General features: G+C 41.9%; 2 protein-coding genes across 7 annotated transcripts; one reads left to right on the top strand and one right to left on the bottom strand.

Moving 5' to 3' along the window:
- The first annotated feature begins 20,232 nt into the window (after nucleotides 1–20,232).
- Nucleotides 20,233–104,737, top strand: LOC108939412 (copine-9-like). Of its 3 annotated transcripts, XM_018760736.2 has the most exons (20): nucleotides 20,233–20,688; nucleotides 28,846–28,886; nucleotides 44,082–44,128; nucleotides 49,469–49,572; nucleotides 56,057–56,096; nucleotides 57,830–57,906; nucleotides 78,884–78,947; nucleotides 81,121–81,224; nucleotides 81,817–81,921; nucleotides 83,901–83,942; nucleotides 85,330–85,405; nucleotides 85,534–85,587; nucleotides 85,733–85,794; nucleotides 86,229–86,275; nucleotides 87,050–87,231; nucleotides 90,744–90,871; nucleotides 95,522–95,624; nucleotides 96,072–96,129; nucleotides 100,678–100,751; nucleotides 101,519–104,737. In XM_018760736.2, exons 1-20 carry the CDS (start codon nucleotides 20,612–20,614, stop codon nucleotides 101,699–101,701), a joined length of 1,668 nt encoding a protein of 555 aa, XP_018616252.1. In that variant the 5' UTR covers nucleotides 20,233–20,611; the 3' UTR covers nucleotides 101,702–104,737. The 3 variants fall into 3 exon arrangements, with proteins under 3 accessions (XP_018616252.1, XP_018616253.1, XP_018616254.1); XM_018760737.1 differs by lacking the exons at nucleotides 90,744–90,871; nucleotides 95,522–95,624; nucleotides 96,072–96,129; nucleotides 100,678–100,751; nucleotides 101,519–104,737 and adding an exon at nucleotides 87,483–88,634; XM_018760738.2 differs by lacking the exons at nucleotides 20,233–20,688; nucleotides 28,846–28,886; nucleotides 44,082–44,128; ... (3 more) ...; nucleotides 78,884–78,947; nucleotides 81,121–81,224 and adding an exon at nucleotides 81,301–81,326.
- Nucleotides 104,738–116,326: 11,589 nt separating this feature from the next.
- On the bottom strand, nucleotides 116,327–124,963 carry LOC108939186 (cilia- and flagella-associated protein 100-like). Of its 4 annotated transcripts, XM_018760332.1 has the most exons (14): nucleotides 124,815–124,963; nucleotides 122,188–122,296; nucleotides 121,701–121,872; nucleotides 121,527–121,591; nucleotides 121,201–121,352; nucleotides 120,930–120,998; nucleotides 120,666–120,808; nucleotides 119,592–119,703; nucleotides 119,434–119,479; nucleotides 119,168–119,319; nucleotides 118,041–118,173; nucleotides 117,576–117,778; nucleotides 116,721–116,814; nucleotides 116,327–116,606 (listed from the first exon to the last, which is right to left on the bottom strand). In XM_018760332.1, exons 2-14 carry the CDS (start codon nucleotides 122,272–122,274, stop codon nucleotides 116,496–116,498), a joined length of 1,539 nt encoding a protein of 512 aa, XP_018615848.1. In that variant the 5' UTR covers nucleotides 122,275–122,296; nucleotides 124,815–124,963; the 3' UTR covers nucleotides 116,327–116,495. The 4 variants fall into 4 exon arrangements, with proteins under 4 accessions (XP_018615848.1, XP_018615852.1, XP_018615850.2 ...); XM_018760336.2 differs by lacking the exon at nucleotides 124,815–124,963 and having other exon boundaries at nucleotides 122,188–122,430; XM_018760334.2 differs by lacking the exons at nucleotides 122,188–122,296; nucleotides 124,815–124,963 and having other exon boundaries at nucleotides 121,701–122,159.
- Between the last annotated feature and the right edge of the window lie 8,114 nt (nucleotides 124,964–133,077).

Here is a 133,077-nt window from a genome sequence, read left to right as displayed (position 1 = left end):
TTATAGCGGGCTTTGCTGAGGTTTTCATGGCAGCAGGTCAAATGGATGGACGTTCTCTTCCCTTCATGGGGGAAGTCCAGGCAGGGTCATCTACGGCTGGAATGAGAGGTTTCCTGCTCTCCAGAAACAAAAGAAATTACTACTGTCAATAACATCAATATTAATGTTAACATCAATCAAATGTCAGTATAATAAGCCTCCAAAACATATTACCGTCATCATTATAACAATGTGTAACAGGCATAAATATAAAACATGACTCATAAATTATAAGGCTGCAATGCCAATTATGTTTCCTTTTTTTTTCTGATGTAAGGCATTCAGCTCCGAATAGCGGTAAGACCACACAAAAATATCCTTGGGCTTAATTATAAAAAACAAACCAAGAAATAATGACTGCTAAAAAGGGTAATTCTTGCACCATTAAAAGGCAAAGCACATGTGTTTTTAGTTATAATACAAATTCCAGCCCAGAAAGACAAAAAGCATTATACTATCACATTTACAATTTCTTACAATGCACGTTGACCAATGTATTTTGTTTGGGATATGTACGTACCCAAAGATAAATGTGATCGCTGGTGTGTTGGTTCACTACAAATAAATATTTTACCTCCTGAAGGTAACAACTTCGATATAATGACATATGAGATATAACCCATTCCGTACGTCATGATGCTAACATGATGTGAGGAAAAAACTATTTGTCCAGAGGCTGGATGTGTTATAATACAGTAAACACCCTCAAAATGAATGGGAGGAACTGCCTGCCAATGAACGTATAAACTAATTAATCTGCACGCTCATATTTCTCTGCTTTATTCTAATGCGCTGTAAACGATGATTTAATGGACCGTTGATCACACTCTTACTCACTGAGCCTTCTTGCGGGTAACAGCTGGTATATTGGAGGAACAAAGAATTAATGCTCTGAAAATAGGAAAAAAAAAAAAAAACAACTTTTTTACATCTTTCAGTGTAGTGTCAAGAACTTTACAGTTTATAGTTGTGTGAAGGTGTTGAGATACCACAAGGAGCGGTAACATGACCGTGACCTTCTTTGGTTCATTTGCCGCAAGATTTGTTTCAGTATGACAGGATGAGGCTGGCACTGGTCGGCAGTTTGTTCTTGCATCTTCTGCATATGGTTTCACGGGTTTCCTCACTCACGCATGTGTCTCAGGTAAATTTACGAACCTAACTTCCCCTTAATGTGTGATGAGTAGTTTGGTATTCGTACCATACTAGCATAACAAATCATGACTTCTAACCAAAACCCACTAGGTAACAGTCCATTAAATTACAGGTAGTTCTGCGCTTCTGAGGACTTTGTCATAAATCTTAAATCCCCTTATACCGTGTTTTGTGAGGCAGAAGGAAACATATGGACAAATGCTATGCCGTATAATAATGCTTTGTTATATTTTTTCACTAATGTCATACATTACTTATGTTAAAATAATACTAATATACAATAATATGGATATATGTGCAGTACAGTACTATAATTATACACACACACACACATTTTCAGAACCGCTTGTCCCTTACGGGGTCACGGGGAACCGGAGCCTACCCGGCAACACAGGGCGTAAGGCCGGAGGGGGAAGGGGACACACCCAGGACGGGACGCCAGGCCGCCGCAAGGCACCCCAAGCGGGACTTGAACCCCAGACCCACTAGAGAGCAGGACTGCGGTCCAACCCACTGCGCCACCGCACCCCCTACTATAATTATATTTTCATGCTATTTTATTATCTGCACTTTCATGTCTAAATTTTTTGCCTGTTTTATTTCAGCACCACCATAATTCTCATGTTTTCACTTGCTAGCCATTATAAAAATTAACTAGAAAGAAGTAACTTGAATCGCAAACAAAATGTGTTGCACAGTCACTGATTTTCAACCTCTGAATTTAGGCCAATTTTAGAGTCCTTGGCTGGGGATTCGTTCCATTGGCGCACGGTAGTTTAACCTTCTCCTTGTACATCGCACTTCTTTCCTGCACGCACCTGTGAGTCATTGGGAATGCAAGAAACCCAACAACAGGAGGCTGTAAGATCATTGTGTAAATGAATGTTTTACATTACTGCTTGCCCCTGGCAGGGGGCACAGTGGCACAGCAGGTTTTGCCAGGTCCTGCACCCTGGTGGGTCTGGGGTTTGAGTCCCACTTGGGGTGCCTTGTGATGGACTGGCATCCCATCCTGGGTGTGTGTGTCTCTTACACCCTTTGTTGCCAGGTTAGGTTCTGGCTCACCGCAACCCCGCTTGGGACAAGCGGCTTCAACAAATGCATGTGTGTGTGTGTGTGTGTTTGTCCCTGTGCCCTTATTCTATGTACACATCAACTGAACCGCTTGACCCATACAGGGTCACGAGGAGCAGGAGCCTAGCCTGGTAACACAGGGCGGAGGGCTGGAGGAGGAGGGGGGACACACCCAGGATGGGACGCCAGTCCGTCACAAGGCACTCCAAGCGGGACTTGAACCCCAGACCCACCAGAAAGCAGAACCCAGTCTAACTCACTGCGCCACCGCATCCCCCCTTACAATATGTATGTGGACATATTTGTTTTTTATCAATTAACTATCTGTATGATGTTTTGACCTTATGCAATGCATGAAACCAATTAAAATAAAAAAAAACAAATAAATAAATGTCTTTCTCTTTAAAACGTTGCATGAATTAGGTGCCATGTGCTGTGCTCTACTGCTGAGACTTAATTGTTAATCTTGCAGAATAGCTTGGTCCAAGTGGCCATTGTCATTCTCTTCAATAAAATATGATGTACTGGTATGATAATCCCAAACATTGGATTGCATCAATTCATGGAGAATTTGGGGCCTGAGTGCCTTAAAAGTGGCCGCAGCTCAGCTGTTTGGTTTTCCCAAATTGTTGAGCTGCAAAAGGGTCACATTGCATTTTAAAGACGTGGATCTTTGCGGCTTGTGAAGGCGGAACACAGATTACATCCGCCCCGTTTAACAAACAAACAGGAGGTCCCCTCCCCCGATCTCCAATGCCTCAGTGACCCTGAGCTCAGCTCCTTGCCGTCTGGTCTGATCTGCCTATGCAAATACTCTGCAGCACCATTGGCGTCAGGCAGCCCTAGGGCACCTGGTAACGGTCGGCACCTCATCTCTTTCGACGGGGAGTGGATGAGCTGGAGTTCTGGCCTGGAAGGGACCAACTTGCAGAGGAATGTAGGGCTACCTGCCACTCCGTTACTGCTCAGGTGTAAAAACACACCATGGCAAATTGCTGCCGTGTGGCTCAGTTGTAGAGAAGGCAGCTGCCACATTATTATTACTGCTCATTGAGCTTATGCCGCAGTCCAGGGCAACCTATGGAATTAAAAAAATCATTAAAATATACAATGAAAGGGAAGCATAAACACAATGAATTAGGGTGGGAGGTATTGCAAAATCTGATGAATTTTCCTTCTAGTTTAATAGCTGAAAATAGTTACATGGAGGAAAATGTGCTTAGTTTTTGTCCCGTGTAATAGCGACGGGGTACCAAAACCATGTGTGGTCATTACACTGTAATTCTGGAATAACTACACAATGTTGCCAACTGTACTTGAGCGGTGCTCTTAATTATTGATGGGTTCATTATTATTTCAGACTCAGGTCGGTAAAACAAGCGTGTAGCTGCAACTGTTAGAGTCAAAGTGCAGGTTAGTTCAAGTGAAGGGTAAGTAGGCACCTTGTCTTATGAAAAGTTACCTGTCAGATTCCTTGTTTTGTTTGTTACAAATGGTTTCTCTCATAACCCCTGGAAGTATTGTTGTATGGCTGATTTGCTTTTGTTTTTTAGAGATTTTCTTTTTCTTTTTTAATTAATTCTCTTTTACTTCAGGACAGTTCCATTAAATTGGAATATTTCAGAACTGATTGCTTTTTGCTTGATCTCTTTTGGAAACTGGCTGGAGGGGGAGGGGACACACCCAGGATGGGACACACCCAGGATGGGACACCAGTCTGTCGCAAGGCACCCCAAGCGGGACTGAAACCCCAGACCCGCCAGAGAGCAGTACTTGGCCAAGCCTGCTGCACCATCATGCCCCTCATTTGCACACAACAGGGAATTTAGTGTCACCAGTCCAGCTGAACTGCATATCTTTGGTCTGTGGGAGGAAACCAGATATAGATGAATAATTTTAGAAATATTCTTGTGGGTTGCATCACGTGAAACGGTAGGCCATGCTTTGGCCATCCCTGGTGTACAACACCAGCTTTCTGTGTGGCCTCTGAGGAGATGCAGGACGGAGCTCTGCTTTCCTTTCCGCTGCGTTCCTCTCGCTAGGCTGATGGCCTTTGCACTGTTTTCCAAGTCTCCGGGGCTCAGAAAATTAGTGTAATTCTATCAGTGGCCATGACCTACTGTTCCAGCAGCCGGTAGTGCATTGGTTTTCTCTGGCCACCTGCCCTGTCTGACACCAGAGAGGTGTTTGAATGGGGAGCCTGACCTGCAGGAGGGTGCTGGCACTCACCCTGCATATGAGCAGCATGCCATGAAGAACAGAGTGTGTGTGCCAGGAGAGGACCTCCATTATCTTATTTTACCACTGGCATTAATTTACTTAGCTAATACTCCTGTACAGAGTGACTTACAGTGTTGAGCTACTTACACTGATTTCCCCATTTATGAAGCTGAGTAATTTTTACTGCATCAATTCATGGCAAATACCTTGATCCATGGTATTACAGCAGAAGGTGGAATTGAATCTGTGTCCTTCCAGTGCAAGATGTTAAGTCTAACCACTATGCCACCTGCTGCCCCAAAACAAACACACACACACACACTCTCTGAACCACTTGTCCCATACAGGGTCATGGGGAACCAGAGTCTAACCCAACAACTCAGGGCATAAGGCTGGAGGGGGAGGGGACACACCCAGGACGGGACACCAGTCCATCGCAAAGCACCCCAAGTAGGACTCGAACCCCAGACCCACCAGAGAGCAGGACCCGGTCCAACCCACTGCGCCACTGCACCCCCTCTGCCCCAAAACAGAATAGTGGAATAAAATGAGGGAAGCCTGTATTATTAAGATGTTACTGACTGTGACTTTGGACCCGTGAACAAATCAATTTATTAACAGGCTTCCAGACCTAAGTGAAAAGTGATCTGACTTTTCAGAGCAGATTATAGTAATTAGATGAAATACCGTGATTAGTTGTTTAATTTAGATTATTTTGCAGATTTTTGCAATGGCTCACACTTCAGGCAATTTGTAAAGTATGGCAAAGAAACAATTCAACAACATAATGTGTTTTTGTTAAAACTGTGTAGTCTCCTGGGACTAGAGCTAGACTACAGCTGCTCTCCCTGGTGGGGCCATGAGTATATATAGTGCAATAACACACACTATATATGAAATGCGTACTAGGGCTCTCCAGTCGTGGCTCCGCTGGACTCTGAGCCACAGATCACTCTATCACCATTAACTGTTATTATTATTATTATTATTATTATTATTATTATTATTATTACTGGACTCACTGTCCATATCCACCCATCCTAGTCAGGATCATGAGAGTACATCTAGCACAGGACGCCAGTCCATCGCAGTACTACTGCAGTGTGTCGATTTTCAGCAAGTGTAAAACTTTAAGGAAAAGTTCAGACTTTCTCTTTTTTGGGGTTTTACTGGGGAATAATGCCTGACAGTATGTTAAATCTATGTTTGAGGGAAACCACTGACTAATGATGTTATATTGTAGCGCCCCCAAGTGGCGCTCCTTGGGACAGGCTTTTGAAACAGGGGCCTGAAGCAGTGCTTTTCAGTGCAAGGGTACGAACCTTTGGATTTTTTAACCTTTACTCATTATCAAGAGAGAATACAAAAAAAAAAAAAAAAAACCCACACAAAACCATACATGTTGAGCAGCTCAGAAAATAAACTTTTACCGAAATTAACCATTCAGAGCATTTAAGATTTACACAGCATTTGGGCCTTCCTTAAATTGCATAAAACACATCATTTAGATGCAAAGTAATAAACCTTGTTCAAAACATTCAGGAAGAAAACTGTACAATCTATCAGAAGGTTCCATTACAGTTGTGGCACTTACACAATCATAGTACTTCCAAATAAAATCAAAGCCATCTGAGCATAAATTTCGTTAATCATTAAAACCAATAAATTCTCACATTAAAATTGCAAGAAGGAGAATTAAAAAGATTAGTGGTAATACTTAAAATATAATAAGATTGAACAAAATTAAAAGAATAAAATAAATGTTAAAATCAGATCGTTTCATTCAGAGTACTGTACTGACTTCATTTAAATCCTTCCCTGACAACACAAAGGTAAAATCAATGCACAACAGGACTCAGCAAACTGCGAGTTAAATCCCTGAATGACATTTCAGTGCTCTTATGAACATTATCGATTTTTATCACTTCACTGTCCTATTTTTTGCTTTTATTAAACACCCAAGTTATAAATTAAAATTAGGAATCCTAGAAAGTTACTATGATAATAAAAACAGCTTGTTCTGATGGATCATGGATGGGGGAAGGTGGGGGGGGGTTAGAGTTAGAAGAATATGAAGATGCTGTGGTACATAGAGGTTAAAACCATACCTAATATACAATCCATGCAACAATAAAACATCCATGTAAGATCAAGAACAAAACTCATCACACACTAATACTAATCCCAAAGACCATCCCTAAAGCATTATAATAAAATAAAGGAGGAAGACACTCCTTACCTAAAATACGTTATTAATACTATTTCCTCCTCTTAACATTTAATATCCCTGGCTAGGTACTGCAGCCCATGTCCAGGTTTTGTCATTTTATTTTTTGATACATCTGTCACCAAACATGGAATGTGGATGTTTGCTTGTGTACGGTATTATAAAAATTAAAAAAAAAAAAACAAAGAAATAAATTTGGTAGGAGGTTATCAGGAAAGGGGGCACAGTGGGTTGGACCGGGTCCTGCTCTCCGGTGGGTCTGGGGTTCGAGTCCCGCTTGGGGTGCCTTGTGACGGACTGGCGTCCCATCCTGGGTTTGTCCCCTCACGCCCTGTGTTGCTGGGTTAGGCTCCGGTCCCCCACGACCCCGTATGGGACAAGCGGATCAGAAAATGTGTGTGTGGGTTATCAGGATTGATCCACCCTGCATTTTCTGCACCTACTCGAGCGATGAACATCGGTGCATCAAGTGGAAAGTAGCAAACTAGGTTTACTTAAGAATGACATCTCTGCAGCCATGTCTCTTTCTCTGAACGTGAAGCGCAAATTGTATTTCTGCTGAGGTGTACGCCACTTCGGACAAAAGCGTCTGCTAAATGAAGAAATGTAAATGTAAATAGAAAAACAAACCTTTCCATCATGTTTCCCCTTCTTAGTGACATCAGTCCCCTATCTTTTTTTCAACTCCCACCTCACTGAAGAATTGAAGTCTTTGGCCATTTTTTCTCTTGTTTCTTTCATCATCTCTCGCCTGACATTCCAGAGTTTTTTCATAAATAGACTATTTCCCAGCCACTTTTGATGAGACAATTCACTCCCCTCCTTCTTATTTTTGCAGTCTTTCATAACTCTGTCATATGCCAGCACCACACTGGGCTGCATTTTCTGTTGTAACTGGGAAAACACCTCCCACACCAGCTGCGAAGAAAACTAATAAATTGGACCTGCAAGAAGAAACTATTTCAGATTTAGTATCTTGCTGGACATTCAGATCTGAATACTGCAAGTCAATTCACTGTACTACTACACAAACTAAGCTGAATACACACACACACACACACACACACAGAGTTTGAAACCACTTGTCCCAAGCAGGATCATAGAGAGCTGGAACCTAACCCAGCAACACAGGCACAAGGCTGGAGGGGGAGGTGACACACCCAGGACAGGACACCAGTCCACCAGAAGGAACCCCAAGCAGGACTCAAACCCCAGACCCACTACACAGTGCCCCCCCCCCAAACCCATTACACCAACACACTCTTCTCAGCTGCACAGCTTTTATTTATTCCTTAACTAACCCACATCCACACAAACAGAACTTTGCATCATCTGACCAATGCCAGCAAGAGTAACTCCTGACCGTGTCACACCCACCCACGGTTAGAAACTGAACACAAGTATCCCAGCATCCCCCACAGCTACACGCATTCAAGTAACGCGCACATATCAAGAACTATTTGTGCCATTGCAATATCCTGTTAAAGCTGGTGTTGTGTTTAGTACTGTTACATCCTTACATGTGTAGCCCTCAGACCAGTTTACGGTCACGACTGGAGCCTTTGGACACCCCCCCCCCCCCCCCCCCCCAAACCGACTGATCTGTGTGTGCACTTGGCAGCTCTCAGAGAACTGCTCATTCCCCCCGCTTGTCTGCTTCCTCAGCATTGGCCATGATGCAGCTACCAGCCATGTAAAACTGAACATCTGTTACCCTTTACGATGTTTTACTATGGTACTTCAGAGATGTATGGGTTTGCAAAGGACAACTCTCTTAAAGCGACACCTGCTGTCTGAAGATAATGTTACACAGCACAAATCATAATGTCAATTGCTCTTTTGTGAAAAGTGATTTCTAGCAACATTTGTACAATCTGGTCAGTTAAGCAGAATCAGCAGCTTCTGGTAACAAAAATACATCTTATTGGTTTTCAGTATTGCCTGCTGACAGCTCACTATTATAATCACTGTATATTTCTCTGCAGTAGCCTACAAATAAGTTTCTGCTCTTGAGTAATTCTGCGACCTAAGTAAAAGGGCTCAGTATTTTGGGATTCTCCTGGCGATGACAGACAACTTTTCTCAATGCACCTGAACGTTCACAGTGACACAAAGCTTATATTCTAACTGGTCATCGCTGTCCTTCTTAAGGCTTGAGATATTCCACAGTGAACAGTGAGGTGTTCTCTCTGCATCACTGCCAGGAATGACGGGAATCACCCAGGGGAATGATGTGTTGTGTCTGCACGAACGGTGCTCTCAGACAATAAAACTGAAGTGCGTGTGCATGGATTCTCAAGGCCTATAAATTGTGCCTGCTGAGCTACAAGTAATAGATAATTAGACTGAAAAATAAGGACCACAAATATTTAAAATATGCCCATAACATGTCTCAAGATGTGGGAGTTGAAAAGCTGTGGCTTCGCTTGAGCCGGTTTGCAGTGAGTACATGTATTGAAAAATGTATATGGAAATATTCTCAGAATGCTATTAAGATTATTATGCCTGCTGTAAATCTGAACAGTACTGCAGTGAAATTGCTTTAGTACCCCTTCTTTCACATTCTTCCCCAGCTTCATTTATCTGCTTTGCTACCACATACCTATAACTTTATGGCTATAACTCTTCTACAGCCCGTTTCTTCTCCTTCCACAGCAATTATCGACATCCTTCCTTAAGCCCCGTCTGACCTCACCCGTTCTATCAATGTTGACCTATAGTGGGTTCACATAAGTCACTGTAAATACTTGACATTTAAGCTTGTTCACATTTAAATGTTAAAAGAATTACAGCAGTCAATTATTTATTTAATTATTAAAGAGCAAGTAGACACCTTTTTTTTTCTGTTAGCTCTAAAGTCTTTTTTTTTTTCCCACTGTAATTCATTGACCCTCTTTCTCCAATAATATCTCTCATGAGACGCAAAAAATACATATTCATGTGTATATGCATCTCATCATTACTGTCCCATTTCTATTTTGCAGGTTCGGTTTGCAGCTCTCCATTGCACATGAAAAGAAATGCATGAGGTATAAACACACTGATTAATAAGGCACATTTCAAAGAGCAAATATGGAAATTCTTTCGGTTGCTTTTATTCGGAAGTTGACACTTGTTTGAAGTTTAAAAAAGAATCTCAGGAAAATTGTGACAGTTCGAGGCAAGATGGAATTCCGTCTGCTTCCCGCTCAAGTTTGCAAATTAGCCCTTTTGTTTTCCATAATCTGGTTCTTATTAAGTCAAATTAAGGGCCCACATTTTCTCAAGCACCTTCCATATTAAGCAGCACATTTCTACCGTCGACGAGCAAACGAAAACAAGCCCTCCATATGGCACGGGTCAAGCCGGACAATGTGAATCCCTGCTGGGGTCCAGCTGTAATTACTGCACCTATGTGCTCATGGTGAGTTCCCCAGACTTGGCCAGCGGTACACGGTGTGGGTAATTACTTTTCTCAGAGATGGGCCAACAGCTGGGACTGCACAGCACCGTGGTACAGGAATGACTGCTGAATCCCTAACAGTGCTCTCATTTAATTTGTTTTATATTTCTGAAATCATATTTCCATTCATTATGTACTCCTTTGTCTGTGGGGTAACAGGCCTCATAGCAGCTGGGGTCACTGCCTCGAGCCTCGGCGGTGCCAGGTTTGAATCCCAGCTCCTGCTACAACACCCTTGAGCAAGGTATCCACTTTGAATTGATGTAGTAAAAATTACCCAGTTATGTAAATGGGTGAATCATCAGTCACTTAACGCTTCAAGTTGCTCTACAGGAAAGTGTCTGATACATAATCGTAAACATGGAAGTTGCGCACTCACAGCTAGAGTCGGAGAGAATTGTTTCATCCAGCCTGCAGGCCTCCTTATTGTCCTTATGTATTACTTAGTCCAGTTTACTGTGAGTTGCAGTAAATATGCTGTATATTTGGGCCAGATGCTGATGTGTGTTTACTTTTGCATTTGAACCTGTTTAGGTTGATGAATTATCATTGTATATCTTCTCACCTATTTCACTCTCAATGTACTCTGCTGTGTACAAGACTCCACTCTACTGTACAAGACACCGAATCTCAGTCGTGTTCGCAGCATTTCTGCAGTTACTCTGATTGACTGGATCAGGGTTTGAGCACCCTTCTTCACTTTAGGCCTAGGGAAGTGTGGGAGTAGAGGAGGGGGAGAGAAACCACAGAGGAAGGTGTCACTTCCCCACTCATCCCTTACTCCTCTCTGAGGCTTGGTGCACATCGACAGACCCAAAGATGCCCTCTTTGCTTTAATTGTAGAAGGGCTTGTGATTAAATATTGATTGCAGTTATTGCCCTGTAGATGACAGCACGCGCCTCTGTCTCCTGCTATCCCGCACTCCAAACGCATATCGGAGACCTCACACGTTCAGAGTTCAGACAGTAAGCTCCCTTACATTTCATTTTCACTGTATACGGAATCCTCATTATTGTACTGGAAACCTGGCCACCAGAATTTGTGTGACAGATGTGTGCAGAGAGACTGGTTTGGGGATAAGTCTACAAAGAGGAGAGTTTCTGACGTACACACGAGATGAACATGTACTTGCATCATCATTTATTCCATGCTAGTGAATCATGTTCCCTTTGGGTGCCGTTGTGTTTTCAAAAACTAGAGGGCAATATTTAGTAACAATTTTTTATTCTTCTTCTGATCCTTTCCCACTGTGGCCTTTTTTCTTACGTTACTTAGACATTCAGAGTCGACTGATCTCAGCGATGTTCCAGTCTTCGAAAGGAGGCGAAGAGGAAGTCTGACAAGAGCAGGAAACAACAAGCTTCGCAGCTCAGTCGCTTCCTAAAAATAAGTAATCGGAGCACAGACCTACGACCCTTCGGTCGCGTTCAAAGCATTTCCATCACGGAGGAACCGCTGGATGCACAGGGCTGTAACCAGAGGGGATCTGCTGAGAAGCTCTGGGCTTCACGGCTGTCACACGGTTTAACCCGGCAAAGCAATCAAAGTCTCCTTCGCTCTTTGATCTCCCTCCATCTCTGTATCCTTCTGGGGCTCAGTGATCGAGGACCTCACTATGGTACACCTCCACCGGCCCATCTCGCCGCGAGTTTCCTTTTGTTCTCATGCACGCCTGCCCCATGCCAGATGGCCACTGTGTGATTGTGGTGATTGCGGAGTGTCGTGAATCACTGATGATGGTGACTTCATAATAAATGCTCAGCTCTGGAGTCTCAAATGATGCATAATTCTTCTCATCGTACATCCAGCAGGAGTGGTGAGGGGAGTGGTATGGCTCCCCTATAATGCATTGCCGTTCAAGTTCCTGTACAAAGTTTTATGGAATTTGTTGTTTAACTGTGACAGTTAGTCTTTATTTATTATGCAGCAATTTGTTGCGTTTTTAGGACATTGGTAACAGTTTCGTTGATGTTTCAGTGTAATCGCCACGTGGCTAATGTTGTGCTTCTGTTGACCACCATTCTGCGTTATTTATCTTACAGCTTGTGTCCAGGCACTCTGTCAAGCTTTGCTGCTTAGATATGGCAAGATCCAATAAAACACATGTTCCCGTGTCTCATATCACAAGCCCTTCATTGGTGAACCTGACACTGAGAGTAGGGTTGAGGTAGGATGTAACAATATAGTGCGATGGCAGATGTTGAACCTTAGCTGTAAGTAAACCTGACATGCAGCAGCTTGCAGTCTGTCACCTGCAACCTCATTGCATTACTTTTGCGTGTGCACAATCACTTTCGATGGTTTTGAGGTGATCTGAACGGCCTCACTACTTGTCAACATGTTTGAAATCTCTACATCAAGCTCAGAATCGTGTCTCACACCCTTGCAGGTGGATCAGTGCATAATTTACTGTAGTAATATTCCCATTTATAACCTGCATGTGTCCATCATACTCTTAATTATCTGTGCTGTTTTGTTGTTTATTTTTAAATATGGAGGGACTCTCCTGTCTAAGTGTATTTTCTTTGAGCGTGAGGGCCAACAGATCAACGAAAATGCAGACGTGTTCCCCAGCTGGTGCCGTTGGCATGTTTGGTAATACATATCCATTATTGCTATTGAACTGGAAATAAAGGAAATAAGACATGTGTAGTATATATTCAACAGCGGAGGCTTGGGATGAAATTTAACGATGTCTGTGTGGCACTGCCAACGTAGGAACTTTTTCTGAGTGGAGGCCTTCAGCCCAGACTGCTTATGTCTGAGTTGCTTTGGGGGATGGCATTCGATACTGAATCTACCAAATTAACGTTTCAGTGGTTGAACTGGACTGATACAGTATTATGTTGTATGCATTCCAGTATCGCTGCTGTCTCACAGCACCTGGATGGTGAGAGAGGACATGGGTTCGATCCCTGCTCAGTCTGTGTGGAGTTCACATGTTGTCCTTGTGTCTGCATGGGTTTCCCCCAGGTGCTCCGGTTTCCTCCCACAGTCCAAAGACATACTGTTCAGGTTCACCCATAGTGTGTGAGTGACAGACAGAGAGAGAGAGTGTGTTCCACTGATGTATAGATGAGTGACCCAGTGTAAGTAGTGTATCTAGCAGTGTAGGTCACCACAGTGAATAAGGTGTGTGGGCTGATAACACTACATAGAGTTCGTTGGAAGGCACTTTGGGGAAAAGCCAACGCTAAATAAATAAATGTAAACGTTAAACTAAGGCTTTCGCAGCAAAAAAAAAAAAAACATTTTTGCAAAAAATTGTTTGCCAAAAATGACATTTTGCAGAGAAGTGGTAAACTAAACTTGCAAACTTGCACCTATCTGTTTGTCACGTACAAGGTTTTTAGACACTCAGTAACCTTCACGCCTCCACGTGCACTGTTTTCAGCAACTCACAGCCAATCCAACACCACCTCTCTTCTCTCCAAAGGGATTCCAACAGGTGGGCTCAACAGCCTTGCTCTTCAGCAGCTGCAAGCCTTTCAGCACACTGTAAGCCAAGACAAAGAGTACATGAAGCAATTGCCTAAACCCACATAGATAGATAGATAGATAGATAGATAGATAGATAAATAGATAAAGCAAGCCCTCCTGATTTTTCCTCAGCAGACATGGTGCTAGGATCAGCTCTGAGGCACAATTCCAGTGTTTTATTCTGGTCATCTGTACAACTTGTACAGCAAGCCCTCACTTCTATGAGCCCCATATTCAGCATTAGCTTTTAAAAGCTTGCAGGTGAGTCATCTTAGTTAATGTGTGTGTATGTGTGGTGCACTCCTGTATTTGATAGCTGTACACCAGCAGTTTTAAAAAGAAAGTGGAAATGTTTGTTTTACAATAAGCTCAGGTAAATAGCAAAGCGTATTACTCTGGTTTCCTGAGGTCCATTCATTTTCTTCTTTTCGCTTGCATGCATAATAAAACTAAATTGAAACACGTACCCATTTGACTGAATATGTGAACGAAAGAATATATATTTTGTTAAAGTTATATGACCCTTGAGAACTGAAAAGGAAATTTCTGCTGGTTATGAATCTTATGAAATTGCACGTATTGTTCCGGGTCTGTGTCGCAAAAATAGTCTACAAAGGCTGACTCTCGGTAATGTGATTTAGTCAGTGAAGCGTCACCGGTAATAGTGGAGGTGCGCAAAGCTGTTTCAGTTCTTCGGTTCAGTCCCAGGGGTGTGCAAAGTAACAGCAAGAGAAAGTTTCATCACTCACTCTCTTGAAGTGGTTTAAATGTGGCAGGTTGTCACATGGGGGTCAATACCGTAAAGACCCCCACAGCTTTGACCTGAGCTAAGGGGCTTTGAGCTTGTGACAGCGCCCACCCCCAGGACCCATCTGTGAGTTTGATTCTTCACACAATCCGGGACCTGGGGCGGCCCTGCGTGGTGCGCAATTTGCAAGCAGCATGAGGCAGACTGTTTGCTTGGCAGTAGCTCAGCAGCCCAGACAGACATGTGGTGCAGAACAGCAGTCGAGCCCAGGAGAAGGACCATAATGACCTGTGCCTCAGGGACTACAGTGACATTGTAACACAGCCCACGGTTTTCATGGTAACCAACAGAGTCTAATAGGGCAACATTCACAGGTGAGCAATGAGTGTCCCCGCCGTAGCAGGAACAAATAATGGCCTTTGATGGGTCTTTTGATGCATCTTTCAATAAGGACGCAGCTTGTGCCGTTGCAAGGACGGGCAAAAGCCTTGGCCCTTTGTATTCAGGTGAGTTAGCAGCCCTTGTGCACTTTGGCTTCGATCTCCAGCTCCTGCACTGTGACAGGAAAGCTGAACAGGCATTCTCTCCTTGGGCAATTAGATCTCCTGGGGAACAGTTTGCATCAGGACCAGAGGGAGCCTTGTCATCCTTTCCCCCTTGACAGATACGGGAGTGCAGGCGGATTAAAAAACAGTAAGGGGCAGTAAGTGGTTAAGGTAATCTTTCTTGCAGTGGAGGTCTGGAGTCCTAAGATTTTATCTGAGAAAATATTCAGCAGCAGTAAAGTATATGCACGGCATCAGGTCTGAAAGTGGACTGACTTGGGAACTCTGTGGAGGTCTCTGTTAAGACGATTGTTCCAAATTTGTCTATTTTGTTCCAGTTAAAAAATTTAATGGGTCAAACTGGTAGCTGAAAAGAGGTGCAGGAATAAGGCCACGCCCACCTCCAAAACTACTGGCTGCTCCTGAAGCAGCAATGAGGGCCAGGTGAAACCCGGCAACACAGGGCGTAAGACCGGGGGGGACAGGACACCAGTCCATCACAAGGCACCCCAAGCGGGAATCGAGCCCCTGACCCAGCGGAGAGCAGGACCTGGTTCAACCCACTGCGCCACCATGCCCCCCCTCCAGGTGAAATCACAGTACTTAAATAGACTGTTGGAGGACAGCAGTTTGACACACTGCAGAGCTCAGACTGTTGTGGATGTAGATGTTGCTCAAAGCTCCTCTTAATTTTCTGTTTTTTGCACTCTTTGTAAGTCCACCCAGTATCACCTCACACCTGCTGACTCCCCAAACTCTGCACACCCATCCTGCCACAAGAGTTAATGCATGACTTTACTTCCTGGAACACATACCACCTGTCTCCACCTTGAGACAGTCCTGGAGTAGAGGGATTGATGGTAACTTTCCCCACCTCTCTTTCCATAGCTGCCTCTCCCCCTGTGCAGAGGGTTTCAATTCATGCTTGATCACACCACCCAAATGGATTGAGCCACCAGAACTGTGCAGCGGGGCCAACTGTCTTGAACCGCACCTGTGTGTCTTCATCTGGCTAAGGGGAGTGGGGGGCACGCTGAGCTCAGTCAGCTACTTAGCTTGAGGTGCAAAGTAAACTGTTAAGGCTGTTGATGCTGTTTTGGTGCTCAGTTTCTCCATTGTGAATTCTTCCCTTTTCTTTGTCACTTGTTGTAAATGAAGGAATTGTCATGAAGGCTGCAACACCTCCCTTCTTACTGAATTAACAAACTCACAGAGTGTCTCGCACGTGTCTGTCCCTTTTCCCCTCTTTTTAAACCACACTTCTCATTGGTCAGTACGTGTCCGGCAATTACTGAATTCAGTCTTCCCTCCAGACTCATCGTGTGTGCATGAGCTATGAGTCTGTGCTATCGTCTGCTCTCCTGGCCCGTGCAGAAATCTGTTGCCTCGGCTGGGCCAGGATCAGTACGGTGTTGTGCACAGAATTGTTTACCTCCGTACAGAACGTGCTGTGACTTCTTTCCCCTTCCGTTTGTTGAATTCAATTTTTATTTAATCTTTGAATCATAAATGGTTGCCCTTGTGTTTTATGCACTCCCACCCCTCATGTCTCCTCAGAATCAGGAGAGGGGTCCTTACCTAATACTGACTTTCAAAGACTTCTGAGAGGGTTAATACGGGTTGGCCCTTGTGACTGGGATTTCCGGAGGGTTCCAATGAGTTGGACTTACTAGTGGCCATAATAAAATCAATAATGGGCTCCATAACAATGATTAAAACATCTTGCCAGGTCCCACTTGGGAATCAATATGGAAATGATGTGAAAAATTAACAAATATTAGGTTTCAGTCACAAAGTTGTCCACTGACTGATAAGTCTTCCATCTCTAAGGAGTCTTTCAAAGCTACCAACCTTTCATAGCAAAACTAGTTTTTAATAAAACACCTTCTTACTACAGAATCATTGTCTAGAAATATGTTTCAAGGTCATTCTCTGCACTCTGACCAAGTGCTTATGCATAATTTATATCAGATCATGCACACAGAGCCATATCCACTGCTGAGGTGTTGAGTAGATGTTCTTGGTGACAGCTTTGTGAACAGATTTGGAACTGTTGAAATAAAGTCCCCCTGGCATTGCTTGGTGTCTTCTGAAGTGGATCTTCCAATCCGTCACACCAGGATCACTACATGAATGTACTGGTCCAACCAGATGGTGTCAACCTTTTAGGTGTAACAGTATACTGTATGAAGTGTGGTTGGCACTTGACGTCACGCCGGGTACCTTGTTGCTACTCTTGTATCAATATAGATGTAGACAACAGACGTGCAACTGGAGGCAATGCTTCCTTTTCTTCTCTGTTATCTTCTCATTCTAGCCTTCCAGAGGTTGTGTTTCCTTCAGCCAGATGTCAGCACAGAAACCTAAGATCTTTAATAAGCTTTTGTACATGCACTCTCCTTTCCCGAAAGGGGCTTGATATGGCATCACTGAAACCCTTTTAGTACCTCACCACTAAATCTTCAGGGGAAAGTTTTGGACTAAAGTCAGAAAAATTTCATCATGTGCCTGAAATTTGGAGGGAAAGTGGAATAAACCTCTCAAAGTGCACAGAGGGGATAAAAAGACACATCTTAGGAGGTAACAGCAGATGGCCCCAGAGATTACTTTCTGTTCCTATTTGAGCCTGTTGGAGTGCTTGATCTCTCAGCCAACAGGAGCTATTGGAAAGAAGCATCAACAGGACTCACATTTTGTAGTTTGACTCCTGGTTCATGACAGGTGTATGAACCGCACAAAACAGTTGTATTTACATAATACTGCCCCACCGACTTCTGGTTACTCTAAATTACAGTACAGTAAATACAGGAAAAAGAACATGGAAATGTCACATTTTTAATGTTTGGCAATAGTTTGCAGTTGAGTTCTTTTTGCAAAATCTAGATGTATTGCAAAAAAATCCACATGGATTGAGGAGAAAGGAGTTAGGGGTGTGGTAGCACAGTGGGTTTGGCCAGGGTCTGCTCTTTGGTGGGTCTGGGGTTCAAGCCCTGCCTGGGGTGCCTTGTGGTGGACTAGCATCCCATCTGTGGTTTGTCTCCTCCCCCTTTGGCTTTGTGCCCTGTGTTGCCGGATGAGGCTCTGGCTAGCTGTGATGCTGCTCATTGTGTGTGAATGGAAAACAGATGTTAACATTGTGAAAATAGGTGTGAGACAAAGTTGGGTGTTAGCCTCATATTGGTTTCTATCTTCTGCTGTCTTATTACCCTCAGCTGACACACTCACTGGACTGTTTGCTATGTGTCATCAGATATAACAAGGGGCCAATTTAGGCAGGTGCTGACATCTCTAATGCTAGACGGGAAGAGGGAATTTCATGTTTTCAACCTATAAAACCGTCACTTGGATTCTATGTGACTCCAGGCAGTACCAAAGGCCCATCTGCTATGCTTTTGATCACAGAATGAAAAAGAAACAATTTTGTTTAAAATTGGGAGCAGCAGGTGGTGCGATGGTGGGAACTGCTGCCTCTGGACTCAGAGGTCACAGGTCTGAATCCCACCTCCTGCTGTGATACTCCTCAGCAAGGTACTTACCTTGAACTGCTCCAGTAATAAGTTAGGCAGCTGTATGAATGTGTAAACAATTGTAAGTAGCTTAACATTTCAACTTGCTTTAAAAACAAAAAAAAATCAACTAAATTAATAAATACAAATCAGCCAGCTCTCCTGGCTTGAGCAAACTGGTGTCCTTGGCCAGGACTGGAAAGGAGAACCTGAGTCATGGCCTTGCTTTCTCAGATGTGACCCCAGCATTGCTGAGACCTAGCAGTCATAGTTCTGCATGGTGCTGAGGTTCCTTGTGCTGTCAGGAGTTCCAGTGCATTTGCTTTCCATTGGAGTTGTGAGATCTGTGGTTGTCATACCACCTAATGGCAAAATCCATGTTTGACATTCATTATAAAATTGGATTAGCATCGCATCATTGATTGCTCACTTTAACTGTTGATTTCTTGTAACATCGCATTTGATTGTATGATCTTTCCTTCTGCATTTGCCATTTGTCACAAAAAACTGATTTAACATTCTGAGTTTCTAATGAATCTGTTCTGTAATTTTTAAGACTGGGTCAATGCACCAAATTCCAGCTTACAGTAATATATAGATTTCATATTTTATATAACCGATCTTCAGATATGCATGTTCTTGGGGTGGATGAGGACCTCTTATTGCCTGAGTGGTACTGGGCACTGTATTTTGCTTATTTGGATACACTCTCTGTTTTGCAATATTCACTATCTGTCTGTCTGTGTATCTCCAAGCTCCAGAAACTGCAGGGTTCAAACTGACAACGAGAAGCCATCACATGCTTCACTGGCTGTATTTCTGAGGTGGTGTGACATGGTGTGTCCCGCGTAGCTGCTAGTGCACTGAGGAATCCCTATCCGTTCTGGGTCTTGTCCCCTTTTTAGACCAATGGCTGTAGCTGCACTAGAAGAGCCTGCTGGACTTAACTCCAAGAACATATTTGGACAAATTTCTGGATTATGTCCAGTGCTCAAATTGTGTTTCTGTGTCACACAAACACTAAATAACAGCCTGTGCACACAGACATTCTTGCTACATAAAAACATAATCAAATTGTTCAATATATTAAAATAAAAAGGCCCATGTCTCCATCGTGACTCAGGGTAGGAAAGGTTGTACAAGGTGAGACAAACCCATGACTAACTGTATCTGAAAACTGCAAAAAAAAGACTCCTTTTCATGGGCCTTCTGCATGTCATAATTTAAACTGATTAAATTTTGGTTTAGAAGTACATGCAAGGATTCAAGGAAAAAAGCAAACACAGAAATTATATTTCTGAGGAGAAAAGACAGGACAAAAGAAAGTGAAAGATAAATATATTCTGACTCTACAGGATAACGTCAAATCGATGCTTTTTGGCTGAATTTATGATTTTGTGATATTAATTTATCTCTTGTAAAAGTCTATTGACTATAGCTATCAGTTTCCTCAATGTTTTAGATAAAATAAGTTAATTTATGGCTCAATTACACATCATCATGAGTTAACGTTAAGTTAATGTTATTTTATTTTTGGATGTCGATTTTATACATTTTCTCCTACTGTTCACCCTATTTAAATGGACGCCCTTGACTTGAAAGAGAGAATGGCATATTTGATCTTTTACTTGGGTTTTAGTTAAATTTAAATGCCATTTTGTAATGGTCGGAGCCTAGAATGGAGACTATTACTAAAACAGTAATATGTAAAATTGAGAAAAAGAATTTTGCGAGAACAGCTCATCGCGGCGAACCGCCTCACTGTCGCCATTCATACGTGCATTTGAAACGCTAAAGGACGAGGCGTGTGTCTGACTCCATCTGGCGACAGGAACGCAAAGGACAGAACAGAAAAAAAAGAAAGAAAGAGAAAGAAAGAAAGAAAGAAAGAAAGAAAGATCCATCCGCGCTCCGGAGCGGCGGCCCCACAATGAGTCGCGAAACCGCCTCCTCCGAGCGCTCGCGCGGGCAGCGCCTCCAACTTGTCGCCTCGCGCCGCACCTGCAAGAGCTCGCGCTGCCCGCTGCATGAGGAAGCGCGCGCATTCGCCGAACAGCTTCTCATTTCCCTTACTTCTTAGTTTTCCTGGCAGAAAATAGTTTGTGTTATTGTGACTTAGTAATAAAAATAATAATAATACTAATAATAATAAGTGGATTTAAAAATACCGGAGGATGGCGTCAATCGGGGACTTCGACCCGCTGAACTCCAGCGTACCTGCAACTAAAATTGAAGTTACAGTCTCATGTCGGTGAGTGCTTTTCGCCGTCGACGAATATGCGGACATGTTCTGAGTGTGGAAATAGCACCTTTAAAATAACACTGAACAGAAGACCATATAGTGGCATATGATATAGTGTAATTAAATGTAATAATTTAATAAGCAGTTGATACCTTCCGTTTTACCTCAGAGATAAATGCACGTGCTTGAAAACGGCGGCAATTGAATTACTACTGAACAGTTAATTACAGCAATATTTAACATGATGTTATATTATTTATTCAGACCCTTGTCCAGGGTACTCACGCCACGGGGATTTTTGGGGTTGGGAGGTTAAAACACATCATAATGATTTTTTTTCAAAGAAAAAGTGCTCTATGCTGTGGACGGTACCCTCGTCCGCAGCACTTTCACTGTAAGCCGGGCAGCGAGGAGCAGGTGGAGAAATGCGACTTGACGGTTTATTGGCGCGAGGTGTGTGTGCGCGCGTGCGTGTGTGTGCGTGCGAGCGCGCGCTGGACACAATTAAAAGGTGGCGTGGCGACTGTCCGCCCGCGAGTCCACGCGCTCGGACACGTGCATGTTAACTGTTTAAGTGAGAGGAGTTGTTGCGCGTGCCGCTGCCTGTATTACAGGGTAAAATGCTGGATATCCTTGATTCGTACAATTTTTCGCTAGTCAAAACGAAGCATAATGGTTGCGGAACCTCTGCTGAAAGATGAGGTGCATCAGTCCGGTTGGTGTCGGTGCCCGCGGTACTGTGGTTCTCATTCATTCATTCGTTCATTCATTCATGCATGTTCCTCTTTTCACACAAGCTGGCTCTAGTGGGGTCCGGCGCATAACACGATTATTTCAATCCACAGCACAACTTTCGCAATTAAAGCCTTGTTGCCAATGACTCTTGAGATTTTTTTTCAATCAAGGATTTTTGCTTTTAAGCGCCCTTTTTAATGTCAAAGAACCACGTAATAAATGCAGCTAATGTGTATTTTTTCATTGTCAAGCGAAAATGTCTGATAGTCTCCAAGCTGAGGCCACTGGATGCCATGTATGTATAATAGGTAATAGTGCAAACATTTTGTTCATGATTGTGTGGGTCTCCCTGCTTATTCTAATAATTAATTATCTGACCACATCCCTATAAGACCATACCATATTTAAAACCTCCAAGATTAAATATCATGGCCATACCTAAACACAGAACACTTAAATGCTAAATATATATAGACATTCATTTGACACATGTATCATAATCACATATCAAAGCACATGCATAAATATAATATTTAAACATAACCAACTTCTATCACATATTGAACACCCCTCTGCCATAATTGTACATTTCTAAGGAAAGGGTGGGCCCTTTCTGTGGGGCACTTTCTGTGAGCCACTATAAAGCTAGTTCAGACCCACCCCTCTGTTTGCAGAGAGGAAACAGTAAGTAATATCCCAAAGGGGCAGTTGGGAAAAACAGCAGAAATAATCTCTGACAGAATGTGAGAAAAGCAAAGTTAAGTATTGCGTTACTGTAGTACTGCATATGCGCATGGTAGCAGAAAGTCTGTGAATTTTCCCCTATTAGTGTGTACACCCATGAACCCGGTGTTGTAATATTGTAGTGTGTTGGATTTGCCTTGTTGCCAATATGGTCAGAGTGCTTATTTGTTCTTGTAGATCTATGTAAGTGGCTGCACTTGGACATCTTAGTGTTCGCTGGTACCTGCTGCCCCTAAACACCAAACAAATTGTGCAGAACTGGCCCTTGGCTGTGGGAAGCTGCAGGTTTAACATCATATTACAAGCAACACATCAGGTCACTTCAGATTCCAATAATTACTTTAATAAAGAATTCAAAAGACACATACACTGACTGAAGCCACTTGTCCCAAGCAGGGTTGCAACAAGCCAGGGCCTAACCCAGCAACACAGGGCACAAGGCTGGGGGGATACACCCAGAATGGGACATCAGTCTGTCATAAGGCACCCCAAATGGGACTAGAACCCCAAGCCCACCAGAAAGCAGGCACAGGCCAAACTCTCTGCACCACCACACCCCCTGAATTTAGAAGAGTTGGGATAAATAATAGATGAGTATATTAGGGGTGTGCAGCCCTAGTTGTCAAGAATCCCAAATGTGTTGATTTTTGTTATTAACTGCTTTGTTTGGGTAGTTCAGAAGTGTTTAGTGGACTTTCATTATGGTCAGTAGTTCAGAAGGTAGATTTTTCAGAGTAAGGGTTTCAAACTCAGTTCTTGTCAGTCCAAGTTTATATTGACTTTCATCCTGAAATCTGTTTTATTGGCATCAGTTGGTTTAGCTATTTCTTTGTTAACTTTATGTACAGAATAATTTCCTATAAAATATGTAGAAATGTAGTATTGTCCAAATATATCCTGACATATAAACCATTGACAGTACATTAAAGTTTTTAAAACAGTAAATTTACAAAATAATTATGGTGCTGATTAATGGAGAAGGGAGGCTGGAGCAGAAACCCAAATACCTAAAATTCTTTAAAGGCAAAATGTGCCTTTTGTGTTCTAAAGTGACAACTTCAGCAATCATAATTAATAGGCAGAGAAAAAAAAGATCTGAAAAGAGAATGAATTCAGGACATAACTGTCTGGCAGCAATTTGTCAGATCAACCATTATGAAACTCTTACTTAGGTGACTGCTTATTTATTTAGAACACGAGATTTCATTTCCCAGAAAGGTTAATTGAGAATCTCAGTGAGACTTGTGACTCAGAACCTGTGAATAAATGATCAGCTTGCGTATATGTCAATAGCTTTTCTCGGTTTAATTGAGTGTTATGCTATTTATGTTGATTGGTGCTGTATAATCAGTCTGGAATAAACTAACAGCATCCATCTCTGTATGTGATTGTATAAAACATTTCATGTACTAATTTAATCACAAAAATTGAAACTACATAAATTTACAATGTACATAAAATCTTAAACATGACTTCTCACTGGAGATTTTTAAATTGTTTCCTGTAGGTGGTTGAGGCATACTTACCTGTTTTTGTGCCATACTATCTTTCCATAGAACTTTAAGAAGCAGTTTGTTGTGTCTGTCAGAGAGGTTGTTGCCCCGAGGGTTCAGAGTGTCGGACTGGATAATTCTCTGATACTGCTTAGTCTCCCTCAGGATTTCTCAGCATATCTGACACTTGGTTTATTGGGTAACCTTTTCTGTAGTCTCACTGGCTGAATGTTTATCACACATGGCTCGGTCTCTCTACCGTTTAGCTGTACAGCTTCTATTTGGGAAGATGTTTTTATTTCTTCTTCTTGGAAACTGCATGTGGACAATCTCCAATGTCAGACTGGGATAATGCATTGTTAGCCGGCTCTTTTTTAATGTTGATTTTCCAGAAGAATATCCTTGCCGAGACCCAAAAAAAAAGAAAAAAAAGCTTCTGGCACAAAGTGGCAAGCGAGATTTAATCTGGACTTGGATAATTAATGTGGTCCCTGTTGCATTCCCACATGCTTTCTCCAGGAGACAGGGGAGCAAAAGTTTGCACAAAACTACTGACTGCTTCTTGAAGGGATTGCTCTATTCACTAATGCAAGTCACAAAATATTATGACGAGGATGATGGCGATTTTTCTTTGGATTTGACTTTGTGTGTTCAGCGGATTTTGGCACTCACAAAGTAGTCCTGTCATTGCAGTAGACACCTTTGATTAACACAATACATCTATGTTGATTGATGGTGGGAGATTTTTTTTGTCATATTAACCATACTGCTCCTACAATACAAGGCTCCACAGTGATATTGATCAGTAATGGTATTTAGTCATTTATATAGTAACTTAGTACTAGGGGGATGGGGAAGAGGGTACAGGTACAGCATTTTGGAACAGTTGCTCAATCATTATAGTTATTGCTATTTTGCACTTTCTGCTCCACCAAGAATCTTGCTTTAATCGGAGGGTGTAGCCAATTTTTGGACTGTGTAAACAGCTCTGCACAGGCTGAGCTGCTCTGCTCCATCCGGTGGCTACCAGCTCGTCATGGTAACAGCCAGTTATGCACAGGCATGAGGCACTGAAAGTGGGGCCTTTTAAAAGTCAGTGGTCCAGGTCAAATGGAGCAGCTCTGGAGGTCGCTGTGCTGGCATACTGTTTCTAGGCAGATGTGTGAAGAGAACATTCACTCAGTCACCCTGGCCCTTATCTGCATGTCCCAGAACATGCCTACTGCCATCATCCTTTATCAAAACTGAGGTGCAGATGCCAGGAAGGTTTTAATTACATTAATATTGATTGCTCCGACTACTCCCATGCATTGAAAGCTTCATGCTAACTGTTTTACTATAATTACCTATACTGTTTTACTACTTATAACTTTCTGTAATTATTGGAAAAGTGTCATATTTTCAGCTATGTACAACACAGAATTTTGGACCAGCTATCTAGAATTCATGCCTGAAATTCATTAGTCTAAGCTTTTGCTGCATCTTCTATGAAAGTATCTCAAATGGTTTTACTTGGGGAGGTGTAGTGACAGCGGGTTTGGCCGGATCCCGCTGTCTGGTGGATCTGGGGTTCAAGCCCTGCTTGGGATGCCCTGCGATGAATTGGTGCCCTGTCCTGGGTGTGTCCCCTCCCCCTCCAACCTTGTGCTCTGTGTTGCCCAGTTAGGCTCCGATTCACTGCGACCCTGCTTGGGAGAAGTGGTTTTAGACTGTGTGTGTGTGGTTTTACTTGGTTCATTATTTTGTATATTTCCTCTGCATTAAGGTTGACAGTGTTACTACTGATAATACTGTAGGGTTGTTTTTTATCAGCTGGTGTGTCAGGAAGAAGATGTCCTTTAAGGTATATGTGTACATGTGTGAGCATGTGCATAGATTTAAATATACAGTACACCGGTGTATGTCTGTGTATATACACATATGTTCACAGTGTCTGGAAGACTCCATGACTCATGCATAAAACATATTATATTTGCACTGGTTTAATTAGAAGCATGCTTATTGAGACACACCGTACAGGAAGTGGACTCATCTGTTTGCTCCATTGTGTCAATACAGATGCCAGCTGCCACCCATGGCGACATCAACCTGGCCTCTCCGTGATGTGCAGATGCTCAGCACATTTCTTCTTTTCTGAGAATGAAAAATAGACAGAATCACAGCAAAGGGGTGAGAAAGGCCTTTTAGAAGTTCTGAGTTGGATAAGTTTTATATATGGTAGACAGTGACCTACCTAACCCTCGCTAAGTCCTGCGAGAGGTGGTTTCACCAGCAACAGTGGGCTGACAGATTGGGGTCAGGTGAATTAGGGAGTTAGCGGGGCATCGGCAGAGAGCCACATCAACAGATACGCTACTTGCAAGCTAATAGCAGGCAGGGAAAAAAAGAGAAAAAAGAGCTGTCTGATGGACAAACCAGTCGGGGTTGCGTTACACAGTCAATGTGCTCCAAAACATTAAACAGATACTATTGACTGCACTATGACCACTAATACTGTGAGTCACACGCAAATTTACATGAGGAAATCTTTCTCTGGGCCGTAGTGATGGACTGGCCACTGTAATCCATAGCCAGTCCTTTAAAGCAGGGCAGCTGTTAAGGAAAGTGAAGTTTGAGAAAAAGCAAATTCCTTAGGGTCTGCCTTGGGTGGGTGCAGGATGTACAGGAGCAGTGTTGATTAATTTTGCTTGTCTGCCACTGATGGTAATGAACTAATGGAGGAACGTAGAGATGATGTGTTAATGCCATTTAATTATCTTGGCCTGTTATTCATCAGCAGTCTGCTTCAGCAGAGGAATTATCAGTGTGCCCCTCTTGAGAGCTGCCGTGGTTTTCTAAAATACTTTTGTAAAAGTCTACATTTCTATTGTCCACCTGTGACCTGCTGAACGCTACCTGCATATTATCTTCATTACTCATAATGAGTTTTTTATCTGGCATATTTTGTCTCCATGTCAAAGAAATCATGACATGTTTTTTCAATTGTCTGTATGAAGAATTTGTGTCATTTGTGAGCCCATCATTGTTGGTTGAAGAACTGAACCAAAATGGTAGCAAAGTGACAGAACCCAGGACTGATAGCACTGTTTGGGTAGATTAGATGTTAGGTCAAATATCCCAACAGTTGAGGCAGCGTGGTTGACTGACTATCACATGATATGAAGATACCATTTGCCACTTGACTGTAACTAATTTTATGTTAGATTTGGTTATTGACGATGAGAAGGTAATTTTTCCTGGTAGCAAGCCTCTACTTTGCCTCCTGCAGTTCTGAGCAGCACTAGGCTGAGGTGAAATGGAATCGATTGCCCACCCATTGAGATTTTTGCGATGCATGCTGCCATGCTTGGGCTCTTGTAGGAGAAGGAGCATTCCCTCTTACTACTGTCACATCCACGCCCACAACACAAGCGACAACGCCTGACTCTGCACTAACTCCTGAGTAATCGCTCACCCTATAAAAACCCTCTTCAGCTCCCGTACCGTTGCAGAATCTTGTTTGGGACAACCGCCCTTCCTCGCGTTACTTCGCACACACACTTGCTCTATCCTCTGTTCACGAGCTCCGGTTTTTTGACTCCTTGCTTCGTTTTCCAACCACGTCCATGGATATGTTCCTGTCCTGTTCGCCGATCGACCGACCCTGTCCCTGGTATTGAGAACTTGCCTCTTCCCTCAACTTCAGACAAACAACGCTGCACTTGGGTTCAGCCATCCCGGCTCTCTGTGTTCCGCGTGACAATTACCTGTCACCAGTGTGATTGAAAGAAAGGTGGATACTATAGGACAGGAGGAGAGTGGTAGAAGCAAGGGCTGCCTTTCAGGTCTGAGTATTTCAGAAAGTGCTGATCTACTGGGATTTTCATGCACAACCATCTCCAGTGTTTACTGAGAATGGTCAGAAAAAGAGAAAATATCCAGTGAACGACAGTTCTGTGGGCGAAAATGCCTTGTTGAAGCCAGAGGTCAGAGGAGAATGGCCAGACTGGTTTCTGCTGCAACATTCAGATGGTAGGGTCAGAATTTGGCATAAACAACATGAAAGCATGGACCCATCCTGCCTTGTATCAACAGTTCAGGCTGGTGGTGGTGGTGTAATGCTGTGGGGGAAATTTTCTTGGCACACTTCCGGCCCTTTAGTACCAACTGAGCATCGTTTAAACGCCACAGCCTACCTGAGTATTGTTGCTGACCATGTCCATCCCTTCATGACCACAGTGTACCCATCTTCTGATGGCTACTTCCAGCAGGATAACGCGCCATGTCACAAAGCTCAAATAATCTCAAACTGGTTTCTTGAACATGACAATGAGTTCACTATACTCAAATGGCCTCCACAGTCACCAGATCCCAATCCAGTAGAGCACCTTTGGGCTGTGGTGGAATGGGAGATTCGCATCATGGATGTGCAGCTGACAAATCTGCAGCAACTGCGTGATGCTATCATGTCAGTATAGACCAAAATGTCTGAGGAATGTTTCCAGCCCCTTGTTGAATCTATGCCACAAAGAATTAAGGCAGTTCTGAAGGCAAAAGGAGGTCCAACCTGGTACTAGCAAGGTTTACCTAATAAAGTGGCTGGTGAGTGTATCGTGCATCTATCTGAAGGTAATCTAATTACTTTTCAACTAGTTTATCCAACCACAGTCTTTAAGTGCCTTTTGGTCCTGAACCCTTATGGGACTCTTTTTGTGTTCGCATAACATAAGTAACATAAATACTGTAACATTTTATCATCAGACATTGCAAGAAGAAGCAGGAAAATACACCAGAGAGACAACTCACTGTTAGATAGTAAATGTACAGGTAATAAACTAAAGGACTAAAAAACAAACAGGGTAAGGTAAAAAGTAGTATGCACACTTGCTCACTGGTTTGATACCCTTGGTATAAAATGCCAGATGTCTCAGATTAGATTGAGATAATTTCTTTAAGTGCTTTTAATTTTTAAATTTAGTATTTGTCTTTTGTCTTATTTAGAAATAAGAATCAGAACCAAGTTTTGTTGGCTATAGCTCATGTAAAGGCAGGCACACAAAAACAAAATCAAATGCTGATAAAATACTGGTAGTGAATCTTGACTCCAGCATACACTGTTCTTGCCAAAATCTGAAAAAATGAAAGCACTTGACGTAAATGTATTCTTTACTTCCTAAGACCATCGTCCTTCTTGTCTATTGTCTTGTTTCCATAGGAACCTGCTGGATATGGACACCTTCTCCAAGTCGGATCCGGGTAGGTGACACAGGCTTTTGAGAAATGAGTGCGCAAGGTCCCAGCCAGAGAGAGTTGTCACTAGGGTTACTGAAGGAGCCCCATCCCCACAGAAACACATGCATGCAAAGACACACACACACTCAGCTTGCTAGTTTATATTGACGAAATCTGCATTGCTGGGCTAAAAGTGATGTGAACTGCGGGTTTAAAGACAGTTGCAAATTCTGTGTGATTGCACTGTGATTTTTTTCTTGTTATTATTGAAAAGTGAAAAGTGACAACTGCCAATATTTATTTGTATCAAGTATCAGTGGTCAAGTATCTGTAAAATGTGTGATGAAATACACAGTTGCTAATGTTGTCCTTCCTGTGCTAGGGGATAATGTGTCATGGCTGTATGTAAGCCATACAAAAGGCAGGGATAAACCTCATCTGTTTATCAAGTAACTACGACTGGTATCCCGACTGTGTGTTTTGTATATTTAATATAATAAATGCATTAATATGAAACAAATGGAACTTTTAACAGAATAAATACCTTGTTTTGACATCACATACAGTCTTAGCTTTCCAATGAATGTACAAAAGACATGGTATAGCAACATAGTCGATTTAACCATGGAGCAACAGAAATATTAACATTTAGATGAGTTTCACATTGTTGTCCTCATTGAGGTTATTGATTCTGAAATGCCCTTGTCCACAGAAGCATTCCTGGCTCTGTATGACTGGGTTTCAGAGGTGGTGTCATTGCATGCGATTACTGAGGTCTGCAGAGCTGTGATTCTTTTTGCTTGGACTATTCTCAGATGCCTAGTGAAATCCTTTTTCGACTATTTCACTTGAGTTTCTGATTTTTTCTCTTCTTCTCCCTGCCCCATGTGGCTTTAAAATAAATACTTTTGTGGTTAATTAAAATTTGTTAATTCCTGTACATATAGTGTGGAAAAATATTTGTCTCATTAAGGCAAATTACAAACAACTTCCCAATCACTGTAGCTAAAATTTTACAAACTGAAAATATCAATCTGTCCTGGAAATGCTGGTTTAAATGTACTTGGAGTTTAATGAAAGAGGTACAACGTCATTTTTATTTTGTGAGTCCTTCTAAATATAATTTACTTTTTCAGTTAGCAGATCTGCTTCAGTCAAGGGTATTAGCTGAAATATTTTTTTAACAACTTTTATTATTCAATTTCAGTTTTACATCACCTGCAACATGCACTCAGTGTGACACTATATCAGCATTAATACATCAATTAATTTAATGCTTTGGGCAAAAGCTGAAACAAAGTACAAACAAATATTTAAAAAATTGCCAAGTTTATTACTAGTCTGCTGGAATTTGATAAAAGTAGGATATATCTAGTGTTGCAATCACAGTCGTTGGCATACAGTAATTTGGACATCCTTGTGTATTCCCTGGAGTGGGTCAAGAGGGTATATCCTGTTATTTTGTATAAGTACACTATTTGAATCCCATCTGTGTATTTTTAATCATCATGTTGTGCTCTGTAAGAATATACATTTGATATGTATTTTTGTGTATATGGCTAATCTCTGAACTGTTGACAGTAGCCATCTTATTAAGCTATTCGTCAAAGTTTGCCATCTTAAAACTGAACTAAATTGCATTTTACAGCCTTGGATCATTTGCAGAACAATTTTATAATGTATATGGTGCATGGAGGACAAAGAAAATTGTATTTGTGGCCAGCCCAAGTAGTGAATGTTGTGTGTTTATCGTAGTTGAGTGATTAATTATAAATGTAATTGTAAATGATTTTGATCTGCCGTGATTAATGACTGCATAGCCTGGTCTGTAATGGATTCATCAATTGTCGCTGAATGTTCAGTATTAGTACAATGCTACAGTGTCCACAGCAGCTATAAATGCAAATGTAATCTAATGTTGAATACACCATGCACAATATGAAGGGCTACTTCAGAAGTCCTGTAAATTTGCAGATGTGTGTATAACTTACATATGCGTTTGCAGATTCAGAACTGTAACTGTAAGATTCAGTCCTATCTAGTATGGACTGGTAATGTGAAAAAACTCTTGAAAGCTGAAGTTTTATAAGATAAAATGAAAATTCCATATCACTGCTCTCTGTCCTTTTCATCAATCACATGTCATTTGAAAATGTTTTGTACAAAGTGTTAGGTAAATAGGCTGCTTGTAGTATAGTGCTTGGTGTAGGCACTAATTCATTGATGTGTAAAATGTGTTTTTTTAGTTGAGGTCAGTATCGGATAAACAGAAGGTTTAAAAAAACCCAGTGTCTTACATGGAAATGTAATGTAGTGGTTATGAGTATCGGTTGTATGTGATGAAGAAAAAACAGAATGGATAACTGTCCTTGAATAAGTTAAACAAATACCTGGTAGAAAAAATGTGAAACATTCTAAATCTGTTTGGATAACACTTCTATTATTGTCAGTGTATGTGAATATCACTGGTGGGATACAATATCTACTGCACATTAATGAGTGAAAATGTAATTTTGAATTACTGCCTATATGTGTGTATGGTCTCACCCATGTATTTTTAGTGATCTTTTACTAAAAATGAAAACCATCAGCTGATGGCCATCTTATTATTTATGACATTAGTTTTATGAATCCCAAAATATTCTTGACATAGAATAATAACAGGACTAGCAGCGGAACGGAACTGTAATTAATCCTCCTCACCAAAAGCGGTTATTAAAATCACTCATACACTTCATGCAATGATCACAGCGGAGACCTGCATACATTAGAGTCCACTGGACAGCCAAAAGACACAGCAGAATATGCTGAGCTAAATAGCTGTGACACTGTGCAGATGTGGGATCTGTGTCTTTCCTCCACTGGTTGGTTCACTCTTTTGGGTGGCTCTTCAGGTCAGTCACAGTTCTACATCACTCCTATAAAACACCCTGAAATTTCTGTATCTGCTGTCTTGGCCTTGATCTCAGCAATTGTGATATCAGCTTCAACCTGTTAGTCATTGCAGTAAAGAGCAATGATTCCACATGAATACACTGCTGAAATTAATACACAAGTGCTCTTGCAGAAACACTTATTTCCATTCCTTCTTTGAAATAGAACAAATAAGGTTCTAGGGAGAAGAAAGTGGATGGATTATGCTAAGAGTGTGGTTAGATAATGCAAATGGGTGTCTTGTTCTTGCTGATATCCAGACATTTATCACAACCTTTGTTATGTTACCACTTTATTTTGCTTTCCTTTCTAATAACTGAATAATTGCAGCTTGAACCATAAATATAACTTAACCAAAAATATAGATGACCAAATTCATAATTTATTAATTCAGTTTTTGTTCTTAGATTAAAAATAACCACAATTTGCAATGATTATAGTCTTCTGATTTCTCTCATTATATTTTTCATTTTTTTGTTAACATAAATTGAATATTCCTTATTTTTCTTTGCAGTAATTGCTTACTGTTATTGCCTTTGATAAATTGCTTCATCTGATTGCAAAAATTTGCCCTGGATTTTATACAGTCCAGAGACACATGACGTTAATTGTGTTTTTTATTATTTGTGCATCATTCTGTACCATTTCTAATTTGGGTTGGAAATGTACTTGCTTATAGTACTAACAGACAAGACAAGAAGGAGACTGAATTTATTTCATGGATGTGATTTTTACAGCATGATTATACTGCAAGAGGTGGCTGTTTAGAAATGATTTGGAATTGGGTGACTCACAAGAACATTTAAGATGCTTAGACATAAAAGTTTTGAAGTGTCCTTTCCAGCGTTCCAATTATTACATTTCATGAGCCTGAGCTTCTAATACCATAACTGAAAATGGCAGGAAATCACAGAGGAAGAAGAATTTGTACAGAGGGCAGCATGGTGAACTTTGGCCGACTCCTGCTTGGTGACTGTCCCTTTCATGCGCTTGTTGATGGCAAACTCACTCAGACAAATGGGCATGTCAGACCCCACAGGCCCTGAGTCTCATGGGAGTGTTTGTCATTAGTGCGTATGACTGACAGAGGGAAGGGAGGGCACAGTATAGAACTGCAGCGGTAAACCTTTGACTCTAGGAGTGATGCTTTGAACCTGTTATCAGTTCCAAACTGGCAAGACAATATTTCAGGCAATTTAGCAAAACTTCTAAACCCTTTGTTTGAAGTTTCTTTTGTTTAATCAAATATATGGGAAAAAGATAATTACTGAAAATAATATGTTTGTTTTTCTATTCTCTTTTTAAATTAGACAAGGTAGGTTTAGCTGAACCCAGGTCATGGTTTCACACATCGTGTTGTTGTAGGTTATTGTCAGCTTCTTCTTAATATAAGATTCATCAGTTGACTTGGGCCTCCTGTCCAGAGTGAGGAATTGGGCTTAACTGTGGTTTATTTCCTTGTTTACAACCCTGCTGTGTGCACAAGGGTAGGTGCTGTGAATATATAGTGGTTCTCCTTGTTAAAGGACAGCTCTGACATGAGTAGTTTGTCCTTGCTTCTTCTTCTCTTCTGTTGATGTAGGCTCTGCAGTTTGCTGTGAAAATTGTGTGTGTATGTGTGTGTGTGTGTGTGTGTGTGTGTGTGTGTGTGTGTGAATAATGCAGGTATCTCTCAATGCTCGAAACTGCATTCCAGAAAACTTAGCAGATATTGAATTTCTGGATACCAAGAGCCTATTTCCCATTATTTTCAATGGAAAAAATTATAATGTGTTCCCAGCCTACCCAAGAACCTCAAAGCAACTTCCCCAAATATCACTAAAACGTCTATATAATACAACAGCCCATCTTTAGTATGCTGTTGGCCTGAGTGAGGACCTGAACATGGAGCTTTATCTCACTGCCACTACAATAACTATCAAGTCATGATTCCAGCATGATATAAAAACACTTCCTGATTACGAAACACTTAATGAGGCTGTTAATGGGTGTGTTTCTTGGCAGCACGTTTTACAGACACTTTTCTTCAAACGATGTACATCTCAGAAAACAATGCAGAAGTGCATTACACCTGTCTTTACTGTTCTGTTTTCATGCTGGGGTTGTAAAAACCAGGGCAGTTTTCTGCCTCACCGACTCTGGTTTCTCTTCGTAACGAATTGATAATTGCTCTGCACTATAAGCAATAAGCCGAGCAGGGATCCACTGGGCATTTCACATTTATTGTAAACAACTATGCACTGTTGCCAGAATGAACATATATATCTGAAAAACCAGATTTCCCTCAGCTGTTTCTGCAGTCATTGCATTAAATACCAGTTGATGCTATTTTTTGTTCACCTCACAAACATTCAGCTGGTGCTGACATCACTTCTACATTCAAAGGGCAGCTGCTAGTGTAGTGGTTTGAGCTGTTGTGTACTACTGTAGTACCCTTGAGCAAGGTGCTTTCCCTATATCCAGCTGTATAAATGGGCAAATATTTGCAGACATCTTAACATTGTAAGTTATTTTGGATAAAAGGATCAGCTAAATGAGTAAATGTAAATAACACACCCAGTATGGGCAACAGAGACTCCATTGGAATTCACTACACTTCTCATCATGCAACACTCTCACATTTCTAACACACCAAGAGATGGAGAAATCTGGACAAAGGCATGTGAATCCCTCTATGACAGTGTGTTTCAGAAATCAGTGGTGTTTACCTTATATGCAGTAGACAGCAGCACATTGCTGCACTTAAGCTTTACTTGCACAATGCAGGACTTTTAAATGTTTCTTTGAACAGGCTTTTGATACATTTTATTATACTGGTTTATCATTCGGAAAATTGAAAAATTGGCTAATAAAAAGCCAGGAGTCGTTATGCCGAAATTTTGGTTGAAGAGTGTTTGTAAATCGAGGGTGTTTGTGTTGGGAAGCATATGTAGGTGCAGTGCTAAAAATTATTTTCTTGTGTATATTTGTTGCCATGCATGTGTGTTGCTGTATTGTTAAGAAGCGTACTATTGGAATATTTTTCCATTTGGGCTGCAAATGAGTGAAATGACAAGGTCATTATGAGATGGTGGCAAATTGTCAATATCGCAGTGGGGAGAGCTCTGTAAGTCCATCAGTCTGCCTAAGATATTGAAGACTAGCAAACAAGGAATGATGACAGTATGATGGAGTTGAAAACAGAGGCCACAGGGAAGAACAACACAGCTGCCATATCTTCTCTGTTTACATTGATTTAAATTGCACTGTATTGATTTGCTATTCTAGGCATGGATAACCTCTACAGTACTTGAACTTTAAATAGAAAATACAGCACTTGAGACTATATTTCTCGATTGACTCTGTATCCTCAGTGGATGTGCCACAAACAACACATTTGGTACACGTCTGACAGTGAAAGAGAAATACAGCATTCTTTGTCTGTTGTCATTAATGAAAAAGAATGCAAATTGTCAAACATGTTTTCCTTCTGTGTATTAATGCTTCAACTGTGCCATTTCATATGCAGGTATAGGCTGACAGCTTTCCACTGGCTTATGGGTCACCACCTCTTGCTAACGTGCTACAGTGGTCACAGTGCTTCTGCAGAGTCATTTGCAATCTCAATCAGTCAAAAACATTTTATTTACAGTGTATTTTAATAAACAGTTTGTAGTGCTGTTCAGCTCATTTTCCAGAGGGAATAGCAAAACAGAAAAACCACTTTACCACTGTGAGGGAAATCTGAAAATGATTCTCTGACACCTGAAACAAGAAGGTCAAACAGAACTAAAAGAAAATCTTTGTAAATGTATACTAAATAGATTTGTGTAAGACAAGGTCAAATGTGGAGGAGATGATGGAACATTATGATGAAGGCAGAGCATGCGGACGTTACAACAAAGTGGCCATAGTCTCATGTAGGTGCCAGTTGATAGTGTGTGGTCTAGGAGCCTGGGTCAGAGTCTCAAGTTAGGCAATAAAATATATCATATGACTTAGTATCTCTCTTACTCAGCATAGTTGTTTTCTGTAAAAAAGATGAGTCATGGCTCTGGGAGTAGGAATTTCTCACCCTGTGCTAAGCCAGACCTGTGGGTGGGGGACACTTTGGCTTGCTGACAGTGAGGTGAGAGTAGGACATTACTATAGCTATAACTATACCACATATTGCACGCAACTTTGCATATACAGTACTGTATGACAGGGTAAACACATAGGTTTTTAGCAGAACTGTTTCTGCTTTCTGAACATCGGAAGCAAGTGCAGTGTAATCAGGAATGATGCTACACTCTAAGATGTTCTTGGTTTGGTAAGAATCCTGCCAGCTGCTCAGGATAAAGGAAATTTACTGAGGCAGTAGAGTAGCTTGGTAGTAACGGCTTCTTTGAGCCCTGTCATAACGAATATTTGTATGAGTTGTATGTTGTTGAGAGATAGAATAACCGTACTTTAACTGTGTTTCTTAAGTGCTTAAAATATTTTTAAAGTGACTGTCAAAGGAGTGATCAGAATGAGCAACTTGACTAAGTTTACTAACAGTTTTCCCAGAGTTGTTTTTTTTTGAGAGGGCAGGGAAAGTAATTTACGTAATTTAGGAGCGAAGAATTTGAAAGCACCTGTTATTTCAACTATTGGCTGCCAATGTTGCTCAGGTAAATATGATTTAATGTATGAGATCACAAATAATCTTGGGCTATCCCTACACCTTATCGTAGTTTTGACCCAAAATGACTCCATGATCACGTTGCTTCTTTTCAGTCAGTGGACTGATAAACAGTCCACTTAAGCCACTGATTGAATGTAGAGGAAAATATAATGCAGTTCATTGAAATATACTTGGTGTGTTAAGTTGTGGTTTATACAGCAGTATGTTGACCTCCTCAGCTATTTCAACCACTGTCATGTAAAATGGGAACCTTTAGCAGGAGGAGTTCTAATTAGTGTCCTTCAGGATCCTTGTGTGTTGGGTTAGTGCAGGGCAAGCTGTGTGTGCTACAGTGTGAGAGGTAGGGAACTTGGATGTAGTTGCTTCTGCTTAAATGTGTAGGCGTTTTTGTTTGCCTCTCAACCAGTGCCCAAAGGGACTCCCATAATGTAGGGTAAAGTAGGACAGAAAAGGAAGTGGTTCGGAAATCACTGTAGCTGATGAGCTCGGAACCACCAGCTCAGAAATGCCCGAAGACTTCCACCCAGAAAGAATGTAATTCGTAAAGTAATTAAAGAAGACCCCGTCTGTATTTTCCTTTGGAAACCAATTAAACCCTCTTTCATTAACACCTCATCACAAGCAGCTTCTGCCAAAGACAGAAGCTTGTCCCATTGTGGGCTATATTGAGGTTATAATTGTCTGCATTTATTAAAACTAATCAAACCGCCCCAGGTATTTTGCAAAGGTCATTTCTGAATATAAGCCTGCTGTGTCAGTTCTCTCAGTGTGTAGGGTAATTTCCAGAATCCAGCTCATGTAATCGTTGCTGAACAGCTTCCTCATGTAAAGGCAGGGCTGTCCCAGTCCATTGTGTGAGATTTGGAAGAAAAATTTTGAGTGATCTGAACACTTTTTAAAATGTACTTTGTTATTTTTACCACCTTTCTATCACTTTACAAGGGCTAATTTGCCAAAAGCTGCAATGAGGATGAGAGGAGGCTGGTACCATCACTGTTAGAACATTATAAAAAGAGTGCACTTTTCCCCAGAACATCTGCATTGTTAGTATGATAAGGTACAAAAATTTACACGTGTTATAGGCAGATGGCAAATTTATAGTATAAAAATGAAATGAGGATGCCCCGGAGTGCTCCCTTTTCTGGATGTAAGTCTATGAAGTATCCGTTACTGACAGTTCCTTACTGAATGTCAGCTGAAATAATTGTTTCCTTTGATTGCTTCAGAACTTAAAACTCCTAAAAAACCAATGGCAGTTCAGCTTTGTCTAAACTACATATATTTATATATATATATATGATATATATATATCAGGTCCCCCGATTTACTATGGTTCGACTTACAATTTTTTAGAGTTTACGATGATGAGCTAGCGATAGACATTTGGAAACCGTACTTCAGATTTTGAATTTTGTTTTTTTTTTTTTTCCTAGGCAAACGATGTGAAGTTTGATACTCTCTCGCGATGCTGGGCAGCAGCAGTGATCCTCATCTCTCAGTCTGCCACGCGGTTGTGTTCTGTGCATCTGTAATGTCACAGAAATACCCATCTGTGTCTCCTGCTACTGGTGGGAAGAAGAAGAGGAGGGCAATTACTCTTGAGGAGAAACTCAACATATTTGCCCAGCCTGAAGGCGGCAAGCCCATAATGACCATCACAAATATGCTAGGCTATGATGTTGGGTAGATTAGATATATTCAATGCATTTTTGACTTTCAATATTTTCGACTTATGATGGGTTTATCGGAACGTAACCCCCTCGTAATTCGGGGACCACCTGTGTATAATATATGTATACAGTATATGTGTGTGTGTAGTTGCTAAGAATAGATATTGAAATATTGATTTGCAAACTTACAACAAATTTAATTTACCTTACATTCATTTATTTGATGCTTCTGTCCAAAGTGACATATAGTGGTAAGGCACTTACTATTATTTACCCATTTATAAAGCAAGGTAATTTTTACTGTAGCAATTTAGGATAACTATCTTACTCAAGGGTAGTACAGGCAGAAGTGAGAATCGCACCCGAGATCTTTGGGTCCAAAGGCAGTACTTCTAACCACTATGCAACCTGTTGTCCCACAAATGCTACATGTTCTGTATGCTGTTGGTAGGAAATACTGTAATTTTTTCATATAAAATACACACACACACACACACACACACACACACACACACACACACACACACCTTCTGAACCACTTGTCCCATACGGGGTCGCAGGGAACCAGAGCCTAACCCGGCAACTCGGGGCGTAAGGCTGGAGGGGGAGGGGACACACCCAGGACAGGACGCCAGTCCATCGCAAGGCACCCCAAGCAGGACTCAAACCCCAGACCCACCAGAGAGCAGGACCCGGTCCAACCCACTGTGCCACCACGCCCCCACACCCCCTACTCATATAAAATATTGAAAAAGAAAAACAATTGTTGACAACTAATGTATTTAGTGTATTTTATATTAAAACAAGCTACAGTAATGACTTGCTGTTTCTTTAGGTCAATTTGGCGTAATAGAAACTTTAAAAATATGTTTTCAGATCCTTTCTGGAGGGATACTTTAAACAGAAAACCAGATATTACAATCCATCAGAACTCCTGCTTCCAAACCTCTCCTCTCAAAATGCAATTTGGAAGTGGCTTTTTACTAAATTAAATCAAAGCAGTCATCAAACCAACAAACAAATATATATATATATATATATAATGCTACTGTGTACCTATCCAATTTGTCAAAATCTCAGCATGATTACACTTACAGTATTAAAGACCACATTTTTGCTGACTTGAAATAAGTGTATTGCATGTCAACCACAGTATTAGATTTGTGACAGCAGCAGACTGAACTGGCTCATATACACGGTCCTCCTCTTGGGCACTGCTACCTTGTATGTATGGGAAACACTTTCCGTACTGTTCAGCATTGTACTTGCTGTGCCTTTTTTAACACATAATCTACAGTATACACACTGTTTATGAGTTTTACTGCCTTGTTTTGTTCATCATGCTTTCTCTTACATTAAATTTAGCTGATATTTTTTGCTGAAGCAACTTACGATGTTAAGGTAAGAATTATTTACCCATTTATACAGCTGAGTATTTTACTGTAGCAGTTTAGGGTAAGTACCTTGCTCAAGGGTATTACAGCCAGAAGGGAGATTAAACCTGCAACTTTTGGTTCCAAAGGCAGTAGTTCCAGCCACTATGCTACCAGCTCACACACACATTGTACAATACACTCATCTCTACCTGTGCCAATCACCTGCCCCTCATCCTTTCTTTTTCAGATTATTACTTAACTGGGTCTTTTTTCCTTAACATTGCTCTAAATTCTTTGCTTTTCTTTAGTCCATTATTCTGCACTCCTCACATTTTTCCCCTGTATGTTAAATTCATCAGTTTCTGTATTTCCTATTTTAAGGCTATTATTGAGCATTGTGGGAGATCCCAGTGAAAATATCTGTCTAACAAAAGCCAAGCAATCATACAGCTGCAAATGTTTAGACTGTTGGGCTGTGGCTAGAACTAGGTGTATGTGGCTTGCATGCCTTTGGGACAAAGGTCCTTAAAGGGCCTACTGTCTGTTTTCTGCCCTCTCCTTCTTTATCTGGCATTTTTTAAGAAACACCCATCTTTCCATTGAATGCTGTCAGAATTCTCTGGATGGCATTCTACACTGCAGTCACTTTCCATCAGGGAAGTAATCTGTCTGAGGGCAAAATGCTGGACCAGTGCTCCAGAGACCTCTGCCTCCTTGCTGGCAGGCTGCCTTCACCTGCCACCCTCACCTCACAGTGCCTCTTTACTTGCCTCATTCCTTTACCTTCTTAAATCATGGGGGAGTTAGAGGACAACATGCTTTTTAAAAAAAAGTCCCAGCCATTTAATAAAAGATGTCTGATATCTTTAAGGGGGGTGCAGTTGTGCAGTGGATTTGGCTGGGGTCTGCTTTGTGGTGGGTCTGTGGTTCGAGCCCTGTTTGGGGTGCCCTGCGACGGACTGGCATCCTGTCCGGGGTGTGTCCCCTCCCCCTCAGCCCTGCACCCTGTGTTGCTGGGTTGAGCTCTGGTTTGCTGTGACCCCACTCAGGGCAAGTAGTTGTAGAGATTGTGTGTGTGATATCCTTAATAAGAAATAAGGGAAAAATCCATTTCAAAGCTAGTATATGTACCCATTTTGAAGTAGTCATTAGGTGCTTTAGGAAATTAATTTTAGGTGACATATTTTTTGTCTAGCATGAATTATGTGAGCTATATATAAAAGTACTGGCCCCATGCATTGTATTTTTGCTGTGTGTGACGGGGGAACCCCAGGCTATCAAGTTTTGTAATGTCTGTTCTTGTAGGTAGCATTTCTAAATAACCTTGATACATAACAATAAGGTACACATACACTCTGGAGCAAGTAACTCCCCTGATCTTCTGTGAACCATTGAGTTGTATTGGAAAAATATGTTTTACTTGGAAAAATGGCTGTATTGATGAAACTTTCTGAAACACTTTCAAACATGTGCCAAGCAGATTTGGTCAAGACAGACGAATTGCCAGTGTGAAGTATGGATCAAATGGTATGATTCATGACACATATCTGATATGTCTTCAGAAATGTTTGTAAATAGTGGTGAAATGTGACACACACACACATACACACACACACTGGCTGAAATCGCTTGTCCTGAGCGGGGTCGTGACAAACCAGAGCCCAACCCAGCAACACAGGGCGCAAGGCTGGAGGGGGAGGGGGAGGGGGAGGGGGAGGGGGATGGGGGGGGGGGAGGGGGCATACTCAGGACGGGTGAAATGTGACATTCTAGAGAAATTTGGGGTTTATGCTTCAGTGAATCCGGATGTAGTGAGTACAGTATGATTGTGAATGTCTTAGTAATAGTAAAAAAAAAAAGAAAAATTAAAAAACCATAAAATAATAACACTGTTAATTTAACTTCAACAGTCTTGGAGTACAGGTTAAAAGTGCATGCAGTGTCTGAGTACTAATCTTGGGCCTTTTTTCTGCTGTAGATCAGTTCTTAAGCACCTTGTGTTTTGAAATATGACAGAAGGTGTGGAGGAGAAAGGTGCCGGAAGACAGCTGAGCACAGAGTTTGCGGAAGAGAACAGTTTTAGTCATACTTTTAAGTATCATATTCATATATATATATATATATATATATATATATATATATATATATATATATATATATATATATATATATATATATATATATATATATATATATATATATATATATGGGGGTGCGGTGGCGCAGTGGGTTGGACCGCAGTCCTACTCTCCGGTGGGTCTGGGGTTCAAGTCCCGCCTGGGGTGCCTTGTGACGGACTGGCGTCCTGTCCTGGGTGTGTCCCCTTCCCCCTCCGGCCTTACGCCCTGTGTTGCCGGGTAGGCTCCGGTTCCCCGTGACCCCGTATGGGACAAGCGGTTCTGAAAATGTGTGTGTGTGTGTGTGTGTATATATATATATATATATATATATATACACGAATGAACTATTTACAGATTAATAGGTAAAATACAGTCATATCACTCACTCGTTCTGTCTCCCCATGCACAACTTACTTCTGGAATTGCCCATTTGCTTATTATTCAAGTTTGTCTCCAGTTCTTTTGTGTTTTCAGCCATGATAAAGCTGTGCTTATAATTAGTTATTGGTGACTTGAAAAATCTTTTTGATTTCGTTGATTTAAACTTATTTGAAGTTCCACTTACTGTAGTCAGGTAAGAGCTGATTTATGTTGTTAAAAGCTGCTAAAGCACTGGTAAAGTAGAAAAAATATGATAAGCAAACTTTTAGTTTTTTTCTTACAATACATATTGTATCTCATACTCACTGATGCCTTTCACAAAGGTAAAGTTTCTTCTTCTTCAATCAGTAAGTGATTGTGTATGTGCAAGTAGGGGCCATAAGTGCCTCTAGGGGACAGCTGTTAGTGCCATTGCCTTTGGACCCAATAGTAACTGGTTCAAATCTCATTTCCAACTATAGCACTGCTGAGCAAGGTACTTACTGTAAATTGCTCCAGTAACCTTCCCCCTCTCCAAAATGGGCAAATCATTGTAGGTAGCTTAACATTGCTTTGGAGAAAAATGTTTGCTAAATGAGTAAATATAAGTTGGGTTCTTTGAGGGAAGTCCTTGAGTCCAAGTGCTTGTGGAACTTTCTGCTCATAAGGGGCCCTTTTTAACCGTGACGCTGGCTTATATTACAACTTTTCATTTTGAGTTTCAAGTTCAGCTGCACACTGATGCTTCTTACACACAATTTTTTATCACACCTCCCCTCCAAATTTGCCACTTCAAAGGGTGTCTTTTAGCGATGATTCAAAGAGTTTTGTTTTGCCCCCAGTCTTTTTGCACAGAAAATAAACCCTGAATACAGAGATCCGTTGTTCAGAGGAACAATACTGTTTCAGCTGGTAGTGCTTGCCAAATTAATTAGGTTGTCGGCTTGATTTGCAGCTTCAAGATTTCATGCTCTACATATTTAACCTTGAATTTTTCAATGGAGACTGTTAAACAAATACAGTTACATAGTGCTTCTCAGGTGGACTTTTTCAGATGTAACACACTTTGGAGCAGAGCATTATTAAACAGGAAACAAGAGAAGCTGTGCTGAAATTTTGAGTCCATGACACAACATGTCCCTGTTGTGTATGTCCAATAGCATTGAATCCATGCCCCTGGTCACAAACCACCGTGGTCATTTTGGATATTAAGGAACCAGCTACCCATTCCCACCCACCCTTTCTGTGTCCCCATGCACAGCTTACTTATGGAAATCCCTATTCATAATTGATCAGTCACTGGGGGTCTATTGTAAAGTGTGATATTCCAGGTGCAGGGGGTTTAATTCAGACTCTGTTTTACTGGACTGCGCAGCAGCAGCTGTATCAAGACGGGCAAGATCTCATTTAATTGTGGGTGACAATTTTTAAAATCCATTACCTGTGAGATGGTGTAATTTATTCACTGAAAACTGCTCAGACACTTAAACAGTGTCATTTTCGGTTATCCATAAACTGAGAATAGCCTCTCTTGCTTTTCTAATCATTTGCACTTTTCTCTTTGTGAAATGTCCTAATGTGCTGAGGAAGGATGACATTAGGGACATGTCACTGGCGGTGCCTGTTAGCCTGGTGCACATTGTACCATAGAATTACAACACTCTTTCTTAGCCTCCGAATCATTCATATTATTTTAGTGTCCACATATTTATGTATATTTTGCAACATAATACTTTTTCTTGAGGGAAATTGGTTTAACATCAGTTCTCACCCAACAGTTTGTTTCTGTAAATTGTCAGTCACCAGGTTTTCCTCCTTTACTGTAGTTCTCAGCTGTGCAGTATAACAGCTTTGTAGGTCTAGTATGAGATGCACTGTTGAATATGCTGCCGAGTGGAATGTGAGATTTAATGCAGTCATTTTTGTCCAAGTCCATCTTCAAACTTCCAGACTGGTGAACTTGTCAGTAATATATTGGAATATATTGCTTTATATATTACATCTGAGAAGAATTTAGGTTCAAGGGTTTCCTTCAGTTCCATATTTAAAAAAACATTTATTCCTTCCCTTCTCCTTCCTTCTTTCTCCTCCACCTTGTCTGCGCTGTACAGTGGTGGTGCTCTACATCCAGGGTGTTGGGACCAAGGAGTGGAGGGAGGTAAGTGTCAGTGTCTCTCTCTCTTCCCGTTGATTGTGCCACATCTCGTGTATTCTGCGCTTGATATTATGAATATCTAATTGGGCCGCTGCCTGTGATTTGATCCGATTGCTTAAATCAAACACGCCTGCATGCGCATTTGAACATGAACCAGCACAAAGAGAAATGTCACCCTGTAAATTGGGTAAGTCTTAATAATCTCCGATACTTTCTAAATGTTTAATGGTTGCTCAGCTGTGGCTTGAGCTGTGAACTGGGGAGGTGTTGCAGCAAGGTGATCTGCTCAAGCAAGCTTCAATGTCAGATGGTGGTGCGTGGAGAGGCCTGGTGCTACCCGTGGTGTGAGCGTGGGATCGAGAAGCCTGCCTTCCTGTTGAGTGACTCTTTGCTCAGGAGGAGCTCATGAAACATTGAAGATAGCAGTGAGATCAGTAAATGCCCCAGGATCCTCTTGGAGTTGGCATGGATGGGTGTGGCTTTATCCAGGTATGGTTTAGGATGACCATTCAGTGAGAGCTCTGGTTGTCTGTATATGGTTTACATCAGCTGGGCTAAGCATCAGAAATATGGCAGATGGGGCTAAAGGAATCCAGAATGTGCAGGATATGATCTAGTTATAGCTCATGAGCGTTGTGGCTTTTATTATTAAACACTGGGCCTTTGGTGGAGATTGCTGCTTTTGGAAAAAAAAAAAATGCCTGATACTCTTTGGTCTTTGTTACTGACCCAGTTATCTTCTTTTCTATAGTTTCCTTTCCAGTAGAGCTTACTGACTGTCAGTGTGGAAACTTGAGATTAAGAATATTCACATTTCCACAAAATTTGCAGCACTTCTTTGAAATCATGAAATACATGTGTATATTGATGAATTGCACATTGATGAACAAATTCAGTTTTTTTTCTTGGCACAGAATAAAAATATTGGTATCTCCTACATCACATGCCCTAAATTCAAAAATTAAATCCAAAATGTTGTATCACCTAAGGTTTTTTTCTTGGAATGAGCATTTAAATGTTTATAAAAAACTGTCGAAATATATTTAATTCGTTATCTACCAACACCAAAGGCAAACACACATGCCCTTTTATTAATCTGAAGATTCAGAAGTTAATATGATGGTAAAATTCTCTGTTATGTAAAACATACAGTAATGTAAACATGCAAACAGATAAGAAAATGCTTGCTATTACTCACATTTTTAAAAACCCCTTCTAGAAGACCAACTGGTGTTAATGACTGGTTGTCCCGAGTGGGGCTGTGGTGAGCTGAAGCCTTACTCGGCAACGCAGGGCACAAGGAGGAAGGGACACACTGAGGACAGGACACCAGTTTGTCGCAGGGCACCCCAAGCAGGGCTTGACCCCAGATCTGCCACACAGCAGGCACTGAACAAGCCTGTCATGCCACCATGTCCCCCCTTTCTAGAAGACTTTATTTGTAATTTGATTGCAGGAATTCCTTAAGGCGATTCAAACTATAGTTTGCTAGCTTGTTTGGTGACCATATTCCCATACATCTTTTCTCCATGCCAGCAATATGAATATGAAAAAATGTGTCTTAAGTAACATATTGCTCCTCCACACCTTTATATGTTACAGACATTCTGCATGTTTCAGTTCGCAGTAATTTTCCTCTCGAACAATGACCACAACAAGAGGGACTGCTTCAGCTTCACAGATTTAAATGTGACACAAAAACTTTATTTTTTACCAGTTAGTGCATCTGATTCCATAAGAATCACATATTTTAATGTTGCCACAAAATTCTGTGTTACAGTGCTGTTGTGTGTATATTTACATTTTATTCATTTTTCAGAAGCTGTATGTCTTAGTTCCTCCTGTGTGCTAAGTAATTGCGTCTTAAAAAGACACATTATGTGCTTAACATTTTTTTTCTCTAAACACGCTTGCATCCTTACAAATTGCCGGTTAAATAAATATTCGGCTACACAGCCATATGGATTCAGGGATATGAATCGATAGCCTGTTTTGTCATTTCATCGGCCAGAAGCCTTCTGTGCAGGAAACGGGTGGACACCCACTCTGCGCCTGCCTTGCCAGTTTGGGCTGCTGCCTGGACTCCCACATATGTTTGCTTTTTTACAGTATGTCTGTAGCAAACATCCTAGAGGGCATGTGCTAATTACTGTTTGTTTATAGGATGCCCATACCTCTCTCACTCTGACTTACACACGGATACACACACCAACACATTTGCACTTGTGCACAGAGCCTTACACAAGCACACACCGAGGCAAACATATGTAGACACACACCTGCATGCACAAAATGAAAAAGAAGAGTGAAATTAGCGAGATTAGTGCAGCGGTGACCTGTTGAAACGCCACATTCTACTTTCATTTATCTGAGAGTCACTGTAAAGTGGGGGAAAAGATCAGGGTTCTGTTGAGCACAGCCATAAATATCAGACCAAGGAGAAGCAGAACCATTTGCATGATTTCAAAGGCGCTACAGCAACACTTCTCCAAAGAAGGGAAAAATTTTGAACGTGAACTTAAAAAAAAAGTTTTGGGGCTGGACAGCTTGTCGCTGTTCTGAGTGTTGAAAAGCACAAGTCCACCCCCTGCACCCCGTGTCCACAGACTGGAGCGCCTTCATTAGGTAGCACACGCATGGTCTGCCATGTGCTCCACATATCTCTGTGGGAGGCAGGATGGATACTAACCTACTTATTTTGGAATAACAATGATGCCTCTCGTGTCTCAATCAGAGCCGTAAAATTTAGTAACCAGAATCTCATATTCTGGTGTATGTTTTTCCCTTAAAAGGGACTGTCAGGAGACTGGGAAAAGGTTTATTCAGGTCTGTGCTGACACTAATGTTGGCATATCTGTTGTGTCCAGGCTTTTTGCCTGGAGATAATTTTAAGTTTGTAAATGAAATCCTCTTCATAATAATAATACTCTCTGGTGGTGCTTGTCAATACTGGTCAGCTGAAGACTAGTGGGTGTATACTGCGGTATGGTTTGTTGGCTGTATGTGGGGCTGGAGTGACATGGAGCTCTCTGGGCTCGAAATGTCTGGGATTTCTGCCTATTGTGATTTCCCTGCTTCAGTGCTCTAAGCTTCACTCACTTACAGTGTCTTCCTTTATTCGCCTCCCTGTTGTGTTTGTAGCCTGGGTTTGCCTATGAGTGGGCTGCACTGGGTAGTCTCTTGTAAAAAAAGCTATAAAATTGAAGCTGACCGTGTTTCTAATAGCATTCCACTAATAAGCTATTTTCACCCTTCTCATATGGTGTTTTCAGTAGGGAGTCTTTTTTCCAGCAAATTGTGTTGGAACGTATCGCCACATAAGCGCTGCTGTCATCACAAGAATGAGTTGCTGAAAGGTCACAGTTGCTGTTAGCTTTGAACTGATAAACAATGGCAGCAAGATATTCCCGGGGAAAGGATTGTTTTCTGACATTCTAATTGCAGTCTAATGCATTGTCAAGTTTACGACATGGCATGAAGTCCACGGTTAAAATAAACAAATACATGCTCTACATTCTTCTGAGATAGCAGTCAAATTCAGAACTCCTATTGCTCTTACACTGAATGGTAATGGGAAAACAGATTGAAGCACCTGGTGTTTGTTGCCATGTATGAAATGAAAAAAACAAAAACATTACAGCAAATCAAAATCCAGTAAAAGATTTCAAATTAGTATAATAACAAAAAATACACCACTTTTCATTCTTTTTAGAAAATGTCAGTTAAATTTTAGGGTAGTCTTTGCACCGGCCTTGCTCATTTCAGTGGGATGACACTTGGAGACAGTTGGGGGTTTATTAGATGTCATAATGACTGCTTGTCCATAGATGGTAAAATAAATCAGAGCAATGCCATGTAAGTAAAAATAAATAACCATTCATCGCCTCAGCTGGAGAAGCAGGGATAAAAACCATGAGGCTTATGAGTAGTAAATTGTATCACTATTTTCCTTTGTGCTGTTGTTCCCGTGACGGTTAAGCCGATGCACTGTCTTGGATCACTGAAGACATGCTGTGTCTGAAGGGAAAACTAACTACCAAAGATCTTTGCAGTTGACCTCTACCAGTCTGACTGGGGCTGCATAAAAGGATAACCTTACTTTGCAGGGGCAGGCTTGGCTGGTGGATGAAAGCAGGTGTCTCTTTGTGTGAGAAAGGGACAATCCTGAGTGTGAGGGCTGTCCAAAAAAGAGATGTATGTTTCTGATGCGTCTCTGCCTACTCAGTAAGAACCTCTTCGTCTTTGCATTTTTCATTTACTGAATTATGGAATTTTACCCTTATCAGGAGCTTCAGCCAAATAGATCTTGAATTTACAAAAATGAATGTTCTGTGAGAGAGTGCGGTGGCGCGGTGGCGCAGTGGGTTGGACCGGGTCCTGCTCTCTACTGGATCTGGGGTTTGAGTCCTGCTGGGGGTGCCTTGCGATGGCCTGGCGTCCTGTCCTGGGTGTGTCCCCTCCCCCTCCGGCCTTACGCCCCGTGTTGCCGGGTAGGCTCCGGTTCCCTGCGATGCTGTATGGGACGAGCGGTTCAGAAAGTGTGTGTGTGAATGTTCTGTTATTGGCAGGTTGCATGTAGATATCCTAAGGTTTGTTCAGCAGTGCTGTTGACTGTGTTAAATCATCTACAATGATTTTTGTATTGTATCGTGAACATTGTGAAAGAAAAAAAAATGTGTAGCAGATTAAAATGTGTATTTAAGGTTAGTGCCTTGCAGTAATTTTTTGTAAAACCCAGTATTTTTTAACTGCTCAATTTTCCATTTCCAAGAGCATTATTAAAAGATTTTCATAATCTTCATTACAACCTGACCCCAACGAGTAACTGGTCATACTTAGAACTCACCAGCCAGTTACATGAGTATCCCCACAGAGAGGACGTAAGTGTACGTCGCTTTGGACAAAAGCGTCTGCTAAATGAATAAATGTAAATGTAAGTGTAAATGTAAGTGGTCAGCAGACTACTGTGGGTCCAAAAAATTCCCTTGGAAAATCTGATAACAGCCAAATGAGTGTTGAGTAGATAGGAGGGATTATGCTTGGTGGACATCAAGGACTGAGATAGATATGGAGACAGTGCTGGGATCAATAGCTCATTATTTTACCTGTCAGAACTCAGCACAGGGCCCTGTGGAAAATAGGGTTTAGTATCTGATACCAAGGCTGACAGAGGCTTGTCGGGAAAAGAGGATTTCCCAGAGCCTTTGTCTCTTGTGAGAGATAGCAGTCGTCTCCATGATATGTGTGAACACTGGTGACAGTGATCCTGGTCACAAGAACCTCGACTGCCTGTAGAAGTCTCGCCCTCAGCTCTCCATCTCTTTCTGCTTTTCCCCTGCACAGTTTGGCAGAACGGAAGTCATTGACAACACGCTGAACCCAGACTTTGTGCGAAAGTTCGTCCTGGACTACTTTTTTGAGGAGAAGCAGAATCTGCGCTTTGATGTGTGAGTGACCGACCCGCCGATGTGCCAGCCCACTTCTCGCCCCATACTGCCATCATGCCTTTCACAGGAAGGGCCGGAGAGGGATCCTCCTAAATAATGAAGTGAGGGTTTGCTTTGAGAATCACATCTCTGGTGAGCTCCACTGGTAACAGGTGCTCCTTTTCCTTGTTTCGAAACTGTATCTTGACCCTCATGCAGAATGCACACATTAAGGTCAGGCTGTAGCGTTTATCCCTGTAATTTAGTTTTAGCCTTGTGTCTACTCCATTTAGCTACTTCTGCATAGCAGGGTCTATACGAAATGAAGAAAAGTAATTTGTATTTTTAATTAACTGATGGAGTTAGAGAGGGACTGCACACCCTGCACAGTGCAATTGCTTAGATTTCTTCCACTAGAGCAATATGCTGTGTAACGTTTCATGTGAAATAAAATATAATGGACAGAAAGGCAGGATGTACTGTAAATGTTCATCTTTATAAAGGAAGAAGTGCATCACGTTAAGAAACATATTTAGAGGTTTTGTGTTGCCGACTTTGTATGGGAATTGCAGAAAATCGCTTTAGGATAGATATTGCATTTCATGCAGGAATACTCACAGATTAAGTAATTCTTCTGTCTGTAGAAATGAGGAATAATTTTCTTCTGCAAGTTATCATTAGAAATATTAATACAAATCCTTTCTTGATTAAAAAAAAAAATGAAGTATAGGATTTCAGCAGGCGAGGCGCAAGTGGGTATGTGTTTTTTCCCAAGGGAGCACAGCTTTAGGTTATTACCCATATGGGATTATTAAGTATTTTTTCATTTCTCTGCCCTGTTTGGGGGGATGCGTAGCCAGTGCAAGATCTGAGACCACTCTCATGGTCTGAAATGAAGTGGATGGTCTGTAATAAACGGGACATTTCTGTCTGTGACAATGAGGTTAGTGGGAGGACTCCAGAAGGAAAAAGTGAGATGCCTTCATGTGATGAAGGAATCACAAAGCTTTGGGTCATGACTCATCATGTATTTTGTAGCCCATTGGTTTCTGGGGGCATAACTGTTGTTCCAGATGCACCCACTTAATATTCTGTTGTATGTTTGAAAATGGATGTGCAGTAAGTGGCTTCATCCACCCCCATGTCCACTGTTTGTGACTGTTTGGCATAAATTTGAAGCTGTGCACTCCTGTAAATTATAAATGAATCATGGTATATGTTCACTTTTTATTTTCTATTTACATTAACATTTACCTAATTGTATACCTCTTATTATTCATCCTGTTATAGACAGTACATTTCTTTCCTTTTTGTATGTTTTATTTTACTTGTTGCACACATTGCTGTTCTGCATGACATGACACAACTAGAAAGTTCTAAGAACATGAGCAATATTAACTACATTTGAATTTATTTTGCAGATACTTTTTCTCCAAAGGAACTTATAGTGAATTCTGTATTCAGTATTACAAAAAACAAACACTTTTTCATTTAGGTGATTTACAATGCTAGACACACAAGAGTCACTCACTCATTTATATGTTAGAGCTATGTAACATACACACACACACACACACACAAAGGGCAATTCAGAGTCACATGCCTTTAGACTGTGGAAGAAAACCCACGCACTCCGGGAGAATACGCAAACACAGCACAGACTGAGTTGGATCAAACCTACTTCCTCTGGAACATCTGGAGAGGAACTTTGTGCAAATGCAGTATCTTAAAGCTTTATGATGCTTCATCATTGAGTCTCCAATGAGGAATAATCTGAAAAAGATCAATTCCAACAATTGTCATCACAGATGGTACGGTCAACAGCAAAGAAAATCTGACTCTGCAGTCTGAAGGACAGACCCACATAAACAGTATGATGTAGATCTACTGAGTGGATGGTGCAATGAAATATTGAAATGTTGTTTGCTATGTAGATGCACTCAGTTGTAAGATTTATCTATCTATAAAACAATAAGATTGGAGTAGATGACAGCAGGGAGATGTCTCTAAGTCTCACATAAATGACATATAAGGTAGATGACACTGGCGTACACAACAGGAACATGGACAGCGTGAATGTACTGTGTGTAAAACAGCATATATGCAGAATTTAGTTTTTTCCTAAGCATACCAATAGGATAATCCTCACTGCCCCAGTCCATTTTTAAATGCAATCCCTTGTTCAGGCCTCTAGTGCTCCAGGTAGTATATTCAAAGTACGTATCCGCATTACAGGACCATGATCATGAGAATGTCATGACAGTGTTTACACTGTCATTACTGTGGGCTTAAAACCAGCTAGATGGCATTTTCTTTCAGTATTGCTTTTTCATTAAGTCTCATTAATGACACAAATGTTGAAAGCAGATGATATTTTGGTTGTTGTCATGGCAATGATAAAAAGGTGCTGAAAAAACCAATCTGAAGATCACCACAAGATGTTTCATGCTATCAAAATGAGGAACAGTTAATGTATAAGGATATGTGAGTTCAGGTAAATGTGAACATTTTTTCAGAATAATCAATGCATTCGACCTCAATGTCGACGTACAGTGTATCGGTCCTACAGTGAGTCTCTGTCAGAGACACAATGAGCCTCTACAGTGTGCATCTAAGCAGCCTTTGCATGCAGCCAGTGCTCTGTTTCATCCCAAGGAGTGTCTTTGTACTGCTCAGTGAAGGCCATACAGAGACTTAGATTATCCACAAATGGTCAGATGGGAGTCATCAAGATATGGGGCCTTTCAGCAGTAACTCTGATGTTTCCGAAGCAAAATTCAACAGGACGGACAGTTAGGATCTTGTTGAATTCATGTGTGTTGGAAAGAATCTCCACTCTAGTAGGATGAATTCCAGGCTTGTTTAACACAAACCACAAAATCAATAGATGAGTGGCTCTGCAATAGCTCCGGAGTGTTTCACGAGTCGATAATGCAGTTCTGATGTAGGCTGTCATCCAGCATGGTTGTACATGTGGTGACAGAGCTCAGAGGGAATGTAAGGGTCGCACTTCATCCACTATTTCTCTTTCAGAAATGTGGCTAAGCTTTGGAGCTTTATTAACAGGCACTAGTGTCAGAAAGCATGTTGGAGTCAAGGACCAGCTGTTTGGCCACACAAACATTGGAAAGGAAACGAGGAATGTTCTCATCAGATTACAACAAACCAGTTGAAAGCACTGCCTAGTCTTCTTCTGGAATTCATATGCAATTATTTATTTAGCTGAAACTTTTGCCCAAAACAGCTTACACTGTTAAGCTACCTACAATGATTTACCCATTTACACAGCAGTTTTTTTTCTCCTGTAGTAATTCTGAGTAAGAACCTTACTCAAGACTTTTACCGCAAGAAGTAGAGTTTGAATGTGCAACTTCTTAGTTCAAGGTCAACAGCTCTAACCACTGTGCCACATGCTGGCCCATAATCAAAAGGCATGTATTTCTGAATAAAACTCAAGCAATATTTCAATTTGTAAGCCTCTAGTTGCACGAGACTCAGTGGAAAACTAGGTGCAAAAGTGACCATCATATTGTGAAAAGCACGCAGTTTGACTGCTGAGTTTCATAATGCGGTGTAGGCGCTGAAGTACGTGTGTCATGGATATTATACAGGCCGAGTGCAAGTTTCATGAGAAAGTGTCACAGTCATCTACTGCCCACTGAAACAGTCTTGACATGAACGATGTCATTGTGCTGTTTTTGGCCTGCTTGTATAGGGAGTTTGTCTAATATCGATATGCATAATGTGAAATGGAATAAATAAATTAACTCCAGTTTTTATGTAAAAAAAATTAAGTGACGTTTCAGGTGCTTTGATTAGTTGTATTCAAGGCATTTTTAGTTTAACATTTTTGGAATTTATATATTTTTTGCTGGGGGTGCAGTGGCACAGTGGGTTGGACTGGGTCCTGCTCTCTGGTGGGTCTGGGGTTCAAGTCCCACTTGGGGTGCCTTGTGATGGGCTAGTGTCCTGTCCTGGGTGTGCCCCCTCTAGCCTTATGCACTGAGTTGCTGGGTTAGGCTCTGGTTCCCTGCGACCCCATATGGGACAAGTGGTTCAGAAAGTGTCTGGCCATTTCTACATAATTGAAATATTTTTAATAAAGTCTTTTTCCCTCATTTTTTCTTAGTATAGTTTTTCTTAGTTTAGTTTTTAGTTTTTAGGTCAGTTATCTTAGTTTTCTTAGTTACTGGATCAGCAGCCTCTCATTTTTTTATTTATCCATTTAGTTTGGAGTGGTAACCTGTGTCAGAGTATATTTGAGGCATTACATGCTGGTGTGTGTGAAGAAATAAACACTTTATAAGCGTTAAATTGGCATAAAATTAATTTGGTGAAATGTTTAAAGTAGCACTATGTTTGCAAAATGTCTTTTTTTAAATTTTTTTAATTCCCTTATATATACAAACAAGAAGATAGGAATCTGTAAACTTTTGAAATTGTTATATTTAAAATCTCGAATTGTTACTTTCAACATGTTCAGATCGTGCTTTGTTTTAACTGGATCCAGCATTGAGACAGCACTGCACTTCATCACGGCGCCAAATGCTGCCGCTCATGATTCCATAAAGAAGGGTTTCAAAACGGCCACCTAAGGCTTTGTTAAAAAAAGGTCCTGTTTACCTGGCTTGGGCAGCGCAATTCCAATCCCTGGCATTAGAAAGGGAATGGACAATGACAAATAGGCTGCAGAGAGGCTACTGCTTTCAAACAGAATATGTTATTAGACGGAAAACAATACGAGGCACCCACCACACCAGTGCACGTGTCATTTTGTTCGATTCCTTAACCCTAAATGTCTTCTTTGAATTTTACCATAATATGGCATACAAATGTACAGCTGATGACATTTTTGGAAAGTTTTTTGTTCTGCAGCTGTAAATGTCAATTTTAGAATGTTCTCCTGGGCTAAAATGTGATTACTAATTACATTGGATACCGTAAGAGCCAGCTTTTTCTTTTTGCTTCAAGAGGAGGGAGGTGGATTGTGGGAGGGAATGGAAAAGGGGAGAACAAACAGAGAGTAATTTAGAGAAAGTGTGCAGCTCTGTGTGGAAGTCTCAGCCTATAAATGATTTCTTGTCAAATAGATCTCAGTGTGGTCACACTACTTAGGTTTTCTTAGGTTTAGTTTAATCAAGCAGAGCTGAACCTTATCTTTTTTGTCTACATGGTCACAGTAAGATCACAATCTTACTGGTTTCCCTGGTTATTTGCTATCACAAGGTTAAATTTTGCAATTTTCTTATCACTGAAAGTTTTTAAATTGTAACTAATCTATTTTTCCTTGGGTTATTTCTTGGGCAACTTGCATTTATTGCAATTTTTCCCAGGGGAAAAAAAAAAAAAAAAACTTTTGTAAATACTTTAAATCCTCACTTTATTGTCAAGATTCTGCAGAAACTCCCTGTTGTCTCCCCTTCCAACTTCACAACTGACTTTGTGAACTTCCTCAACTCACAACAGCATGACTAAATATGCAGGGTGAGAGATCTGACCATTGCATAAATCAGCTTGTTGCTAATGAAAAGTAAGTAACAATAATGTGCTCTGTAGCGTAATAGAAACATTAATTTGATCTGAATATTACAATGAAAGGTTTTGCTGGAGTCCTTGAACAGAATAAGGTTGTAAGGTTCCCAACATTCAGTAGCTGTCTTTGTGCCATACGTAATTGTGTCAGAATGATCATTTTTGTAATGCAAATTATTCTACATTTCAGAAGAAAAACCTGAAAGTTTTTTTTGCAGACTACTGTAAAAAAGATGAACTAATAAATAAAGCTTTTAAGTTTATATGACATGAGAGTGGGAGAAAAGAGGTCTGGTGGAAAAACCTACAGGGTGAACTTTCCCTAGTCCACTCTAAACCGGCTTTTGATTATCTGCAATTGTGTGTAGAACAGTAATTGCCAAAAACAAAAAAAAAAGAGGAGAAGACAAATCAGATAAAAGTTAGATGGAATTGGAGGGCAATCAAATCTTACTGTAATCAAATCTTAATCTTATCACAAGGTTTCATGTTCATACATTTTTGAGCGGAGGTGAAGGACATGGGCAAATGACTTACAAGAATATTACCTTATGGCACACCTGTCAGAAGCAAGTTAACGGCAGAAGGATACTCTGCAAGAGGTTGAGAAATTTTTAGGGTGGAAGGAAATCATTTAAATTATTTCTCTCAAGAGGGGGTGTGGTGGCACAGCAGCATGGCAAGCTTGCCCGAGTTCTGCTCTCTGATGAGTCTGGGGTTTGAATCCTGCTTGGGGTGCCTTGTGACGGACTGGCATCTCACCCTGGGTGTGTCCCCTCCCCATCCAGCCTTGCGCCCTGTGTTGCCAGGTATGTGTGTGTGAGTGTGTGATTTCAGTCTTTTACCGGCAGCATACCACTCATACATTTATTTGGGGTCGTGGGGAACCGGAGCCTACCCGGTAACACAGGACGTAAGGCCGGAGGGGGAGGGACACCAAAATAAACATTTTTATATTTTGCTTTTTTTACAGATACAATGTGGACTCCAGAAGTTCTAACATTTCTAAACACGTAAGGACGTTTGACTTTATTATTGAATTGTGGGCCTTCATTTTTATTTATTTGTCTGTGTATGAACAGTTTGAAGTCTCCTGTAGTGGTGGACACATTCTGGAAACAAAGATTTCTTTGATTTTCTTCTGTGAATTTTGCATTTTTTGTTATAAAGGTGGCTATTTTCTTACCCTCCCAGTATGGAGTTCTGCCAGTGTGCAGAATTGTCTAACAAGGCTTTCTGTCTTTTCTTACCGAAATACAGCACCTTTTTCAGCACCACATGTTCACACTGTTCGTACAACTGTTGTTCAGACAGAACCCTGATAGGAGAGGGGCACAAATTTAAATTACTACTGTGTTTGTCTTTTTACAAAGAAAATAACTAACAGCTGTCTTCTTTTTTCCCTGCTGTACAAAATGTGGATGAGCAGAAGGTTTGTCTCATTATTACATTTCTTGACTGAATAATAAAAGTCAGCCTGAGATAACAGCTGTTAGGGTGCAAATATGTAGAGCACTATTTTACATCATGAAAAATATGTACACTGGGTTCTCAACTTACAAAATTGGTGGGAATTGGAAGTCTGTAGTAAATTAGTGGTTTATAAATTCAGTTACTTTTACCACAGTATCACAGTCATTAAAAGCTTAAATATATAGATGTCAGTTGATTTCTCATGGAACAAAGCTATAATAAAGTACTATAATGGATTTAAAAAAAAAGTTCTTGTAAGACTATTCCATGTTCAAACTTTCATATCTAAAAAAGATTGATAGTTTTTCCAAATTATTTGTTAAAGGTTTTTCAACAGCTGAATCATCGTTGCTCAAGTAATAAGCCTGTATCTAGTAATTTTCCTAGAATAAATGTAAAAGGTAAATTCTGTGAATGGACCTGGAGTACAAAGGATATTCCTGTTAACTGAAATAGCAGTACTTCTGTTGCTAAATGAAGGAAAGTCCACCAGCCTGGTCCCTCTTAAATGCACAGTTGCCCATCTGTTTTGATTTTCTTCTTTCATAAATTCACAGGTGCTATATTTGTTTTCCTTCTGAACTTCAAAGTACAGTATCCTCACATGGAGTCACAATCTGTCAAGACCCCCCACATGGCCTTTGTTCTTTAATACTGACAGACCACAGCACTTGCAGAAAAATTATATTCCAGTTATTTGTTTGTCTTGCTTCAAAGTGCCTTAGAGAATTCTGCTAGAGAGCACTCACAGCCAGATTTTTGTAGCTCGGGAAGTTGATTGATATTGGCATTGCTTACCTAGTTGTGTTATAGAGGTATTGAAACTGTATTTGTATATATCACACTCACTATGGAGCCACAAAGGAGAAAATGAGATTGTTGGTCGACATCCCCATGACTTTATGATAAATGCTGCTGAGCTAATTTTTATGAAAGAAGATTACAAAGGCACTTGTAAATTACGTTGATTTCATAAATGTTTGAGGAAGGACTGATTTTTTGTAATACAGAATTCAGTGTCCACTGTACAATTCAGTCTAATGTACATATGACATCAGAACATCAAGGTAAGTAGCCAGAACCTCAGAATTAAAATGGTAAGCTACAGTAAATGCATTCAAAAAGAAATAAACATATCAGTTTTATACCTGATATCCTTCAGGAGGGTGATTAGATGTGCTGTTCACACTAGGGTGGAATCAGCTTGGGCACAAGTAGCAGTTGTTGTGAATTTAAGAATTAATGTGTACCATTCATCTTGTTTTGTCCTCAGGACTTTCTTGGACAGACGTTCTGCACGTTGGGAGAAATCATTGGGTCTACAGGCAGTCGGCTGGAGAAAACTCTTTCGTAAGTCTCCCAGGTTGCTGCTCATCTTACTTCATCAGTTTACTGGGTCGGAGTTGATGCTAGTGCCGGAAGACAGAGAGGGGCACTTTGTCTTGGCAAAGGAGATACATAGAACTGTTTTGAAGGCTACTGTGGGATACTGCTTGAGTTAGGAAGGTATGACAGATCTTCTTTCATGTTAAATTCAACCTGCTGCTACACTAACACCTCAGATATTCATACGTTCCCTGTGCTTATAACACTTTTCTCATCTTTACCATCCAAGCATCATCTGTAGTAGGCAACTAAATACCTTGTTTTAAAACTACAAAACAAGTGTTACAGTTCGGACTTCATGTGTGAAATCAGGTCCAAAAAGACTAAACCAGTCATATTTCTGAGTACGTGACCATTTTTCTTTTGTCAATCCACATCCTGCAAAGTTTCTAACATCTGCGTAAGAAAATCCCGAGGATGTTTTAGTGGGTGACTTGAATGGTTGGTCTAACACCCAGATTGTCAGTTATATATTACATACCTCTTTATACTGTTTACATTAATACGTTTAGCAGAAACTTTTTTCCAAAGAAAAATGCAATTTAGTCACCAACTCACTTCAGTGCAATTATAGACTATGAGAAGAAACTGAAGTACCCAGAGGAAACCCACATGAACACGGGGAGAACGTGCAAATTCCACACAGACTGAGCAGGAACTAGACATATGTCCTCTATCACTGCTCGGCAGCTTTGAGACACCAGCGCTGCTTTTTGCACCACCATACTGCCCGTCTTTTGTTTTATAGTTCTCCATTTATTAACTGGCTTTTAGCTTCTCACTTGCAGTACAGAGTGTACATGTATAAATCCAGAGTACTCCATTTGTACTGCAAAGGCTGTCATTTACACTGCTTTCATGCAGAAACACTGTGAACTAATACTGTTAAATGGATAAAGATTTTAAAATCTAGACATTCTGCCATCAATTAAAATCGATTAAATTTGTATTTTGTCAAACGGTGTGTAAATGTTCAGTTTGGTGCGTACATGGTAGGCAAGCTAGTGAGTGAGGAATTGGACTTGTCACCAAAATGTTGTCATGATGGATTGTGAGCAGCCATGCTACTCTATTGTATGCTCAAAGATCTTGCGGGTTAAAGGTTCAGCAAGAATATACCTGCATATTCATGGGTTGTATGGAACTGGGAGTTGCTGTCTTAAAATATATCCATTACACTGACAGCTAAATTAACCAGAAGAAATAAATCAGTGGAGCTGTTATAATGTCTTAGTTTTACCTACTGTACATGTTAAAAATAAAGTTTTAATTAAGAGTTCAGAATTGAGATGTGTACGAGTCCTTCAGACCTTCCCCCACAGTTGCATGCAGAAGGGCTTTTTATATAAATGTTTCTGCTGCAGATTGTTATCTTAGGCTCCGGTGGTATGTGAAGTGCATACAGTATAATGAGTCAAACCCATATTCAGAAACTCTTGTCTATGGAAAAGTGGGGACTCTTGCATTTCAATGCAGAATTTCCACACAAAAGACTCTCCTCAACGGTTCTCACACTGAAAGCTTGTGGCAGCCTTTCGGATCGCATCGGGTCCATTGTGCTGTGTGTCAGTTTTAATTGCCGTGACCTTGGGAGAGAAAGAGTTGTTCTATATTGGTTTTTTTTGGGGGGGGGGTTATGAGAACTGCATTGATATGACTTGCCTAATTGGTGTCATTATTTGATGCAGGGCTGTGTAATCTATTCAGTCCTTGAGCATGTTCTCGGCATTGTAGCCCTTAAACAAATCAGCAGGGACCGCGGGCCTAGAAGGGGCAGAACTGTGGTGTGGTGGGTGGTTGAACCGTTTGCTCACAAGCAACCGACTAGACACTGGCTGGCTGACACACTGTTAGGCAGGCAGGGGGTCCAGCGTGTGACTCTTTTCTCTATTGCCGAGAGGCCCCCGTAGAAGCAGGAGACTACACCTGCTGTGACAATGGTATAAACGGGAAACAAACAAGAGGCAAAGCAGCTTATCCTTTCCCGAAGGCACCATGGTGGCAGACTATGGCAAGACACCAGGCTCTAGTAGTACGTGCCCCCTCCCCTCGAAGCCTCATTGCTCCAGGCCTTTCCATGTCCCAGCAGGGGTGGAAGCGAAGCCGCCCCAGTCATCAGAGCTGGCTGTAGTGCAGCAGTCAGCTCCTCAGCTGGGCCACGTTTCAAGCCACTGTGGGTCACATGCTGTGGAAGACTGAACGTTCCTCCTACTCCACTGGCACGTTTCTATGGTAACTGAGGAGAGGTGTTTTTTTTTTTTCCTGTGGGTTACTACAAAATTGCAATAAAGTGGACGTGTGTGTGCTTATTTCCCCAGGTTTAGACTTAAGACCTTGATAGTATGGTAACCAGACCTTTGCTTTGAGATGTTCTGTGACTAACCTTCGCAGGCCAATAGAACTTGTTTGCATTCCAGCTGAGCTCAGGGTTCCCTCCTCTGTTGCTGTTTCAAGGGGATATTGAAAAGATATGTCATTTTCAGACATTTAGTTAGTCTTTCTTTTCAAGAAAATTGATTTTGTTTGAGTTACCAGAGAGAAAATGTGTGAATGCCAAATGAATTGTGATTATACATCATAGCGTGCCATTGTTTGGGACAACAGCATGCTTGCAATTTTTTCCTGACAGACATAGAGCTGTGAGAAACAAGCCAGGTTGCAGGTCTTCATACAGCTGTGGTGCACACACACACATCAATAAGCTCTAACTGGAAGCTACTGTATATTTGGTGTTACTGAGTCACCCATATCCATTTAAAATCTTGTTTTTTATTCTTTCATGTTAAAATCTGTTTTTAGACAGTCAAACCCTTGGAGGATGGAGATGATAGAGTCGGAGCTCAAAACTCAGAAGTGTTCCCTCCGTGTCTTCTAGTTGGCAATCCTGTACTGGCCACCCGCAGCTCCCCAGAGCATCGCAGTGCCGTGGTTTTCTGTCTCCCAGCCCTACGTCTTTGTGCTGCCCTACATCGTTCTCTCCTTGCACCCAGGGCCTGGCAGCTGCCAGGATTTGTACCTAGCAGAATGCCCAGCTGGACAGGTTTTCACTGGCTAGCATGTAGTGCCTTCTATCTCTCAGGTGTGTGAGTGTGTGTAAAATGAATACCTAATCCCTAGCTTTTCTAAAATAATACAGATATATATATGGATAGAAGTTGTGGCGATGCCGCTTAATAAAAATACAGGCAGACATAGATTTACAAGCCTCTTTTCTTCAAAATTTGGAAAATTGGTTGTCTGCGGTCTGACTGACTCAGTACTCCCCAGGAAATTGTCACATAACTCCAGAATTTGTCCATCGTGTCCCACACCAGTGTGTCCCACGCCTATCCCACTTTTAACCTTCTTTTCACAAAGGCCCATGGTAGATTCGGAGCGATGCAGCATTCCCATCACCTGGAGATTAATCATTTCTGTGACAGTTGAGCACTGTGTGTGTGTGTGTGTGTGTGTGTTTTCTCTATGCTTGATTGTGACTCAGAAAGACTGCAGGAGGTTCTTGGTGTGAGACAGCTGATGAGTGTGATTATTGCTGTTCCAGGGAATTCACAGCACCCCAGTCCTGAATCCCCCCCCCCACAACTCTGATTGGAAAATGAAGTTTTCATTATTTAACAGGTAGCCGCTTCTGACCTACATAAAGATGAGTCTCAAATAGAAGCAATCCCATTTCTATTTCCTTCCATTTCCTCTTCCTCGTCTTCTCCTAATGACGCTGGTGTGGCTGGTGGAGGTGACCAGGCACTCCGTGCTCCACATTACAAATTCAAATGGATTTGAATGGAAAGAGGAAAAAATCATTGAAGTTCTCTCCGTGGCTCTGAACCCGGTTCAGTGTATCGAGGTGGAGATGGAGCCCATAGAAACCCAGAACAGCATTGTGTCTATTCTCCCATCACTAACACTCTCCGATCCCTCAGGATCTCGGCAGCCTTTTATTCATTGGACTGTGTTATGAGAGAATTAAAAGAACCAAAGCCCCACTTTATGATAAGAATGCTGTTTACGTGCTGAGTTAATGGCAGTATGGCAATATAGAGATGGATGAGTATAGGAGTCCAATGTAATCACAGTGCTTCATTACCTATACATATCCCTTATGTAGCAAGGCTTAAAATGTGTGTGGCAGACTTGACAGGAGCGACTGACTGATTCTGTAAATATGGACTGAATAAAATCTGGCAACTTCAGTCGAAAGCATGAGCGGTCAGTCTTTGCATATGTAGATATGAATTTAATTTCGGGGCTTTTTCTAGTATAAACCCCGCAATTTGTCGTAATGGCAGTTTGCATTGTCCTTTTTTTATCTCTCTGTACTTGTGGGTGTTTTCTTCCAAAAATAAATACTTATCTGTGTGTTTGTTGCCATGGAGCTTAGGTATGTTTCTGCTGAACATCCAGGGAATTTTTGAAGTTCACTGCTGTTCTGTGATTGCTGGAATCCACAGTACTGAGTAGTGGTTTCCTTTAGCCTTTTTTTTAACTTAATGGGATAACATCACATTCTTTTTATTGTTCACTGGGAACAGTAGTACATTCAGTTTTGTTAATGTAATTGTAAGCATAGACAAAGTATGTAAGGTCAGTACAGGAAATTATGTTACACACTTGAACAAGGTACTCGAGCAAGGAATGCGACATGCTTGCACTACTGTTGTAAAAATAAAGGTGCGTAAATATGTAGGCTTTACAGTTATGCAAGCTAATTTTTGTAAAAGTGGCTGATAAATAAATGAATAAGAGAGATATTATGCTAATAACCACATGCTGGGAGACCGGAGCCCTGTTGTGTCAAGGAAAATGGCCTATTTAAGGGAACCGACACTTGTAGTGCAGGTGGGCAGTGAGGGGAATAATGATTACACTTGGAGAACACAGGTCCTATTTTTTGGGTGCTGTCATGTCTATTGGGGTTTGCTAATGGGACTAAAATACATCACAGTGACACATCAATTAGCAGATAAGTACTGGTCTCGCTGTGAAGGTAATCAAAGACGTTGCAGTGAGTAGCCATGAAAACTAAATGGAGGCTCTTCTAGAAATTGTGTCTACGAATTAATAAAGGGTGAATTTTACTTTCTAGAGGTTATGGGTTGCACAAATCCCCTTTTCCCGTGGTTTGCTGAACAGCAGGCTTCATTATTATTATTATTATAATTATTATTATTATTATTATATGAATGCTGTGTGCTCAGTCCTCACTGCCAAACTCACATGGACTGAGCCCCCAGCATCAACCATGAAAAAAGGCCCATCAGCGTCTCCACTTCCTCAGGCGTCTGAAGAGTGCCAGGATGTCCACTACAGTCCTCACCACTTTCTACGGGTGTGCTATGGAGTCCGTCCTCACAGGGTTATTACATCCTGGTGTGGCAGCTGCTCCATACAGGACAAGAAAGCCCTGCAGAGGGTGGTCAAAACAGCCCAGGAAATCATCGGCACACAGCTACCAGCAGTCCAGGACACCTACACCACACGCTGCCCCAGAAAGACGATGCGCATCATGAAAGATCACAGTCACCCCGCACAGGCACTTTTCTCTTTTCTGCCATCTGGAAAGCGGCTCAGGTTTATTCGAACCCACGCTGCTAGGTACAGGAACAGCTTTTACCCCACTGCTGTAAGAGTATACAACACTCACCAATGTGCCACCTTCTGTAACTAGAGTTGGACTGCTCCTTCTAAGCACATTGGGAGATTACATTGTCACTTTAAGCATTCTCATTCTCATGTTCTGAGTTCTCCGGCTGACTACTGTTATTTGTTGTTATTAGTGTTACCGTTATTTATTGTTATGGTTACTAGCATTACTTATTGTCATTGTTATTGTTTTGTTTTGTGCAGTATTTCTGTTGTTTTTGTTCATACTCTGTGGAGAAGCATTCAGGAAGAATTTCATGATACTTGTATGCAGTACCTTTACCTATGACAATAAACTTAAACTTGAAACTTGAACTATTATTATTATTATTATTATTATTATTATTGTTATTATTATTATTATTATTATTACTACTGCAGTTTATGCACACAAGACCCAGTCTCAGGTGACCAGACAGTGCATAACAGTATTATTTTTTCAAAATATCTTCCAAATTATTCAAGAAGTGGAACACAAATTGTTTAAAAAATTTACAAAAGCGATTTCCTTGCATAAACCTTTGCAAAAATACATTAAAATATTTTATTGTTCATTCAAATGCGCTAAAAAAGAGTCATAAATGCTGTGCCATTTCCCAGTATGGCATTGTGATCTTTAGAAATTTTTTTCATGAATATTAACATTTTACTTACTTATACTAAGATTAGTGTGTCATGGCTTGTTCCGGAAGGAAGTGGCAGACCCAAGTGTGGAGTGGAATAAGGGCTTTATTATGGGAAATCCGAGAAACGTTGTCACAGGACAGGCTCAAAACTCAAAAACTCAAAAAGGTTCAAACGTCGTTGAAGGGGCAATCCAAAAGGCGAGGTCGGTGAACGGGCAAGAGGTCAATGATCATGAAGAGGCAACGATGACTAAGAAGTATGGCAAAGGGACTGGGAGAGGACAAAGGGGTCTGGAAGGAGTTTAGGTTTAGCAAGGAGGTCTCGATACGTTAGGCTGAACAAGGTTCCGCGTCAGCTCCTGCTCTGACGCAGCCTTTTATGCATCAGTCTACGCTACGCCCCAGGTGTTCCGTGTTGCCCCGCTGGTGTGGGCGTGGCATAGTGTTTAATGACATTCCAAAAATTATTTAAAATGAAGTATACCATACATTACCCTTTTGTCTCATTATTTGATCATACAAAGATAACCTGTATTATTAGAGTGAGTCCCTGAGATTGGTGTAGTGGTGCGGTGTGTTTGGCCAGTACCTGCTGTGTGGTGGGTCTGGTGTTTGAGCCTGGTTGGGGTACCTTTCAGTGGACTGGTGTGCTGTCCTGGGTGTGTCCCGTCCCCCTTTGGCCTGGCGCCCTGTGTTGCTGGGTAGGCTTCTGCTTGCTGTGACCCTCCTTGGGACAAGTGGTTGTGGACTTTGGTCCCTGAGATGTTGCTGTTTGTGTTATGAGAATTTCACTTTACAGGGAGTTTTATTTGATACCCCTACTTTGACTTGGGCATGTCTTTACGTTTTTGCATAATTAGAATTTCATGTGTTTCCTGAGAGTTGAGTGGTACAAGACATTTATAATTATTCATTCAGCAGATGCTTTTCTCCTCTAATGCTCGGTGATTCTTCACTAGTATTTAGGTGACACCTTTATCCAAGAATGACTTACAGTGTTAGATACAATACTGGGGACTCCCTACAGTCATTCACACATTTATACAGTACAGCAATATAACGCGCACACACACACACACACACACACACACACACACACACAGTCTCTAACTATATACTAGTGTACATAGTTACAAATGAGCTGGTAAAATTCCATACAGTATTACAGAGTAGTTAGTGAAAGGAAACTGCCTTGTCATGTTCTGTTATGATAACTTCTGTTAACATTTTAACTTAAGTTAACTTGAATTAATTGTGCAGTGTTTAATGGCATTTTGGTGCTATTTTACTATAAATGGGTGTCACTTTTGGGACCCAGGAACACATAAACCTTTTAACCATTGAAACAAATGGTAAATATGTTTTTGAGTTATGATAGTGTACTTCAGGTACAAATTACCTTCAAAAGGTGAGGGATAGCTGTAATACATTTAGCTTTGCTCCAAAAAAGCTTACCCATTTATATAGATACACAAGATAATTTTTACTATATCAGTTCAGGGTAAGTGCCATTCACAAGGGTGCTGCAGCAGGAGTAGAGTGTGAACTGAGGTCCTTTGAGTGCAACGGTGCAGCTCTAACTACTACACCACCTGCTGGCCCTTTGGGCTGCACCCCTGCAGGAGTGAATATTATGTGATGAACGATCTCACTGTTAAACCACATGGTGTCCCTCTGTTGCCTGGATGGTCATTTCTCATACCTTTCATGCAAGTGCACCTGCAAAGCAGGATAGCCTGCTGTTAAGGGTTAGTTTGTATGTGTCAAATGACTTGTCTGCTACTCTAGACAAGGGAGTTGCTTACAGCCTGTCCTGCGGACACAGGATGCAGCAGATTGTTCTCTGGTGTCCTCCAGTTCCGCTACTCAGCTCGGATGAACGCCCGGGCATCACTTGATGAGTATGAGCTTCAGTTCCCCGTTTCCCTTCAATAAGGACACCTGTCTGTCTTCCATGACCTGCACTGAATTTACGGAGGAATTCACACGACACCCGAGTAATTTCCATGTTTCACACTCTGGCAACAGCAACAACAGCAACGTTCAACATTACAGAGGGCTCTTTGTGTGGATTCACAGACTCGCAGTCAGAATCAGTTGTTAGAGAAGACATTTCACCTGTTTCTTTATATTACAATACAGTCTACAGATGCTGCAATAATAAGTAACTCAATCAGATTTTATTTTTTTTGAAACAACCTGCTTCGCAGATGATTTAGGTCTAGTTTTAACGAAATTGCACACACACATAAAAAAGAAAAGCAGAACTCAGATGTCAAATATAGGACAAATGGCTGCACATAATAATGAAGCATAAAGACTTGGCCAAATTTTCTTGGTTTATTTGGCATACTCGCAGTTCTACTTTGAATGAGCACATGGCATTTCACTGGGGCATTACGGTCCACTGGTCGTAAGAATTAAAGTAACCAAGATCTAATTTAACCGAAGAAGGGGTGAGTTTTTCTGCATTTATCAATGCCATGACATGCCTTAAATTTTTCTAATGTTTTGGTTTCCAAAGCCTAGTTCAACATTTTTATATGACAGTCATGAGAAATTAGAATCAAATATGATTCCAAGGTTGGTGAAAGTATACCAGGAATTGCCTGTGTATTATCAACAGCTCCAGCAATATCCAACAGGCAGGCTTTCCTTGAGCTTTTAGAGCGCATCGTAGAGACCTCAAATAAAATCCTACTTAAAGAACAGAAAATGAAATAGAATTCAGATCTTCTCTTCCAGATATGATTTGGATTTGTTTGTCAAAGCAGGCACATGGTTTGGTTTGACACAAAGTTAGTTTAAAATTTTATTTTTTTATTGCCATATATCACAGAGAGTTAATTCAATTGCTGAAGCTGTAGGATTTCCAACTACTTTGATTTTGCTGTGAGGATTTGATGTTTGTCATGTTTTCCACAGGTCTACAGGTGTTTTTCACCAGTTTGCTTGGCAGAGGCCCCTGAGAGTTAGATGATTAAAACGGGGAGCAGAAACAGTCTTAATGGGGGCAATATTGTTTACAGTCTCTGAATCTGGCAGACATTTGTTGTGAACTAATTGTTTGCTGCCTAGCTGGTGCCTCAGAATGTCAACAGTTTTTTTTAATTCAGACAATGTGCCTTGTTGCTCAGTTGAAGTATTCAGAATGACTGCCCATTGAATATAACCCACATTTTTGGGTGCAGTCTACAGTCGAGGGTCTGCTCTAGACCTCTTTGGTGTAAGACCAACAGTGATTATTTCCTGAATCATCTGACAGGGTAGTTACCGTTGCCTGGCACTTGGGTTTGAATGCTACCTATTGCTGTAGTACTTCTGCGCATGGAACTTACCTAGAACTGCTCTAGTATATATGACCTCGCTGTATAAATGCGTAAATCAATGGAAGTCACTTTGGAGAAAAATCATCAGGTAAATAAATAAATGTTTTAAAAAGTCTTAAAGGTTTTTTTCCCAACTGTATGAATAACAATTTTAAAACACTTAAATTTTGCTCTTATGAATAACTATTTTGAAACACTTAAATTTTGCTTGAAAGAACAGTTTAAAATTGGATTTAAAATCAGGTGCTCTGACCCCAGCAGCACCTTTGGGTGTGCTCTGGACAGATCTTCTTTCTATACCGTGCAAAATTAAATTGCCTATTTTTCCAGTAGGGTCTATCAGAAGCTGGGAAGAATTTCACCCTGTTACCCACATTCTGTTAAGGAAATACACAATGTAGTGTAAGATAATGAACATGGAGCAGCTTAACCAAGGTTCAAGTCTTTATTAATGTTTCCAACCCCGATATCTTCACTGCCACAGTAAACATTTGATAACACTTCTTATATGCCACTATGAAGTCTCCTGCAAAAAGGTATTTTACAGCAATCCTATTGTAATGGCCACCAATTAAGTTGACATCATGTACCATGACTGAATTAGGTTAGTTCTTTGTTTAATTTCTTTATTTTCTTTGACTCAAGGGGGCCTAAGTGAGGCAAGCTGGATGACAGTGAATAATCTTAGTTCACTAATATGGATCATTTTTTTCCCAGAACACACAAGACTGTAGTGCTGGTTTAATACATATATTAATGATTTTCTTGTTTAAAACCAAAAAAATAAATGATGTCCAGTTACTCTGTAATGCCTAGTAAAAGTGATCATTGTGCTTTTATGTTCCTGAAATAAATATACATATTTAGTATTATATTCATGGTGAATGTAGTGTTGTTGAAATTGGAGAAAATTATTCATACATCACATTATACTAATTCAGACAGTGATTACAAAAACTTATACAGTTTCCGTGTGATATTTGCCATTTCTTATATTTTTTTTTATGATGACAAACAACAAAGCTTAAAAACCATAATTGTACCGAGTTGTTCTTAAAAAAGAAAACAATTGAAAAATTCCAATGTTTTGTATCATTATAGATTGTTATTCTTATTCTGTGTCCTTTATGACAACACGTGTACTTAGCTGGCATCGAAGTCCTGTAAAAGTTTGCTGGAGCCTCTGCTTGGCTGCCATTTCACTCACTGCAAAGTCGGGTTCCAGGCCTCTTGTGATCTGTGGCCAGTGGCACCATGGGTCCCATCCTCTGAAGCCTCTCACAATTGGGGCCTGGTGTTTTCTCACTCTAGATGTGAAATTTTCATTATGTGCAAAATGTAAGAATGAAGAGAAGCTCCCTGCTGAACTTCTCAACTCACCATCTGGATGAGCTTGGCTGCCTGTCCTCCTGGAAGAGGTGGATTTTGGCTTTCAGGTTCAATTTCATAGTGTCAAACCACTTCACAGGCTGGGAGTGGGGCGCAGCCTGCTTTGTGTGCGAACAAGGATCGGAGCCTCTTGTCCAGAAAACATCAGCTCTCTGTTGCCTTAATTCCAGAAGTGAACAAGTGAAGGATGAAGATAAAGAAGAAAGAAAATGAATCTTTTAGCCTTTTTCTTCAAGTGTTATAGTGTTGCACAATTTTTTCCCTCATATTTATCTGATGCTTTTCTGCAAAGCAAATTGCAATGTTAAGCTACCTACCATTACTTCCCCATTTAGATAGCTTATTAATTTTACTGGAATGATTTAGGGTACTGTGTTCAAGTATAGATGGGATTTAAACATGCAGCCTTTGGGTCCAACGACAAAAAGCGCTGACCACTATGCTACTAGCTGCGCTCAGAATGTAGGCTCTCCTTTTTATTAATTTGTCAGACTCTGCTTGACCTCGAATTACTTCTTTTGCTTTTTTAAATTTGCATACATTTGCAACTTGAGTAAAAATAGTGGAGAGATGTGGGTTTTTTCCTGACTGTATGATGTACAGATATAAGCCATCTGTGCGGTCTGGCTCTGCAGCAGGGCTCTGACTAAGAGACACAATTAAACTTATTACTCTGCAGGCAGTTCGCTCAGCCTCGAAAACAGTTTGTTACCTTCATAGAGGTTGTTGTGTCTCCATTCTCCTAACTGACCCTCTGCTACGAAATTCTTTATTCTGTTTTTCCACGTTTTGCCGATGAAGAATCTTTTGCACAGTGCGTTTAGTGGTTCTGTCTTCCTGCATGAGGCCAGATTGTAGGGGGACGTGGGGCGCCGCATGGGGAGCCTGCAGGTGATGGAGACATCCATACACACACATCAATCTCTTTCTCCCCCCTCCCTGGTGCCAGGGACCCCAGGCTGTGCTAACAACACAGAAAGCAAGAGAAAATGTTAGGAAGCCAGCAGGTGTCTCTGCCACCATCCCTTGGTCTCCTTCTGTGGCTCTTGAAGAAGGCACCGTACACCTGCCACGTTTATACAACTGCAACACGCACTGTAGTCTCAATTGCCTTTCTTAGGGGGAAGAGATGTAATTTTGTTCATATTTAAACATGTTTGCTTGTCACCTATTCTTCAAACATCTTGCACAACCCTAATGTGAAGTATTTAATATTCTGTTCGTGCCTGGGATCATTTTTATTGCACATACCGTGGTATATGAAGCTGCAGGTCAGCCCTAGGTGCAGCTTCTTCCACTGGATGGGGGTCTGGCGACTTAGCAGGTGCTGCGGAAGATAGGCTCCTCTCCCCAGGGAACATGTCTCACCCTGTATTACTCACACCCAGGTCGATCGCTGTCACATCGCTCCCTTTAATCAAAGTGACTCTCGGTGTCCAAACACTGTGGCTATGCAGACGTTGAGTGTAACTGCTGCTGAGGGTCTGTTTGATCTTCATCCTGTAGATCATTAACTGCAGCACCCAGAGAGGTCCTGACACCATTCCATTGGGTATTCCCATTTCTGCAGGAACGAAATGTTTAAAATGTATTTATTCATCTATGTATTATTATTATACATTTTTGAGAATCCAGGACCGTATACTTGTATCATCAGTAAGTTGTCCAGGAGTGAGGAGTGTCAGGAAAAGGAATACAAAATAGTGCTGATAAAACAGAATAAGAGCAACAGCACAAATAATTAAGGAAATGAGGGAATAATGAAACTGCTGCGGAGAAATTAGCTCCAGTAAAGACACTTGTGGTGTTCCTGTCTCATGCATAATGCTGTCAGTGGTTATTTATGGCTCCTGTTTGCCTCAGGCCACCAGTGTACGCTCTTTACTGTGGAGAGGCACAATAATGTCTCCTGTTTTTGTCACACGTTAACAACAGAGAAGCTTATTGTCCATTTCAAATGGACAAACTCTTGCTGCACTACTTGTTTCTCCCATTTCCTGTTGGCATTGTGTCAAAGCAGGAGAGCGGTTTGACGGTGACTGTGTTGACTTGACAAGGCCTGTGTCAAGATGCCATGATGTGCGCCGGCCACCTAAGTGTTTTTGTCTTGTAAAGCTCAGGGGAGCCTGCTTAAGGGAGAAGGACTCCTCCTGGATCTGTGCTATTCACTTTGTATTTAACTGTACAGGGCCACTTTCCCATGGGCTGTACAATCCATACTTTACTTTTAGGCTCTTTTGGATTATCCACTGCTTGAACTGTCCCCACTGATCAAGACAAATAAAGCATTTTTGTGCGCTTTGAGTCTGTTTTACCAAGTATTACAAGATTGCTGCTGGAGGCCTGTTTGTTTTAGTGCCACTCATTTGTCAAGTGCATGGCCACAGACTTAGAAATATGGTTTCATGCAATGGTTGGTCTGTTTTTCTTTTTTCCCTCTGTTTTCATTAATCTCTATCAATCTAGCCTCTGTTCTTCCTCTCAAAACCTTAACATGGCCATTGATTCAGCAACTGTATATTGGGATGTCTGTATGTTTTACTTTTGAGTCAAGTGTGTGATACACAAATGTTTTAATGCTAAATATTAGGACAGGGCTGTGTGTAGATACACAGGATGAGTCTGTGTATGTGCAAGAAATGGCAAAAAATGTGTTTTTTCGTGTGTGTGAGGGAGTGAAAGAGAATGAGAGCGAGGGAGAGTGATGCAGCTTCAGCAGGATATAGAAGACCACCAACCCGGCTCTTGTTGATCAGCTGCAGAAAGTAATAGCACGGCAAGTGGTCAATATCCTGAAAGATATTTCTCTTTTCTGATGGAATGACAGGTGGCATTTTTGGAGGAGGTGGGAACACTCATCTAACAAAATGACAAGTGACACCGGCTCTCCACCTGCCGCGCCGAGGCCATATTGCCAATTTCGTTCAATCCAGCATCGGTGCCTCACAGAGAGCGGATGTCCTATTCGCTGGCGGTGGCACTGCCAGACAACAAAGGTTACGCAATTGAAATCGACAACCTGTGTCATGGGGCCATCAGGATTGTGAACCCCTAAATTGTAATCTCTAAACACTGAGATGGCTTTGTAATAGCTGAGAGGACACAATATCCCCCTTAATCGCATTGCCGCTTATTCAAGAGCTCAGCATAATAGAATACCGAGAATGCATTACCTTTTATTTGGTGTGTAACTTCCTTCGGGCATTCAGTCCTTTGCTGTAATGGCCGGTGAATGCATCAGCAGTGATTGTACTCCCCTGTCTGGTGTGTGATTGCACAGGCAGAAGGTCCCCTGAGCCTCCTCTGCTTAGTTGTATTAGGCGGTCCTTTTGGACAACTTAATTAAAGCCGGTGCTTGAGAGGAGACATAACAGGGGTGTATGTGAAGGTTCTGTCATTCATTTTTAGTACATCTGTCAAAACAGGCTACAGCAAAAGTCATGGATGTATCAAAGGAACGATGCTTCGCTCCTTCAACAATCGGAGATTCATAATGGCAGTTACATGAGAAAAGTGACAAGGGTGAATGACTTCCCTCTGTTCGCGAGAGGATGTTTCGCTTGCGGGACAGTTTTCTTTCATGGTTTGATCAGGTGTCACTTCAGAGGTCTCCATGCCGTGCCTGCGCTCCATGTGTGCCTCTCCATTTCCTTTCGATGGCAAATCTACTTCTGACTCAGACCGGCATGTGTATATACCAATCCTTCTGTGAACAACATGGGGTTCTCTAAATTACCTTTACACCACAAATCTGCTTCCATCAGAATGACGGCCTCGCCTTCTTCATTTTGATCCTCAACGAGTCCAGATGCAGCCGGTTCAGTCACAGCTCCACCTGTGTTTTCTTGATGCCGAGAGTTTGCCAAGTTCATGACGGGCTGCTTCTAGAGTGAAGATCATGTTTTGCTTCCTGTAAATAACTTTCGTGTACAGTGACCATGCCTGTGTGTCAGGCTGCTTCACGTCATTAAAACTGAGATGAAACTCAGCCACACAAGTCAGCTTCGCTCCATTGTCGCTCTCATATTGCATTACAGGAAAGCTTTGCATCAAGGACATAGATTTGCAGTTAAGATAGGCTGCATGGTAATGATGGAATGAAATCAAGGAGAGAACGTCACTGATGAGCTGCTATGTCCAGAATACCAAATATCTGCGAAAAGGACACAGGAGAACATGGCAGCATCTGCTCATCACCAGCACTGGCACAGGCTCCAGCTCCTGGTGCTTTAGTCAACCTAGGCTGGGTCCTGTAGTTTATGTACCATAAATCTGAGACAGGAAAGTGAGACTGCTGGGTGTTTCAAACGGACTGCTCCATGACATTCAGAGGTCGTCTGCATGAAACTTTTTTGCTTTTTAATGAAAAAAGATGCTGCCTTAATTAGAAGTGGTAATTTGGTTTGTGGAAAAGTATTGGAGCTTTCTATTGTGGCACTGCCATTTTCAACGGATGAAGAAATCCAGCTTTTTCAACAGTCTGAAGTGGCATCATGTCCTTAGAGATGAAATACGCCACAGCATGATTGCGCTCTTGGGCTTGATTTGATAAGGGAGCATATTTCATGGACTTGACAAAGGACTCTAAAACAGTGGTTGACCTGCATTTGAAGCAGGATCAGAGGTAATTTTAGTCCACAAGTAAGATAATTAGCATAATCCATGTCAGAAAGTATATAGCACATGGAATGATTTTATTTGGATTTAGTGTACAGCTGATTTAATTATTATTATTTGATTGTAATGTAGGGGGGTGCGGTGGCGCAGTGGGTTGCACCGCAGTCCTGCTCTCCGGTGGGTCTGGGGTTCAAGTCCCGCTTGGGGTGCCTTGCGGCGGACTGGCGTCCCGTCCTGGGTGTGTCCCCTTCCCCCTCCGGCCTTACGCCCTGTGTTGCCGGGTAGGCTCCGGTTCCCCGTGACCCCATAAGGGACAAGCGGTTCTGAAAATGTGTGTGTGTGTGTGTGTGTGATTGTAATGTATCTCACTCATTCACTGTCTTTAACCATTTATCCTGAGCGGGGTCACGACACACTGCAGCCTAACCTGTCAACACAGGGTGCAAGGGACACACCCAAGATGGGACACTAGTCTGTCACAAGGCACCCCAAGCAGGGCTTGAACCCCAGACCCACCAGAGAGCAGGATCCAGCCAAACCTGCTGCACCACCATGCTGCCACCTCCCCTGCTGTCTTCCACTACCTCCTGATAATTTTTTTGATATCCAAAATGCTGCCACTCTAAGGACGTAAGTTGCTTTCTTGCATCTTATAATGCTGAGATGTTGGGATGAGCAAGGCACACCACACACATGCACAACTTACCCATAAGACCAATTTCTCATGGCAATGTGGAACGCATAACTTCTAAAATACAGCTTCACTGTACCTTCTAGAAATTCTCACAGTTTGGAAACAAGATGGTTTTAATCGTGGTTAATAGTGACACCTGTTCCTCTCAATCTCTTTATTGAGTACACTGTACGGTAATAACAAATTATGAATATCCACTTTTTTCACTTGCTAGCCATTTTAAATGAAAAAGTAACTCGAAGGGAATCAAAAACAGAAAGGTTGCAAACAAAGCTCAGCTAGACACCCAAGCGCTGACTTAGACCCAAACAATAACAATGTTTTCGTACAACTGATGGAGAGAGAGCTCATCGTTAGATGTTATGACCAAACATCAGAACTCAAAAATAACATAATAAGGCTAAGAGGACAGCTGTCGTAAGTCTGAGTGGTCGGTCATAAGTTGTATAAGTGAAATGTAACTGGAGGCCCACCTGTACCAAGAGATGATAGGTAAGGAAGAGTATATGTGTGTTATCCCTGTGTGCTAAGTGTGCCAGCTGGATTGGGTTTGCTTTTCCAACAGGGAGGAGTGTTCGGATCCCTCTCATCTCGCCAAGTTACAAAGAAGCGTGTGTGACTGTCTCCCAATTAAGTGGTTTCTGTACCACATCCAGCTTTCCCCTCTGCGGATTCACCTAAAACTGGAGCGCTGGCCTGAAATATTGAAGAGTGGAGGCATTCTTCTCCTTCTGTTTTTCTTTTTTTTTTTTTTTGCTTTCTGCTTTCAAGAGGGAAATTATGCTAGCAAGCAAACATACATAATGAATTGTCCAGGAAGTTAGCCCTGAGTGTCAGAATTTATCCAACGCACACAGAATGTGCTCACAGATGTATGAGAAAGAAAAACCCTAAAGGGAATCATTCCTTGCAGGGCTGTAGTTGAGCCACCTGTTGGGACCCTGGTGTTTCTCATGAACAGGGCTTCATCTGTCAGCATCACTGAACTGTCCTTCTTTTTCAGCTATGCAATGTTTTTATTAATGTGAAACTATGCCTGTCATGGTTTGGTTGGTCATGTTATATTTTTATACCATTTGCTTCCAATGCACAGGGGTGTATGGTTCATGATGAGGTCAAACACTGTGTGAATGAAAACGACTGTTGGATAATAAATGTATTACTTATGGTAGGCTTTGGAAAATGTGTGTCTAGAAGGTCTGCCTGTCTTATGCACACTTTTTTGAATTAATGGATGGAAAAAAAGCTTAATTATTATTAAGTAGCACAGGTAGAGCATTCATGAGATGAAGTCACAAGATCTTTCCTCTGAGGGTAGGAGTTTTCTGATGTTGTCTTGTTGGGGAGCTCTCTGTTCCATCTTCCGTTCGCTAACATTGCTGCCAGCGCTGCGAGAAAGGTAGGAGAGACCGTCCTTGTCAGGAGCATTCCCTAATTGGAGTGCAAGGGAGGACTCAAGACAGCTGCGGCTCACCTTTATTTTTTTCTGCTTTTATGTTTTTTCTTTTTCTCACGGCTCTGCCAAACAGTTTTTTTTTTTTTTTTTTTTTTTTTTTCGGGGGGGGGAGTCCTGTAATAGAATAAGATGGTCCTGCTGTCCGTCTTTTCTCCCTCTCTCCCTCACGGTCCATCACATGTAGCTGAGAATGTCATTTCCAAGAAACAAAACGAGTGCCGTAATAAAGACACTTTCTTTAGTGTCCAACTCCTCTGGAAGACCGATTCAAGAGACTGCTCCCCTGTGTGTCACGGACATCGTCATGTCGCTGCTGAGGAAGTTGTGAGCACATGTTGCAATGTCAGGCCTCGGGCTGTATTTCTGTGGATTTATATCCTGCCTGGAATTGTGCTGTCTGCCACGTAGTTTAGACTCTCATATCATTTAGGTTCTCATATCAGTCATACTGATTACAGGATTGTATTTCTAACCCAAACCCCTAACCCTAACCCTACGTGTGTATCTACCTGTGTCTTCTCTACAGTGTTAAATTTTGCTGTTGTAACTTTTATTAAATATCCATCTATATGAATGGGTGAAAATGACATATGTTCATATCACCTGAGCACTTTAGATTGAAAAAAAGTTAATTTTCTGTAATGTTAGCTCATAAATAATAATTGCAATTTTAAACTTTCGGTGCTAAGCCAAACTAAGCTTTCTGCCCGCTTACATAAGTCCAAATCATTTCTAGAAGAAGTGAAGATCTGCATTCTGTGTAATTTTGTTCTAAGTGGGATTTAATTTGAGGTTCCTATGTTGTGCTTTCAAAGCTCAAGGAAAGCCTGGCTTTACAATTAATTTAGTTTACTTTGCAGATCCAAATTATGACAAGCAGTGGTCACACAGACTTGTATTACTGTAGCGTCTCTATATGGACATAGGGGTGTGAAACTCATGAGCAGAGTGAAAATATAACTGCACGGAGTAAATTACGAACTACATGGCATAGATATGGGAATAAAATTGAAAAAGAAAAAACTTCTGTAGTTTAATTTTGAATGTCATTATAATTAATACATTTAAATTGTTATAGTCTAAAAGTTTAACAGATAGCATGGGAGTAGGAGTTGGTAGTGCCAAAATGATCTCCCAGCTGCAAGGTTGTAGGTTCAAATCCTGCCCCAGCTTTGTTACTGGAGCTCATTCAGTGCTGTCCTTGTGTTTCTTTCAGTCTTCTCCATTCCTCCTACCTTCCAGAAACACATTTTACATCAACAAAAAAATGTGCTGCTGTGTTTGTCAGTTTAAATAACTTTGAACAAAAATAAGTCTGTGGCACAAATTCATAAGAAACAAAGCTGTAGTCTTGAGATTTCTTTTCAGCTACATACAGTGTGTATATATATATTCTACTTAGGTAATACTATAGATTCTACTAAAATGCATGAATACATAGGACATTTCTGAATTTGGATTCCCTATGAAATGTCTATATTTAATTTCTTTTGTGGAAATGTTGCTGTGAATTTAAATATTCATATAACACTTGATTTACCCATGGAAGTACAAAGTGCCAGTAGTAACAGAACACACACTCCTTCTACAAGAAAAGTAACAGCAGAGCTTGGCTGAGTTATGAGAAGAAGCACCGGATGTGGCTTCTTTGGTGAAGTGTTACTGAGAAGGAACCCAGCAGGGGGGACCGAATCTCCTTCACAGCTTCCGCACAGAATTGGGTCTTCTGCAGAATTTTTGTCACTAAATGATACGGAAAAGTTAACAGAAAGGATCTGTCTCCAGTCAGATGCTCTCACTATCTGGGCGCTTCCAAACTGCCTTGTTTTACTCTTGCAGTTTCCTGCTGGACTCAGATGTGATTTCCTTATTTGCAGAAAGAAAGTGAGGTCTAATGGTCACCCTTATGTGAACATCCCATGTAATAAATGCCCTTTGTGTGTCTTTCTGACACGTGACACGGATTCACTGCTGAAGTGGATATGCTTCATGCGGCCTGTGCTGTGTTCTGTGTTCCATTTGTTGTCTGTGCTGGAATATGCATCCATTCCACGGGAATCAGATCATCACCTCAGTCCATTGGTTAATTGTGTTTTCGATTGTTATCGTCCAGCAAGATTACCTGTCCCCGGTGAGCCAGGTGATGGAAAGGTGCGGGTAAAGTGGCCACTAGGGTTGCCTCGTCTGAAGGATGCCCTTGAGAGAAAAAATCTCATGCGTGGGGCGTGAGTCATGGGCCACCCAGCAAGGCTGGTACACAGTGCAGGTGGTCAGTGTGACCAAGGGGCACCATGATAAGAGCGAACTTGTTGCTGTGGGTGGCTCTTAGTGGGTTTCACACGAGGAATACTGTTCTTGTCAAATGGAGAGACATCCAGCTGCATGCAAGCTATTCCTCCTGACATGAATCCAGACGAGGACTGGCTGTATCTTGGGGAATCTTTGATGGCCTTCAGCAGAGAGCCACATCTCTCGTGGACGGACAGTGGCACAGGTGATTAGTGAACGTGTTTTCGCTGTTTGTTATTTACGCATTTCAGCAGCAAGTGCTGCGCCTCACTGGCCATTCCTGTGAATGATGCATGTGTTCGTTTACTCGGCGCCGTGCAGCTGCAGACCTGGTGCATAAGCCCACGTGAGGTTTTATTCCAACCGGCCTGTGAACCGCAACACGTGCCGGCGTCTCAGCCTCATTTAAAATAAATCCACTGGGGAGTCTCTGTGTGGCCCCATCAGGGCCGCAGTTCAATATCTAGATAACTCTGCATGCAACGTGTGAAGTACAATATTAATGCATATATTAATCTGCCAGCATGGCAACAAATGAGAATTGTAGACCCAGAGAGACAATAAAAACTTGGAAAGAAAAGGACTGTGAAAAAGGAGGGATCAGTAAAATATCAGCTGTAGTTTTTCCAGTTGTGTTATGAAGACTGAGAGTCTATTATGTCTAAAAATAACCAGCTCTGTCCAAGGGTCAGGTCTAGGGTCAGAGCTGTGCCCTGACTGTCATTTCCTCTTCTAGTAGGGAGGGGCTGTTTGAGTGAGACCAGCAGCTTTTCAGGCAAAAGGTTTAAGAAACAACTGTGTGTCCAGCTTGCCAGACTGACCCTGAGAACCCTGACTGTCCTTTTCTGTCCTTCTCTTCTTCCTGTCTCTCTCATGGTTGCTCTTGCCATTCGCACCCCAGAGGAATTCCAGGGAAGAAGTGTGGGGCCATCATACTGACTGCAGAGGAGCTGAGCAACTGCCGGGTAAGTGGTGGGACTCGCTCAACCCACTTGTGTGTCTGTGTGTTGGAGACTGCCATCTTCACGTTGCTCATAGTTGAGGTCACACAGCATTTGAGGGAAACACAGAGCTTGTGTTGGTGGTGAGTGGAGCAAATTGTTTTAAACCTGACATTTCTGATCTGTAGCCTTCATCCAGCCATGTCAAGCATCCAGCTGGTTACAAGGCTTCAATGGTTCATGGCAACACTGCTTAAACTTACTGGTGGTCCTCGGCTTACGATGGGGTCTGGTTCCGACATCAAAAATCCCCTTATTTTATGTGAATTATAGGGACATATAAAAACAACTAACATGAAAGCAGTCATCGTTAGACATTATGACCACATGCTGGGATGCAAAATAATACAGTAAGGTTGAGGGGACACTCATGGTAATTCACTTGCATTGTGACTCAAAAGCTACCTGTATGTACATATATTGATTTATCTAACTCATCTACAGAGACTTACACTGTTAAGCTACTTACAGTGATGTACCCATTTATATAACTGAGTAATTTTTATTGGAACAACTTACAGTAAGCACTTTGATCGAGGGCTCTGCAACAGGAGTTGGGATTTAAACTTTCGGAGTCCAGAGTCAGTGGCTTTAACAGCTATGCTGCCTGCTGTTCTACAGTTTAATGCTAAAACAAAAAATATACTTTTTACAGGGTAATATGTAGAAAAAATCCCATTGTGTAATTCTTACTAAGAAGAAAAAGTTCTGACACAGAGCTCAGTACCAGCTCAGCCCTTACGCCAGACTCCAGAGGAGATGGTAACTCCAGTGGTGAGGATGCAGTTACAGTGGTGTGACAAAACAGCCAGGAACCCTGAGAATGGCCCTGGCACTGTCTCGCTGTCACATTCACTTGCTGCCTCTTTGTTCACCAAACACATCACTCTCACAGCCTTCCAGGAACATGATATGACATCTGTGAGGAAGCGATTCTGATTTCTCACATCTCCGTACTTCTCCATTCTTCATTTTCACAACTGGATTTGATCTTGTTTAATACGCTTTATGCATTTGAGCAATAGGACAGGTCTTTCCATAGTGCTCCATCCTTGCACTTCACAAGCCCTTTTCAGAGTTTCCTGTTGTTGTCGATTTGTTTGGTTCTGCCATATTCTAGCAACTGGTGGGAAATCAGCATGAAGAACTCCGAGTGGCACTGCATAATTAATTCCCATGATGCAAGCTGTGCTAAATGGGAGCTGGTGTTGCCCAGTTTAAATGTGGGACAGGAGAGAGGGGCTTGTTAAACTACAGTCTGGAGTGTGATGGAGCTCAAAGAGAAAAAATAATAAAAGAACAAAGAAAGACAAGTCATGAAGACACTAAGGGATGTTAATGAGCCTCCTATTGTCTCTCACATACTTCAGTGAGTTAGATGTCCAGGCTCCTCACCAGGAAGTGACATCTGTCGACACACACACACACACACACACACACACACACATTTTCAGAACCGCTTGTCCTATATGGGGTCACGGGGAGCCAGAGCCTACCCGGCAACATAGGGCGTTAGGCCAGAGGGGGAGGGGACACACCCAGGACGGGATGCCAGTCCGTCACAAGACACCCCAAGCGGGACTCGAAGCCCAGACCCACCGGAGAGCAGGACCGTGGTCCAACCCACTGCGCCACCGCACCCCCATCTGTCGACAGTTTTTTGGAAATCTATCGTAGCCACTGCTCTGGAAGGGCTTTGGTGTGTGGAATTTAAGAGCACAATAGCATATCCTTTTGTGTGGCATCTGTCATAAGGGGTTAGCTATGTAAATAGTCTGAACTTTCCATTAATTAGATTAATGCTTGTGTTTATTTACATTGGGCTGCAGTATAGAAGGTGAGGAGGCAAGGAATTCCCTCTGCAACACCAGAGTTAAGCTCATTCCAATTATACTTGCATAAGATAAGGCTCATATTTATTATGTATCTACTCTGAGATCTTTCAGACATGCTAGAAGGAATCCATGCATGTTTTACAGGGTGTATTTCCTTAATTCCTGTATGTTCCTTTTTTCAGGCTTCTCTAGTTTTCACCATTGTTTTGTATGTTTCCTAAATACTGTCCTTGCCGCAGCAAGGTCCTGGTCTTTAATAGGAGCCCTCATCCCCCATGTCTGATTCTCATTCCATCTTACAGGACATCGCCACCATGCAGCTGTGTGCCAACAAACTGGACAAGAAGGACTTCTTTGGGAAGTCAGACCCTTTCCTGGTCTTCTACCGCAGCAACGAGGATGGAACGTGAGCAAAATATTGCACGGAGAGCAGTGCATAGCATGAAGCAAATGCCTTGTACATTTGGTCATCGATTTTATGATGGGGTTCCGTTCCAATGGTCTTGTCGTAAGTTGTCATAAGTCACAAATTCAATTACCTGTATTATATGAACTGTAAAGATACATAAACAATTAGCATGCGTGCATCCAACAATGTACAATAAAGCTTTGTTTCTAAATCTCGATCACTAGAATATGTTTTTGCTTGCTAGTTAGTCATTGTAAGAAAAAGTAACTTAAATAGAATCACAAACAAAATGTTTCTGTAAATAAGACACATTCATTGTGTCTCACTGACTGAGTCAATAAGAAATATAGTGCCTTGTGATCACACAGCAGATGGAGAGGTTATTGTCAGAGGTTACACCCAAATGCCAAGACTTAAAAAAATATAAAATAAAGTTGGTGGAATGCTGACATAAGTATGGGCCATCGTAAGTTTAGGACTACCTGTAGCCTGCAGGTTTCTGCTTCAAGTACCAAAATGATTGGTATAGTCTACCTTCTTTCAGGTGTTTTTATGCTCTAACCACTTTCTGCTATGGCATCCACTGCAGGTTCACTATCTGTCACAAGACAGAAGTGGTAAAAAACACCTTGAACCCTGTGTGGCAGCCCTTCACCATCCCTGTTCGAGCACTCTGTAATGGGGACTATGACAGGTGAGCAAAGGGAAGCCTCTAGTGCCATGGCTGCTGAGTTGTGCATATGAAAATTATTTGTATGGTACTGGCAAAGTACTTTGCAACAACAGAACAAGTGCCCTGTAGTGAAGGCTAACAACAATAACGAAGAGATTGCTTTCAATGTGCTATGCCATACACAGCATGAGTAAACTTTAAACACAGATGATGCCAAAAAGGAATCACCAGCACTCCTCCTCTACCAACAAAGAAGATGAATGGGGTGGGGTGAAGATGAGCACACAGGATGCTAATGACTCTTGCTGCACTGACTTCAAATGCCTTTGAATGGAGACAGTGGAATGTGCAGAGCACAGTATTATGGAACCAGCAAGACTTTGCACTGTCAGAATGGCTTTTAAAGGGTTTGGTGCCCCTTGGGTTTTCCACACATGTGCAGACATACTTTTGTCAAAAACGGCAAAGAAAAAGTTGAAAATAAACAATTCTTCCATAAGCTCTGTGCAGCATGGTACCCAAGGTCATGGACTGCCAGGTGTTTGGTTTGTTTATTTGGGATCGGTTATGCTACCCAGTCTTGTTTTTGTTGACACAGGATGCTCGCAACCCAAGGTGAACAGTTGCAACCCCTTGTTTCACCTCTCAGCCAGGGACTAAACTGGACTATATTACATGTCAGGTTTTAGAGAGATGTTCCAGGTGTAAAAGCACAAAAACAATAAAAGGAATGCTCATTATTTCCCATCTTCCCAAGACGACATTGGTACCTTCATTTTCGGGAATAATTAAGTTGTTTAACTGGTTGTTTATACTTCAGAATTTTTATAGCTATCATGTCCAAAAGGGCTTCTGAATACATCTCTTCATAGATGTTAGAACCATGCAACCCAAAATTTATGCACTTTTAATACAGACATGCAGATTAATTCCATTTAATTTTAACAGCTGTTCAATTTAATCCAAACCATGACTGCTCAGCTGTTGCACCCATTGGTTCTTTTGGCTTTGCTGAGCATAGTTACTCTAATCTTTCTTTCCTGTGGTTAATCCACTCTGGCATGTGGACAGCAGGCACGCAGCATGTGTTGCAGTTGCAGCATTCAGATAATATTGTGTCATAAATGGGCCCAAGAGTCAAAGAGCTTGCAGCTGAACTGTGCTCCGCGGCAGTCAGAATAATGCCAGCAGTCGGCCAGTGTGTTCACAGGGGGCCAGCGCTGGTGTTATTGGGATTAACACGGAGGATTGTGCCGTCATTTCACGAACAACAGGCTGACAAGGGCCTTTGTTACATGACTCCAGCTCCTTATTGTGGGTCGGTTTGCAGAATATGGCCAACAAAAAAACAGTATCTGCACGCTATAACATCGATGGCACCTATCTTGCAAGTATCTTGTCATAAGAACAGCAAAACTAGGGCAAATTGAAAAGTGTGTCCAGCCAAATGACAGGTACACTGCGTGCGTCACCTTAATGAGGCTCCCGGAAGCATTTGAGACCGAAGGGCATGAGCTTTCCAGGTTTTCATTTCACTCATGCTTTATGGAACAGTGTCGGTGGAATTGTCAGCTTGTCCTTCCTTCCTTTGCTAGAAACTCAGAGTCAATTTGTCAAATTGTGTCCGCCCCCAGGTTTAAGTTTTCAGCTGGCTCCTATTCTCCTTGTAGATTTTCTCCTCCTCAATTTGAGTAAGACCGACGGGCGTTGGCTGAATCCTGAGTACTCCTACCCTGCTGTCCCCATGCCACTGTCAGTCAGTAATAATGGTGTGACCCCTGTGTTAGATCAGAGACCCCCAAAGCGTGGGGGTGCACCATGGCTCATCTCTCCCATGTCACCTCCAGCCACAGTGACACAGAATCAAGCCATACAGACCCTGGATGTTTGTCACCTGTCAGTCTTAGGGCACTGGAGTCATCTTACCTTAACCACATATAATTACTGCTCTGAGCTGACTTTCACTGGTCACAAAATGTTCACTCTTTTTCTCTGTGTAGAACAGTCAAGGTGGACGTCTATGACTGGGACAGAGATGGAAGGTATGTTTTCCCCCTTTTTGTAAGCCTCCTTTGTGCATATTGACATCCCCCTTGGAGTAGCTTCCCTAGAACCCGAGCCATTGCACAGGGGATGGGATGTATGACTCCTTCTTTCCCCACATCTTTTATTCCTGCAAAAGCAGTGTGTTACAAAGCTCTGTGCTTTACTACCTTGCCAAAGTCCCTCTGTTAACACATACAGAGCTGCTTGAAAGTATGTGAACCCCTTGTGCCCCTTAGTTTTACCACTAAATGGTTATTGAATGAGAAGCAGTGTTCCTCACATGACATAATAGTTGTGTGATAACCAATTCCATATGTTGCTTTAGAGGAAATCGTGTGTAGTAGAAAAACAGAAGTAGTGCAGGTGCAAAAATAAGCAAATCCCAAATTGCATTGGTTAAACCAAATAGGTAAGTACAGTTAGTTTTATTAAAATATTTTACATAAGAATAATGGCCATCCCTTTAGGGTTCACATACTTTCAAGCTGTAGTGTATATCTGAAATTAATATTGCAGTAAATTGGCTTCATCATTTCTGTTTGCAATGGGAAGGGGTCTACATATTCTCTTAATGCACTATGGGGCTATGGGGAAATAATCAAACATTCTCTGAATGATTGGGAACCATTCAATGCATAACTGCAGCCCCCTACTTCCTTGTTTTATTAAACTAAAACTTTAAAAAACCATATGGTACAGAATCAGAAGTAAATGTTTGTAATTTACTATGTTGTAAAAGTGCTGTTGGAAATGGCTACTGATCTGCAGCACACGTTCCTCGCTGCCAATTACTCCTTCCTTTCAAGGGCAGCAGGTGACGTGGTGGTTACAGTGGTTACCGTTGAGTGAGGTACTTACCCAGAGCTGCTGCAGTAAAGATCACCTACCTGTGCACAGAACGTGGGTAAATAACTGTAGCAGCTTAACAATGTAGGTTGCTTTGGAGAAAAGTTTCAGCTAAATGAATAAATGGAAATGTACTGCAAAGGTCTGGATGTGGCTTGGAATCCAGTCGTAGCCATCATCCCTTTTGAGCTGGCATCCCGGGGTTGCAAAGAAAAGTGGTCACTTTTCAGAGCCAAAAGAAAGAAAATGAAAAAGTTTGTAAAATAATGCAGAAAATGTATTCCGTTGCCTTGGGGATTGTTTGAAATGTTTGAAGGAGATACATAAAATAGAGGCTGAAGTTGCAGTTCTCATTTTTATCTCTCCTGCATATTTTCGGTTCTATAAAAAGCACTGGGAACGGAAGGAGGGAAATGGGATGGAGGTTTCAGGAGAAGGGGGGCCCTTCGAAGAGAAAAGTGCTGGGGTGGCCATGTGCCTCTTGTTCGGAAGTATGCTTTGTGATTCTGCCCTCACCGCACCCCCACTCTCCTGCAGCCACGACTTCATTGGCGAGTTCACCACCAGCTACAGGGAGCTGTCCCGCGGGCAGAGCCAGTTCAACGTCTACGAGGTGTGAGGCGGCATCACAGCTGTTTGGCGTCCTTGTTTTTGCCATTAACTTTCATTTAGTTGCCATGATTTCTTTTGAAGCAGTGTCTCCCACCCTTTGTTTATCTGTTCATTTGTCTTTCATTTTAGGTTCTGAATCCTAAGAAGAAAGGGAAAAAGAAAAAATACATCAATTCTGGGACCGTAAGTGTCGTTCTGTCACTTTCTTCCTGTCAGCTCTGTCATAATTTTGATTTGGCAAAACTGCGACTCGCTAATGGTTGCCACGCACACCCCCACCCCACCCCACCCCACCCCCTCCCCCCTCCCCCCTCCCCGTCAATTCTAGGTGACGCTGCTGTCCTTCAAAGTGGAGTCTGAGTACACGTTTGTGGATTTCATCCGTGGGGGGTGAGAGAAATGCTAATTATCTTGCCATTACTTAAAAGGCATATGGCACAGTGTGCAAACAGCTTTTTGCCAGATTACAGGCTGTGCACATGCTGAGCTTGTTAGAGTGCTGCCATCCCCTCTCGTCCGTCACACTTGTGTATGTGTCATTCCCACCTGCTGCTGGGGAAATTTCCTGCCCAGCTTAGTGTTCAGTTATCACCATGTTCTTGTTGGTAAAAGCCTTTTACAGCAGCAGTGTGGCCTCAGTGTAATGGCTGGAATCCTCCGCTTCTACAAGTGCAACGTGGAGGCGCCTTGGCTGTACTTCAACCTGCAGATACATTTGGAAGTGTCTGTAAAAGCCAAATCATGCAGCGTTAAACGAGCTTGTTGTGTCCGCTTCGCACACACTGACATGCCGGTGTAAATGTGTTGCCTTTTCCCCTCAACAGCACGCAGCTCAACTTCACGGTGGCCATAGATTTCACCGCATCCAATGGTAAGTGACAGCACTACGGGGGAGTGCCATGTTGCGCATTTCCAACCTCAAAGGCATGCTGGCATGTCTAGAGGAGCAGCATTTCTTGCTGTAGAGCCATGTGGAGGAAGTTGGATATCGTTGGGGTTGTATCCCTGCTGTAAAAGGAAACAAACTGTTGATAATTGTCAACTAAAAGAAAAAAAGAGCTTTATTATTATTATTATTATTATTATTATTATTATTATTATTATGGGGGTGCGGTGGTGCAGTGGGTTGGACCGGGTCCTCCTCTCCGGTGGGTCTGGGGTTCAAGTCCTGCTTGGGGTGCCTTGTGACGGACTGGTGTCCCATCCTGGGTGTGTCCCCTCCCCCTCCAGCCATATGTCCTGAGTTGCTGGGTTAGGCTCCGTGACACCATATGGGACAAGCGGTTCAGAAAGTGTGTGTGAGTGTGTGTGTGTGTTATTATTATTATCATTAGAAATGCAAATGTAGTTAATTCATAAAATTCTGACATTACAGTTTTCTCGGAAGGCATTTAGACATCCTTTTTATGTTTTACAAATGAGTTCTACATGAATACAAAGAAAAAAGATGGCTTTACTCTGTGCTTACATCTGAGATGTGAGAAAAGTCTGCATGTCAACGTTTTAATGGATCATTTCAAATCTCTTTTATAAAATGTGTGAGTGCATTTTAAAAGCATAGGTGGTCCTAGCTAACATCTGTTTACTCACCTGGCCATTCCTTGGATGCTGACCGGGGAATGTATGTGTGTCTGCATCCAACAAGGGAACCCTTCACAGCCAACATCTCTGCACTACATGAACCCATACCAGATGAACACCTACGCAATGGCACTCAAGGCTGTGGGCGAGATCATCCAGGACTATGACAGCGACAAGCTCTTCCCAGCATACGGCTTCGGTGCCAAGCTGCCTCCGGATGGCAAGATCTCGCATGCATTTCCCCTAGTAAGGCTTCATTTTAATCAGCTACTGTACATGCTATTCATACATTTATTTTTGTACAAACTGTTTCGAATTAGTGCTACATTTTTTATGAGCCATGCTGCAAGAGAGTAAGAAACAGGGCAGTTGGGCGGGTGGGATATTACTCTTCATCTCCGGTGAAATTATTCACAAAATCTGTAGCCTTTCAGCAGTCTTCACTGTCCTGCCCCAGAGAGGCAGCAGGATCACAGCACAAGGCTCTGTGTCAACAGGTATTAACGAAATGGTGGCAAAAATCATCAAACAAGAGCAGGAACAGCTTGCATATAAAAACGCAAGGAGAGATGATGACCAGCCAGAAGAGTGGCTCTCCCTAGCTCCTGCCAGAGTTAGCCTGCGGTGGAAGGAGTCATAGGTGACTTGTGGGTTGGAGAAGTGAAAACATTGACTCACCATCACAGTTTAAAAAAGACAACCATGGGAAGGTAGAGGAAGAGTGTCCACATGAAGAGAACTAAGCACAAGTTGTGCCACCTGACTGGTGCAGCCACTGAGATTTAAAAAGGCCTCAGAAACCACAGATGGGTGAAACTGCAGCTTCACATCCTAGGGCTGAAAGTTATGGATGTACCCTGGAGATGAACACCCAACCTTGATTCACCTCAATAAACAGCAAGCTGGAGAAATGCACCGGCACATCTGGCCCTAAGCTACGCAAATCTCCTGCAATAAGGGAATCTTCCAGGCAGATAAACAAAGTAAAGTGCTGTAAGGCGGACGCAGCAGGTGTCCACAAAGCCCTCGGTTGGGTCATCGCTGTGAAGTACCTGAAGAAGGAGAGCTGCCTCGTGCTGCCATTAAGCTGCACCAGTTAGTAAGACTGAGAGAGAATCTGGCTCTCCGACTCTCCTCTCAACGTAACCACCTAAAAAGCACAAGAAAGCAAGCGCATGCTGAGTTTTTAACACCATCCTCCACACTCACATTTGGCTGGGAAGAGAGGAAGTGGGACTGACCGCATGGCTAAACACTTCTTTTGGTAACAGATGTACCTGCTGATGAGAGGCAAACAGCAACTCATGGGAGGGTTGAACTACATATTTCAAAAGAAACGTCTCCCTCTCTGACAGCATAAAGCCCTAGTCATTGTTCTTACAAACTTTTTAATAAAGATTTTTTTCTGTTCCAGAAGTATTTAGTAATTATTTTTCCATGAAGACCACTAGCATACCAATTTGAATTGCTCCAAAGCTTCACCCGATGTGCCGTTGCTTAACAGTCATGAATAGTAAGCGCTGCTTTTCATTTTTATAGAGTGGAGAAGCAAACAGCTGGTGAACAAACTCCGTATAATTCTATGGTTACCTGTTTTGAAGTGTCAGCGACATGCCATCACCCCGTCATCCTTCACCTCCATTTAAAAATACAACTTTCATGATTTTTTAAAAAAACTTTCTTATAATTATGCCTTTATTTCTTATTCATATGTTTCTGTTGTGTATTAGTGAATTTTTTGTGATGTGTGGAGTAAAAAACGGATCCCAGGGCTGCAGATGAGCACAAACACTCTGGTCTAACTCTGCCCATGATTTTTTATTGTGCTTCATTATTTACACTGTGTTGTAAATAACTCCCAAATCACGTGAGCTCAGAACGTCCAGTGTGTACATGAGTCATACTGGCTAAAATATAAAGATAGTCGACTGCACCACTCTCTTCCTATCCAAAAAGTTCTGTATTTTAAGTCCCACTACAGCGGTTTGATTTGCTAAAATTTCCATTTCGATTCATTCATTTAGCAGGCACCAAGCATCGTACAACTCAAGAGTAAACAAAGAGCATTTCACCAACAGACAGATAGAGATACGGACACAATTTTCAGAGTACATTCACTTAATCCAAAACCACCGCGTTTGCTCACACACACGACACAGTAGCTGCATATAGAGTTGTAACAGAATAGCATTATCGGTTTCATGATGAATCGCTGGCATGCTCCGTGTTACTTTTAACTTACATTTTTGAGTAACATCCCGACTGTGGGTCCTAATTAAGTTTGTAAGTAGGGGACCCACTGCAAATACAAAGGCTACTAACTGCAGTGGGTCCCCTACTTACAAACTTAATTGGCTTGCCTTCACTGTTAAGTAAAACCTTATTCCATATAAATTGAATTGTGAGGGGATTATAGCTTCTAGTTATTTTTTCTGACCAAGGTCTTTTTTTCGATCTCCATTACCTGATATAGCCTACAGAGGCTGTTCTGTTACCAAGGGAACCACACAGACCTTTGATGCTCGAGGCAACCAGAGATGGAAATAAACAGTATGTATTGTAAACAGTGCAGGGATTTTAAGTTATGGGACCTGTGGAAGCAGAGCCAATCAAAGTTGTACTAACAGCTAGTTAAAGCTGCCCCACTTCAACCATAAGGACTGAATTTAATTCGAACTCTAACACGGCAATGAACCAAGAAGTGCAAAGCACCATAACAAAGTTGTTCAAAAATAGATGTGCTTCTCATATCAAACAATTTGACTGGAAAGCATAATGATTTTAACACAAACAAAAAACAAGCGGCTGCCCTCCTACATAAACAGAGGAAAGTATTTCCCTGCTCTTCTAAATATTTATGTTATTATTCTTCATTTTGCTCATGAGCTACGCTATACTAAGATAAACGTTCGACTAACTGACGTTAGGCATGAACCGTACCTAACTGTTTTGACTTTTTTGACCTAAATTTCGACTTTAAGAAAGACTTAAGAACGGAACTCATTTGTAATCTGGGGACTGCCTGTTCTCCCCTTTATATACAGTGGGACAGCTAGTAAATTTTTCAGTGAAACACTGATTTGGGAAGTAAGAAAACAGTGAAGACATTCCAAAAATGTCATTAAATCATTATAACTATGTAAAAGTAAGGTTAGCATTTCACCACCAACTACATCCTGCTGTTTCTGTTCTAAAGATATCTGTTTCAGCTCCACAGGATAACCACATTTTCAACTGTACAAGTGTCTCTTCCAGCTCTACAGGTATCCAACTCTTTCAGTTCTACAGGTATCTCACTGCCCCAGATCTGCAGGTATCCCACTCTTTCCGTTCTACAGGTATCCCTTATTTTAAGCTCTACAGATGTCTGTTTCCACTCTACAGGTATACCACCCTTGCAGCTGAACATTTGTCTTTGTCAGTTTTTCAGGTATCCTAATTTTTCAGCTCTGCAGGTATTTTGCATTTTTAGGTCAACAGATATCTCTTTCCACTCTTCAGGTATCCCACTCCTTCTACAGATATTGTATGCTTAGTTTTTTCTTGTTTTCTTTGTCACTCTACAATTTGAAGAATACCGAAACAAATAGCAGCAAAGACATTTCTAAAATTTTGATCTGAATCTTTCATTTTGAATAGCTGAGTCTGATCAATGGCTAAAATAAGTTTAATAGTGGGAAACATTCTCGCCAGATAACGTAAATCTTAAAAAATTTTGCAGGCACTTGAGTGTAACCGTTCTCTGTTGACTTGTCTAGAACTCAGACACTGAGAACCCAAACTGCGTGGGTATCGAAGGGGTCCTGGAGGCCTACTTCCAGAGCCTCAGAACAGTGCAGTTGTACGGCCCAACCAACTTTGCTCCAGTCATCAATCAAGTGGCACGGTAAGACACAAAGCTCTCTGACAAATTGCTGTGGGACATGCATTTTGTTTGTGTGTGTGTGTGTGTGTGTGTGTGTGTGTGTGTGTGTGTGTGTGCGTGTGTATACGTGTTTGAGAATGTGAGAGAAAGATGTAGACCTGTAAAGAGTCGTACTGTAATATTCAAAATTATGCACACACTCATCCATCCCCACACATGCACATACAGATATAAATATTGCTCATTTAAATTCAATTAAGATCATTCTCTCTCACACACACACTCAGGGCTCAGAGTCCAATATTTTGCACTTTTGTCTTCCTCCCTCTCTAACTAGCCAACCTCTGCTTCCCATGTGCTTTTTTTAACAGTTCGGCTTTAGGGTTCCTATTATTATCAGCCTCCATATATTCAGCAAAGACCTGTTTGTGTGTGAATAACACCCTTGTTGTACTGGTGCAGAGCAGCTCACAAGGATAAAAGATCGCAGGCCTGGTATTGGATAGCACTGCTGCTGTATTTTTTAACCACGTAGACACTCAGAAGCCTTTTGACAATATCTCCTGACAGCTTCTTGCTTTTCTGGCTTCAATAAATTCTTTCTCAAATCTAAATATGTAGATTTTCCCACTCTTGCCGCTATTTGTTGCCAGCATATTTTTGTGGTTGACAAATCAGTGATGCTGTTTCCGGTAGTTGATCTCAGTTGCATAACCAGACACAACTCTGTTCTTTGAAGGCTCTCTGGACCTCTGTCAGCGCCCCCTCTCAGGTACATCCCACTCACAGGCCTGGTCATGCTTCGTCATCCCCCACCACCCCCCGAAGCTACTCCACTGTTCTTGCTGTGGAGCTCCTGAGGAGAGCCATTGAGGTGGGGGAGGCTTATCGATAGGCACAGACTGCAGGTCCACTAGGCACTTTGACCTGGAGCTGTGGGACACTGAGCCAGCTTCTTGTGAACATTTACATTTATTCATTTAGGTGACAACTTTCCAGAGCAGTTTACGGTGTTGAGCTACTGACGATGTAAATGTGCATTTATACAGCTGGGTAATTTTTACTGTATCAGATCAAGGTAAGTACCTTGCTCCAGGATACTACAGTAGGAGGTGGGATCCAAACCCTGGTCCTTTAAGAGAAAAGCATTAGCCGTTCAGTAACTGTTAGAATATTCTTATGAAACTAAATATGTTAAGAATGTTTTAATTTTCAAAGAATGCGAAAGCACATAATAATGCAAATGACAATATAATATATAAATATAAACTTTACACTTGTTAAGTAAGAAAACACACACACACACACACACACACACATACACCATCTGAAACCGCTTGTCCCATGCGTGACAGACTGGTGTCCTGTCCTGGGTGTGTCCCCTCCCCCTCCAGCCTTATGCCCTATGTTGCCAGGTTAGGCTCTGGCTCCCCGTGACCCTGAAGGGGACAAGCGGTTCAGAAAATATGTGTGTAAATCTTCATGAGATTATAGCATTATTTACACTACTGTAAGGGTATTCATGATATTACAGCTGTTTCTATTGAGTCTGGCTTGTATGGCCACAGCAGTATTAAGCTTGGCATGGGGTCCAGTCCCTCACCACTCACCATTTCTTTAAAAAGCACAAATAAAAGCACAGATTTGAGTCCTGAGTCCTGCTTCAGTCCTGCTCCTTCAAAGGGCACATAGTCACACTAATTTAAGTAAGAGTTAATATTCATATGTTTATGATTTATTACTGAAAGCGCTTGAAGAACCCGTGTTCGAATCCCACCTCCTGCTGTCTTACCTTTGAGAAGGATGCTTACTGTGATTGTATAAATGGTTGAAAAATTGAAAGTACCTCAACATTATTAGTCATTTCAGAGAAAAGAATCAATCATAATTTACCTCATGCTTTTTTCTAAAGCAACTTACAGAGCTAATTTACTAACAATTGTTCACCCATTTATACAGCTACCTAATTTTTTCCAGGTGCAATTTTAGGGTAAGTGCCTTGCTCAAGCATACTACAGCCAGAGGTGCAATTCAAACCTGCAACCTTTGAGTCTATAGGCTGTAGCTCTAACCACTGCTACTAGGTATCCCAATAGTGACAATGATAAAAAGAATCAGAATAATAATAAGAGTAACAAGAATAATAGTTGTTGTTTGAGCTGTTATATTAGATTGACATTAATCAATGGTTGTGATTGGTTGAGACTGTCAGTATGGCAGGGCGTTGTTTTCCCGAGTTTCCCAAAGATAAGCATAACTACTTTTCTGTACATAGTTAAATTATTGTATTTTGTACATTTTATATTTTCTCCTGAGTGTTTCAGAACAACAGCGTTCCATGTCTGTTTGGTTGCTCTTGCATGAATGTGACACAGTGGTTTGCGTATATAGCTGTGTGTGGTTGTACTGTAATGTTTTTCCTCCAAAACCCCACTGACTAAGGTCTACCCATTTATGCAGCAACACATTTTTATTCTATCAAAGCTACTACAGCAGTAGTGGAATGTGAATCAGGGATGGGACCTTCACTTTGCAAGACAGTGGCCCTAAACGCAGCACTATCTACTGCACTGTCACTATGTCCCTCTAGCTCCAGTGCTTGCAGAGGCTTAACTTATTGCTTAGAGCCCTTTGGGGGCTTGAACTTGAAACCTGAGCTGCGAGATGATTTAAGAGATTTCTCACAGTTACAATGGCCTGTTTAGCTCTTGAAAGAATGCAGTGGGTATTGGAGATTGGGAATGGAAGGCCAAATCCACAGCATGGGTGCTACACAGCAGCCAGAAGATGAAGAATGGTAGAGTGCCTGAGAGCTTTTGTGGAGCCAGGCCAGCATGTCTGGTCCTTGTCCTCAATCTGTGGACAAAAATGGGTGATAATTTAGCCCCTGAAGATTATACTTGCAAGCAGTTAACGGAGAAAAAACACAAGAAGCAGATACAGTGTGTGGAATATTAGCGAATATTTGTCTGCCAAGGATGTTAAAAGTCAGAATAATGCTTCATTACCACTCAAATTAAATTAGCTGGCGTCTGTAGCTCATGTTTGTGGACTGCTCCTTTTTAAATGAAAAAAATGGCCCACAGTATGAAACATTGCCCCTGTTGAAAAATTTTTTCATGCACTCTGGAATTTATATTTCAGAATGCTTAAGCCAGCCTGACAAGCATGAATTTATAGCAAAGTTATTAAAAATCCTAGGTAGATCGTTACTGATAAGTGCACTGAGTCTGAAATTATCTCATTAAAAAACTGCACTGTAGTAAGTTAAACAGTATAGTATAGTACATTTTCTCTGCTCCTGTAGAGTGGTTACTTGACCACAAAGTCCCCATCATTCAAAGGATGACAGGATGGTCGAATGACAGGTCTTTACCTAGAGTGACAAAGGAGGTCCCGTTGCCTGGAGATGGGGTTCGACTCTGCTCCAGCTCAAATGAGCACAGCCGATAAGCAGCAGACTGCCGAGCTCAGGTGAAGGACCATGTCATGTAATCAAGAAACTGAAATCATTCTGGTTTGGTCCCAGCTGCAGTGATTGTCTTCGGTGAAAAATCAAAAAACACATCTCAAAACAAGTCAGGACTGTTTGAAAGCCTTCTATGCAGCAAAGGCTGCTAAAAATAGGGACCATGTACTAAATTAAAGTGGTTTTAGCCACATTAAATAATTCTGATCATTTCACCATGCCAAGAGAGCTGTGTTAATGAATAAATGACCCAGCTGGCACAAACTCAAACTGCACATCAAGCAAATTGTGCATTTTGACAGAAAGGCTCAAACAATGCATCTGGTGGCTCCAATGTCTCCTACAACAGTATAACTCTTCTAGCTCTTAATGCTTGCCATCTGAGCACATTTTTTAGAGCTCACCTTGATGCTTCGGTCAGGGAAAAGGGCTTTTGTGTGTTCCTCAGGTGACACAATCGAGTAATGTTGATTTATTGTGCCAACAAACAAATTTCATTGGAAAGAAGCAATTCGCTCTCCACCCGCAGATTAAATAGTATGCTGGGCAAAATGAGCAGCTTGAACGTGAAAACGAAAGCAATCCAGTCAATGTCACTCCGAGGTGTAGCTTTTTTCTATAAAAAGTGGGTTGAGAAAAACAGCTTGACATTTCATTGAGGTTTTTCTGCCTCTTAACTTCCTTCTGGCTGTGGAGGAAAAGTGTGCAGCTGAAGAAACTTTAATTTCAAATAACGAATAAATAATTTAATTTATTCCCAGTTTAAAACTAATGTTTTCTGATTTATTGCATTGAATTTTGTCATGGAAGATGCAGTGGCTGCATTCGGGCAGTAAGGGAAAGGCAGAAATCAAAGTAGGTAGTTATGGAAAATGGTAACATCAGTATAGCATGGTACTGGCTGTACACAGATCAAACACTGCAAAGGTTTTTATATTAACAAAAATAAAACAATCCATAGTGCAACACATGCCAGAATACGGGTATATTTCTTGTACTTTTCTTTTTTGTGGGTCTTGTGAGCTCCTGAGCTTCACCATTTTTCCTCTGGTCCAGTTGCTCTCAGCTTGTGTGAGTGCAAAGCATCCAGCGTCTAACTAACATCATACATGTTAAACATGTACTGCTAGAGTTCACAGTTCTAGTGCTCAGTACACATACTAACTTGAACGTGAACTGTGTGGGGGGGGGCTTCGTTGCAGGTCGGCTGCTGACGTGACGGATGGTTCTCAGTATTTTGTCCTGCTCATGATCACAGACGGCGTCATCTCTGACATGGTGCAGACAAAGGAAGCCGTGGTCAACGTGAGTCTACCCACCATCTGTTCCCTCACTCTCGTACAGTTTTGTGCCCTTGAAACTGACAATTTATTCAGGATTAAAACATATATCAGTACTTAAAGAGTGTGAAGTTCAACAGCTCTGCATCATGTGTCCAGTCTCTGAATAACTAAGACCTGTAGGTCAGAGAGCTGCAGATCGTGCTCATTGTCACTCAGTCTCAGCTCATATTTGCTTTGTCAAGACAATTAATTGACCAGGAGCTCACTTCCCCGGGATGTCATATGGTGAAGTTCCACTTTCTAGGTTGTGGCTCGAAGACCCGAGTTGGGCACCTCTCATCTAGATGTTTTTTTGTACTGCATGCAAACGGAAAACTTTCCAGTGTGGTGCTTAAGTGTGCGTTGTGAAGCCTGAATAACTTTTTCACGGGTGTTGTGTATGTGTATGTGTTTTTCATTCTTCCTGTAGGCTGCATCTCTCCCCATGTCTGTCATCATTGTGGGTGTGGGGCCTGCTGAGTTTGACGGTAAGTGCAGTACCTCCTCCTTGCATGTACGGTGCAGGTAATTTGAGCTTTTTCTCCTTAATGCATCTCCTGAAAACCAAGTCATTGCTTTGTGGGACTTTGTGTCTACACTTTTTTTACTCATTTACTGTAGTCGGGTGAGCTGCTCGGCAAGCTAACCCATCAGCCAGGACAGCCCAGTCTAATGCTCTATGCCAAGTTGAAAAGCATCATCTGGTGTTGTTTATGGGGAATTTTCTCCATAGTTAAGCACTGCAGAGCGATGCGCTGTGAGGCTAACCAAGCACAGGAGAGGACAAGCTGGTCCATCCAGTCCTGTTGCGGCTCAGATGCATGACTCTGAGTGTGTGTGTGTGTGTTGGTGCATGTGTGAGTTTCAGTTTCATTGCTGCCTTTCTCTGTATGCTTCCGGTTTCAGTGCTTCTTAACAAATGTGGATTGGTGCTCAGGACTGCTCAGGTGGGCCTGCATCATTCAGATCTTGTAAAGGCTTTTTAGGCTGACCTTTGACTGCCAGTGCCGATAGCAGCGCACCTTTACCTGAAACTATCAAAACAGTTATGGGACTGAGCTCGAATGCTTTCGACAGGCACTTCAATTCCCAGTGGACAGACATCTGTTCCTTCCATAAGTTAATTTTAACAGGCAGCACGGTGGCACACCGAGTTGCGCTGTTGCATCACAGCACCTGGCTGGTGCGGAGGACGTGGCTTCGATCCCTCCTCAGTCTGTGAGGAGTTTGCATGTTGTCCTTGTGTCTACATGGGTTTCCCCCAGGTGCTCTGGTTTCCTCCCACAGTCCAAAGACATGCTGTTCAGGTTCCCCCATAGTGTGTGAGTGACAGAGGGAGTGTGTTCCACTGATGTATGGATGAGTGACCCATTGTAAATAGTGTGTCTAGCAGTGTAAGTCTCCTTGGTGAATAAGGTGTGGGCTGCTAACACTACGTAGTATCCACTGGAAGTTGCTTTAGAGAAAAGCTTTGGCTATTTAACTTTGCTGTTAGATGGACAAGCAGTTTTCCCCCTGTATTTTAGGTTTTTCCTACATTCATACCCATGTTTTCTTTTTTATTCCTTTGGTGGATTTTCTATGTTTTGACATGGTCTTAGGGGTGCGGTGGTACAGTGGGTTGAACCACAGTCCTGCTCTCCGGTGGGTCTGGGGTTCAAGTCCTGCTTGGAGTGCCTTGTGGCGGACTGGTGTCCCGTCCTGGGTGTGTCCCCTCCCCCTCTGGCCTTACGCCCTGTGTTACCGGGTAGGCTCCCGTTCCCTGTGACCCTGTATGGGACAAGCGGTTCTGAAAGTGTGCGTGTGTGTGTGTGTGTGTGTGTGACATGGTCTTCACAGACTTCTCTACCTGTAGTCAGAATGATCGTAAGGCAAACATACAGTGACGTAGTATGTGATAAAGACACTCAAATACTGTACCTGTGCAGTGTAAGAAGTTGCATTAATATTGAATATTTTTAGCTGGAGACTCTACCGAGTTGATCACACTTGACTGTTCACACACTGTGACTGATGACATTGAATGAATTGTTAAACACTGTGGAGTACTTACACATAAATGATACTAAAGGGGCAAAGAGGAAGTGCTGGAGGATCAAATTACTACTGGAGCATTCATATTTTGACCTTTCAAAGTCATTATGGACAAAAAGTACATTACGATATCCATTTCTGGCATGATCAACACTAAGAACGCTAGGTATCTAAGTAATCAATAATATATGGAGAAATTACAGTACCATGAAAAAATATTTTCCCCCTTTCTGATTTCCTCTTTTGAAAATTTTTGACACAATGTTTTTGGCTCTTCAACCAAAATCAAATAGTACATAAAGGGGACCTGAATGAACAAATAACATTTTCATTTATTAAATTTCTTTAATTAAAAAAATGGCGTGCAACAAGACAATGGTCCCAAAACACAAGCAATTCCACATCACAGTGGTTGAAAAGAAGTAAAATTAATGTTTTTGAGTGGCCTAGTAAGCGTCCAGACTGAAACCCAATAAAAATGCTGCGACTTCTCCTGAAACAAACTTACCAGCGTTTTTGAATTAAAGTAATTCTGCATGGGAAGAGTGGGCTACAATTCTTCCACAGCAATTTAAACGACAGGTATTGATTTATAAGAAATGTTTGGTTGCAGTCATTACAGCTTAAGGTGGCGCAGCCAATTATTTAGTGTAAGGGGAAATTACACAGTTTTCACACAGTATCAGTTAGCACTGAATAACTTTGTTCATTATATAAATGAAATAAGTAAAAATATTCATTGTTATTCATTTGTATGCTCTTTGTCTAATATTAGATTTTGATTAAAAACCTAAAAACATTGTGTAAAAATTTGTGATAGAAGAAATCAGAAAGGGGCAAAATTTTTTTCATGGTACTGTATTCAGAGTTTGCATTACACTCAAAATTAACATTCATGACATGGTCAGGGACTGTATTTTTTTCCTCAGACTAGTATTAAGATGTGCCTTTTAAAGTGTCCATTTTTCAATCTATTTTGAAATTAATTTGACCAGGTCAAGTGCCTTGACCGAGAACAACCGGCAGTCCCTTATGTCGCAGGGATTAAATAAGAAAGAACAAAATAATATATACAAAACAGTGACAATAATAGCAGCTTGACAAAACAAAAATGTGGGAGATGGTCCCAGTGCCCCCATCTGTTGCCTAATAGCTTGGAAGGTTTTATGTTATATTTATGTGCCTGTGTCTTCTGTCATGCATGTCAAAAAGTCTTTCAAAACAATCTGTGCTTCTATAATCTTTGGAATACACTTCTGCCAGTGAGTTTTATTTGTTGCTCAGATCATAACACAGATTACTACAAATGTTACTTCTACTAGTATAATCTTCCTTTTGGGATCACGCCTTTAGATCAGGAGCTCAGCAAGTTATGTTACACAGGAGTCTTAAAACCAATAAAAAAGGTTCTTATATTGCTAATTTATTCCTTCATTTACTTAGGTAATTCATATAAAAGACGTTAATGTTTAATTTAGAGGAGCCTTTTGCAAGTGTCTTGAAATGCAGGAAATTACATATGCATTCAAACTGTGTTGCCCTAGGCACCCTTCTGGCTGACTTATTAGATTAGTCTAAATCTGTATTAGCTGTATGTTTTGTTTGTGAACATGTGAAATTGTGCATAATAGTCTATTACAACCACAACTTGATTAAAACCAACATCAGCCTCTTTGTATCACATTTTTGCAGTCATCGCATTACAGACATATTACATACAAGCCTGAGTATTTCTCACCACCTGAACTCTAAGAATTGCTTTCAACGTTTTAAAAAAAGAGTCATTTGAACCATCTGGGGTGCGGTGGCGCAGTGGGTTGGACCACAGTCCTCCTCTCCAGTGGGTCTGGGGTTCGAGTCCCGCTTGGGGTGCCTTGCGACGGACTGGTGTCCCGTCCTGGGTGTGTCCCCTCCCCCTCTGGCCTTACGCCCTGTGTTGCCGGGTAGGCTCCGGTTCCCCGCGACCCCATGTAGGACAAGCAGTTCTGAAAATGTGTGTGTGTGTTGAACCAACTGTAAATGTTGTGTTGCATAATAAAAACTTCATAGGAGACTTAGGACAGTTATAGAAAGGTCTTCTATGTGCTGATAAATTTTCTTGAGCATCAATAGTGCTTTTTTATTTGATAGTGAATCGATACTTAATGCATTTATCCACTGCACTGCCAGATTATGGGTGTCATAGCTCATTTTTAATGTTGCTTTACAAACTCTTATCATTTACAAATTGCTCACTGAGATTGACTCAACTGCCTTAGATATTTGATAAAAAAAGGGCGTTTTGTGGGATGAATGCCCAAGACAGGTCCTGTCTCGTGTCCTGTGAGCGTGTGATCGTGGCGTAGGGAGGCAGGCTGCTCAAGCAATGGTGCAGTCAGTAGCCTACGTCCCAGCATTCCTCCCTCCTGAGCTGTCCCTATCAGTATGGTGAACACGCAGCATGTCCACACCACCCTTCACACACATACCCTTCCCTTGCCCTGCTCTGTTGTCCTGTCCAGTGTCTCACTACAAGCTGTGTGTGTGAGTGTACATAAGTGTGCACTTACAGTAGAAAACCCATCAAAACATATTATTTTGGGGACATCTCCACATACCCTTTTTAAGTTGGTCAGCTTAACAAACAAATGAACACACAGAAGACCTGCATCCTCTACTCGGTGCAGATGTACCTCCATCAGATCCAGTTCCCGCTGGGTCAGAACCCATCGCCTGCGGTCTGTCAACACGTGGCACAGCGCTGTTTTCACGCTCCATAAAAGCCTCGCGTCCTGCGGCCACTCTCTCTGTTCCCACAGCCGCCACACCTTTGAACTGCTCCTCCCAGGGGCCTCTCAGTGCCAGCTACTTCACAGTGGCCCCCTAACTGCTAAACCGCATCACAAAGTATCAAAACAAAGGAGTTTTTTTTTTGTTGTTTTTTTTAAAATATGAGACAAATTGAAACAGACAATGGCATTTGTCCTGCAAGGAATGTAAGACAAGTCCCCTCTCATCTGCAGCCATGGAGGAGCTGGATGGGGACGAGGTGCGGGTGTCCTTTAGGGGCCGGATTGCCGAGAGGGACATTGTGCAGGTACGCTGGGCCTCTGCCCTCCTCCTTTCTCCCGCCTTCTCTCACAAAGGAAGCTTTGTGAATCTGATCTCCCACCAGCACCCAAAGGACCCCTGAGGGGAGCAGCATGCATCCCCTTGCTGCTGTTTGAGTGATGTTTGGGGCCTCTGTTGCCATTTCTGGGAAAAGTTCAGCTTTGACTGAAATAAGATTTGCCTCACCAGTAACCCCAGCCCCACCACTCTTCGTGCCCCGCACTGTCCCCTACTTCAGCACCCGCTGCTCCTTATCGGTCAGATCCCCCCACACCCCCTACCATAGCTTTTTTGCAAATATCGCCATTCTGCTGCCAAACAAAGTACTTTGAAGGGCACCAAGCGGAGCTCCTCAGAGGAGTTCCATTGAAACATGACCTGACTCTTTTCCTTTAATCTACTGTACAGGTCCCTAATTAGAGCTCCCAATTGATTTTTGGTTTTCTTGAAAAGTCAATGGCCTTTTCAAAGGGAAGCCAGGGGTTTCGATGTAACTTGCAAAAATAGAGTGAACGGTCCTTTCAGGACTGATTTGTAAAATGCCTCGGGCTATTGTGTGAGCAACCGTGACTGCCCTTGAGACCTTTAGCACATTATGTCATTGTGGGGCGAATGGAAAGGAGCTAATTTATTGAAAGAAACATTTGAATCCTGTAGCCTTACACCATCATCCGTCTGAAAGCCTGACCTTTATGCCAAATATGACCACTGATTCGGGTGTTACTGCTACTTGTGCTCCCTCTCACCCTGCAGTTTGTGCCTTTTCGGGATTACATTGACCGGTCAGGGAACCAGGTGCTCAGCATGGCCCGGCTGGCCAAGGACGTGTTGGCTGAGATCCCAGATCAGCTGCTGTCCTACATGAAGTCCCGCGGGATCGAACCCCGACCTGCCCTGGAGACCACGCCCACACCTGCACGGTACATGCGCATCTGAGGGCCACCGGATGAAAGACTTTATCCCCCGTCTGCCTGCCTCGACATACACACACTCACACACACAACCAGTTATGAGCTCCCAATTATGTCTTGGGGGTGGGAGGGACTGTAACAGCTTTGTTCGCAGTTGGACATCAGAGCACGGCCCCTGTGTACGTAAACAGCCAATCCCTCTTCTTCTGCTCCTTAATAAAATGGAATTTTGAAAACCCTGCAAAGGTCCCACCAACCAGAAGCAAACGTGAAATTTGACTTCGGTGCGCCTCTTTGGTCCGCTAACGGAAAAAGGAGAGTTAAACCAGTGTCTCCACCTGCTTTTGCATGCGTGGACAAAGCCCTCTGCACACTCCTGCATGCTCCCCCCAGTCGCGCAGAGAGTGCCCCGAGGAAGCCCAGAAGATGGTACTCGCACCGGTATTAATCTTGTGCACTTTGTTCTGTTTCTTCACTTTCATAATGTGTTGAAAGAAGAAAACAGTCAAACTGTTAATTTATTTCTTAAAGCAACACTCTGCTGAAACCAAGTCTACATAGTATATATTATACACATATATGTATTATATATATGAGATTTATTGGACGTTGAGGCTGCAGTCAGAAGAAGGACAATACCTGTCCAGGATGCCAGTATCGTCAGTTCAGGGGCGCTAATCTGGTGCTGGAGCCCAAATTCCAGTTGCCATGGATTTCCTGTGGGGTCAACACATGGCGTGTGGCAGGATGGTGTCAGGGAATGAGGAAGCACCACAGCGAATGCCAGTGTCTCTGTAGTGAGTGATGGTGAGAGCAGTGTGCCAGCTTGTGTTGAGGGCCACGTCAGATGCAAGGAGAAGCTGGCTCAAGGGAGGCAGGGGATTAATATCCACAGTGCAGGTTCCTTTCTGCCTTTGTTTCTCTGCTCCATGGTGGAAAAGTGTCCTGAAAAGCTCCACCTGAGGGCTACGCCTCCCAAGAGGCCAAATACCATTTATTCAGCGGGTCTTGTCCCACTTGTATAGTCTCTTTGGCACTGCTGCCATTTAGGAAAGGAATACAGTGCTTGACAAAACAGTAACACTCGGCTTTTCCACCTGTGGAGATAGATCTCATGTTGTTGAGAGAGATTGTCCACAGAAACCTTAATGACCCACGAGGTTAGATCTCACCAAGACTGTCTACTATAATTCAGCGTTTAAGTGTTGTCTCATCTTTCACTGCACAGGAGATTTTTATTTCATGCAAGTACATTTTTTTTGTTTTACTATGTAGGATCTATATGAGACAAAGAAACTTCTGACGCTTAAGGCAAGGTGTTCACTGAAAAACTTGCCCAAGTTCCATGGAGGCTTGGCCTGGGAGAGGTGTGCACCTTATGGTAGAGCATTCTGACTGTCCCCAGCTGCCTCTTTTCCTTAGGCCAGAATTATTGACCTTTGAACTAAATCATTTTCTGAAGTATGCAATGCGTTGCCAACATTAAAATCATGATAAAAAGGATAGTTTGTCAAATCATTTTTTATTTTGTAAATATAAAAAAATGTGTGTGATGTAATCAGTTCAGTTTCAAGTTGTCAGATCTAAAGCCGTAATGATCAGTCTGAAAATTGTAGCCACTTTCTTTGAAAAAGACTGCAGCTATGGAAGTGGTTCCAGCATCCCTTACTTATGTCTACTGGTGTCTTCAACAGCTCAAGCCTGAATAATGCATAAAGCGATGAGTGTATTAATGTGCCCAGCGCTCTTTGTTATGTGCTGTGTGTTTGTTTAGAAGAAGAGACAGCAGCCTACAGGTGAACCCTTGGAGCAGCTCCTCTGCCAGGGTCCAGTCACACATAATGCACAGGCACTGTGGTCACCCCCTATTCTTAGAAATTAAAAAATAGCGCCTTTTTTGGGGAAGAGTTTCATCTCCTTTTTCATTATTTAAATCCTTTCTGTTTTTTCGACAGAAACTGTTTTCATAAAATGAATCTCACTGAACAGGACTTACTCATGTTAGCTGGCAAAGTTTTGACCGTTTCTTGGCTTTCACTGTATATGTTGGAGTAATGCAGTACACAGAATTTTTAACTAAATCGGGGCATATCTTTTTAACAAGAAAGTTATGACACAAATTTAACGTATATTAAGAATCAATACCTTGTCTAATGTCATTCATTATTCCATTTTAGGTTTGCATTGGTTTATTCACATTCACAATTTTGTCATTGCAGAACTGCCTACTCTCATTCTTTAAGCATAGACCTTCGACACTGTTAACATGTACAAAACATATCACTGTAAGGTTTATTCATTTATTAGTTTGTGCAATATTACACAGAAATAGCATAAGTGCTGAATAAACCATTTACATGGGTTCACTTTTTGTCTTCTGCCCGCATTCCCTTTCACAGTCTGTATTTTATGTAACGGGCAGGAATGTAGATATTTGGAATTCCATAAATGATAAGTAGGAAAGGACCCATTAAATTAGTAGACATTCAGATGACACACATGGTGATAAATTGATAGAAGAGACCTATAGCTGCAGTGGTTAATGCTTCGGCATGTTTTCAGTGCTGATGACTTCTTAGTGGAATCACCGCTATGTGATCCCCCCCAGCTCCTCTCCACAGCAGCCACTGGGTGGCGTAGCCCCCAAGGTTCAGGAGAGACAGATTCTCATCATCGTGACTCAAACAGTTCACTGCACGCGCTGGCTGTCGACAGTTAGCTGAAGAGCAAACGGGAAGGAAGCAGCACAGATTGTGTGGCCTTATCATTCTGCAAACGTGTAAGACTGTGAGTTAGTGTGTTCGTTGGTTTGAACCATTCCTGAAAACTAGTCTGTTACCTTGACACATGTTGCATGCTTGAAACTGAATCAAACAACTGATTATTGTTGCTGTAATTGTTATACTAATGGTGGCTGCCATTATCCATTAAATGCCAGCAAAATTAGTTCAACGTATAATAAGAATTATGGACTGAATATATATTATATCAGCTGTGTGCACAGTTGTCAGTATCAATTTATTATCGTCTGTTTTTCTTTCCTGTGTGTATGCTACAGGAACTGCCAAATAGAATGGAAATATTATGTAGTTTGTACTACGAATTTTGTTAAAAGAAAGTTAATAGTAAAAATTTATGTATACTTACAGTATATTTATAAATATTGTCTTAACATTCCAGATTACAGTAGAGCTAGAAATGGTGATGATATAAAGTGAACATAAAGTGTTTCACGTTAATATGTAAAAACCAAACAGTGTTCATCAAGTGCTTAAAGGTCTGCATTTTCTATCCTATTTTCAGATGAAGCATGAATGTATATAATGATGTTCATCAGTTGATACACTGATTTGTTTTTCTTTCATGCATAGTCAAGGATTAAACTGTACGTTTCACAAGCTGTCCATCAGTGCCAGAAGTCTGTAATAGTCCTTGATAAATGCATACATTGCATTTTACATGTTATTTTTATTTCTTGAAAATTCAGTATCTGCAAACATATCGTTCGGTAGGTTTTGATCAGTGGATGAGCACATATATTTTTTATGCAATAAAAAAATGTAACCATTTAAAAAAGTGTTTACTTCTGCTCAGATATCACAAATTATGCTATGATGTAGTCACAGTTGCATGAATAATTAAATCGTGGATGTACAATATAAACTACAGGTGGTTCCCCATTTACAATGGTTTGACTTATGATTTTTTCAACTTTACAGTGAAGAGCTGGCAATAGACCTTCAGTAGAAACCGTACTTCGAATTTTGAGTTTTGATTTTTTCCCAGGCAAGCGATATGAAGAGTGATACTCTCTCGTGATGCTGGGCAGCAGCAGCGATCCGCATCTCCTTACCTGTTACACAGAGGTGTGTAATAGGTGTATTAAATGAATTTTCGAATTATGATGGGTTTCGCGGAACTTAACCTCATTGTAAATCGGGGACCACGTGTATTCTGCTGCTTCAGGAGAGAAAATACTCAGGTAGCGATAGAACCTTAAAAAGCTAGTAATGTTTACTGGAATTATTTCATTAATTAAATAAAAAATTTAAATTAATATTCACATGTATTATTTTAGCCGACATTCTGCTGAGTGACTTACAAAGATTTACCCATTTATACAGCTGGGGTTTTTTTTGGAGTTGTTCAGGATCAGTGCCTTGCTGAAGGGTATTACAGTAGGAAGAGTGATTCAGATTTAGGTCCTATAGGGGCAAAGCAGCTGTTCTAACCACGATGCCACCAGCTGCATCAGCATTCAGAGTTTTATTGTGCTTGTTAAAAACCACTTAACCACCACTTAAAGACTGAAATTGTTTAAACACACCAAAAGAATTATCTGACTGTCTGCTAGGTACAGTAAACTGGACAAATGAAATTGTTGCAATCAAATTTAGCTGTCTAGCAAGAGGCATAAATCAGGTCTAATTGTACTGATGAAAATCATGGGACTGCTGGAATCCACCATTTGCAAGAAATCCTGTTCGGCGCCCTTTATGACTGCATTTATGTACGTATATCCTGCGTTTAGAGAAACGTGATCAAAGACACACCGCTAATCATTATGCTTCTAATGTGTGGTGATCTACAGAGACTCGGATAAGGTAATGGTGAGTGTAAATGGTGACTGTGAGTTACGTCCACTAAAGTACTGTAGGAGCCTAGGAAAGCGAGAGGCCAGAATGAGTCTGTTTTATAGAACATCCGACATCTGGAGAAGAGGACTCATCCGCTGTCTTGGGCAATTTAAGACGGGCATTTCTTTAACCCTTCTTTTGTATTCCAGTCAAATTTCACCCCTTTACAACTTTTCTCTATCATAAATATGGTCTCTATCATCTGATTGCCATATGGTTCATTACATCCTCATCAATAGGTATCTGAGCCCATAACCAGTTTTAGTTTTCTTAAAATTTTATTCATCTGTAGTGTGTCCTGTCAGATCTGGCTGGTCATGGGATATTAATATGTGAGATTATAATAAAGAGCAAAGAGCATAAAATGCCATATTTCAGGAGTTCACATGAGGGAAATAATTTCAGGTAAATGAAGTCTGCAGACCATAAATTCCTAAAAGAAGTGCAGAACTTGTGATAATGGCTACGAATGTAGTTGGTAAAAATGTGTAACATAATACTAGATGAGCATCTATGTTCTAGTATTGCTTTATGGACAATTATAATGAGGCACTCAATTTTGGACGGGAAAACCAAAAATAGAAGAAATCACGTATTAGATAACATGGCGAGATATATGACTGCCTGCACAGGGGACTCTGTGTGATCCTATCAGAAAGTTTTCTTTTCTAATGAATCAAGTTCCTGTCTTATTAATCTGACTAGAAATAACTGCCCCTGAGAACTTGGCCCTTCAAAAAAAACATTTGCTACAAGCAAGTGCAGATTCATTCACATTCCTGTTAAGTTTAATAATTTGAATGCAATTTCAGAGTGTTGTTTTTCTGCGATCCTCTGTTGGGTTTAGCGCTAACTCTGTGCCAGGCCGCTGAAGTGAGATGCTCATTTCATCATCTTGTCCTCTGAGAACTGTTTCCTCCAGGTCCTGCTCAAGGAGGCGTCATTATGCTCCTTGATCTTCGTTTCATACAGCACATATTAAGAAACCAGTGATATTTCAGAAAAGGGAAAAAAAAAAAAGGTTTACATTCAATGTGAAAAAAACTGTTAAAATTACATTTCACTGGCTAACAGATACTGATTTTCTGCTTCACTGTGTGCAACATGTGAACAACCTTACAGTCCTCCCCCACCTTAAGAGGGTAATATGTTCCTGAGAAACCCATAATAAAACAAACTCTCATAACTCAAAGAAGAATTACTCTCAGTATTAACGGTAAAAGTTTTTATGCATTCCTAAGCCCCCAAAAGTAAGACCCATTTATGGCAAAATATCACATAACAAAACCACAGTTCCTTCAGCAGCTAACATTAGTTATCATTACACACAACATAATAAGGCCATTTCCCTTCATTAATTACTCTAAAGTACTGTATGACATATTACTACCACAACTGTTAATACCGTATGCCTTTCCACCTGCGCTCATTCAGCTCTTTCCGAGTTCCTTCATAGCGTACTCTTACACGCTCACAAACACCCATACCTATGAAATTTAGTGTTTATGTTTATATGACTGGGCATGAGCTCGATCCCTGCTCAGTCTGTGTAGAGTTTGCATGTTCTCCCTGTGTTTCTGATTGTTTACTCACCAGTAGTGTGTGTGTGTGTGTGTGTGTGTGTGTGTGTGTAACGTTGCTCTGCTGTATACATGGGTATTTACTCTAGTGCATCTAACACCGTAAGTCACCTTGGATAAAGGTATCAGTCCAATACTAGTTTATAATCATTGTAATTGGGAAAAGTAATGTAAATGTCTCGTCCTGTTGGGAGAAGTGCAAAGTCCAGATTTGGTCCTGATAAACTGAAAGAAATGCCTCGTAAGCCGAAGTAAGGGTATTAAAGGAAACTCCTCAAAAAGTTAAATTCTCATAACTCAAACTGATGCCTCTCAGTTTCTGATTGCATTAAAACACTTTAAATCCAATTCTTATTCTGATCCTCCATTTGCATTTGTAATTGTTCATTCTCTTTTTTCATTACTGTGACATTTAGGTGGATCACTGCTGTTGCAGAACATTGATTATACAGGTAATTCTGATCAGCTGCACCTATTTAACAGGAAGAAGGGATCCACCAGCATTCAGTGCCATGAACATATCAGTTTTTCCTTATTCCTTTTTTTAACCCTTTTCACTCACTCTTTTAGTGCTTATGAGTGATGACAACAGGGGGCACGGTGGCACAGTGGTGCAGTGGGTTGGACCGGGTCCTGTTTTCTGGTGAGTCTGTGGTTTGAATCCCGCTTGGGGTGCCTTGCGACGGACTGGCGTCCTGTCCTGGGTGTGTCCCCTCCGCCTCCAGCCTTACGCCCTGAGTTGCCGGGTTAGGCTCCGGTTCCCTGCGACCCCGTATGGAACAAGCGGTTCAGAAAATGTGTGTGTGAGTGAGTGATGACAATAACTTCCAGAAAATAATTGAAGCAGACAACTTCTAAGGAATTGCATTTCAATTTCTAGTCTAGAATAGGTGGCCCAGTGTAATGATGACAGATTAAATGTGAGCAAAAACATGGTAAGCAGTACTTAAGCACAGCAGCAGTCATAATGATACAGAACTGTATAAATCTATGAGGGCTTTCATTATGTAAAGGCTGCAAATCGTTTGGAAAGGTGTCAATGTCAAGCTCCGAGGCTTGTTTCTCCATGTGGGCATTTAAAGTACGGTTTGACATGAGGACCCTGCAGTCACACATTCACACAAAAGCATAAAGTAAAACTAGAGTGTGACAGAAGACTCTAACCTTTCTGCAGTTAAGCCACCTCTATATAATGTTCACATTTCTTTAAAACCGGTGAAATGATTTAATGTTAGTGCACTTGTTTCGGGAAGAACCACCTTTACTGTCAGCAGTACCTCCTTTGGAGAGCTGCAGAGCAGTACCCAGTGTGCAGAACCTATAAATATGCAGCTGGATCCCATTCCAGCCATTCTAGTATAACTGAATAAAGAGGTAAAAATAGCCAAATCACTTCCTGAAAACCCAAACCGTTGAGCTCAGCGGGATGATGCTTGAATTTTAATTTTAATTTGTTTGTAGACATTGGCAGGAAAGGTGGACCACAATGCATATAATGTGAATATAATGCCATCATAATCCAATCGTGAAAGAATAATTATAATGGTCGTTGGACTTATACCTTAAGATCAACATCAACGATGAACATTAAACTGGTCAATATTCGGCGATCTGAGCTTCGACCACATCGCCTGTGTGACCAGTCTTTAAGAATTACAGTGACTTGCAAAGATTCTGCAGGAAATTCCCTTCTGCGGGAGAAGAAGGGAACCCACATCCCTCTCTACTTTCAATGTGTGACAGGTGACCTCCTGACCCGTCTTTGTAAAGTAAAAGTTGTGAATTCTACCCCAAACTGACTCACGTTGGGAGCTAAAGGAAGGTGTAGGTACGTGTAGGGAGAAGAGACACACTGCTGGGGAGAGGCTGGTGCTTTGACAGTGATGTCCTCCAAAGTGTCACTATGTGAAGGAACTGAGCAGAACACACTATCTCTCTCTCTCTCTTTCTCTCTCTCTCTCTCGCTCTCTCTCAAGTTGAAGAGGCTCCTTTGTGCTCCTGTCCAACTGGCGCACATTTCAATTACATCGCGGTGCTAGTTCCATCCCCGCCACCGCTGCCTTTGTGCCTTTATATGTATTTTTTGCATTGATGACTCAGAGCTTGGAGACGGGGCTCCGCAGCGAGGGCCGTACTGCGCCCATCCTGCGCTGCATGGCATTTTCAATGTGCTTCTTACATAGAGCGATTCCTCGGGGGAGGAATGGAAACAGCACCATATCTACCTGGGGAAAAAACCAGGAGCAAGTTGGATTGTATCACAGCTGTTCCTCTCCTTGCCTCACACCGGGGCCGGTAGGTAGAGAAAACAGAGCGCGCTATAGCTGTCAGCACTCGTGAGGGCTTTGCGTGGCGACAACACAACCAGCCAGAGCCCAGAAGGAACGACCAGCACTGCGATGTCCCTTCTGTTCACTCGAGCGGTAAGAGGTAAAGTCTTTCACAACAAGTACGGTAACCCTGACGGCACCTCCCCTTCGACCTCTTTCCATCTTTCCCTGATGCCACTTACATTCATTCATTTACCTGATGCTTTTCTCCAAAATGACTTACAATGTGAAGGTGCCTTCAGTTATGTACCCATTTATAGAACTGGGTAATTTTACTGGAGCGGTTTAGGGTAAGTACCTTGCTCAAGGGTACTACAGCAAGAGGTGAGACTCAACCATGCAACCTTTGGGTACAAAGGCAGCAGCTCTAACCGCTACGCTCCCAGCTGTTCCCACGTTATCAAGTTGAATCAATCGATGTTTAAAACATCACTTTGGACCAGAAAAAGTTCATCTTACTGAGGTTTTGCAGTTTTACAAAGAAAGACCTGCTGAACTTATTTTTTTTACTGTTCTTTCAAACTCTTTGGCTTCGAAAAGTGTATGTCATGCGTACGGAGCGCACCGCGCTGTAGTCGTAAATGTTAAAAAAAAGGACCTTTTTAATTAAACTGCTGTTTCGAGTTATATTGTATCTTGGTATGTAAAAAATTCCAGCTTTAAAATTCATATACATTGTACAGCAGGTATACATACAATATACATAAATATATTTTTTGTACAGTGCTGTACGGTCTACATATAAAGACACGCAGGAGGAGGAACAGACTGCTCTCTGTTGTATTTGGTTACATTTAGTGTCAGATTTGACAAGAGAGAACAGTGTTAAGAGGATAAGAAGTATAACAAAGTGGATGTCTTTCAGCAGGCAGGGTTTTGACCCACAGGACTACACTATAGACATATAAACACTTTGGAGGTAATAAACTGTGGTTTTGTCGAGAGAACTTGGGGCCACTGGGAGCACTGAGGCAATCTCTGATTTATCAGTTCAGTCTGGGGATAACTAATAAACCAGGACATCATGAATATAGCTGTGATATCCAAAGAATATTTTTCTTTCTGGTGCATACCATTTTTGATTGGATTTTGGAAGTGAGTACACTATAAAGGTCTTTATTTATTTATACCCTTCAGACTGAAAACATGACCATGGAATGTGAGTGAAGAGAGGAACATTTGGGCTTTCGGCCTTTGTGTACCATGACTTCTGTGGTCAGGGTCGCTTGTGTTTACAGCATTAAAGCTCTTCATTGCGCAGACTGAGCCACGTAGGATCTGTTAAAGCAAAAATACCAATCTGAATTAGCACATAGACAAAAGTACAAATAAACGCACATTTTGATCCAGCCCAGGCAGGAGACAATAAAGAAGGGCACTTGGAGGAATTTGAAGTCAAAGCTGCAGACTGTTTTCCCTGTGTGATGCTTCATTGTGCTTTTGGCTTCATATTTAAAATCTGGCATTTAACAAAATTATTTAAAAAAAGAAATTAGTTTATTGTGTTTTACATCTACTACAGCAAGCATAACATGCGCTGTAGTTTCATCCGGACACTGAAGATCTTGCATTGCCATCTAGTGGGCAGAAAAATGACAATTATTATAATTTCTTATCCAGAGCAGGGTCCTGGTGGCCCGGGGCCTATTCCGGAAGAACAGGGCACAAGGCAGTGTACGCCATGGAATGGATACCGGCCCGTCACCTGAAATTCACACCCGCTGTGTTCGATTTAGAGCCACTAATTCAGCTGAAGCACACATCTTTGCAGCGTGGGACGAAACCCAGACTAACTCGGGCAGAACATGCAAACCACGCAGGCTGAGCTGGATTCCAAAAAACCTTAAACACTCTTCCCAGGAGGTGTGAGGCACCAGCACTACCCACTATGCCAATATTCCACCCATACCATTAGGACCCAAAAGCCCATTTGTGTCGATTTTCAGCGGCTGGTCCATCCAGAGCTAGGAAACATCCAGGAAACATGGAACATAACGTGCGAGGTGTAAGATGTACGGTGGTCACACACTACGGTGCAGCCCCATGTCACCTGGGGACTGTGGTAGGACTGTGGAAATACTGTTCAGTTGGGGTGCTAAATAGATTAAATTCTAAAATGGCTATACACTCACATTTTCAGAACTATTTCATGATTTTTATTCTTTTTGTCGGCAATGGAGCCTGTCATACCTGACTCAGATGAATTATTGCAGTACACTGTTTTGCACTTGAAGGGGGTGCGGTGGCGCAGTGGGTTGGACCACAGTCCTGCTGTCCGGTGGGTCTGGGGTTCGAGTCCCGCTTGGGGTACCTTGCGACGGACTGGCGTCCCGTCCTGGGTGTGTCCCCTCCCCCTCCGGCCTTACGCCCTGTGTTGCCGGGTAGGCTCCGGTTCCCTGTGACCCCATATGGGACAAGCGGCTCTGAAGATGTGTGTGTGTGTGTGTGTGTGTGTGTGTGTGTGTGTGTGTGTTTTGCACTTGGTTGCTCAGCAGTCAATATGCTGTGATATTTACAGCACTAGTTCCAGAGAAAGGTTTTCAGGCCGTTTCAGTGATGTGTGCACAGAGAGCTGGCGTGAATTTCAGTTTGAGACGAACATGGTAAACATAAAGCTACAGGTGGTTTGAAATCAATATTATGTCAAATATATTAAATAATTACAAATATGCATATAGGATGGTAAGGTTAGAGGCAACACGTACGTCTACGTCAGAAAGACAAGGCAAAACCGCAGCTGTGAGGTGAGCCAAAAAGAGGAGATTAATTTCTAAATTCCTGACAGGTCCACAAAAAGTGCTGCAAGGTGTTCAGTCCACCACTTTGGGAAGCAGGCATATTAAATAAAATTAATTGAAAAAAAAATGTTTCCCATGGCACTGTAATGTCTAGCTTATATTACTGAGAGACACAGGGAGCTCATTCCACTGCAGTACAATGGGCTTAACCAAGAATCGAGGAGATCTAGACTTTTGACGCCTTCTGAGGGAGCGAGGAGGTGGTCAGAGGTCAATAACCATCATGTTCATGTTGGGATGTAAGCATAGGTCATGTTCTCATGGTATCTTGGTGATGATTTGTCTGGTGATGGATGGTCTTGTAGGCCATAACCTGAGTCTCAAAGTTGATGTGGGCAGCATCAGGAAACCAGTGGAGAGAGACAAGGAGGGAAGGTACATGGAAACACTATGGCAGGTGAAGACGCTGGATAGCAGAGGCCAGAAAACTAAATAGGAGAGTGTTGTAGTAATTCATCAGGAGGACATCATGCTGGGTGAGTAGATTAAATAAAAGGAATAATCTGGAGGGAAATGGTCTACATAAAAGGAACTGAGTAAAGATTAACTTGAGACACGTCATCGGTCCATTGTTTATTTTAGCTTTTTGTAGGTGAAGTGTTTGGATATCATAGCTGCTGATGTCATCTGTAAGTCACAATCTCACATTGCCTTTTGTGGCCTACGACAGACAGGTAGAATATTGGATAGATAGATAGATAGATAGATTTCTGTCTACCATGCTCAGCTAAACCCCTTAATTGTCCAGTGAATTAACTGATGCCAATTACCAAAACATTGTAAGTAAAGTGCAAAACAAATGCTAATTTCCATTAAGACAATGATGTACTAATTCTATACCAAGATAAACTGCTGAAGAGAGTACTGAATAGATGTTTTTAAATTAACTCATTATTTTCTATATTTTTATATTCTGGATAGACTACAGACCCCAAAAATAGCAGCAACTGTCCATGTAGGGCATAGGAGGACAGGTTCTGGAAAAGGCTCATACTTTTTCTAATCATTTTAAAGAGGCTGATGAAGAAACAAAGCCATGAGAGTCACATAACAGTTCATAGAAGGAAAGTGATTGAATACACACACATTTTCTGAACCGCTTGTCCCATACGGGGTCGCAGGGAACCGGAGCCTACCCGGTAACACAGGGCATAAGGCTTGAGGGGGAGGGGACACACCCAGGACGGGATGTCAGTCCGTCGCAAGGCACCCCAAGCGAGACTCGAACCCCAGACCCACTGGAGAGCAGGACTGCGGTCCAACCCACTGCGCCACTGCACCCCCAGTGATTGAATAGAGATCCGAATAAAAGAAATGAGGGGGAGTGTTTTAACACACTTTATTATAACGCACAAAAAAATTAATTTGTGGAATATGACACGAATTTCATAGTTATTTTTTACAGTTTTTTCTTTTATTTTTTAATTGACGTCTCTGCTTGTTTACACGCATATACAAGATTTTTTTCGCAATTAACACAGCGTTACTCAAGGTGAAGTTTCACTTTGAGCAACCAGGGACTTGAGTCCCTCTCCTTTTTGGCATTTTCAAGTTTTTTTGGAAAAAAAAAACTTGTATTAACAATATCAACGTTTACAACATAGAGAACAGAGACCCAAACAACCAGCATCGAAACATTCCAGTCGGAGCGCGTCCAGTCACGTTCATTACACAATAATGACCCGCATAGCAACTCTCGCGATGATTCCCAAAGGACTCGGGTTTATTACAGTTCTGAACGATAAGACGGACTGCTGTCTCGTCTGCAACTAACGACAAGAACAACTAGGACAAGTGTAGCAGACCACGTGCGCTCCTCTTACCCGAGACACACACATGCGCACTCCCACACCTCTACGTCACACGCAATACCTCAACCACACCTACAGAAGGCAATGAAGCACAACTATTTACAATTAAATATCAAGTAACGGAAGGCATTACACTATATGTACATATATAGAATAGAAAGAACATTTACAATCAAGCAGGAGTAACAGTAACAGTTGGTTATACAACTTATAGTCCGGTTTTTAACACGATAACTGCAATGCAAGGTTCAATAAGCACATTTCGCAAGTTAAGAATTATAGTCTATTCAAAAATTAGAGGAAAAATTGTAAATAAAAAGCAAAGGCGTATCTAGTTACTATTAAGATTACAGAGAGGTTCATATGTACAAATACATTAACGTATACGTATTTACAAGCATACATATACCAGACGTAGCAATACAGCGACAACGGGCGCCTGTCGCGCTCATTGGTCTGACGTCACATAAGCGACGGAAGTAGGATTTGAGTGAAATATTCTTGCGCCACCGGAACTTGCGATTGGCTGAACGTTTCAAACCGCACACAAGCCGAACAGCTAGAAGTTGTGTGTGTAGTTCAGCAGAGCAGAATTGGAATTAGTGCAGCTCAGTTCCAAATATTTTGGTATCTTTATGTGTTTATTGTCAAGTAGGAAGAATGATTTTTCAAGCAGGAGTCTTGCACTACAGCAGAGGACTGGCAAATAGGACACCTTACAGGCAGGACCTGGAGAGAACATAGTAATCTACAAGACTAAATGCTGCTCCATGGAGCAGAGCTTCCTAATGGGCACTTTTCAGAAATGACACACATTGCAAGTCCTGTCAAGAACACATGTCATTTGTAGTTTTCAGATCTCCAAACCAAGGCCTACCCCTTCAGACATCAGAAGTCTAAGTCCTAAATTCGGTGTTCTCTAAAGGCCACCAGCTACTGTTGTTTGGAAGAAGCTGTCCCAGCCCAGTGCTCTGTGTTTGGTCATTCCCAGGTTTTGGCACCTAATGTCGAGCTTGGTGTGTGTCTGGTTGGGGCAGCAATAGGTGGACCTATGTTTCTTAATGGTCTTTTTTGCCAGTGCTATCAAAACCAGTCAAAAGCTAACAGTATTAAAAATACTAAAGAAAATGGGCTATTAGCTTACAGGGAATAAAATAAACAGATCCATAACCACCATCAGAATAAAAGGTAAAACTCAATGAGCAATACAAAACTATCACTTCTGACTAGCTTTACATTATACAAATAAAACTCAAAACTCTCCTTTTCAGTCCATTAATGTATTCTTAGATGGGCTTAACATTTACCATGTGGTACAGTTGAGTTGCAGCTTATGATTAAATAGCCTGCAGTGAATTTGGAGGCATTATTCAGGCATACAGATCCATGTTTAGTGCATTTGTTTTACAAAAAAAAAAGAATTTGGGATCACCTGGGTAAAGTCAGACACAAGATTGCTATTTTATGATCAAATGTATCTAGCAGTGTAAGTTACCTTGGTGAATAAGGTGACTGATAACACTACACAGAGTTTGTTCAAAGTTGCTTAGAAAAGGCAAAAAGCTGGCATTTGTCATATCACATCTATTACATGGGCATTACTCAGTCTACGTTTGTGTGTTCTTGGTGTGGCAGACCCATGCTTTGTAGAAATGAAAGAGTGCTACGTGAAGAAAAAGATGGTCTCTTCATCCTCCATCTCCACAACATGACTTTTCACCTTCTTCGTTCTGGAGACTGGGATCCGTGGCAGCATTACTGTCTTCTTACCAGTCTGAATGGAGAAAAAGCAGCCATTCTCAGTGCTGGTGCCACAGGCCAGTTCAAACCATGTATATGTGTGTGCATGGGGTGAAGGTCTATAGGCTGATAGACAAGCTGGACTCACAGGTTTTATGATATCTGCCAGTGCCCTCTCCAACCGTCTGCGCCGCCGCTCCTCCCTCTGCTCCTGCTGCAGGCTGATTTTCTCACTCATTTCCCTGTTAGGGACACAACAGGTCTACAAAAACATCTTAAGCAAGCATTGATGAAACCAACCCTGAGGTGTGCTCGATTGTTAGCAGCTGTTCAAGAATCCAAGACCCCATGTGCAAATTAATTAGGAAATACTGTACAATGAAAAGAAAATGCAGTTATAAACTGATCTGGGTTTGAATCAAGATTCTTAACAGAATACAGTCCTTTGATTGCTCGAATGTACTAGAATTTTAATAAATAACAATTTACAATAACACAGTTCCTGCTCAAATGGGGGCGCCGTGGCGCAGTGGGTTGGACCGGGTCCTGCTCTCCAGTGGGTCTGGGGTTCGAGTCCTGCTTGGGGTGCCTTGCGATGGACTGGCGTCCCGTCCTGGGTGTGTCCCCTCCCCCTCCGGCCTTGTGCCCTGAGTTGCCGGGTAAGCTCCGGTTCCCCGCGACCCCATCTGGGACAAGCGGTTCAGAAAATGTGTGTGTGTGTGTGTATTCTAATAATTTGAATACCCAACCAGTGGTTTAGTGCTATGAATGCTACCACCACGGTGCCTACTGCCGTAGAACAGATTTATTGACCCTTTTCTCACTGAGGTCTAGACATAGCAAGCTCCTTTATGTTCACCTCATTCCCTCCTGTACTCTAACCCACTACAGCACTCTTGTTGCTGACGCAAATCTGTGGAGGTTGGTCTAACAAAAGAACTTAGTTGAGCTAAGAGAAAACACAAGTTGGCCCACAGCAGTCACGCTCCTCCACTGCCCCAACCTGAGCTTCCTCTCCCTCTCTTTTTCTCGTGTAATCTTCCACACAAGGTCCTTCGGGGCCTGCTCCAAGCTCTCAAGCAGGTCCTGTACTTTTTCCTCAATGGTGGTCAGCATGGCCAGGGGTTTTAGTGTGGTGTCACTCAAGCCAAAGCAGCTCTGATAGGCCTCTTCCACTTTTTTTTCCAGTTCCTTCATGACAGCATCCTAGGAACACAACAAGCCCCACATTCTTTGAGAGCAAAGACCTTTTTTTCTTAATACAAGGGAACATGTCACAAATGTGTTGAGCTGTATTGGAAATGCCAGTACAGTTTATGTAATCATTCTGTCAAAAGCCCTTACTGGTGATTGAAAATCTCAGTATAATTTTGTAAAGGAAGGTTTAATTATGGTAATTATTTGAAGCGCTTTAATTTTAGCTGGCATAACACCAGTAAAACCTGTCTTTCTTGTATAGGAGGAGTACCTTGTTTTTTAACTGTGACGTCTCGTAGAAGAGCATTTCAGCTTGTTCCAGCTCAGAAGCTATGTCCTGCTCCCTTTGGATAGCGATGGTCAGGACATCAATCTGATGCATCAGTAGCTTCCTCTCCCTCTCACTGGTATGTTAAGGTGGAACAGTGGATACAACACAACATTAACATTGCAGTGTTTTTCCCAAATGTACCAAAATACAAGTAGAAATATTTAGGGTCACAGATCATGTCTGAGGTGTGCTTTACATTTCAGTAAATAGTAAACTGATTTACAGAATTATTCATACCATTATCACTAAGATCAGCTACCTTGGGCTGCGAAAATGAATTTAGCTTCCATAGACTGTAGCACAGTCTTGACAGTTGTGCAGTTTTGCAATATTACACCCATCCACACTGTTCCCTTGTTACCACATTAGTATGGCCACTGGTACTTGGACCCCCAGAGGTTAATTTCTCTCACTTTCTTTACAGTGGGCAGTTTTTTTTGTTTTCCTCTCCTCTGCTGCCAGGTATCTTACTCTACAGTGAACTATAGCTGTTGCTGATCACACCCTGTAATATACGTTTATTCACAGTAAATGAGTTCAGCGCTGTGTCACATTGGTGAAAAGAGTGCTCTATGAAAATAAATTGAACTTAAGAGGGCCTAATTGCAGAATAAAACTGATCATCTGAATATCCACGGGTCCTAAAATAATTCTGGTTGGTTTGTGGTTGTAAGCTCTTTATTTTTCTGTATGTAGAAAATGTAGCAGAACCACTGAAGTCAGCCGGTTGCAGTGTGGAAAGAGAGATAGACGTTTAAAAAAGCCAAAATGCTTCCTGTTCAGACCCAAGAAGGGTTTGCTGCTGTGAGGACTTAACCTGAAATCCTAGAGCAAAACGCATTAAGCAGTTACAGCTGTTTGCAAAATTAGTAATGATGTTGACTATATTTCGAAATCAGTGTGATAGTACCTTAATTAAAAAAGTATCAGTTCTTTCAAAAACATGAAAATTCCAGTGTTATTCCAAACTTTGAACACTAATAAATGACACAGGTAGCTGCATATAAAATTGGTAAGAGGACTGCAAGGTACACGATATAACCCCCACACAACAGCCTTGCCCTTACTACTTCTCCTGTACATTGGCCATCGTCACACGCCTCTCCACCAGCTCCTCCTCCAGCAGAGCAGAGTTCTGGAGGAGAGAGAGGTTCTCCATCTTCAGTCGGTTCAGCTGGTCCAGGAGTTGCTGTGGGTCTGTAAAGTATAGCTCCGGTTCCTACAGGGGTACAGTTTACACACCGCACCGCACCTGTTATATACTCACGCATGCGCTCAGGCAAGGGCTATGTTTGACTCCAGGAAAGAAAATCCTTCAAAAGCCCTCACTGACCTCATATTCAGACGAGCATGTTTCACTGCTCAGTGAGCCTCCATTCCTGAAACACAGCATGAACATAAAACGTGAAGTGCAGCAACCTGCTTTTAAGAGGGGAACCGGAACACAGGTGATGGATTCAAGTATTACTGATGCCACTAGATACCACTCACTCTCCGCCACTCTCACTGTCCGGCATCGTGCTCTGCTGGACCGGCATCTTTGTGTTGCTAAGAGGCGACGGCTCTTGCCCTTCAGATGAGGGCTGTCTTACGGCTTCATCTGCTGGTAAAAGCGTTATACTTTAAATGAAATGGATGATACCTGTTGAGTATCAGATGGACACAGAAGTTTCTGTCAGTGTCACATGTGAACAGGGCCCAGGGTATGATGTGGGCGGACATGGTAAATGTCCACATGATGGTAACTGACAGAAGAAAGGTTTCTGAACTTAATTTTGACTGGACTGGAATTTAGTTGGCTGGACAAAAACTAGAACCTGTCTCTACTGAACACTCATATTATGAAGTTCCAGGTCTGTAATAATGGGAGTGCATCAAACGCTGTTCCGTTTATTTGGATGGTAATCTATAGTAAAAGTTAGATGTTGCCCTGACTGCATGAGATATCTGGTATATGGTTTGTGTTTCTTACCATTTTTCAAGCTCTACCCTCATGGTTTGTAAAGAAATGTCACATTTATTGCAATTTTTATAATTTGCCTAAAGGTAAAAATTAGGATATGAAATACTTTTGAATGACCACTCATTAAGATCTGAAAATTTACAAAAATATTTTTAAAGAAACAGGGAACACTGATCTGTGATTTGTTCCCTACTCTGTTACTCTGAAAAACCTGGACTTGTAAGTAGAAGCCTACACGTCCCAGGATGAAGTGCATAGTTTGCGGGGGGTTTGTAGCTTTTAAAATGTTGGGAAACTTTTGGAATGGGATAGATTTCCACAACAGTGACTCTTAAGTCCTAATTTATAGCCAGTCAAAATAATAAATACAGTCTAAAAAAACTTGCGCAGCAGTTTACATCCAGATAATTTCAAAGCCTTTGTAAACTTTGTAAACTTTTCTGCACAACTGAATACCCTTTACATGTACATGAATAGGGTAAAAGTGTTAAATAAAGACACTAGGAAAGTAAACACCCAAAACATTCATCTATGCAGCCATCATCCATTCATTCCAGGTAACACCAGTCCATCATAGAGCAATCAACACACACTCTACCTACGTCCATGCGACTGCTCTGCCTCTGCAGCCTCTGACTTGTCTTCATCTTTAATTATGTCCTCCATTTGTATTCGAGATGCCTTCAGCAGGAAGTCACGGTACATATTGTACTCCTCCAGCATCATCTCGTTGTCCAAGATGTCCCTACATACACACACACACACACACACACACACACATGCGCGCGCACGCGGAGTTTAGCTGACCACTAAAGAATGCATGTACTGTCACTTGAGAGAGAACTGTAAAAAAGCTTTCTCGCTACCTTTCAATTTTCAAGATTTGTGCTGGAATCCTCTTTATCTCGGCCTCTTTTTTGAGGTTTTTTTCAGTACTGAAGGAAAACAGGCAAAATGTTCGGTGAAAAAAGAAGTCAGTCACATGGATCGCGGAGATCATGTAAAACTTACGTATAGCAGACTTTTGAAAGAAGTCATTTGAAACAATGCCTAAAGGGTGTGTTTTTGAAATTCATCTCAGCACAGGAAGTAAATTCAGGAATGGAGCTCGTAGGTGTCATGCTACGGAGCGCTTACATTTCGTCAAGTTTGTTGTGTTGATCGATCAGCTTCTGCAGCACTGTGATGTCGTCCTGCAGCAGCTGCTCCGCCTTGGCCACTTTCCTTTCCTCAGCCACCGCCAGGTCTTGAAGCCTCTGGATCTCATTACCCTTTAACATTTTGGTACACTGAGCCCAGTGGGGATGATGAGGAAGAAGAGAGATTAATGAGCTGTGTGCGCCGTGGGGAAGCAGTGAATGATCAAACAGAAGGATACAAGATGCTGAACGTAACTATCGGCTCTCTGCCCTAAAAGTGATTGGTGAATGAGCTGGGAAGTGTGCGGTGATCACTGTCCTTACATTCAGGCGGCAAATTTCTCTTTCTTTGCTGAAGTATTCATGAAGACGGTCGATTTTTCTTTGACCTAAAAAAAATAATGGCCATTATTGATGGAGCTTAATGTCATAATTATGATGTAAGGGTGTAGTGGCTATGTAGGAAGAGGAGTGGCACAGGGCATGATGCCACCGTACTTCTGAGGATGCTCATGCGGCTGAGGGACAAATCCGGCTCATCGTCGGGACTCAGCTCGTCCTCCTCCAGCTCCTTCCGGAGCTCCAGCCTTAGGGCGGCCCTTGAGGTGTTGGCTCGGCTCTTGTAGGTCAGCTTCTCGTGAACCTTCAGCTCCTGGTTCCGTTTCCTCTCCTGAACACAGTCTAAGTCACTTACAGAGACCAAAGCCTCTGTGTTACACACACACATGCGCACAAATACTGGAGGGGACGGACACAGGGCTTGACTGAACACACACCTTGTTGGGCCTACAGGTCTTGTAATGCTAACATTGATAATAATACAACAGTTATACTCTATAGATTGAGCTATGAAGGCTAAACTAGTAAACATACTAGAAAGGATCATGACTGAAGGAAACTTAAATAACTTCAGGTGTTCCAGTGTACCGCACAGTACTTTTTGACGGCCTTGCTAGATTTCTATATAACAAGCAGTGAGAATTACCGCCTGTCTCTGCTCATGCGCCATTCTCTTCATGTCAAAGATATTAGTGTCTGGCACTGTGTAGGGGTTCATCTTGGCAGGGTCCATATGGCACACACAATCTTGAGCTCTGTAAACACAAGGGCCAGCAGGTGATGTAGTGATTAGAGCTGTTGGCTTGTGCTTAGAAGGTGCTGTCTTTGAATCCCACTTCCAGCTGTGGTACATTTACCATTATTCATTTAGCAGACGCTTTTCCCCAAAGCGAAGTACATCTCACACACACACACACACACACACACACACACACACACACACACACACACACAAAGCTGAAGCCGCTTGTCCCGAGCAGGGTTGCGGCGAACCAGATCCTAACCAGGCAACACAGGGCACAAGGCCGGAGGGGGAGGGGACACACCCCGGACGGAACGTCAGCCCGTCGCAAGGCATCCCAAGCAGGACTCGAACCCCAGACCCGCCAGAGAGCGGAAACCACGTACATCTCAGAGTAATACAATTTGTGCATTACATTAGGAGAAAGGGAGACATAGTTGCAGATGTGTGATTCTTAAGTAAACCTAGTTTGTTTCTTTCCACTATATGCATCAATGTTCATTGCACGAGTAGGTGCACAAAACTCAGAGTAGACGATTCCTGATCACCTTCCTACATTTTTTTTTTTTTGAGATACGCAAACATTTACATAAAATACAGGAGTAGCGACTGCATAAAGGCTTATCTGGGCACGATCATAAAGTTATGACGCATGAACATTTACACCTTACAGGAGCTTAAGAGATCATGGGTGAAGTGAGCCTGGAAGAGGTGAGTTTTCAGACCCTTCTTAGATGGACAGAGTTTCAGCAGTTCTCAGTGAGAGGGGGAGGTCATTCCACCACAACAGAGGCAGAACTGAGAGCCTCCGTGCTCCGCGGTACCCTTGAGCGCAATACTTAACCTGAATTGACAAAGTAAAAATTAGCCAGCTGTATGAACGTTTCGAAAGACAAAAAGGTATCTGTATTTCTTTGACCGCAGCAAGGCCTTTAACTGTATGTATCATGAAAAGCTCAGGTTCACATTAAGAAGTATGGGAACACATGATAGTTCTTAAGGACAACCACTTCATGCATTGATTCAAAAATATCAAGCTGAACATAACAGGGACAAACAGATTTGTTAAAGACCTGCACATGTGTATAACAAGGCTGTACCCGTTCAGAAAAAGAGGACTGTATGAAGGAAAAGTGAGGAGTGAAAAGTGGCGGCAGATTCATCAACAGCCTTCACTAAAGTGATGATACCACATTACTGGCTGAAGTGAGGATGACCTGAAATATCTGCTTATCAAGACCAAGGAACATGGTTTAAAAATGGGTCTGTGTCTGAATGTGAAGAAGCCAAAGGTCCTGACAACTGGCAAAATTAAAAATTTGGTCTTGGGGGAGAAGAAATAGAAATAGTCGACATCTTCAGACAGCTTGGATCAATAATCGATGATGATGAAATGACAAGAATTCAGGAAATCTGACAATGTCACCCAATGCGAAAGCTGGACTGAAAAAAACAAGGCAGGAAGAAAATCAATACCGCGGAATGATAGTGTTGGTGAAGAATGCTGCGTATGCTGCGGGCTGCCTGAAAACAACAAACGAGAGGGTATCGGAGATGATCAGACCCAAGTTTTCCCTGGAAGCTCAAATGACAGGGTTGCACCTTTCATGCTTTGGACATATCATGCGACGAAAGGTCACTAAAAAAAGACATCATGATTGGCAAAATTAAAGGTCGCTACAAAAGAGGAAGGCCACCAATACGATGGATCAACACAATAAGGACAGCCGTGGGTGCACCTTCATCAATGATTACTTACCTTACTGAAGACCAAACACCAGTTCAGGACAACCGTCCAAAGTTTCGCCATTGACTCGACATCAACAATGAATGTTTAACTCTTCTACGCAGCTTGTGGTACATATGAAAGATAATAAGTCACCCGGGACACGTGTGTGTGCTAAACAACTGTGTTGACACAGCGAACTGCGTGATGGCTTTCATTGGAGTTCATACAGCTCAACGATCTCCATTAAGGCACAGTCTCCTCGTTCTACTTACAACATCCTAGTGGTTCTTCTACAGGGCATGGAGCTCATGGAGCTCATGCTGGTTGGTTGAATGGATTCGTTGTAAGAGAGGTGAAGGAACGTACCTGAAATCCCTGACAGGTTACTCCGAAGATTCAAATCATGTCCTATCAGACAGAAGACATTCTTTCTTCCTAAATTAACAGTAGTAATAAACAAGCAACAGTAAAAACAGCAGCAGTAATAGATAGTTACCCCTCGGTATGCAGAGCTGGAGGATGTGGAAATCCAGTGGTTGGCGTACAATTTGTTTCAGACACTCGAGTGGAGAAGCTCATTAGTTTTCATTTTTAATTTATTTGCACTGTGCTGTACAGAAAGTCACTCAATTTCAGTGATATGGTCAGTGTTCTCCTCCGCCAGTAGGTGGCGCTACGTGATCACTTTGTTTTTTCCTGCCTTCAAACAATGTATGATTTACCATGGTAACCGTCTTCCTACAGCCTCTGCGTCTCTTCGATACATTTCGCGTAACTGGACTCAAAGCACATGTTCACGTACCTGGCGAGCGGAGGGAAGTGTCCTCCGGAGTCCGAAAGGTTTAAAGGCTGAAAGTTCTCCACAGGATCTGCAACAATTTCAAGGCAATTTTGAGTGCGGAAAGAGGCGGGAACCCAGCTGCTCTATACAGCGCTTACAGTATTGTTGCGTCACGATGGTGACGTAAAAGTGGCTGCGCATGTGACGTCATCGTTTAACGTCACTTTTTTTGTTTATGACTTCGTGTTGGATTTTACTGCGCTCACTGCTATTTACCTGCTTACATTTTTTTTTTTATCCAGCTGATTTTTAGTGTGTCTGCAAGGTAAAGATTAATCTTTTGGACAACCTGGATTTGGCCAGTGATTTCTGGTTCTGGTAGACTGAGAAAGGTTTATCCAAGTTAAGATAAGTTAGGATCTTCTCTTGGCTTTAATGGGTCAATGTATGTTAATATATGTCCTAAGTTACTACATGGGGGTTGTTTTTCACTCCGTCTCATTTCCGTTATAATAAGTTATACGGTGTTTGAGCAGCTAGACATGTTGGGGTATAGGAGAATGGATGGATCTCAGCCTCACACATGATGCCCATGTGAGGATCTACAGCGTGATTGGGGGTTTCTGGGATTGGACTTTTTTCCCCCTTCTCTTCGCTTCCTTTTTGCTTTCTGTTTCACTGGATCACATGTTTTAGTTTGCCTTCTTCTACTCCATATACGCCGGACAGTACTACCAGGGCTACTCTGTTATTTTACAAAAAGGTCTCATGGGTTGTTCATTTAAAGTTATTACCTGGATTTTGATAGGTTTTGGAGCATGGATTTAAGATAAAGAATATTTTAACATTCTTAAAAATAAATTTTAAAACGCAGCAATCGCTTTACTGCATGAACCCTTTATTTTTCTTTGCTTTTTTATTTGCACAGCTGAGCATGTAAAACTGAGAAGAGACTGGATTGGTCAAGTTTATTTTTTAGCTCTAACAAAAGAGGTACCATTATTCTGATTAACAAGGGTATGCCTTACATTCTTGATTATCAACCACACGACTCAGATCAGGTTCACACACACTGTCTGAAACCCCTCGCCCCAAGCAGGGTTGCAGCAAACTGTAGCCTAACCCAGCAACACAGGGCACAAGGCTGGAGGGGGAGGGGACACACCCAGGACGGGATGCCAGTCCATCACAAGGCATCCCAAGTGGTACTTGAACCCCAGACCCACCAAAGAGCAGGACCCAGCCAAACTTGCTGCACCACCATGCCCCCCAGATCAGGTTCATTTCACTCTATTTCTAGACAGCATATCACACTTCTAAATCTTTATGTTCCGAATGCAGGACCCCCACAATTTATGTCTCTTAGGGTGTTGTTATTTAACCAGTACTTTAAGGATCTGGGGGATGTGTTGGCACACTGCGTTCAGCCGGTGCCTGCTGCATGGCGGGTCTGGCGTTCGAGTGTCTTGCGACGGACTGGCGTCCCATCCAGGGTGTGTCCCCTCCCCCCTCTGCCTTGCGCCCTTTGTTGCTGGGTTAGGCTCCGGTTCGCCGCGACTGCACTCAGGACAAGTGGTTGTTGATGATGGATGGATGTAAAGGATTTGATTGCCTGGTTTATTGCCATTTGTTAATTTAGCTGACATTTTTCTCCAAAGTGACTTACAATATTAAGGTACAGTACTTAGAGTTGTTTAGACATTTATACAGCTGGGTAATTTTTCTGGAGCAATTTAGGGTCAGTAGCTTATTGAGGCGTACTACAGCTGGGGGTGGGATTCCAACCTGCAACCTTTAGGTCTGAAAGCAGCAGCTCTAATCACTATAGATCATCTTCATCCTCTGTGTCAAAAATAAAATCCTCAGCAACTCTTAAGAATATAAGTTCCAGTCTATGTCTGTTCGATATCTGGAGAGAATTGCACTGACACCAATATTTTATTCCCAACCCACAAATCTTACTCTAGACTAGACTATATCTTCATCCATAATAGCTTTATTCAAACAGTTAGTTTATGCCAAATTGGCTCCATTGTGCTCTCAGACCATGGTCTAATGCATTTAGAAGTTGACTTTCGAAGGATATGATTTGATCGTTTCTCTGTGTGGCGGTGCTCAAATAAACGTTCAAGAGTAACGCCCTAGGAACAGGCCAGGGGACCGCCCATTTTTTTTTTTTGGGCAGCATGGTGGCACAGCAAGTAACGCTGCTGTCTCACAGCACCTGGGTGGTGTGAGAGGACGTGGGTTTGATTACCACTCAATCTGTATGGAGTTTGCATGTTCTCCCCATGTCTGGGTGGGTTTCCTCTGAGTGCTCTGGTTTCCTCCCACTGTCCAAAGACATGCTGTTCAGGTTCCCCCATAGTGTGTGAGTGATACAGAGAGAGTGTGTGTGTTCCACTGATGTATGGATAAGTGACCCATAGTAGGTAGTGTATCTAGCAGTGTAAGTCACCTTGGTGAATAAGGTGTGTGGGCTCATAACACTACAGAGAGTTCATTGGAAGTCGCTTTGGAGAAAAGTGTCTGCTAAGTAAATAAATGTAATGTAAATGGATATCTCCAAAAACTAAATAGTGGAGACTAAACTCCACTCTTTTGAATAATGAACTATTTTGCAGGGAGAGTAAAAAAAAAAATATATTCCTGTACTGTCAAGATAATCAGCAGCCTGCAATTTCAGCAGATTGGGATGGAGCTAAAGTTACTGTATGTATAGGGTCTTATCATTTCCGAAGCTTCCTATTAGAAAAACATACCACTACAGGAGGAGCACACAAAAATGGCTTGTCTTTCAGTCATTATGAAAGATCACCTACGCGACATACTATACGCGCTTAAACACACCTAAACCAAACAAAAGAAATAATACGTTTTCAATTTAGACATTTTGCGATCACTTGGTCAAAAAAGCTTATACAGTCCCAGTTTAGAGTTTGGCGACCCCACCGTGGACCTGTGCTGCATTTCACTGTGACAAAGTACCGCACTGAAGTTTACTGCACTAACCAAAGATGGTTGGGCTGCATGCTTATCGCTTTATAGTATCAGTCATCTATCTTCTTTGAAATGCACCCCAGGGGACATGTTGAGACTGTATATATTTCACGCCATTTTAGCTTACGTAGCATTAATTCCATTTGTTGAATTGGCTAATTTTTAGCTTTTTCGTAATCGCATGGGAGGGGATGCGGTGGCGCAGTGGGTTGGACTGCAGTCCTGCTCTTTGGTGGGTCTGGGGTTTGAGTCCCGCTTGGGGTGCCTTGCGACGGACTGGCGTCCCGTCCTGGGTGTGTCCCCTTCCCCCTCCGGCCTTACGCCCTGTGTTGCCGGGTAGGCTCCGGTTTCCCGTGACCCCGTGAGGGACAAGCGGTTCTGAAAATGTGTGTGTGTGTGTGTAATCGCATGGCACTCAGCTGACGGTGCGACCACCGCTGTCAGTAGAGATGACACATCTATCTTTCACATTTCAACCCCCCCTCCCCGAGCATTATTGCTCCACTGCAGCGGACGGTGTGTGGCAACCGCGCTGGCCTGCTCGCCGCAGTCTCTGAACTTGGTTACAAATTTCAAAATGTGGGTTGGAAAGCCTTGGAACTGCAGCTAGAAGGGACCTGGATCCTCTCCCAAATGGCCTTGACTCTTACAACACAGCTTTTATCATGTCAGTGCCCCCCTGCGCGCACACACACACACACACACGCGCGCTTGTGACAGTACCTCACATGCAAGCTTACGTCAATGTCCACCGTGTGGTTTTTGACCCTCGGGATGGGTCACCCCTCTGTTCCAGGCACAGACTAAGTTTTAGCATTATAGCGTAATAGTTTCTCCAGTTTATGTGCCATAAACCCGTACATTTTCTTATTTGAATCACATGCAGGTGAAAGGTGACTGCCCTGTAGATTTGTCACGTTTTTGTCCTGAAACAAAACTTTACGGAATGATTTTTTTATGTGTGTTTTTTACCCCCTTGCTCTTTCTGAGATCGGTGCGGACGCAGCACAAAAAAGAACCCCCTCCCCGCCTGAGACTTCATTTTGAACTCTGGCCAAAAAAATACGTCTCACCCGTGCTTCTCGACAACAAAGTCGGAAAATGTCTTCGGCAAGGCCGGCGAGGAGCACACCTTTGACCTGCGTGTTTCTGCGGCCTACATCTCTGTGCTAACAAAAATAAGATGCCACCCCTGGAATCCGCACATAAACTGGAGAAGCTGAGTCAGCAAAAGGCGGCCATTTTGGGGAGCGATCGCTAAACGTTGCTGTCCAGCGGGAGTATCTGCTACAGTAGACTGCAGAGTTGAGACATCCAGAGTCCAGCCCCTCTCCCACTGAGTTTCTTCTCGTTCTGATGTCCTCGCTGAAAAAAAATAATCTCTTTTGTGCGTCTGGGAAGTGTTTGTCATCAGCTCCCCCGTGTTGTTCCACGTGTACTGTACCGCTGGCAAACCTCCATTATAGCAGATGCAAAATGTTAGTTGCTTGTTCTTGGCTCTGATATTTGGTTTTTGGTGCGTACTGAAATGTGTCTGTTCTGTACAAAGACCCTCTGTATTATTTCAGGGCATCGGAAAAAAAATAGGGGTTTTATTCAGGGCAGGGCAAGTCTCCGTGTCCGGTGCTTCCTGGCATATATGAGGCGGATAAGTTGGTGTCAGGAATAGTCGATATGAGGAAACCAATACGGAAAAGAAGACCTGCACACGACTGTGAATTGAGAGCAATTTAAATGAAATCGGTGAGTTGTTTGCAGATTGTGCTCCATAGCTCTCTAGACTTCAGACGCAGAGTTTTTGTATAAGTTCCACATTACATTGAGCGTAGGCTGACACTAGTCGGGATGCGCTGTACTTTACTACGCAGAGACATATTGTAACGACCCGCGTTACTGATTTAATGTAAATAGCTGCATTATGGGAAATCTGTAAATAATGTCCGTAACCGCTGGGGCTACGTCGGGGGGAAATGGTGGGTTGACTGTGTCTGCCGCTGTGTTAGGGGGAGCCTAGGGGTGCTAAGGCAGGTTGGCTGTAATTGCAGGTCCTGGAGGAAAAGGGGTCCTTGGACCGAAAGCATTATTTCCCTGGTGCTGGTGTTCGAATAAATCGTTTGTTATGAACGCTGCCTCCGCGTCCTTCTTCGTCCCCTCCAAACCCAAGGCGTTGTGCGCCACAATATCCTAACTTTGGCCTGTTTGTGCACTTCTGTTTTTGTGTTTATATTTGTAAGTAGCGAAAAGCTTTTAGTTTGTTCTAGCAAAAAAATCTAATGTGTTTGCAGTTTGCTGCAGGAGCATATTAAGCACACATATCTAGTATATCAAACACCAGCAGCACTATCGCTCAATTATCACCGCTGAATACTTAACTTCAAAGAATTGTCGCTGGAAAGCTATTGGCAAAAAAGGGTTTGTGCTCTGATGCTTAATGTTCCAAACTTTCTAAGCTTGAGCCAAGACGTGAGTTATAAAGTATGCTTTGCAGCAGAGTTTTTAAACTGAGTCACAAAACTCATTTATAATGTCTGTAATTTTTTAGAAGCTGATATAAGTGCAATTACATAATGAACTCAAATTTTAAGGGTCAATTTTGTGAGATTTTCTTCCCACTCTGTGTTGCACGGGCATGATATATATAGATGACATGAATAATGGTGTTCACTTGTACAATATGTACAATAACTAATAATGTTTTTTTATTAATCTTTGTGGTGTGTATACTGTAGTAAATACCTCAAAAACTGTAATTCCCACATGTAACTTACTTTCTCCATCCACCGTATAAGCATACCATCAGTACCTGGCTGTAAACCCAGGGATGTAGGGGCCTGTGACGCTTTCAGACACAAGCAGAGTAGTGCAAACATCGTTCACAATCCAGCTGTTTTTCCTTGCTATTCTTCTGGGCTGTTTTTTCTCACCAGCTTTCTGTTTTGGAGCCAATGAGGTATTTCTTGGTATTAAGATTGTGCTTAAAATGGATCCGAGGAAAGTGTGCAGTCATTGCACTCTAACTGAGAGGGCTTTGATTTATGTGTAAGGGCCGAGTTACTTCTGACTCCAAGGTTCCTCCTTTGCTTCATAGTGCCAATCCCAAACTGGAACAGGTAGCACTAATACAGCGGCATGGTGGCACAGTGAGTAGCTCTCCTGTTTCATAGTGTCTGGCTGGTGCAAGAGGATGAGGATTTGATCCCTGTTTAGACTGTGAGGCCTTTGCATGTTCTCTGCATTGTCTGCTCAGGTTCCCTCCCACAGTTGAAAGACATGCATTTCAGGTGTATTGGTGACTCTAAAATCTCCCATAGTCTGTGAATAAAAGAGAGAAAGTGTGTTTCACTGGTATGTGAATGGGTGACTCATTGTAAGTCCTCTTGGGTGAATAGGACTGGTACTACTACATAGTGTTCATTGGAAGTTGCTTTGGAAGAAACATATGCTGAATGTCTTTTGGTCTTATCTCTCAGGGGCAAAACTGTGGTCAGAGTCCAGCTGAGACAGAATGACTTCAGTGGCATCTCAAGCCCTTGCCAGGTTCATTGCTGTCCGTCCTTTAATATTTAACGCCAGGGCACCATCATTTAGGAAAAGTGTTCAGTGGTCAATTTCATTTCCTTGCTGGTCGGAAGGGCAAGAAAGAAACCTACAGGGCCAACCCAGACCTATTGGTCTCTCTGTGAGCCGGGATACCGCAGGCCAAATCCAAACATGCTCTGGACAAGGGGTTTTTCCCTCAACATCCTACACAGGAAGAAGTAGGCCAAAGGCAAATCCATTAAAGAGGATGAAATCGTCCACAGCAAGAGGAACCCACTAAGCTTGTCTAATAAGAGTATTAAACCCATGGGCTGGCAGGAAGGACTGCAAAGGTGGAGGGGAAATCACTGGTGTTTCTTTTCCGTTTGCATTGGAAAACACATCACTCAACACTGTGGTTAAAAATAAGACCATTACGCAATATGTGTATATGGAATCAAAATGGATCAATAAATATGCAAAATACGCTACTACCATAGTGATAATTACTGGCAGTCTTGGCATTCCTGGCGAACATTCTGCATTATTATAATGTTTTGTTTTCAGTGGCAAGGAGATGAAAATATTGTTTTTCTTGCCAAACTACAGAAGCATGGACTGCTCATTTTCCTTGGAATTGAACACAGTGTCATTCATTTTGTATAAATAAATATTGTGCTTATAATATACTGCATATTCTGCTGCTACCTATGAGATATATTTCCTTATGGTAAGTAATTTCAGGCATAGAGATGTGTGGTTTATACCTTAATGTCTGCTCTTCTAAAGTTCATATGTCAGGAAGAGCAGAGATGTTAAACTTCCAGTTGACTGTGCCTTTCTCATGCATCACCCATGTGTGCGGTCCCTGGTGAGTTTCCATTTCTGAGTTGCCCCAATCAAAATGTACTGAGTTTATCATCTCAACCAGGATAAGAAAGTCTGATCCAAAGCCTCCGATATCTTTTGCCACTTTCATTACTGACGCACTGCACCAAAAGGCCCTGAACATTAGTTTTCTTTAAAACAGGTCTCATTAAGGCAAAATGAGAAAACAGCAAGTTAATATATGAAAAAGACAGTAAGAAAAAAAAAAAAAACATTTTCTCACAAAAACCATTCATGCAAGAATGTATGTTTAATATTAATTTCCATGGAAAAGAATTATACAACTTTAAATCACATATCTGTGCAGATGGGAAACTAAGCGACAAGATGGAAATACCCTGATCCTGAAGACTTATAGCTTTGTACAAATATATACCTGTACTTAAATATATCCTGCCTGGGTTAAAACAAATTCTTTAATTTCATGTGTTTGTATTTTGTAACATTTTATATCTTATGTATATTTATAGAATGTACAGTACAGTCAGTGCTCTCTGGGCAAAGTTTAAGTTAAAACTTCAGCTTTATTTGAAAGATTTATTTTGAAAAACAGACAGCACCATAACCAAGCCAAAGCAAAATGATATGAATGAACCACAAGTTGCAGTTAATATTATGAACGATTATGTAAATAAGTCAATGGTTTTGATCTCAGTAACCAGTTTTGTCCTGCTAACCACACATAGCAGAAAACATTTGCTGTTTCAGATAAGGCAGAAATAACATAGCTGATTACGCTTTTTTTTCCCAAACCCACAAGTAATTTTCATACAAATACTGTTTGTGCAAGGTCTGGTCATGAAACACAGTCCTTTTTCACTTGCTTGTGAACCTTTTTATTTGAGTGAAGCATCTTGAGATTTTTTCAGTAGCAGGA

Source organism: Scleropages formosus, chromosome 19 (assembly GCF_900964775.1).
Source record: "Scleropages formosus chromosome 19, fSclFor1.1, whole genome shotgun sequence".
Classification (NCBI taxonomy): Eukaryota; Metazoa; Chordata; class Actinopteri; order Osteoglossiformes; family Osteoglossidae; genus Scleropages; species Scleropages formosus.
The sequence above is the reverse complement of the archived record's forward strand: the minus strand, read 5'-3'. Positions and strand labels throughout refer to the sequence as shown.

Coding starts and splice junctions, on each gene's coding strand:
- LOC108939412 (XM_018760736.2), top strand. CDS start 20,612: ATGGCGTCAATCGGGGACTTCGACCCGCTGAACTCCAGCGTACCTGCA. Junction 81,225..81,816: donor CGCAGCAACGAGGATGGAAC/GTGAGCAAAATA, acceptor CATCCACTGCAG/GTTCACTATCTGTCACAAGA. Junction 85,588..85,732: donor AATACATCAATTCTGGGACC/GTAAGTGTCGTT, acceptor CGTCAATTCTAG/GTGACGCTGCTGTCCTTCAA.
- LOC108939186 (XM_018760334.2), bottom strand. CDS start 122,088: ATGATCCTTTCTAGTATGTTTACTAGTTTAGCCTTCATAGCTCAATCT. Junction 121,592..121,700: donor CCGCATGAGCATCCTCAGAA/GTACGGTGGCAT, acceptor TATTTTTTTTAG/GTCAAAGAAAAATCGACCGT. Junction 120,809..120,929: donor CAAATCTTGAAAATTGAAAG/GTAGCGAGAAAG, acceptor GTGTGTATGTAG/GGACATCTTGGACAACGAGA.